Source organism: Lissotriton helveticus, chromosome 11 (genome assembly GCF_964261635.1).
Source record: "Lissotriton helveticus chromosome 11, aLisHel1.1, whole genome shotgun sequence".
NCBI classification, from domain to species: Eukaryota; Metazoa; Chordata; class Amphibia; order Caudata; family Salamandridae; genus Lissotriton; species Lissotriton helveticus.
The window spans coordinates 809399659-809543837 of record NC_136072.1 but is presented as its reverse complement, the minus strand read 5'-3'; the positions used below and the strand labels follow the sequence as shown (position 1 = coordinate 809543837).

The following is a 144179-nucleotide window of genomic DNA, read 5'->3' as shown; positions in this document are numbered from 1 at the left end:
GCTCAATGGTATTCAATCAAATTTGGGAAAATGGTAGGGACTGGTATGTAGTGGGACCTATTCTATATTTGGTGAAAGTCTCTTCAGTGGTTTTCATGTAAATTAACTTTTAAATATTTTTGGGAGCGCTCACCGGTGAGCGCCCCGGTACGCGTACTGGTAGCGCTACGGAAGTCCTCCATCTTGTGTTTCGGAAGAATTGAGACACAAGATGTAGGACAAACAACGTTGGGAATGGGTAAAAGGGGGCACGGTAGACACCCCCTGACCCCCTAGTTTTTCTGAGGGGGGCTTAGGAGGCCCATATAGGCAAAAAAAAATAATTACATTTTTTGCGGGGGGAGCGCCCGGTACGCGTACCGGGGAGCGTACTTTGGTGAAAAACAGTGAAAAAGGTTAGAGTAAAATAATCATTTTGAGTGATCAGAGGTAGGGTAGCCCTGAAAAGAGCTTTTGGGTTCTGTGGGTGATTTAGGTACCTACAAGTAGGTTCCAATGCACAGTCTTAAATTTAGGAGGAATATTCTATTCCCCTCATCTGAGAAGTGCACACCATCTCCTCTGTAGATATCTTGCATGTTGTAACGCAAGTTGTTGTTGTATATTGAACCCATTCCATAGTCTCTCATGTAAGCAGAAACAGATTTATTCACATGTTTCCGTGCTTTCTCAAATTGTGGACAAAATTGGTTGGACCACTTCCATTTCTGTCTTTGGCATATATTGGAATATACCAAGGCAGTTTGTGGAAAAAGCGTCATCAATTGCCCAAAGGTGTCCTTTAAAAGCATTTCCAGACCTACCCCAGTCAAAGTGCCTAGGTCATTTCCACCACAGTGCAAAATTATGAGGTCAGGGTGTGGCAGATGGTAAAAGGTTTTCACCAATGGTATCAATTGATGACATTTCAATCCTCTCTGGCCAATCCACTTGATGTCTACATTTGGTAAATCAAGGTTGTGAACATTTCTGATAGCTGCATACCTTTGAGCCCAGTGGATGTAGCTATGTCCAATAATCCAGACAGAATACACGGTGAGAGGAGGTTCTGGTGCAGTCAGATGAAGTGTAGGAATGAAATGGCAGTTGGAACAGTAGGAGTTTCCAAAAAGAAAACTGTGGAGTTTCAGTGCTCTTGAATCACAAGCAATGATTGGTGGATTCAGATAGTTGAAAACTGAAAGTTAGGGTGCATGTTTCTGTTCTGTGAAAGAAGTAATTTGAATGTTTAAGAAAAGTCATTCAAAGAAACATAGCACCGGATAAGCTGGTGTATTGAGAGGTCAAACATCCTTGCTGAGTTCATTTGCAACATTGTAGAATAAACTTTTAAACCTGAGAGCTCAGTGAGGAGGGAGTTGCTATGGTAACAGTTAGAAAGGGCTGAGGGGGGGAAGGGTGTTGGTTTGAAAATAGAGAGGGAACAGTTTTAATTGGTTTACATGAGGGATATGTGTGTAGAATTAGAGGTTTTCTGTGCCATTCATGGTTGCAGTGCTTGGAGTAATAAAGAAATATTGGTGTGTGTGTGTCTGACACTGTTCTCAATCTCCCAAAGCATTTGTAAAGGTGAGTAATGATTCATTTAATATAGATAGAGACTTGTATACTCTATGGAGAAGATTTGGAAGCAAAATGTGGTGTTTTAATGTGACTTTCTTCATGTTTTTTGAAAATGCTGATAAAATGTTGTTGCTTTTGGGGCAAATGAATGGCTTTTACATTTTTGAGAAGGAATAAATAGTGTCTGCATGATTAAATAAATATATTTGAACCATTCACAATCATGTCACATGTGTTACCTCAGATTAGGAAGCATGTTGAGCTTCTTTGCTGTTGGTTTGTGTCATGTTTTTTGATAATGCTTGGTATCAACATTTGCAAGATAGAGGATTTGTATTTTGTGAAATAGTGAGGTTTCACTAGTGAAAATGAATGCTTGTACGTAGGATCTGCGCACTGTTTCTTAAATGTTATTTAAAAAACGATTTTGGGGCAAATGAATGGCTTTTACATTTTTGAGAAAGAATAAATAGTGTCTGCATGATTAAATAAATATATTTGAACCTTTCACAATCATGTCACCTGTGTTTTCTCAGATTAGGAAGTAGATTGTGCAGATGAGGTGAGGCATGTGTAGGGGTGCAAAGGAGATGAGGCCTGTGTCCATGAGTGCAGTGTAGAGGACTCACGTCCTCTGACTCTTGGACAAGATTCATCTCCTTTGTTCCCCTTGGACAGGCCTCAATGTATTGGGTATAATTGATGGTAACAGGGTGCAGATGAGGTAAGGCGTGTCCAGGGGTGTAGATGAGCTGAGGCCTGTCTAGGGGTGCAGATGAGGTGAGGTTTGTTCAGGGTTGCAGATGAGGTGAGGATTGTCCAGGGGTGCAGAGGAGGTGAGGCCTGTGTCTAAGAGTACAGTGGGGGAGATGCTTCATGAAGTCCATTCCACTGCCCTCTTAGACACAGGCCTCAACACCTCTGCTCCCCTGGACAGGCCTCACCTCATCTGCACTCCTGCTTAGGCCTCACCTTATCTGCATCCTGTTACCATCAATTATACCCAATACATTGAGGCCTGTCCAGGGTGCACGGAGGAGGTGAGGATTGTTCAAGGGTCAGAGGAGGTGAGTCCTGTCCAATGCACTCTTCGACACAGGCCTTACCTCCTCTGCACCCCTGAACAGGCCTCACCTCATGTGCACAATTATTATTATTATTATTAAGGCTTTTATATCGCGCTCTATTACTAAAAAAATAGTATCCTGGCGCGTTGAAGGCCGAGCAGTGTGGGAGAGAACAAATCACTGGAATTACTAAAAAAGGGGAGTTTTAGACAGTGATATTGAAGAGGTGGGTTTTAAGGCCTTTCTTGAAAGCACTAAGAGTCGAAGCAGTTTTTAAGGAAAGGGGAAGAGTGTTCCAGGATTTTGCTGCTCTCACTGAGATTGATTGGCCGCCGAGTCTGCAATATTTGAATTTGGGAACAGACATTTGACACAAATTGGCCGATCGCAGAGGGCGGTTAGGGACATACAGGTAGAACCTTTTTCTAAGGTAGACAGGGCCAGTTTGGTGGATAGCTCGATATGCCAGTACTAGAATTTTAAACAGAATCCTGTGGGCAACTGGAAGCCAGTGAAGAGCATGGAGAAGGGGACGAGCACTGGAACGCCTTGGGACATTAAACAAAAGTCTGGCAGCGGCATTCTGAATAACCTGAAGACGGTAAATCAGGTAAGCCGGCAAACCAGAGAACAGTCCGTTAGCGTAATCCAACCTGGAGAGTATTAAAGCCCGAATAACAGTCTCTTTGGCTTCTTTTGGTAACACGGGAAAAAACCTGCGCAGAGTTTTTAAGGTAGCAAAGCAGACCCCAGTGACTTAATTTATGTGGTCCTCAAACTTAAGGTTCTTACCGAACCACACCCCCAAATTTTTTACCGGACCCGATGCGGCTTTTGGAGGAGGTAGGTCGGTAGGCCAAAGACACACACTAAAATCTTCAGGAAAAGAGCCATAGAGCAGGATCTCGGATTTGCTTTCGTTACATTTTAGTTGTGCTTTGGCTAACCATTGAAAGACAGAGGATAGGCAAAGTTGGGCCGCCGACGTATCTAAATTATCTTTGGGCCAGGTAAATAAAAGTTGAGTATCGTCGGCGTATGCCATAATTTTTGCTCCTAGCTGTTCAGCAAGGTAAATCAAGGGGGTAAGGTAAATGTTAAAAAGCAGGGGGCTTAACATAGATCCCTGAGGGACACCAGTAGAAAGTACTTTGGGGGTGGAAGCAAAGGGAGGCAGCCAAACTTGTTGCGTGCGGTTATTAAGAAAAGAAGTAAGCCAGTCAAATGCAGAGCCAATGATACCTATGTCAGCTAGTCTAGAGAGTAGAAGGGAGTGAGGCACCGTATCGAAGGCAGCAGAGAGGTCCAGTAACACCAGAGCCGCTCTGCCACCTCCGTCGAGACACTCCCGAATAGCCTCCGATATTTCGACTAAAGCTGTCTCGGTACTATAGGCAGCCCTAAAGCCAGACTGAGCTGGGTGTAGGACCTCCGTAGTTTCCACAAATTTCTCCAACTGATTAAAAACAATTTTTTCACATACCTTTGCAAGCGCTGGAAGCAATGATATTGGTCGAAAATTGGACGGAGTAGCCGGGTCTAATCCATTTTTTTTTAACAGTGGAAGCAATTTTGCTTGCTTCCAGCAGTCGGGGACAGTAGCCGTGTGAAGCGAGAGGTTAATGATCTGAGTTACCTCATTTCCCACCGTTTCTGCTACTCCCGCAAATACTCTGGCCGGGCATGGATCAGAGGGGGATCCAGATTTTAAAGCAGCAACAATAGCAATGATGTCCGAATTTAGTTGGGGGGTAAATTTAGCTAATTGGGCGGTACGCCTGGGCATTAAAGGAAGCGGAGTTGTAAGGAGAGATGAAGGGCCATTACAAACATTTTGCAAGTCCACCTGAATTGTACTTACTAATCTGAGAAAACACAGGTGACATGATTGTGAAAGGTTCAAATATATCTATTTAATCTTGCGGACACTATTTATTCCTTCTCAAAAATGTAAAAGCTATTCATTTGCCCCAAAATCGTTTTTCCAATAACATTCAAGAAATAGAGCGCTCGTCCTATGTACAAGCATTCGATTTGTAAGCATATTGTGCAGATGAGGTGAGGCTTGTCCAGGGGTGCAGTGTAGGACACAGGACTTATCTCCTCTGCACCCTTGGACAGGCCTCACCTCATCTGCACAATCTGCTTACTAATCTGAGGAAACACAGGTGACATGATTGTGAAATGGGCTAATATATTTTTTTAATCATGCAGCTACTATCTAATCCTTGTCAATAATGGAAAACCAATTCAAGTGCCCGAAATCTTTTTTTAAATAACATTTACAAATTAGAGCACAGGTCATATGTATAAGCATTACACTACTGAAATCTCACTCATTTACAAAATACAATTCCTTTATGCACCAACATTTCTTTACCAAGCATTATCAACACCGTATTAGTCTCTATTATATTCTCTTCCTGACTTACTCTATTTTTCCACCTGTCCCCTTCTAACACCCTCTCTCTGACTTATTCCTTTTTACATCCTGACTCTGTGTTACACTCTCTTACACTCTCTCTTTGACTTACTTTCTCTTACACCCTGTCTCTAATTTATTCCCTCTCTCTCTTTTTTACAGCAATTTGTAAGTCATACTTTCTCTTACATCCTCTTCCTGATTTACTCCGTCTTACAACCTTTCTCTTTGTAACATTCTCTCCCAGACTTACACCCCAAATACACCTTTTGTGTGTTTTACACCCTCTCTCCCTTTTATGACTTTTTTATTCTCTTCCTTTCTTTGTGTTACACCCTCTGTCTGATTTACTCCTTGTTACATCCTCTCTCTGATTTACTTCCTCTTACACCCTCTCTCAAAGTTACTATCTGTCTCTCCCTTTTACAGCCTCTGTGTTTTAGTCTCTTTTACATCCTCTCCCGTTCTAATACCCTCTCTCTGTCTTACATCCTCTTACACCCTTTCCCTATCTTCCACCCTGTTACATCCTTTTTCTGACTTACTCCCTTTCTCCCTTTCTTTGACTTACTCCCTCTCCCTATTACATCCTTTCTCTGTCTTACAACATATTATACACTCTCTCTGTCTTACTCCTTCTCTATGTTTTACTCCCTCTACTTATTTATTTGTCTGACTCTCTCTGTCTCTTTGTGTTACTCCCTCTAGCACTTTTTATCTGTCTTACTCCTAGTTACATAGTTGCTGTGGTATAAACTTAGATATGTTGTAAACTAGTGTTTATATCATTTGCTTTTTGTCATTGCTTTGTTGTTTGGTAATAGTGGTGTATAATGTGTTTTATTTTTTTTGTTTACCACAGATTGAAAACAAGATTTCAATAGTAAGGAAATATGCCGTCAAGGCAGAGGAGAAGGAAAGATGCCAAGCGGAAAAAATCAAAAACAGCAACGGAATTGAAGCACTCGTCTACAACAAATACTTCAAAAAACAGGAAAAAAGCTCCTGGTAAGACAACTAAGTCTTTCTTTCGGAACATATGTAGATAAAAAAAAAATGTTGATGAGGACCGGAATATACAGAAGGAGAGAGCAAATTTGAAAAGGAAGGAGAGGCCCCCCAAAAATGTTACTACTGGAGCAGGAGAGAATAATATGTATAGGAATAGAAGGCAAAACCAATTTAGGGACATTCGTAAACGAATGTTTCGCAATAGGGTGGTTTTAAATTTGTTAAAAAATATTAGAAAAGGTAAACAGAGAGCTGCTTTTTATAAGAAAAAGAAAAATGTAGAGAAGATTGTTGATCAGGCTTTTGAACTTAAGAAAAAATTATTTATTTTAGTAATCAATAGAATTAGGACACTTAACAAGACAATTGATGTTTTCAAATCAAAGAGTAGATGCAAAAGAGTAATTAATCGGACTAATTTTTGTAAAGTTTTTTCTGGAGAATGGATGCATAGTTCAAGTTGTGAGCCATTTTTTAATGAGGAGAGTTACTTCCAGGAGAATGATTTGGTGCATGCAGTTGACACCAGTGGTCTAACATATGAGGTGAAAGACGGTTGTCCGATTGAAAAAGAGAAACTTGTGTCTAGAAATGCAGAAGAGGTGTTAACTGATGAAGTTTTAGGGAGACGTACTAAGGGTCCAGTGTACACTTGGAAGTGTAGTAGTATTTGTAGTGTGCGACAGGAATCAATCGATTTGCTTCGTAATTTCTTACGTACATATAGTAAGAAAAGTCTAAAACAGAAAATGAAGATGTTGCAAGACTTAGATCCTTGCAGAGTGAGAGAAAACACAGGTTTGCAAGGGCATTCACTGGCTTGTCTTTCTAGAAAAGTATGTCAGAGTGTTTTTCATCATTTTAGGATGTTAGCAGTGCATCATAACAAAATGAGGAAATTAGTGAGAATGTTGTATTATTCAAAAAGTCCAGCACTTAAGCTTAAACAGTTAAACAGTGCTCTTTTGCATGGAACTGAATTAGATGTGAAGAAGATTTGTGAAGATATTGAGATTTGTTACTTTGGTGAAAAAGAGGACAGTGTAGAAATTGACACAGTAATAGAAGGTAATGTGGAAGACAATGTACACATTTCAAGTACAGAAAAGTTTGACCAGGAAATTACCAAGTTTAAGGTGAAATCAAGTGAAAGGCCTAATTTTACTTGTGTGTGTTGTCGACGAACTCATTATAAGATTCAGACTAGGTTAGTTGATTTATATGCAGAAAGTGAAATTGAAAATAATACTGAATGGAAGAATTTTGCAACTTTTTTGATGGTGGAGAATTCTTTTGATTTGAGTTCTGATCCGCGTATTTGTAAATATTGTTATAATAAATTAAATGAAAACAGAATGCCTGCTAGAGCTGTTCACAATAATCTTGAGTTGGTAGACATTCCTCCAGAATTGATGAATTTAAATACATATGAATCTATTCTGATTCAATGTGTCCATCCTTTTCAGGCTATTGTTCGCATGGAGCCTAAGATAGGGAAATTGCCTCCTTCGGATTTACAGAGAGGATTAAAGGGAAGAGTTGTTTATTTGCCTCTAGATTTCAAGAAAAATATTGATACAATTGGTGTAGAGAAAGTGGAAGAGGAACCTCTGGTTGTTCTAGTTAATGGGGTTCCGACAAAGAGTAAGAAAATCTGGCAAGATTTAGTGGATGTTAGGAAAGTCAAAAAGGCAACGTTGTATTTGGTCAAAAACAATGGGTACTACAAAGATGTATGTGTTGGAGCAGACGAAACAGGTGCAGAAGAAGACCGTGATTGTTCAGCCGGCCAAATTGAAAAAGTTGATGTGTCTAGAAGTGAAGAAATATATGAACATTATACTGTTCATCCTTTGCATTCCAAAGAAGTAATGGGGAATGCAATTGACTTGTTTCAAATGAAAGCTGCAAAAGGAAGTCCCATTAGAGTATGGGAAGAAAGTTTGGAAGCTCGTTGTTTTCCACAGCTATTTCCAACAGGTCGAGGTGGACGATATGACGATCGACCACTTCAAATTCCAGCATCTGAATACCGGACTTTAAGATTATATGCTGAAGATCCAAGGTTTCGTCAATGCATCCCATATTTTTTTCATCTACTGTATGAAAGTGACTTGTCTGGGCTTTCTTATGCAGTAAACCATATACTGAAAAGTGGAGCACATCTGCAAAATGTTTCGGCGAGGGACTTTATGGAGAAAGTCAATCTGCAAGACAATATTTTGGAATCTCATCTAATCAATCTCATGGCATGTCAGCGTGGTACAAACGAGTATTGGTACCGTCGTCATGGAGAATTGAAATGTATGCTAAGAAACTTAGGAACTCCTACATGATTCCTCACTCTTAGCTGTGCTGAGTATGCATGGGACGACTTACTTCAATTTCTACGAGAGGCAAATGCAAACATTCAAAATATAGAATTCAAAACACCTGGAGAACTGTGTTCTTTGGATCCAGTGAATGTATGCAGATATTTCAATCATAGATTTGAAGCTATGATGTCTTTCATTACCAACAAAAAAAATCCTCCCCTTGGAGAGGTTTTGGATTTCTTTTGGAGAAAGGAGTATCAAGCGAGAGGTGCTCCTCACATACATATGTTGTTATGGATTAAAGATGCACCAAAATTTGGAACAGATTCGGATGACACAGTGATGAGTTTCATTGAACATGTGCTGTTTCGAAAACTACCGAAGAAAACAGTTTAAGGCAACAAGTTTTACGCTTTCAATCACATCGTTGTGGAAAGTACTGTCGTCGAAAATTCAGAAAAAAAGACAAGTTCTACACAAAATGTCGTTTCGCATTTCCACGACCAGTGATTTCTAAAGGAAGAGTAAATAATTTGATGTCTTCTCTACGACATACTGTGACGAGAAAATCACCAAAAAATACATACAATTTAAAAAGAAACGAAGAGTCCAAGTACATCAACGACTACAACCCAGTGATTTTGTCCATGTGGAATGCTAACATGGATATTCAATTCGTTGCTGACAACTCTATTGCTGTGGCTCGATATGTGACGTCTTACATCACAAAAAAAGAAAAGACAGAACTGAAGGAAATGTGGGAGGACATTTCACATGAAAAGAGTATAAGCAAGAAATTATACAGTTTCAGTTTGAAGATGTTGTCGCATCGAGAAATTGGAGCATATGAATGTTCTGATCGGTTATCAACAGCAAGTCTCTACGCCAAGTCTAGAACAATTATTTGGGTGAGTCTAGGTCTTGCTGCAACACGAAACCGAGTTTTGAAATCTGTACATGAAATTGAGTATTTGGCGGAGAAAGAACCAAACAGTACAGATATTTTGAAGACAAACATGTTGGATACATACTATCCAAATAGAAGTAGTCATCTTGAGAACAGTTGTTTGTATGAAGTTCTGCAAAACTATATTTATAAGAGGACCATCAGAGAAGATATCAACAATGGAATATATGCTATCATTGGGTGTGAAGGATGTCTAGTGAAGCAGAGAAAAGGCCATTTGATTAATCATCGAAAATTGAGTTGCGAAAATCCAGAGAAAAGGGAATTTTACTATTTAGCTCTTTTGCAACTCTTTAAGCCATGGCGTACAGAAGAGGAACTACTTGGAGATTTTCTCTGTTACGAAGATTATTTTAATGCAACCAAGGATACCATAGAATGTTTTGATTTTCCAAATTATCTGCAAATGTTGAACGAAGAAATAGAGCAAGAAGCAACAATTGCAGCAGAGATTGCTAGAGACAGTTCTCAAAACAGTCAGAGTTCTGCTTCATTGAGTCAGGATCCACTAGGAGGACCAATTATCCAAAATGAAGCTGCCACTGCCATGGATGAGGTGGAAAGAGCTATGGAGCAAGCTCAAGATGATGTAGTTAACTTAGAAGATTTGGTGAAACAATTAAACCTTGAGCAGAAACAGATATATGACGAAGTCACAGAACAGGTTGAACATGGATTCAGTCATGAGAAGAAAGAGTGCTCATGTACATCATTTAAGCCTGTCCAACTGTATGTGAGTGGAGAAGCGGGAACTGGAAAAAGTTTTCTGATTAAAGCAATTGCAACTTATCTGCAGAAAAGGACTGAATCACCGCTGTCTTGTGTTGTTACCGCTCCAACTGGGCTGGCAGCACATAACATTAAAGGGATTACTTTACATCGTTTACTGATGCTACCAGTTGAGCATGATAACAAATTACAATACCACAAGCTATCTGGAGATGCTTGTTCTGAAGTTTCCAGAGTCCTGAAGAAAATGAAACTTCTTATCATTGATGAGGTAAGCATGGTCTCAAATCTAATGCTTGCTTTTGTGCATTTGAGAATGCAAGAAATTCTTAGAACAGACTATGATGTCTTATTCGGAGGAAAACACATTATTGTTTTTGGAGATCTACTGCAGTTGACTTCAGTGAAAGGACAACCAGTGTTTAAAATGCTCACACATGAAGATACCAGGAAGTGCCTAGGAAGCATTGGAAACGTTAATATATGGTTAAATTTCAAATATGCAGAACTGCTTGAAAATATGCGACAGGCAAAGGATGAAGATTATAAAAATATTCTACAAGATGTAAGAAATTGGAAAAGTAAGTGAGCATGGGAAAGAAGCATTACATGCACGATTAATTTCAAATTTGTATCCAAATGAAAACATTCTTCCAGAGAATATTTTTAAGAAAATTACTGAGAATAAATCTGGGATATGTTTGATGCCAACTCTGCAAGAATGTTCCATCTTCAACCACAAAATGTTATAGATAAAATAGAGCATATGGGAGCAACAATTATTTTGTCTGAAAATTTGAAATCAAAATTGGATTCATTAGAGAAGAGTATATCTAAAACTGCTGGTTTTGAAAAGACTCTGAACGTGTGTTTAAATTGTCGTATCATTTTGAGAAGGAATTTAAATGTTGAAAGAGGTCTGGTAAATGGAGCAATGGGTCATGTTGTTGATTTTGTGAATTACAAAAATAGAGATGGAATTGAAATATTAAAAATTAAATTTGATGGCATTGACGAAATAGAACAAATTTGTTGTTGTTCAGCTAGATTTTTGCTTGTGAAAGACTTATATGTTCGCCGAAAACAGTTTCCTGTTTGTTTGGCATATGCGGTGACAATTCATAAATCTCAAGGTTTAAGTGTAGATAGTGCTTTGGTGAACATTGGAAGTTCTGTGTTTAAAGAGGGTATGGCATATGTGGCATTATCACGAGTCAGAACTTTATCAGGATTGTACTTGATTGAGTGTGATGAAACAAAGTTTGTGCTGATCTAGATTGTGTTAAAGAATACAATAGGTTAAGAAGAGAGTATGCTCCACATTTGCCTCAATATCCTCTGTTTGAAAAACGTGTGGTAGGCCGAAAAGAAGAAATGAGAATAATTGCAGTGAGGTGGTAGCAAAAAGACAAAAAGTAGATGAAACTGTAATTGTAAGCAGAAAGAAAAAGGATTCTGTTGAAGATGTTGTTGGATTTCAGTTTGAAAACAGTTCTGGTGTCAACTGCTATGCTAATGTAGTGCTTAATGTTGTTTTTTTTCTTCAAAATTTACAAGAACAGATTGTTGAAAATCGGGATCAAACATTCTGCTGTTTATTGAATTCTGTGTTTGAGAAATGTAGCAGTGATAGAGCAAAAATAGAAAGTGTTTCAGAAATTCGAAATCTAGACATATGGTCTGGACAAAATCAATTTTCACAGAATATTCAGCAGGATTGTCAGGAATTTTTAATATATATGTTTGATGTATTGGAAGATGAAGGTGTAGATATAAAATATCTTTTTAGCCTTTCTTATCAATGGCAGCATGACTGCAACAACTGTAGTTTATCAAGTAGTATTAGAATAAACACTGAAAGATTTATATATTTGACTTTACCAGACTGCAAATCAGTGTCTTTTAATAATCTAGTTAAAGCAGCTGATCACAATATGGTGTGTACCCAATGTAAGTCTGCAATGCTGTCCACATTATTTTTACAAACTTATGGTAAATGTCATTTTAATGTTCCAACGATGTAGACCTGATGGAAGTAAATTGTCAACTTCTATTAAAAATGTCGTGGCTTCTTAGTTATCAATATCAGGAAGAACTTTTGCAACTGTAGCTATTATTTATCATGACGGTCCTTCAACAACATCAGGGCATTACACATGCTATTTGAAATGTGGGACGCTTACGGGCAGCCATGCGCTCTATAAATCTGTAAAATAAATAAATAAATAAATAATGTCGAAAAGGTTGGACTAACTGTAATGACACTCATTTGACTTTCAAACAACGTTTGCCTTTTGACTTAAAAATTCATACCTAGTGTTTTTAGAACCAAAATTTAAGTAAAGGTAAATGCCTTATGAAGACGGGAGCAGTTAATAAAAGTTAGTTTGCTGTTTTAAATTATATTGTGCGTAAAAGTGATGAAGACAATATAAAAATTATAGTTCTCATAAAGGTATGGTAAGTGGATCGCATAGTAAGTGATATCAGTATTATAGGAAATGTTCAACATGAGAGAGCCAGAGATGGAATTATGAATATTTAAATATTGTAAAAATTTTGTTTGAGCCTTTCTTTCAGAACGTCGGGAAAATGGTAATTTTAGTTTGTTTTAAGTAATTTGAAAATATACTGATACATCTGACACTATTTGGCCTTAAGGAAAGGTGAAGGAATGAGCAAAGAGTCATGACTGAACAGAAGGAGTATATGAAAACATTGAAACATATTTCAGATGTTCTTCAAGCTTTTTTTCTAGAGAGTCGATGAAATGGATTTTTTAGAGAACAGCAGAGTATCTTCCAACGTAAAGGACCTTCATGATGTACTATTTGGCCTAAAGGAAAAGTAAGTGAATCAAAGATTAGTGTACATATGTGATTTGTAAGTTTATATGTTTTTTTTTAAACACAATCTTTTTGATTGTGTTTTTTTTTCCCGCTGTCATATGATGAATAGTTTGAACTCACTGTTTTTAGTGAAATTCAATATGTTCTGAGAACAGCAAAAATAAACTATCTAACATGTTGTATAAATTATTCTACAGTTTGTATTGTGTAATTTATATTGTATTCCCATTGTCTCACACTCACTTTCCTTTTTCCTCTCTTTCAGCTCTTTACTCACTCACACTGCCTTTCTCTCACTCTGTTTCACACCCATTCGTTTACTGCACTTCTTTCACAACCCCTCATTTTCATTTCAACTGTCTGCATCCCCTCTCTCCCTTGCATCAGTTTTCAGTCTCTCTGTTTTACTTCCCTTTTCCGTCTTTTCCTCCTTTGCTCTTTTAGTAATTCCTCTTTACTCACTCACCAGTATTGTTGCACTTTATCACTATAACTCACCCACTCTCCCTCGCTTATCTTTGTTTGCTCCTTTTTTTTTACCTCTTCTCTCTATTTTCCGTTCACTACCTCTATGTCCTCAGTCCCTCACTCTCCTTGTGTTATGTTCATTTGTGTTTATCTACCTTCTATCATTTCTCTTACAACAACTTCACTGCTCCTCTCTCATCGTTCTTCATCCCATTTCTTTTACTCTGGTTCCATTACTACCCCTCATTTCCTATCTTTCAGTGTCCTTCTCTTTACTTTCATCACCGAATCACTTTCTCTCAGTACCACTGTTTTAGTCCTCTTCTCCTCTTTCCTTTTTTTGCTCCCTTACTCATTTCCTTTCCTCACTCATTGTACTCCACTTCACTCAGTCCTTCTCTTAGTCTCTCTGTCTACTAACTTCCTCACTTCTTTTCCCTCAATCCTTCTATATTATCCTCTCTCCCTTCATCCCTTCACTCTGACTCTCCTTCACTTACTCTGTTATCTTCCATTCCTCATTCTTCTAAATGTATCCTTAATTAGACTCCTTTCCCTCTCAGTCATTATCTTTTTACTTACTCCTGTTTCCTGATTTAGTTTTGCTAACTCACATTCTTTTAGTATCTTTCTTACCTTCAGTTCATTTCTCTCTTCTTCTCTTCCTCTCTGTCAGTGAATCTATATGCCTTACTCTTAGTAATTTGCTCTCCTTCTATTTCTTTTTCCCTCTTTTTGTCCTTCTACATTACTTTATTTCCCTTTCTGTGTCCTTCACTCTTACTTTATTTCTAAATACACTGTTATGATTTTTAACCTCTTCATTTCTATCTTTTATTTTAAAATACATATTTTACTAATTATAACTTATTTTTTCTTCTCTCTTTCACAGATACAAAGTGTAGTAAAAAAATGTAATTAAAGTTACATTAATTATATGGTAAGTATGACGATAAAAATGTAGTTTGTCATCACCCTTTGCTTTAACCTCACTATTATTCTCTCACCCTACCTCACTCCTGTTTCCTTACTCTGCTTTCCTCACTTATTCTTATCCTCCATGTTTACTCCCCTTTCCCTAACTCCCCTCCCACGTTCAACTTCTTTCAGTCCCCCTGATTTACTTCCCTTACCCTCTGTTCCCTTCCTTTGCTCCCTCACTCATTCCCTTTCCCTTAATCATTTACTTCACTACTGTCACTCCTTCTCTCAGTCCGTCTGTCCTCACAGTTCCTCACTTCCGTTCCCTCAGTCTGTCTCTCTTATCGTCGCTGTCTCTCTTCCCTCATTCTGTCAATACTCTTTTTCGTCATGCTCACTCCCTACAACTCACCCACACTCCATCACTTACCTTTGTTTGCTGCTTCACTCACTCCCTTTCAGTCACTCCTTCCTTTACTCTCTCTCTCCTTTCTCTCTGTCACTCGCCATGTCTTACCCTTATTCACTTTTATCCACCCTCTTTCACCCCTCTTTACTTAAGAGTCACTTCTCTTTTCTAATCCTCCGTCACTGTTTTACTATCTAATACACAGTCCCTTTGTGTTGCTCCCTCTAGCTCTCTTTCTCTTAACATCACCCTCTCTGTCCCTTTCCCTCATGCACACTCTTTCATTCTTTTTTTTTCTTTTTTTTTTTGGTACGCTCCCCGGTACGCGTACCGTTCAGAAAAAAGAATGACAGAGGTTTTTTTTTAATGTTTTTTATTAAAATAAATTAGAGGTAGTTCTAAAAAGAAGTTTTTTTATTCTTTTTGGTTTTTTTAACTTTTTTATTGTTTTTTTGAACATTTTTTACTTTTTTTGGCTTTTCTGAACAGTTTTATATTTTTTTTGTATTTTTTATGGGGAGAAACAAAAAACAGGGAATTGAAAATGGCTCAACTGGAGCACAAAAAAAAACAGGAAAAATTATGGTTTCCTCGGGCATTTGTGGTTATCCATAGCAACATTGATTCGTGTTATGCTTTGCCAACCATAACTAATTGTTTTATTACAATAAATACAAAAATTTTGTATCCCCCAAACTTCGTTTGTATATTAGGGATCACCTCACTTGCCTCTGGACCCGATGGAGTGGGTTCTTTTGATGTTGAGGTTCTGGCTGATGATTGGGGTAAGTTTTTGCAGAGTTCCCTCACCTCTGCTGCAGAATAGTTGTTAGGGTGTAAACGCTGCATATGCCGAATCATAGTATGATTTCCAAAGGAATATTTTTTTTTTAGGGTTCCCCCTGGATAGCACAGCACCACAGATGAGACAAGTCACCTTCGCAGCGTTAACTTTTTTGAAACCCCTTGGGATTTTGTAAAACTCCCATATGAAGTGCTCTTTTGGTTTGTATGGGGGATTGTCTTCAGGCAGGAACTGCCTTCTCTCTTCCTCCTCTTCCTCCTCTTCCTCTTCCTCCTCCTCCTCCTCCTCCTCCTCTTCTTCTTGACCACCAATGTAATCTTCTGGTGGTCCTTTTGGTGGTGGTGGTGGTGGTGGGGCAGATGCTCCAGCTGCTGATATGACTGTAGCCATCTCTGTAAGGAAAAAACAGGTCTTCCTCACTCAAATAACAAAGTGAGAATGAGGAAAAAAGGTGGGGGCTTTCATCATTTGGAAAACAAAACTGTTCTGAACCAATGAAAAGTGTTATTTTCAAGTCACATGATCCGGGCTTTCATCATTTGCAAACCAAAACTGATCTGAACCAATGAAAAGTGTTATTTTCAGATCACATGACCCGACGCGCTTACGCTACGCGCCCCGGTGCCACGTTGCGCGATGGTATGCGCTCGGGTGCTTCCGGGTGTGCTTACGTCGTGCATCATATGACGCATCACACGTCACAATGTTGTTTTCGTTCGTGGCAATAGCGCCAACGGGACGCTCACCGGTACGCGCCCCGGGGCGTGCCGTAACATTGCGCTCACCGGTAAGCGCATCGGTACGCACCCCGGGAGCGCTCCAGGGCAAAAAAATGTTTTTAAAAAAACATTATAAAAAAAAAAATTGTATTACATAATTATAAAATATAAAATTCATTATAAAAAATATTACATTTCATACCTATAGAGATTTGCTATTAAAAAACCTATGAAATTCACTGAAAAAACCATAGGTTTCACATCAGTTATAGTTAGGAATTAGCATTTAAAAAACCTATAAGATTCACTGAAAAAACCATAGGTTTCACATCAGTTATAGTTAGCTGGAAATTTTACTCGCATAAAACCAATGAAATTCCCACGTTATAGTTAGTTGGACTCACTATAACTTGCGCGTGCAATGCACTGCTGATGACGTCACATATTACATCACTCATGACATGGTCAGTGACATCACTCAGGACATCACTGATGACACCATCCTTGTGACAGAGTGACAAACCTCTTTTCACTGTAATGTAACCCTTGATACACATATTCAAAAATAGAAATTAAAATTTTCAAAAAAATGGAGATACCCATACCAGTTACAACAACCAATTCAATAATTCCACCATCTATATACACATCCACTCATTGACCAACAGTTCTATATAGTCACTCATACATATACTCACTCATCAAATGTAGTGATACACCTATACATCCTGTTACACACCGACAGTCATCCAAAAGATATTCTCACACATACTCACACATGCAAATAAACTATTGAACATCCATTTATTTGCATATACAGCTATACACACACAACCACCTTACTTCTAAGGAAACTTACACATACTTACTCTCTTAAACAATCACTTATAGAAACACATACTTATTTAAACAGGAACTCTTACAATCTCTTACTCTCACATATACTCACTTATATACATCAATATTCACATATATTAGATTAAAACATATGTAGTTACTGATAAAGACACTAGTGAGAAAGTCCTTCAGTCACTAACACACACATATATACACTCATCCACCCATACAGTCCTGCACATATGCTGTCTTCAAAACACATACAAACAGAGAGTCAGTCACTCATGCATCTATGTGCTAAGTAATACCCCACCAAACCATACAAACCATACAAACACTCATACTGATACAAAAAAAACATCTAATAACCCATATACATACACATGTAGCTACTCACCAATCCATGCAGCCACTTATACACAAAGTGAAACACTAATACATATATTTAAACATTACTCACTAATATATGTATTCACTAAGATACACTTAATAAACCAGTTAACCAATCAATTTTTTTTTTTAAAAACATCCATTTAGACACTTATTTAAACATTTATTCTTCCATCAACTTTTACATATACATATATAAAACATATTTATTTTTCAGAAAGACACACATTCACTGGATGGTGTCATCAGTGATGTCATGAGTGATGTCACTGACCATGTCATGAGTGATGTAATATGTGACGTCATCAGCAGTGCATTGCACGCGCAATTATAGTGAGTCCAACTAACTATAACGTGGGAATTTCATTGGTTTTATGCGAGTAAAATTTCCAGCTAACTATAACTGGTGTCAAACCTATGGTTTTTTCAGTGAATATATATATATATATATATATATATATATATATATATATATATATATAGTAGTGAGCAAGGTGGTTGAATACTGCCGCAACGCGTCTTATGCTGTAATCGGAATAAAGAAACATTACTTTGGAACTTATTCATGGAGTCAGCGCCTTCTTGACAAACAAAGTTAGGACTGGTGTGCAATATATATATATATATATATATATATATATATATATATATATCATTCCAAGTTGCTCCAGAGCAAGGGAAACGCTACTCCACGAAGATAGGAAAACATTCCTTTTTATTGCACACAATCACGCTGGAGGGTAATAAACAATTGTGCAAAATGATGGGGCTGAAAAAAAGTTGGGCAAAAATAACGGACCCTATTGAAAGGGATTATTTTGGACTTCAAATCCCAGCATACATCTTTATTGGAAGCAGATGCAATATGGGTAAAATGTAAACTTTTAAATACCAACCGAATCTTGCCTGTGTCCCCTTCTCCTTAGGAATAAGCTGCAGGTGCAGCGAAACGCGTCAAGGAAAAGCAACTGATTCGAACTGGGGCTGCCAGCGTGATTGTGTGCAATAAAAAGGAATGTTTTCCTATCTTCGTGGAGTAGCGTTTCCCTTGCTCTGGAGCAACTTTGAATGATTTAATGCGGCAGGCTCCGTGCCGCGGGAGAAGCACCGTCTGCAAACTGGAAATCAGGTCTGTGAGGCTGTGTCTTACCATAGCCGGTCAGCGCGAAGATATGCCTGAATGAAATCACGAGGGCAGCCTTGGAACCCACTGGAGGGTAATAAACAATTGTGCAAAATGATGGGGCTGAAAAAAAAGTTGGGCAAAAATAACGGACCCTATTGAAAGGGATTATTTTGGACTTCAAATCCCAGCATACATCTTTATTGGAAGCAGATGCAATATGGGTAAAATGTAAACTTTTAAATACCAACCGAATCTTGCCTGTGTCCCCTTCTCCTTAGGAATAAGCTGCAGGTGCAGCGAAACGCGTCAAGGAAAAGCAACTGATTCGAACTGGGGCTGCCAGCGTGATTGTGTGCAATAAAAAGGAATGTTTTCCTATCTTCGTGGAGTAGCGTTTCCCTTGCTCTGGAGCAACTTTGAATGATATATATATATATATATATATATATATATATATATATATATATATATATATAGTCGGGGCGCATCATGTGATCAAGCTCCTTTTGGGAGTGAAACGTGTCATGGGGGACATTTGTCTCGAAGAAAATGCAAAAATAAATCTTCGATACTGCTCACGTAACTTCATGTGTGGTGGCCCGTCATTGAACGAGTTATTTTGAGGAGAGAGGTCCGCGCCTGCTTTGCTCCGCCCTGGAATTGGCGGACAGGACTTGCACTTATATATATATGTGTATATATATATATATATATATATATACATATATATACACACTCTACACTAGTATTGAACATCACAATAGTATTAAGGCTATTCGACATTACCTGTCCGAACGCCCAGCACAATTCAATTCACACAGTGAGATGCTAGTTTCCATGATTGACTTTTGTCTCAAAAACAACATCTTCATGTTCAAGAACCTCCTTGACCAACAGATGAGGGGGGTTGCTATGGGGGCCAGCTTCTCTCCCAGCTACACAATATTTTCACATGGGCTGGTGGGAGGAGCTGGTCCTTAAGACAGACTTTAAACATGTAGTGGAGAGTAACATACAAACTTGGCTCCGCTACAATGATGATTTGTTTCTAGTCTGGCAAGGAAGCAAAGAACAGGCACAACTATATGTTGATCAGATCAACTGTAATTCCCTGAATCTTCATTTCACGGCCACGATTAGTGATGTATCCGTTAACTTCCTAGACACTCAGGTGAATGTGCAAAACAACACGTTGGAAACACGTCTTTACCGGGAAGAAACATCCGGTAACTCAACATTGCACGCAGATAACTCTCACCCCAAACATCTAGTAAACAGCATCCCATATGGGGAGATGCTGCGGTTGAAGCGGGTGTGTAGCACTAAGGCTGACCTGAAAATTGCACAAGAGTCAAGCAGAACCAGATTCCTAGAAAGGGGATACTCGCCAAAATCATTGACCAAGCCATCACTAAGACGTTGGCCATTGACAAGGATGAATTATTAAACAACTTGTCATTAGTTCTAGCACAGCCGGCTGACAGTTCCTATACCCTCAATGAGTTTCGCCAACGTGGAGCTATTAACAAGATCATTCAATCATGCTGGCCATTGGTGCTTAGTGATCCGGTACTAGAACCCCATCTACCGCAGAGGGTGTCCATTACCTATAGCAAAGCACCGTCTATGAGAGATTGTCTTGTCACCACCAACCCTGAAATAATTGGGAATACCTCCTGGTAGCGATAGAGTGAGGGCGATAGCTAGAGTCAGGGCAATAGATAGAGTCAGGGCGATAGATAGTCAGGGCGATAGATAGATAGAGTCAGGGCGATAGATAGATAGAGTCAGGGCGATAGAGTGGGTGAGGGCGATAGAGTGAGTGAGGGCGATAGAGTGAGGGAGATCGATAGATAGATAGACGGAGGGTGATAGATAGAGGGAGGGCGATAGATAGATAGATAGGAGAGGAGTTGGCTAGGGCGCTCGAACTCGGACCTGGGCATCTGGGTTTGAGTCTCGGTAACGACGCCAAACATCCTGTGATTCTGGGCAAATCACTTAATCTCCCCGTGCCTAACAAAAATGAATGTGTGTCCTCATGTAACGTAACTGGTGCTATGCAAAGTGCTCTGAAACCCGATTCGGTTCGGGTCAAGTTCACGCCTTTATAAAACTCTGCAAAAAAAAGAAAAAATAGAGTGAGGGCGATAGATAGATAGAGGGCGATAAAGTGAGGGCGATAGGGGTGTAGAGAGAGGGGTGTAGAGAGAGGGGTGTAGATAGGGGGGTGTAGATAGGGGGGTGTAGATAGGGGGGTGTAGATAGGGGGGTGTAGAGAGAGGGGGGTTTAGAGAGAGGGGTGTAGAGAGAGAGGGGTGTAGAGAGAGAGAGGGGTGTAGAGAGAGAGGGGTGTAGAGAGAGAGAGGTGTAGAGAGAGAGAGGTGTAGAGAGAGAGAGGGGTGTAGAGAGAGGGGGGTGTAGAGAGAGGGGTGTAGAGAGGGGGGTGTAGAGAGTAGTGTAGAGAGGGTGTAGAGAAAGAGGGGGGTGTAGAGACAGAGGGGTGTGGAGAGAGAGGGGTGTAGATAGAGGGGTGTAGAGAGGGGGTGCAGAGAGAGGGGTGTAGAAAGAGAGGGGGTGTAGAGAGAGGTGTAGAAAGAGGGGTGTAGAGAGAGAGGGGTGTAGAGAGGGGTGTAGAGAGAGAGGGGTGTAGAGAGAGGGGTGTAGAGAGAAAGAGGGGTGTAGAGAGAGGGGTGTAGAGAGGGGGGTGTAGAGAGAGGGGGGTGTAGAGAGAGGGGGGTGTAGAGAGAGGGGGGTGTAGAGAGAGGGGGGTGTAGAGAGAGGGGTGTAGAGAGAGAGGGGTGTAGAGAGAGGGGGTGTAGAGAAAGGGGTGTAGAGAGAGGTTTTACGTTTATTCTCCTTGCCTGCGACCAGAGGATGCCAAAGACAGTGTTTGATAAAGCCTTGCAGTGATCTGCTGGACAACAAGCTCTGGCATTGCGCAGAGGGGTGCGGGGGAGCGGATTCCGGATCAAAAGCAGCTGGGGTGTTGTCTGTAAACAACAAGTTATCGGCATTGCCTGGCAGGGGAGCAGATGCCTTTGAAGTGTGAGTGCGGTGAGAGGCTCACAGGCTGCCAAATGGAGCAGCAATTAACAAGAGAAATTGTGCAGCAAAAGTTTCTAAGAACACCTTCAATTTCCGAAGCCAAGAAACAGAAGTCAGGTTGAAAGTCCACGCCTGGTTGCGACTGCAGGCTGGTAGGCTTATCATTTCAACAAGCCTGAAATGTTGAGAGGTAGCACCTGGAGTACACCAGAGAAGTGTTGATGACTCACGGGTTAAATGATTAGGGGCATGTGTCAAGCAAGTACTTAAATAGTCTGTTCCAACAACAACAAAAAAACGAGTTGCTCTTTCCACGATGCTCTACCTTCCTTTCCCAGATCACTTAAATTAGTTGTCACTGCCCTCCTGGAGGCTCAGCACAGCTCCCTGCAGCGCCCGGTGCAGCATGTCTGGTGGCAAATACGTGGAACGCCCGCTCTCTAAACCGCTGTCACGCTCGGTGTGTGCTGTGGGTCGTGGCAGTGGCATCACGGGGGTCTGAGCCAGTGTAGCCCAGGTATGTGCTGCTGGCACACGCTGCACCTATCGCTCTGCTCGTCTCTAGGAGGAGTGGTGCGTGCACGGATGCAACCCCCAGTGCTCTGTTCCCTGGCTGGCTCTGCTGGGGGGACGTGATATGTGCAGATGTGGGTATGAAAAGGTGGCATTGTCCACTCGGCCACGGTGTCTACGCGCCGTGGGATTTAACGAGCTACCTTGTGACATCTCTGGTGTAACATAGGTGTGGGAGTGGGGGCGGGATGGGGATTGGGGCGTGGAGGTTGCTGCGGAGTTCCTAGACTTGGGGCTTGCACTTTCAGATTAGCAACTGCAGCGTTCCAAGTGTTCCAGGTCCGTATTCCTTGTGTTTTAGCATGTGGTTTAAAGGGGAAAGTACCAATGTTGAGGCTCCCGCGTCCCCCACACACGCCAGGTTTTCCCACGTGTCTGGTGTGTCTCCCCTCAGCAAAGACCATCCCGCAGTTACCCGAGTGGGGAAGTTTGTTTTGTGTTCGTCGGTGAGTGTACCAGAGTACTGGGTGGTGCGGTAGGTGTGTGTGTGCGCCGGTACTGGGTGGTGCGGTAGGTGTGTGCGCGCTGGTACAGGGTGGTGCGGTAGGCGTGTGTGCGCTTGCTTGAGTGTTTGTGTGTGCATGGTATGGCGATGTTTGTTTGGAGGTTAGCCGAATGTGTGAGCTGTGTGTTTGGCTGACGGCGCACGTGTATGGAATACTTATCTTTTTTTCTACAGTACTGACTATATGCTTCTAAATGTGGCTGGGCTTGGGGCAATTGGAGTTTGAAAGTAAGTATGTGTGTTTTTGTCCGTACATATATACTTGTGATCTTGCGACTGACTGTGACTGAGGATGTTCAGGTTTTTAAACCAGGCCATGCTCTGTTGGCGAGGATCTCACAGGGCAATGTTGATGAAGATTCTACGGCACGGAGCTCCCCTCTGGGTTAGGGGTGTAAGGGACCGGGTCCACTATGGAGAAGATGCTGGTGCGGAGCGGTGCTTTGTCGCGATATTCTAGAAGGGCTCGAGGCGGCTTCTTTGTGAGTGAGGTACTTATGGGATGCGGTCGTTTGTGCAGAAGTTGCTACTGGCCGGCGTGTGAAGGTAAAAAAAGAACAACAAGACTGTGGTACTAGCATAGATGCAAACGTCTGATCAGGGGAGGGACAGTAGCTTTCCCACTGCTGTTTGTTAGTGTAGCTAGTGTGCAGCCTCGTAACATGTATGTGGAAGGCTGGGCTTTGAACAGTTGAGAGAAGAATATGCAAATCTGTCTAGTTAGGGGACAGAGAGTGCTTGTTAGGACCTACCTAGACAGTGTATGCAGTTCTTCGGGACCTTTAACAAAAAAAAGTAAATAAACGGAGCCCAGTGTCCCTGAAGAAGGGCACCGCGCTCGGAATGAAAGTAAGCATCAGACCTGTACAAGCTCTTGGCATTGCGTGGTGGCAGCGGCTTCCTTTGAAGTCTGATGCAGAGCACTGGGCTCGCGCAGAGAAGTGTCTGGAAGCAAATGGAAGCTGTTGAGAATGCGCGTGGTTGTGGCAGCTGTTGAGAATGCGCGTGATTGTGCCTCACATGAACTGTACGCGATCCGCAGCTAGGTAGACTTTTCGGACCGCTTACTATAATCTTGCCTATCAATCCCTACGGGATAGAATAGGCGAGACCTAAAAACAAAATACGGCTCCAGTGGATGGGCCCCCTAAAGGCTCAGGTAGGAGTGGCCTCCTCAGCTCCTGAAGTGGGGGGGAGGGTGGTTGAAAGCCTTCCTCCCAAAAAAAAAAGAAAACAGCCCCAAGGGACGGAGTCCCCTTGGCCTGTAAAGGCTCAGAGTGTTGTTGCAGGCCCCGCTTCCCTTAAAAAACAATATGGCTCCAGGATCCACACACCATCCTAAAATTAAACAAAATAATGCTGTTACCAGTTCCATGGGTTATTGAATACATGATCTCAGGAGAGCTTACAATAGCTTCTTTCACTCCTTGCTATAGCTCTGTGCTCTTCAGCTGGAGTGTAGAGCCCCCTTGTGGTTGGATGCATGTACACACGCAAACATGCAGTTCGGTTGATGGCGGTGCGAAGTGCAGCGGTGCGGCGTGGTGTGCAGTGCCCTCAGGTCGCGGTGCAAGCAGCGGCTCAGTGGCTGCATCAGATGGCATTGTTGGTGAGACCAGGGTGGCGCTACGAGATTAAGGCGGTGCTGGCAGGTCATGGTGCAAGCAGCGTTGTTGTTGTTGTTGCTGAATCGCTGTTGTCGGCTGATGAACTGGAGTCAATGGCGCCGGCAGGCCAAAGCTGCGGTGAGGGGTGAGGGCGGTGCATTGTGTATCTTTACGAGCGGGGCCCTCGAACCACTGTGCAAGCAGTGGTGTTGATTTCGGCGTGGAGCGGCAACGTCGTGAAGCGCATCGGTGCGGAGCCCACAGGTCGCGGTGCGAGCAACGGCTAGGTGGCGGCATCAATAGGCGTAGTCGGTGAGACCAGGGTCGCGTTGCGGCGGTGCCCTCTGCGGTGCCAAGGCGTTGTCGCGAAGCGGTGCGGAGTATGATGCCCACAGGTCGCGGTGCGAGCAGTGGCTCAATGGCGGCGTCAGTAGCCATCGTCAGTGAGACCAGGGTCGCGGTACAGCGTTGCCCTCTGCGGTCCCTTCGGGACACGGAGCCGGCAGCGGCGTCGTAGATTTGCTTTTCTTCTGTTGCAGCACAAAACACGCAGTCCCCAATGCTGAGGGCAGAAGAGCTTGAGGTCTTTGCTGTTCCTGAGACTTCGTAAACAGGGGGCAAGATCTACCTCAAGCCCTTGGAGAAACTCACAAAAGTAGATTGCAGAAAGTTCAGTCCAGTCCTTTCACTGCCCATGACAGAAGCAGCCACTGCCGGTCAACACAGCAAAGCACACAGCAAAGTGGTAGTTCCTCCTCACAGCTTCTCCAGCTCTTCTTCTTGGCAGTCTTCTTGATCTAAAAGAGTTCTAAAGTGCAGGGGTCTGGGCCCCAATATTATTATCACAAAATCCTTTGATCTCTTAGGCAGAGTGTGTCTGTGCCCAGCCAGAACCAGTTCTGCCTTCTCTGGTATGAATTCCTGGCAGGAGGTGGAGACTGCATTGTCAGAGGCAGACCAGGCCCTTTCCTGACCCTATCTAGACTATCTGGAGCCACTCCTGCTCCCCAGGCTCCTGTCATCCAAAACCCAGACGGGCAGTCCACATTCCAGCAGGGGCACACGAGATGACTGAGCAAGAAAATACCTACTTCCTAAAAGTGGTATTTTAAAACGAAGAATGTAAAAATCACCTTCACTAAAAGATGCATCTTTAGATTCGAAGTTCAGGCATACTAGACTTTAATTTCCGACCTAGTTCCCCGGGCCCGTTATGTTTATAAGATGTTATAAACAAACTTCCCATCCTGCTCTATGGGGAACAGGTAGCCTTGCAATAGTAAAAAAACGAAATGGGCTGTAATTCACTATCAGGACATGCCACACACACTAGGTAGGGCATGTCCTACCTTTCACATACACTGCACCCTGCCCACAGGGGTACGTTGGGCCTTCCTTAGGGGTGCCTGACATGTAAAGAAAGGGAAGGTTAGGGACTGGTAAGTGTGTGCACTGGCCAAGTCGACATGGCAGTTACAAACTGCGTGCAGACTCTACAATGGCAGATCTGAGTTACCTGTTTAGGCCTACTCATGTGGGTGACACAATCAGTGCTGCAGGCCCACTAGTAGCATTTGATTTACAGGCCCTGGCACACTCAGTGCACTTTACTAGGGACAAACAAGTAAATCAAATATCCAATCATGAAAACACCAATCCATAACACAATTTACACAGAGAGCATCTGCACTTTAGCACTGATTAGCAGTGGTAACGTGCCCAGAGTCCTAAACCCAACACAAATAGGTGAGGAAAAAATATGAGGAAGAAGCAAAAAGTTTGGGGATAACTCTGCAAAAAGGCCAATTCCAACACAGGGTCAATAATGGCTGCCATAGATATTTTGCTTCAACATTACAAGGAGATTCTTCTTCAGCTTTGGAGGTAAGAGTGAGTTGGAGCTTATCAGGGCCTGGGCTCTTCCTGCGCGTGATAGTTTTGTTTCTAGGTATTTGGAGTTCTTTGTATGAATTACTTTTTGAGTGATGCAAGCTGTCTTCGAAGTGCACATTCCTTCCATGGGAAGCCAACTGAGAGTTTTGAAGGCAGGTGAGATGGGATCAAACCATTTGATTCCTGTGAGGAGTCTGGCAGCCTCATTGAGGACTGCTCTTTGGGACCCAAGGTGACAAAGAAATCATCCCAGGAAAGGGTCCTAGAATATCGAACTCATTACCTAAGGATCTCTGTTGCAACCCCTCTTCCTCTTATTTCAAACAAGACCTCAAATCTATATTGCTTAACAATCATTTCAACACGCTCCCAAACTGAACTATATTTGTCAACCCCCATCAACAGGAGACTTCGATGCGGTCGCCTGACGCACTCAGACTCTAATCTGTCACGAACGCAGTTACCTTAATGAGGGTTTGTCATGTACTTTTGTTACTGTTTGTGACTACATTAACGCAGTACTGTTCTATACTCTTTTGTTGACTGTTTTAACCCACACAAATCCTTGCATGTAGTTTGAGTGAACTTATGCACATTACAAGTAAAGCACACTAATACATTTGGTTTGAGCTAGCACTATAAAAAACTCAAATATAAATAACAAATGGGTATGTATTCATGTGGATGCACTGAACTGTAGAATAATCATTGTAGGTTAAACAGTCAGGTGACAGTTGCACTTTCAAGCCAGACCTAAACATCCATGTAGATTAACGACTCCACTCCTCCCATCTGTGATGCTGCCTCTGTAAAAAATCATAAATTATCTAGTTATCTAAAACACTTTAATAGCATTACAGTGTCATGCGTGTGCCCCTGAAAGTTCAAGCTCAGGCAGCAGAATAAATAAAATGGCCAAAGTTGCGTGGAAGACAAGCACTTTTTGTAGAAGCACACAACTTCTGCCCTATCAAAACAAGTACTCGTGGCTCTCAACATATGAGTGGAGCCAAAGCCCCATTCTAGTGATGCTCACATAAAAAATTAGCCCTCTGATGGAAGGAGGTGGATCGATTACTTATCCTTGCTTTAGTGAGCGTTATGTGCATTACCTGTCGCGGTAATCAAGAAAATGCAAATTCTGTCTTCTCCATAAGAACAGCAAATGAGTTGAAAGCACTGAGAAATCCTCTGTCCATATAATTAGCATGAGCAATTGTCCTAATTCAGTTACTGTACTACTTGCCTTTAGGTAATTGGTGGAATACAGTGATTAAAAGTAGGAATGCCAAAAGCCTTTTCCCACGTCTAAGGCAAGAACACAACGTCACAAACCCAAAGGTGATCTCTGGGTGGGAGGCAACAGCCTAGTTGCTCCTATTCTGACATGCACCTCGGCCCTGAGCTGCTGATATCAGCTGACAACCCACAGCAGCACCTGTAGCTAGTGTGTCATGGGCGCTAGTGCAAGGAAGGGAATGGGCCCACTGGCCATTGTTTGAACTGTGAAATACAGCAATGATCAGGGGGCCTCCGGGCTCAGGTGCCACTACACCTGTTGCACCAATGTAAGCTAACCCCGGTCTATAGCAGGATTCTCCACCGGTGCATAACAGGGTTACAAGTGGAGTACCATGCCACAAATACTGCTGCAGCCGCAAGGGGTGTTACGCCTAAGCCGGCTTACTGGAGGACGTCAGGTGCAGGAGAATGAGAGAGCCATCATCTCCAGCACCTCTGTTTCTCTGTGAAGAACAACTCTTCAAAGGCAAAAAGTTGATTTCACGAGACACTTATGCCCATGGAAATTCTAGCCTGCAGTGCATTGTCTTTCACTCAGAATGTTATTAGTTTGTGTTACATTCATGATAGAGCAATGAAAGAGTGATAAAAGGCAGAAGGGGTGTAACTATGTGAGGAAGGCTTGCAGTTTTGCTGTTAGCCCTGCATGTCCTCTTTATGAGAAATGTTTTCATTGCTGCTGCCTTTCATGTGCTAGTCAATCTAGAAACACCTACTTTGTACAACGGAATCATGCACTGCTGGTGCTCTTGCAGCTCCTGTTGTGTGTAAAGAATGGGTGTTGCTCCATTTTCATGTACCAGTTATGTTAGGGGGGACAACCTTGCACTGTTTTTGGCGTACTGTACATCTGTCGAGGGAGAGGAGTTTGAACCTCTGCTGTACTTGTTCTGTGAGGAAGGGAAGCTTGCACTGCAGATGACCATGTGCCACCTGTATTTGTTTCATGACTAGAGAGAAATGGCTTTTTGTACTTTCGACCCACTTTTCTTTTAGCTTAAAACTGCCAACTCAGCATGACAAAATAAACCCTTTGCCAAGTCAAAACCTTCTTTTTTCATATTAATAAGCCCCACTGGGGAAGGCCTTGATTGCCCACCAGGCAGGCTGCTAAATATTACAAGGGCATGGGCCTTTTATGTTTAACATGGCCTCACACTGAAAACACAAAATTGCCAATTTCACTGTACCAAAGATGGTAGTCCCATTGGGTAACATGGAGTTTCACTAGCCACCACACTGAGTGCTAACTTCCACCTGGGAACACCAAAGATATAAGTCCAAGGTATCAAATTAATTGTTACATTAAACCCAATTCATTGCTGAGATCAGATTTAAGGTAACTTTTAATGGGAAGGTGGCTTTAGAAAGTCACCACTTTGCTGCCCAAACCTTTGTTAGCCTTTCCTGTCTTTCTGAAGCAGTTGTCAACCAAGACAACATAATGCCCCCTTGCTAGGAAGTGCAAAGCACTCACAGGAACAGGGAACAACGAGAACTTTTGGTGGGAGGTGTAACGTTCTCCAGTAGGATGGCCCAGCTTCAAAGAGGCTACTGCCTCAGTGAACCAACAGACCTCGACAGACCTGGTCCTTTGTGTAGGCAAAAAGGCTGGCAACCCCTCAAGAAGGAGACCCCACCCCAGAAGTGATGGAACAAGGGAAGGGTTGCCTCATGGAAACTATTGCTCCGTGGACTAGCGAGTCCTCCCCTTGCACAAACTAGAAGATGGCATAAAAGTGGCAACCTCGGACACAGTCCTCAGATCACAACTGGACGGAAAATCTGACAGGTGGAGGACTGCCCAACTGCTGCTTTGACTCAGTAAATAGAGACTGCACTGAGCCTGGGCTGCACCTCCTGCACCCAAGGGATCCACAAAAAACTGTTGCCTGCTGTGAAAGAGCTTCACTTGTACTAGGAAGGAAGAAGTGGCTCCAGGGGCTAGTTGATTAGCCTGGCACTATTAGTGTGGGTCTCCCTTCCATTTTTGCTATTGCCTCCTGTATTTTTGCTATGTGTTTTGCTGGTCTAGGTGCGTTGGACACTTTGCCACTGCTATTCAGTGCCAAAGTGCAAGTGCTCCCTATTGTAAATTGTTGCAATGGATTAGTGACTCCATGATTGGCTTATCTGATTTACTTGTCAGACCCTAGTACAGTGCACCATGTGTGCCCAGGGCCTGTAAATCAAATGCTGCTGGTGGGCTTGCAGCACTGGTTGTGCCACCCACCGAAGCAGCTTGTAAAATAATGTGACTCAGGCCTGCCATTGCAGAGCCTGTGTGCAGCCTGGGGCTGCCATGTGGACTTGGCAAGTGCACACACTTGCCAGTCCCTAAACCTTCCCTTTTCTGCATGGTGGCCACCCCTAAGGTAGGTCCAAGGTACCCCCATGGGCAGGGAGCATTGTATGTAAAAGGTAGGACATGCCCTGATGTGTGTGGCATGTCCTGATAGTGCGATTCAGCCAATTTTGTTTGTCACTATTGCAAGGCTACCTTTTCCCATAGGCCAGAATGGGCAGTTTTAACATTCTGTGTTTGAAAATACCACTTTTAGAAAGTAGGTATTTTCTTTCCTAACCATCCAGCCTGCCTCTGCTAGGTTGTGTATTCAATGTCTTGTTTGTGAGTGACAGGGGCTGGGGTGGCTCCAGGAGGCAGGGTGAGTCAGCACTAGGCTGAATAGACCTATCTGCATTGGGAGTGGTGGGAGGAGTAGCACCTGAGCCTGCATAGGGCTGTGCCTGCCTTCCACAATGCTGGCTCCACCTCCTGTGGTACGTCTGATGACTCTGGCCCACATTGACAAAGGAAGAAGTTGTGCACTGGCAGAGTGCACCCAGAACTGGTTTGGAGTAGGTAGAGACACTCCCTGCCTTCAGAGACAAAGATTTGTGTGTATAAAAAGGGGACCCAAACCCCAGAACTTTAGATAACTTCTGGGAATCAAGACAACCCTTTGCCAAGGAGAAAAACCAAGGAAGCTGAAGGTGGTGGAATCACCGAGGAAGAGGAAAGCTTGAGAATGGTCCCGGGACTAACTGCAATGAGGATAAAAGCAAACTTGTCAAACAAGGAGATGAGGCAAAGATCCACTCTCTTTTCTGCTCCCCAATGAGCGACACATTCAAACACATACATGTATACAATGGTCAATCAAACCCTTCATCCGGTCACTCATGGATTCCCTTTCAGCTGGGTTCCTCATACATTACCTGTGAAAAGTGGGCCACAAAAGTGCTAGCAATGGCCAGAGTGGAGTCACTAGAATGCGGGACTACCGGAGACAGTGGAAATATGTGACAAATGTGCTACCAGTCCGGTATCCAAGGAAAGTAGAGGCTAGATTGGGAGTGGAAGGAGGGCATGGTCTTCTTTGTTTCAGACAGTGAAAGTGGTATGTGACAGTTTGTAGGATTTGTATGTGAATTTGTTTAAATGTTTCTCTGTGCATATATATATGCACATATACAATATTGTGCATGTTGCTGTGGCTGATATGTTCGTCCTTCAAAGACAATGTAGCACTAGGTAAGCTATTCCTGTATGAGGGAACACCAAATGTTTATGGTACCCACCCAAACTCCCCAATACAGGGGTTCATCTCTGGCACAATTTACATTCCTAGCATATTAATGGTAAATTATGACGTGTTAGGCATCCTTGGTCATAGCATAAAGACACCGGTCTTTGCCATGTTGCGAGTATGTTTGGTCTAAATATGGCCATCTATCACATAACCGTGGCCATCCTTAAAATAATAATGACCAAGGCTGACCTGATGTTAAGGTTATTCGCATTATAATGGACAGCCATGGCATGATTGTGGCCCTGACTAATGGTGGGCCTCCTTGGCATAATGGAGGCATGTTTGGCATTATGGTGTACATCCCTGGCATATAATGATGATAATAATTTCCTGGCGAAGCAAAATCTGTTGATGTGATGCATATTCACTAGGGAAATTGTGATGTATTCCTATAGGTTCTGTATCGATCCCCCTATTCCTGACCCTATTCTGGTTAACAAGTTAACTAGCAGCCATCCCGTGATGCAGAAAGCCCCCATGATGCAGGAACCGTTATCTGATTAAGCCACACTACGGCACAGGAACGTGTTATCTGATTAGGTCATAACGCTTGCCATCTAATTAGACAAGCGATATTCCTCCAGCCCCTGATAAGGCATACGGAGTTCTCAAAACAAATCAAACCTATGACAACCTGGGAAAAACCCTGCGGCCATTGTTTTGATTTCACCGAGAACTTCAGCAAAAGAATGTGCTAACGACCAGGTCGTATGACATCCTTATTGACGTATCTATGTCCATCCTTACGTCAATCTCGGCACCTTAAAGGTATAAATATTACCGATATTGCCCTATGCAAACACACGCGGTGGTGACGAGATCGGAGCAGCCAGACTTGCCGAAGCCCAGAGCAGAGCAGACCCCGCTGGCGCAGCCCCGCCTTCCTGACGCGCTGAGAACGAGACGCTGCTTTCTCCTGCCGAGAAATCCAGCTCCGGCGCTTCCGGGTAGCCCTCGCAGGCAGCCTGGAATATCGAGACCAGAGACGAGAGATACCATCCCTCATTCATCCTAGATTCCAGGTACAGAACTGAATAACCCCTCACAGAGAATTCTTTAATCAGTCACTTGGCAAAACAAACTTAACTTAAACTGCTACTTTCTATTCCCGCCCACGTATTAGGCTTAGGTCAGGTACATCTGGGGTAGGCGTAGTTAGAAACACCAGTTGAGTACGATTAGTCAAATGTATATGTGTATGTATCTATTTTATCCATTTTAAACCATCATATGGCTTAGAAACCATATCAATGTTTTTACAGTATTATTTTATACTTCTGCTTTTAATGTATGCACTTTACTTAACCATAAGTATTGCAATAATATCGATCCATTTCTCTTGTATGAGAAAAGAGACTGATCAATAAATAACATCTTTTATTGAACACGCCCGTCTCTTCCTTTTCTCTACAATCTGGTGAGACTAAGAATGCACGTACTGACTGAGTAAAATAAGTCGTCTTTTGTTTTCACACGACTCTAGAGATACACTCTTGATTAGGGGAGAGCAAAGTTGTCATGTTCTATGGTTGTCAGAAACTAAATCCCTTCTTGTCTATCCAGGGAGGTTCAACTCCTCCTTGCCTATTCGAGAAAGTTTCTAGTGAACTCTGAGCTAGCTGGCAAACCCAAAACTTTAAGTCTAATATCGACAGTAGTAGACCTAGTTAACGTCTGGTCTAGGCCTATACTATTGAAGGTATTATTCCAATGCGCAGAGCCTATTGGGATAATAGGAACTACACTACATGGCGCCCAACGCGTTTGGATAAGGCGATAAAACTAACGTAAGACATTTAGAGTAACTCAGTCGTGCTTTTTCACTCAGACCCCTTTTTCCCATAATACTCCAAAGACGTCTGGAGTGGGTGAAAGGTAATATCCGCCAAACCTCGCAGGAGGAAACTCCTATGTATGGTCCTTGGTCTAGTCAACGTTGAAGGATACACTGTTCCAAAATATTGTGCATCTAATCTTTGTTTCCATAAGAACCTGATCTGCAAACAAACTAAATAACCTTCTGGACAGTACAATGTCAGACACTGAAGGAGAAAGAGAGGCAGTTAGAATAGCAACTGAACTCGCAGCAGCTGATAATGCACTGCAAGACGCTGACCCGGAGATAATACTCATCGCGGTCAACATAAGAAAATCTATAACTTTAAAACTTATAGAAAATGGACTGACACCTAGAGGTGGCACGGTCATATTCGTAATTGAGGCACACGAATATCGGCAGACAGAGGTATTCTATTCATGGATACATTTTCCAGCAGCAAATGCTGTAACAAAGGTCTTCCACTATTACAAAACAGAGGAACCTCCTAATGAGTACACTCCTTTCGAGGAGGTGGAAGTACCACTTAAATTTCAAGAGCATCTGCTCTTATTTAATGGCGCCCTAAAACATAATAATCACATCACCAGGCTCGGTCCATTAGGTAGACCAGGAGCAACGTGGCCGGTTCTAGCCGGATACACACCACATCCAGACATCGATGGGATGTCTGCAGCAGAGCTTTTAACACAGCTAAAACAATTAATAAAATTACATAGACAATTAGTCCAATATGTGATGCGGACTTCAACAATTCAACCAGCAATTAAAATTCCACAGCTGACCCCTCATCAGGGGAACACAAATAAAATTACACCACAGAACATACAATTCTGCCTAGGTAAAGTACCAGCTAAACGGGAACAAATACCATTCTGGTTAGCACAAAAAATCACCCAAATAGAGGCGGTGTTTCCAGACACCACCCCGTTAGAAAAACACAGGATTCTGACTATCTGTCTTCCAATGGGAATCGCACCACACGTGGAGGACTGTGACACTTGGGGTACAGTCTTTGCTTCCATCTACACAAAAACGCACGGTGTTCCATCCATTTCGGTAATACCAGATGTGCTAAAACAAATTCAAGACGAATACGGTCCAGAACCTGCTTTAACTCTTGGTATGAAATTACTAAAAGACTTCAAGCAGGTCTCGGCTATATTATTAGCCAACATAAAGGGAGAAGCAGCAAACGTGGCGATCCGCCAGAGGTTAAAGGAGACAGATATAGCAGACCAACCAGCTGAAATTGCCAGAATTATAGAAAAATCCTATGAGGAACTAGGTAGAGATAGTTTAGGTGGAATACCAGTAAAACCACAACTGATTGAAAGTCCTGAAAAAATATTTTTTAATAATAATTCAACATCACAAAAAAAGAGCTGGGATGGTAACAAACAATCCAATCCTAAAGAAAAGAAATTCCAGTCCAGAGGAAGGTCTCCCAGGCGGAGAGAAAAATCTCCGAACCAGAGACACAGGTCACCCCAAAGTGACCCCTCTGGGAAAAGATATAACCTTAGAAATAGGGATAATATAAAGAAGCCTGATAGATATCAAGACATTGATACACGTCCCTCTCAATCTTTTCAGACTTCCTCGCAGAAATCGGAAAGAAGAGGACGATCAGAACAAAGAGAAGAGCACGCCAAGTCCAAAGACAAGGAATCTGCTCATCTAAAAAAGAAACTACAATTTCCAAAAAAGAAGGTAGCCAGTATCAAGGTAGTAAACAATGCCGAGAATACTGAGGACACAACTGAAAAACGGAGAATGGGCTCAGACAATGCTAGACAGCGCAGCAGAAGTGAGCATAGCTCGCAAAGTCCTTATGAATCATCTGGAGACAGTGGACACGAATGAATATCTTCAAGTGGAAACTGCAGACACCAGAGTTAGCAAACCTCACAAAATATATGAAATAACTTTACGTATAGAAGGGGATAAGACTAGAAAAATAAGGGGACTATTTTGGGATAATCTCTCCAAGGGCTATGACATCCTTCTAGCTGAAAAAGACTGGCCACCAGAGTTTGTCAGGGAGTGCCCTCATGGCGAAGAAATAATTATGCCTGCCTTCTCAAATCATATCCCAATTCATAAAAAATACACACTTGCCAGAAAGTGGGCAGTAGCTCAAGCTCCTGCTTTATATAAAAATCATGTAGGATGGGATGAGGACTCTCCTCCTCACAAAATCCAGTTAAAATCACAACCTACTGCACAAAGGCAGTACCCAATTAAGCAAGAAGCTAAAAAACAGGTAAAAGAAATCCTAGATCAATTAGAATACCAGGGGGTGATTGAAACTTGCACCTCACAAATGAACAACCCTTTGTTTCCGGTCTCCAAACCAGACAATTCATATCGTCTAGTTTTGGATTACCGACACCTTAACTCATGTTGCAAAACTTTTGCAGTGCAAAACTCGCATAGTGCTGCACTAATGAATAATATAGTGCGCAAAAAATACAAAACAACATTAGACATCTCTAATGGATTCTTTTGTCAAAACATAGCACCAGAGAGCAGATATTTGTCTGCGTTCTCAATAAATGGCACTCAAAAACAATTCTGTCGGTTAGCCCAGGGGTACAAGAATAGCCCAGGGGTATTCTCAGCGAGAGTAACAGAATTACTACAAACAGATGATGACTTGGATACTCACTTGAAGAGAGTGAACACCATAATACTTGGGTTCACAGCAGAGGGTTACAAATTCAACTTTAAAAAATCGAGAATTGCCCATCGAACAGTCCTGTTCTTAGGATATGAATTATCAAGTGAAGGCAAAAGCCTGGCTGACAATTTCCTAGACAAATGTGCCGTACTCCAAGCACCTAGAACACTAAAAAACCTACAGTCAATTCTAGGCTTCCTAAATTTCGGAAGAACATACATTGCAAATTACGCAGAAAGGGTCAAACCCCTTTATGATCTAATAAAACCAGATTTTAAAAGAACCAATTGGACTCAAATACACACAGAAATTTTGAGATCCTTACAAACAGACATGTTAATTAAAACAAAATTAGAAACACGTGATAACACACGCAATCTTGTGATTCGAGTCATCCCAGGAAGATGCGGATTCACATACCTGACTTCTAATGAGGGAGAAAAGGTACCAATTGCATTCAAATCACACTTGTACACAGAAGCTGAAAAGAAATTCAGCAATAAAGAAAACATTGTTCATGCAGTTCAAACCGCAATAGCTAGAGAAAAATATCAAGCGGACGGTAGACACATCACAGTCAGAACAGCAGAATCAGCCTTTGAGGCATTAATAACACCGTGTAATTTACCAACAACAACATTGAATCCGGAATGGATACAATGGGTGAATTCAATTACAACGGACAAAGTATACTACTACTTTGATCCAGAACTAAAGGAATTGAAAAATCTAGAATATGAAAGAACATTCCCTCTGCCTATCGACATTCTGCCCTTACGACAATACGCTTGTGTAATCTATACAGACTGACATGCTCAACCCTCCGTTTGGGGAGAACAAGCATACAACCCAACATGTGAGATTACAAAATAAGTGTGGCGCGGAGGTAAACTAAGACCTCTATTAACAAAAACACACTCAGTAGAAACTAATTCAGAACAACAGACTGAAATAATGGCATTGAAAATGGCGCTAGATAATGCGGATCGCGAATTCCCGACACTTATAGTGTCCGATTCATATTACTGCGTCAAATCATATAACAACGATTTGCAGACATGGATTCAAAACGGTTACAAAGATGACACAGATGCAACAATAAAGCAGAAACTGCTTTGGGAACAAATAGCTCTTTTACAAAAAGAACTACCAAAGACTCACGTGACACACTCACTGAGTCATCAGCGTGATGGCGTTCACGTTGCAGGGAATTCATTGGCTGAGACAGCCACAGCGGTAGCAACTAAATCGGCTTCCGTAGGTCGAAAAAAGCGTACAGTGAAGTATATTGACGGTGAAACAGTGCTGGCGGTGAAAACGTCATCAAAAGGCGACTGCTCAGCGCTACCGATCAACTATCCACTCAATTATACATACATAATCGATGCAAACTCCGTCCCTTTTGCTCGAATCCCTGGAGTGGGGGATAGAGTGATTCCAAACATGGACAGGAGAACCTTGTTAATAGCAGACGCACATATGGGCGAGGGTCTCAGACACCTCAAACTAAAAGATTCTCTGGAAGAATTACAATCAAGGTACTGGTGGCCAGGCATGAGCCTGCATCATACCATGTTTGTAAAGAACTGCCCAAACTGTAACAGAAATCGCAGTGGTGAGAGAAACGGTGTAATACCGTGTCGTTTCACTCCAGAAAAAATCAACAGTAAAAAGCAAAGCGTCCGATTAACATATACAGGCTAGTTTCCACTTATAATGTAGATCACCAGCACTCGGCTGACGTCTGGACTGTTATACAAAGATTTGCGAGTCTAAATGGCATATACGCTAGAAGCATGCTACGTTTGACCATAGTTTTCACTCTAGCCCTCCAGCCTGAGGGGAAACATGGCCAAATGAGCATAGCACAGCGGGACTCTTCTCACTTCCTTCCTGAGGGATACGGGATGGTGTAAAGAAAAAACCAAGGCATAAAGCTATCTATAACAGAAAGGATATTAGGTTCGGGAGCTGGGTGGGTCAAACATCTAATAAGTGTCCAACGTAGTCTAAATAACATGCCAAGAAATTCTCTGAAGGGATTCAGTCCGTACGAATTATTATTTGGAACTAGGATGTTAGTCTTAGACCTCGACAGTCAGACTTCAGTGGTGAAGGAAAAATGCTTTGATATCAAAGATCGTTTGTCTATTTTGCAGGACTTAAACGAAACAAGAAAAGACCTGAGCAACATAAAGTTGAAACAGCAGCCAACAACCACTGAAGAACCACCACCTGTCCCAGCAAGACCTGTCTGGATTCCAAAAGTCGGGGATCTAGTCAGAGAAAAGATCGCGGTAAAGAAGGAATTTGGGCCTTCTTACAGAAAAGCAGTTCCTGTCTTGTCTGTCAACGGGACAAGATCAGTTGTACTACCGCCACTTGCTGGTAAAAAGGAGAACCGAGTTGTATCCATCGACCTGGTAAAACCACAATCATGTGGCCGATAACAAATAGTAGGCCAAGTGGACTTCCGATAAGTAGTAGAACACCAAGATTTGCTACAAACACAGAGGTTCAATCTAAGAGGCTAATCACATTCGAAACGCCTACAGAACTACAACAAGGACTATGCAACAATGCAATGGAACTTAGACCTCTGAAAACCCAAATAAAAACATTTAGCAGAGACACACCAATCTATAATGAAGTAACAAACGACTATGCAAGAAACAGTAATCCTAAAGCAATTGGAACAATTGACAGAACTGCATCCGGCTACTTCATAAACTTCGATGATTCCTCTGAAGACCTAAGTGAATCAAAAACACAGCCATCAACAAAAACCTTTAAAGATAAAGTTAAAGTACTTTTGAAACAACTGAAAGAAACATATCTGATTTCTCCATGGATTGAATTTTGGGTGGGCTTTGGTGCATTTATCCTCATACTTTGGCTCATCATGGTACTAACTTTGGGACGCTTCATTGAGGGAAAATATGCTAAAATGGACACAGCAAGTCAGAAAATCAACTTGATCCTCAAACCACACACATCTTCACACGTCGAGAAAAGAGAACTTTCTTCAGTCAACTTCACAGCCAATCCTATACCGGGTGGGGTAGCATGGGACAACACTGACTACGAAATTTATGGTCCGGTTGAAATCCTGAAATATCCACACCAAATTAAGATCTCGTTGAGTGACTTTGTAAAAGCAAGCTCATTTGCTGATGATTGGGACTTTGAAAGTATAAATAATATGATGTCTGACTTAGTGATGTCTGCTAAATTTACAAAACATGATTATTTGCAGGGTTCGACAAATTATGATAGTATGTACTGTTATAACCACTATGGTAACCATTTTCTACATAGATCTGCACAACCTAGAAATGTTTTAAATTATAATAAATGGGAACATTGTGCAACCCCTCCAAAAGGAAGCTCAAGAACCGTTTATGACAAATATTCATACTTTTCAGGTTTTAACACAAGTAATGCTGAAACATTTTATTTCAAATTGTCAAATAAGACAGGGACAAAGACCATGATAACAAACACGAAATTGATATATTCAGACTCATTCTTTGAACAAATGAATACTTTTGGTTTTGATTATTGGGACAAAAACGTTGAAGTAAAGAGTGTTTGGGGAACAAAAGAATGGCAAGTACAGGGTATAGAATCTTTGTTTAGAGCCTGCATGATCCCAGAACAAATTATATTTTTAAATGACACTGTTCAACAAACTACCTGTCTCGGCCTAGCCAAAATCAAAGACTTAAATAAACCGTCTATTCCAAAACCAACAATGAACAGCAATAGCTCTACAGATGAAGAGATAGACGTAAATTATGTATTAAACCAAAACAGAACACATCCTGATTGGAAAAAGTGGTTGATCTGGCCCACAGATACTAATAACTGTCAAGACAGATTCCTGAACAAAACACAGGGGTTCAAAATGACCAGGCCAGACCCTAGATATTCCCAAAGACAACACCCAGGAATAATAACCACCTACAGTGTGGGCAAATTATGCCTTCAATGGCTACAAACTTCCACACTGGCAGAAATTAAGCAACACCTAACTTTACTTACTGATGGTGCTGACTTGCGTGATTTCATTATGGGACCGCGCAAACAGCGTCAGAAACGTTTCATAGCAGCCTCTGTATATGCAGCATACAACGAGGCCTGGAAGGTGACTCAAATTGAGACAGCAGAAAGAATACGGGAAATTGACCGTATTAATTTGGAAAAATCACTTTCTGTAGTGGACAATGGGTTAATGACTCTGTCCTCCAGAATTTTTTCTCTGGACAGCATTGTGTCTTCAGCAATCGACATATTATCGCAAGACTTACTGTTGTTACAACACGGTCAGTCCCAATTGCGTTCTATTGTACAGCTAGGCTGGACGTTACAAAATCTGCGTTCAGGCTATGTGCCTTGGCGTTTAATCAACACAACGTCACTATTCAATATCTTTAACCTTACTGATAAACAAATCAGTATGGCACAAAAGGGTGCTGATTATACAATCCTGAGCATTGAGAAACTCGAGAGATTACCAGTGACAATGTCAGAACGACCTGTCAGTGAATGGATAATACATGGGATAATTAATATTCCAATATCTACCTTCAGGTTTCAATACTGCCAAAAATATATACCGGCTGGCATGTACGAAAAATTGGGAAAAGCGTACATTAAAACAACATGGAACTTGCCCTATTCACATGCATGTGTCAGTAATAAAGGACAGAAAGTGTTTCTTGGTGGCAATAATTGTGCGATGTCACTGAGCGGTACACTTCTGTGTAATGGAATTAGTTTGCATGGAGCCTGTGAAGGGAACTCCAATAACCTTTCATGTCACCAGCTAGGCGCACCTGCAACAGAGATAGAACCATTCTTTCAAAGACTCTATAATGGGAGTTACGTCCTAATTGTGGACCGCAGATGTTGTAGTCTTATGCCCGGGACTCCTTATCTCATAACTACGACTGCGAAGGTCAAGTGCTGTGGACGCTTATTGTTCCCCAGCTCCCTTCCAGACAGGGAGGCAAGGGCATGGCCCAACTTGAAAATTACTTCTATTCGAATAGATACTTTAAGCAGAATGAAAACAGTGCTTCTTCAGACGCCGACCAGGCTCACGTCATCAAAAGAAACGTATGATCTCCTAGTCGCAAGGACGACTGCAGAGATTCACTCATTGTTATCAACTAATTCCCCCATACATTTCGCAGAAATCCTGAATGAAATCTTAAATATTTCTGATACCAGTGGAGTCTCAAAAGTATTTAAGACAGTATTTTCGATGGCATTAACACCATTCAAAGCCATACTGGGTATTTTTCCAGATTTCGTCCATTCGATTTTTGGCGGACTTCCCCTCATTTTGGGACTAATTGCAGGAATCCTATTCTTGGTCCTTATATTTCGTTATGGCAAACCATGTCACAGACAAAACACCTGCGACAAGGGAAGAAACAATCCTAGCCATTGGATACCGGGACCGGATATCAAAAATCCTGGGACTATCCCGGCTTAGAGACCTGAACATGACTTGGTTTCTTTCATTTCGACCAATGTGGCAACGATGTGTTTTACCTGTATTAAGGTGCTTGCTATGCGGAGAAGAATGCGTGTTAGACACCTGTCTGACGCTACAATCAGATGCGCCAATGGATGCAGAAACATTGTTGAGTCCAATAAAGGCTCATGCTTTGTGCTGCCCTCAACGGCTACCAATCCTGATGACGGCATTCGTGGAAGCTTCACCACTACGATTAAGGGGTAGTGAAGTTCAAGATGAAAGCAGCATTGATCAGGTACGACCTTCGGTCAGCAATACTAATCAATACGTCAATGGAGACAATCATGCGCACGAATGCATGGTTACATCTTTTTCCGAGTTAGTGGAACTCTCCCAGGAAGCTGTTGACAGCTTTTTCGACAGTCTAAATGATATGATGTTCTCACCAGAGCAGAAATAGAGACTTTTGAGCAAGCTCGCACACGGCGTTCCCTGAATTTGGCCTTCAACTAGAATAGCAAAATACCATGAACAATTTTCCCTCCAGTTCACGGACAGCAATTTTTTTCAGCAGCCCCAAAATATTTCTACATATTTTTCGGGACACTTATCTTCTGCTTAAAGTAAGAACTATTCTTAGAGAACTAACATTTCTATTTTTAGATACTTTATAGACATTAGCTGCCCGCTGGTATGTTCATAATTATTTTATTCTGTGATGGAATGGTCTCGAAACTTTTTTCTGTATTAAGAGCCATTTCATGTGTAAATTCTCATATACAAATTAGTGATAATGTATAGATATGCGTGATTACTTTAGCATTATTCTACAGCTTGAGTGCATATATTACATGTGACTGCTTTTCCCGTATATTTGATAATTTCAAAATGCATTTTATGTATTTTGGGGTGGTAAGGTATACACGATACTCTACAGTATGTTTTACTATGCATAGATTCGTAAATATGTCCATAGTTAGCGTGGAGTGGGTGTGATGTATTCCTATAGGTTCTGTATCGATCCCCCTATTCCTGACCCTATTCTGGTTAACAAGTTAACTAGCAGCCATCCCGTGATGCAGAAAGCCCCCATGATGCAGGAACCGTTATCTGATTAAGCCACACTACGGCACAGGAACGTGTTATCTGATTAGGTCATAACGCTTGCCATCTAATTAGACAAGCGATATTCCTCCAGCCCCTGATAAGGCATACGGAGTTCTCAAAACAAATCAAACCTATGACAACCTGGGAAAAACCCTGCGGCCATTGTTTTGATTTCACCGAGAACTTCAGCAAAAGAATGTGCTAACGACCAGGTCGTATGACATCCTTATTGACGTATCTATGTCCATCCTTACGTCAATCTCGGCACCTTAAAGGTATAAATATTACCGATATTGCCCTATGCAAACACACGCGGTGGTGACGAGATCGGAGCAGCCAGACTTGCCGAAGCCCAGAGCAGAGCAGACCCCGCTGGCGCAGCCCCGCCTTCCTGACGCTGCTTTCTCCTGCCGAGAAATCCAGCTCCGGCGCTTCCGGGTAGCCCTCGCAGGCAGCCTGGAATATCGAGACCAGAGACGAGAGATACCATCCCTCATTCATCCTAGATTCCAGGTACAGAACTGAATAACCCCTCACAGAGAATTCTTTAATCAGTCACTTGGCAAAACAAACTTAACTTAAACTGCTACTTTCTATTCCCGCCCACGTATTAGGCTTAGGTCAGGTACATCTGGGGTAGGCGTAGTTAGAAACACCAGTTGAGTACGATTAGTCAAATGTATATGTGTATGTATCTATTTTATCCATTTTAAACCATCATATGGCTTAGAAACCATATCAATGTTTTTACAGTATTATTTTATACTTCTGCTTTTAATGTATGCACTTTACTTAACCATAAGTATTGCAATAATATCGATCCATTTCTCTTGTATGAGAAAAGAGACTGATCAATAAATAACATCTTTTATTGAACACGCCCGTCTCTTCCTTTTCTCTACAATCTGGTGAGACTAAGAATGCACGTACTGACTGAGTAAAATAAGTCGTCTTTTGTTTTCACACGACTCTAGAGATACACTCTTGATTAGCGGAGAGCAAAGTTGTCATGTTCTATGGTTGTCAGAAACTAAATCCCTTCTTGTCTATCCAGGGAGGTTCAACTCCTCCTTGCCTATTCGAGAAAGTTTCTAGTGAACTCTGAGCTAGCTGGCAAACCCAAAACTTTAAGTCTAATATCGACAGTAGTAGACCTAGTTAACGTCTGGTCTAGGCCTATACTATTGAAGGTATTATTCCAATGCGCAGAGCCTATTGGGATAATAGGAACTACACTACATGGCGCCCAACGCGTTTGGATAAGGCGATAAAACTAACGTAAGACATTTAGAGTAACTCAGTCGTGCTTTTTCACTCAGACCCCTTTTCCCCATAATACTCCAAAGACGTCTGGAGTGGGTGAAAGGTAATATCCGCCAAACCTCGCAGGAGGAAACTCCTATGTATGGTCCTTGGTCTAGTCAACGTTGAAGGATACACTGTTCCAAAATATTGTGCATCTAATCTTTGTTTCCATAAGAACCTGATCTGCAAACAAACTAAATAACCTTCTGGACAGTACAATGTCAGACACTGAAGGAGAAAGAGAGGCAGTTAGAATAGCAACTGAACTCGCAGCAGCTGATAATGCACTGCAAGACGCTGACCCGGAGATAATACTCATCGCGGTCAACATAAGAAAATCTATAACTTTAAAACTTATAGAAAATGGACTGACACCTAGAGGTGGCACGGTCATATTCGTAATTGAGGCACACGAATATCGGCAGACAGAGGTATTCTATTCATGGATACATTTTCCAGCAGCAAATGCTGTAACAAACGTCTTCCACTATTACAAAACAGAGGAACCTCCTAATGAGTACACTCCTTTCGAGGAGGTGGAAGTACCACTTAAATTTCAAGAGCATCTGCTCTTATTTAATGGCGCCCTAAAACATAATAATCACATCACCAGGCTCGGTCCATTAGGTAGACCAGGAGCAACGTGGCCGGTTCTAGCCGGATACACACCACATCCAGACATCGATGGGATGTCTGCAGCAGAGCTTTTAACACAGCTAAAACAATTAATAAAATTACATAGACAATTAGTCCAATATGTGATGCGGACTTCAACAATTCAACCAGCAATTAAAATTCCACAGCTGACCCCTCATCAGGGGAACACAAATAAAATTACACCACAGAACATACAATTCTGCCTAGGTAAAGTACCAGCTAAACGGGAACAAATACCATTCTGGTTAGCACAAAAAATCACCCAAATAGAGGCGGTGTTTCCAGACACCACCCCGTTAGAAAAACACAGGATTCTGACTATCTGTCTTCCAATGGGAATCGCACCACACGTGGAGGACTGTGACACTTGGGGTACAGTCTTTGCTTCCATCTACACAAAAACGCACGGTGTTCCATCCATTTCGGTAATACCAGATGTGCTAAAACAAATTCAAGACGAATACGGTCCAGAACCTGCTTTAACTCTTGGTATGAAATTACTAAAAGACTTCAAGCAGGTCTCGGCTATATTATTAGCCAACATAAAGGGAGAAGCAGCAAACGTGGCGATCCGCCAGAGGTTAAAGGAGACAGATATAGCAGACCAACCAGCTGAAATTGCCAGAATTATAGAAAAATCCTATGAGGAACTAGGTAGAGATAGTTTAGGTGGAATACCAGTAAAACCACAACTGATTGAAAGTCCTGAAAAAATATTTTTTAATAATAATTCAACATCACAAAAAAAGAGCTGGGATGGTAACAAACAATCCAATCCTAAAGAAAAGAAATTCCAGTCCAGAGGAAGGTCTCCCAGGCGGAGAGAAAAATCTCCGAACCAGAGACACAGGTCACCCCAAAGTGACCCCTCTGGGAAAAGATATAACCTTAGAAATAGGGATAATATAAAGAAGCCTGATAGATATCAAGACATTGATACACGTCCCTCTCAATCTTTTCAGACTTCCTCGCAGAAATCGGAAAGAAGAGGACGATCAGAACAAAGAGAAGAGCACGCCAAGTCCAAAGACAAGGAATCTGCTCATCTAAAAAAGAAACTACAATTTCCAAAAAAGAAGGTAGCCAGTATCAAGGTAGTAAACAATGCCGAGAATACTGAGGACACAACTGAAAAACGGAGAATGGGCTCAGACAATGCTAGACAGCGCAGCAGAAGTGAGCATAGCTCGCAAAGTCCTTATGAATCATCTGGAGACAGTGGACACGAATGAATATCTTCAAGTGGAAACTGCAGACACCAGAGTTAGCAAACCTCACAAAATATATGAAATAACTTTACGTATAGAAGGGGATAAGACTAGAAAAATAAGGGGACTATTTTGGGATAATCTCTCCAAGGGCTATGACATCCTTCTAGCTGAAAAAGACTGGCCACCAGAGTTTGTCAGGGAGTGCCCTCATGGCGAAGAAATAATTATGCCTGCCTTCTCAAATCATATCCCAATTCATAAAAAATACACACTTGCCAGAAAGTGGGCAGTAGCTCAAGCTCCTGCTTTATATAAAAATCATGTAGGATGGGATGAGGACTCTCCTCCTCACAAAATCCAGTTAAAATCACAACCTACTGCACAAAGGCAGTACCCAATTAAGCAAGAAGCTAAAAAACAGGTAAAAGAAATCCTAGATCAATTAGAATACCAGGGGGTGATTGAAACTTGCACCTCACAAATGAACAACCCTTTGTTTCCGGTCTCCAAACCAGACAATTCATATCGTCTAGTTTTGGATTACCGACACCTTAACTCATGTTGCAAAACTTTTGCAGTGCAAAACTCGCTTAGTGCTGCACTAATGAATAACATAGTGCGCAAAAAATACAAAACAACATTAGACATCTCTAATGGATTCTTTTGTCAAAACATAGCACCAGAGAGCAGATATTTGTCTGCGTTCTCAATAAATGGCACTCAAAAACAATTCTGTCGGTTAGCCCAGGGGTACAAGAATAGCCCAGGGGTATTCTCAGCGAGAGTAACAGAATTACTACAAACAGATGATGACTTGGATACTCACTTGAAGAGAGTGAACACCATAATACTTGGGTTCGCAGCAGAGGGTTACAAATTCAACTTTAAAAAAATCGAGAATTGCCCATCGAACAGTCCTGTTCTTAGGATATGAATTATCAAGTGAAGGCAAAAGCCTGGCTGACAATTTCCTAGAGAAATGTGCCGTACTCCAAGCACCTAGAACACTAAAAAACCTACAGTCAATTCTAGGCTTCCTAAATTTCGGAAGAACATACATTGCAAATTACGCAGAAAGGGTCAAACCCCTTTATGATCTAATAAAACCAGATTTTAAAAGAACCAATTGGACTCAAATACACACAGAAATTTTGAGATCCTTACAAACAGACATGTTAATTAAAACAAAATTAGAAACACGTGATAACACACGCAATCTTGTGATTCGAGTCATCCCAGGAAGATGCGGATTCACATACCTGACTTCTAATGAGGGAGAAAAGGTACCAATTGCATTCAAATCACACTTGTACACAGAAGCTGAAAAGAAATTCAGCAATAAAGAAAACATTGTTCATGCAGTTCAAACCGCAATAGCTAGAGAAAAATATCAAGCGGACGGTAGACACATCACAGTCAGAACAGCAGAATCAGCCTTTGAGGCATTAATAACACCGTGTAATTTACCAACAACAACATTGAATCCGGAATGGATACAATGGGTGAATTCAATTACAACGGACAAAGTATACTACTACTTTGATCCAGAACTAAAGGAATTGAAAAATCTAGAATATGAAAGAACATTCCCTCTGCCTATCGACATTCTGCCCTTACGACAATACGCTTGTGTAATCTATACAGACGGACATGCTCAACCCTCCGTTTGGGGAGAACAAGCATACAACCCAACATGTGAGATTACAAAAGAAGTGTGGCGCGGAGGTAAACTAAGACCTCTATTAACAAAAACACACTCAGTAGAAACTAATTCAGAACAACAGACTGAAATAATGGCATTGAAAATGGCGCTAGATAATGCGGATCGCGAATTCCCGACACTTATAGTGTCCGATTCATATTACTGCGTCAAATCATATAACAACGATTTGCAGACATGGATTCAAAACGGTTACAAAGATGACACAGATGCAACAATAAAGCAGAAACTGCTTTGGGAACAAATAGCTCTTTTACAAAAAGAACTACCAAAGACTCACGTGACACACTCACTGAGTCATCAGCGTGATGGCGTTCACGTTGCAGGGAATTCATTGGCTGAGACAGCCACAGCGGTAGCAACTAAATCGGCTTCCGTAGGTCAAAAAAAGCGTACAGTGAAGTATATTGACGGTGAAACAGTGCTGGCGGTGAAAACGTCATCAAAAGGCGACTGCTCAGCGCTACCGATCAACTATCCACTCAATTATACATACATAATCGATGCAAACTCCGTCCCTTTTGCTCGAATCCCTGGAGTGGGGGATAGAGTGATTCCAAACATGGACAGGAGAACCTTGTTAATAGCAGACGCACATATGGGCGAGGGTCTCAGACACCTCAAACTAAAAGATTCTCTGGAAGAAATACAATCAAGGTACTGGTGGCCAGGCATGAGCCTGCATCATACCATGTTTGTAAAGAACTGCCCAAACTGTAACAGAAATCGCAGTGGTGAGAGAAACGGTGTAATACCGTGTCGTTTCACTCCAGAAAAAATCAACAGTAAAAAGCAAAGCGTCCGATTAACATATACAGGCTAGTTTCCACTTATAATGTAGATCACCAGCACTCGGCTGACGTCTGGACTGTTATACAAAGATTTGCGAGTCTAAATGGCATATACGCTAGAAGCATGCTACGTTTGACCATAGTTTTCACTCTAGCCCTCCAGCCTGAGGGGAAACATGGCCAAATGAGCATAGCACAGCGGGACTCTTCTCACTTCCTTCCTGAGGGATACGGGATGGTGTAAAGAAAAAACCAAGGCATAAAGCTATCTATAACAGAAAGGATATTAGGTTCGGGAGCTGGGTGGGTCAAACATCTAATAAGTGTCCAACGTAGTCTAAATAACATGCCAAGAAATTCTCTGAAGGGATTCAGTCCGTACGAATTATTATTTGGAACTAGGATGTTAGTCTTAGACCTCGACAGTCAGACTTCAGTGGTGAAGGAAAAATGCTTTGATATCAAAGATCGTTTGGCTATTTTGCAGGACTTAAACGAAACAAGAAAAGACCTGAGCAACATAAAGTTGAAACAGCAGCCAACAACCACTGAAGAACCACCACCTGTCCCAGCCAGACCTGTCTGGATTCCAAAAGTCGGGGATCTAGTCAGAGAAAAGATCGCGGTAAAGAAGGAATTTGGGCCTTCTTACAGAAAAGCAGTTCCTGTCTTGTCTATCAACGGGACAAGATCAGTTGTACTACCGCCGCTTGCTGGTAAAAAGGAGAACCGAGTTGTATCCATCGACCTGGTAAAACCACAATCATGTGGCCGATAACAAATAGTAGGCCAAGTGGACTCCCGATAAGTAGTAGAACACCAAGATTTGCTACAAACACAGAGGTTCAATCTAAGAGGCTAATCACATTCGAAACGCCTACAGAACTACAACAAGGACTATGCAACAATGCAATGGAACTTAGACCTCTGAAAACCCAAATAAAAACATTTAGCAGAGATACACCAATCTATAATGAAGTAACAAACGACTATGCAAGAAACAGTAATCCTGAAGCAATTGGAACAATTGACAGAACTGCATCCGGCTACTTCATAAACTTCGATGATTCCTCTGAAGACCTAAGTGAATCAAAAACACAGCCATCAACAAAAACCTTTAAAGATAAAGTTAAAGTACTTTTGAAACAACTGAAAGAAACATATCTGATTTCTCCATGGATTGAATTTTGGGTGGGCTTTGGTGCATTTATCCTCATACTTTGGCTCATCATGGTACTAACTTTGGGACGCTTCATTGAGGGAAAATATGCTAAAATGGACACAGCAAGTCAGAAAATCAACTTGATCCTCAAACCACACACATCTTCACACGTCGAGAAAAGAGAACTTTCTTCAGTCAACTTCACAGCCAATCCTATACCGGGTGGGGTAGCATGGGACAACACTGACTACGAAATTTATGGTCCGGTTGAAATCCTGAAATATCCACACCAAATTAAGATCTCGTTGAGTGACTTTGTAAAAGCAAGCTCATTTGCTGATGATTGGGACTTTGAAAGTATAAATAATATGATGTCTGACTTAGTGATGTCTGCTAAATTTACAAAACATGATTATTTGCAGGGTTCGACAAATTATGATAGTATGTACTGTTATAACCACTATGGTAACCATTTTCTACATAGATCTGCACAACCTAGAAATGTTTTAAATTATAATCAATGGGAACATTGTGCAACCCCTCCAAAAGGAAGCTCAAGAACCGTTTATGACAAATATTCATACTTTTCAGGTTTTAACACAAGTAATGCTGAAACATTTTATTTCAAATTGTCAAATAAGACAGGGACAAAGACCATGATAACAAACACGAAATTGATATATTCAGACTCATTCTTTGAACAAATGAATACTTTTGGTTTTGATTATTGGGACAAAAACGTTGAAGTAAAGAGTGTTTGGGGTACAAAAGAATGGCAAGTACAGGGTATAGAATCTTTGTTTAGAGCCTGCATGATCCCAGAACAAATTATATTTTTAAATGACACTGTTCAACAAACTACCTGTCTCGGCCTAGCCAAAATCAAAGACTTAAATAAACCGTCTATTCCAAAACCAACAATGAACAGCAATAGCTCTACAGATGAAGAGATAGACGTAAATTATGTATTAAACCAAAACAGAACACATCCTGATTGGAAAAAGTGGTTGATCTGGCCCACAGATACTAATAACTGTCAAGACAGATTCCTGAACAAAACACAGGGGTTCAAAATGACCAGGCCAGACCCTAGATATTCCCAAAGACAACACCCAGGAATAATAACCACCTACAGTGTGGGCAAATTATGCCTTCAATGGCTACAAACTTCCACACTGGCAGAAATCAAGCAACATCTAACTTTACTTATTGATGGTGCTGACTTGCGTGATTTCATTATGGGACCGCGCAAACAGCGTCAGAAACGTTTCATAGCAGCCTCTGTATATGCAGCATACAACGAGGCCTGGAAGGTGACTCAAATTGAGACAGCAGAAAGAATACGGGAAATTGACCGTATTAATTTGGAAAAATCACTTTCTGTAGTGGACAATGGGTTAATGACTCTGTCCTCCAGAATTTTTTCTCTGGACAGCATTGTGTCTTCAGCAATCGACATATTATCGCAAGACTTACTGTTGTTACAACACGGTCAGTCCCAATTGCGTTCTATTGTACAGCTAGGCTGGACGTTACAAAATCTGCGTTCAGGCTATGTGCCTTGGCGTTTAATCAACACAACGTCACTATTCAATATCTTTAACCTTACTGATAAACAAATCAGTATGGCACAAAAGGGTGCTGATTATACAATCCTGAGCATTGAGAAACTCGAGAGATTACCAGTGACAATGTCAGAACGACCTGTCAGTGAATGGATAATACATGGGATAATTAATATTCCAATATCTACCTTCAGGTTTCAATACTGCCAAAAATATATACCGGCTGGCATGTACGAAAAATTGGGAAAAGCGTACATTAAAACAACATGGAACTTGCCCTATTCACATGCATGTGTCAGTAATAAAGGACAGAAAGTGTTTCTTGGTGGCAATAATTGTGCGATGTCACTGAGCGGTACACTTCTGTGTAATGGAATTAGTTTGCATGGAGCCTGTGAAGGGAACTCCAATAACCTTTCATGTCACCAGCTAGGCGCACCTGCAACAGAGATAGAACCATTCTTTCAAAGACTCTATAATGGGAGTTACGTCCTAATTGTGGACCGCAGATGTTGTAGTCTTATGCCCGGGACTCCTTATCTCATAACTACGACTGCGAAGGTCAAGTGCTGTGGACGCTTATTGTTCCCCAGCTCCCTTCCAGACAGGGAGGCAAGGGCATGGCCCAACTTGAAAATTACTTCTATTCGAATAGATACTTTAAGCAGAATGAAAACAGTGCTTCTTCAGACGCCGACCAGGCTCACGTCATCAAAAGAAACGTATGATCTCCTAGTCGCAAGGACGACTGCAGAGATTCACTCATTGTTATCAACTAATTCCCCCATACATTTCGCAGAAATCCTGAATGAAATCTTAAATATTTCTGATACCAGTGGAGTCTCAAAAGTATTTAAGACAGTATTTTCGATGGCATTAACACCATTCAAAGCCATACTGGGTATTTTTCCAGATTTCGTCCATTCGATTTTTGGCGGACTTCCCCTCATTTTGGGACTAATTGCAGGAATCCTATTCTTGGTCCTTATATTTCGTTATGGCAAACCATGTCACAGACAAAACACCTGCGACAAGGGAAGAAACAATCCTAGCCATTGGATACCGGGACCGGATATCAAAAATCCTGGGACTATCCCGGCTTAGAGACCTGAACATGACTTGGTTTCTTTCATTTCGACCAATGTGGCAACGATGTGTTTTACCTGTATTAAGGTGCTTGCTATGCGGAGAAGAATGCGTGTTAGACACCTGTCTGACGCTACAATCAGATGCGCCAATGGATGCAGAAACATTGTTGAGTCCAATAAAGGCTCATGCTTTGTGCTGCCCTCAACGGCTACCAATCCTGATGACGGCATTCGTGGAAGCTTCACCACTACGATTAAGGGGTAGTGAAGTTCAAGATGAAAGCAGCATTGATCAGGTACGACCTTCGGTCAGCAATACTAATCAATACGTCAATGGAGACAATCATGCGCACGAATGCATGGTTACATCTTTTTCCGAGTTAGTGGAACTCTCCCAGGAAGCTGTTGACAGCTTTTTCGACAGTCTAAATGATATGATGTTCTCACCAGAGCAGAAATAGAGACTTTTGAGCAAGCTCGCACACGGCGTTCCCTGAATTTGGCCTTCAACTAGAATAGCAAAATACCATGAACAATTTTCCCTCCAGTTCACGGACAGCAATTTTTTTCAGCAGCCCCAAAATATTTCTACATATTTTTCGGGACACTTATCTTCTGCTTAAAGTAAGAACTATTCTTAGAGAACTAACATTTCTATTTTTAGATACTTTATAGACATTAGCTGCCCGCTGGTATGTTCATAATTATTTTATTCTGTGATGGAATGGTCTCGAAACTTTTTTCTGTATTAAGAGCCATTTCATGTGTAAATTCTCATATACAAATTAGTGATAATGTATAGATATGCGTGATTACTTTAGCATTATTCTACAGCTTGAGTGCATATATTACATGTGACTGCTTTTCCCGTATATTTGATAATTTCAAAATGCATTTTATGTATTTTGGGGTGGTAAGGTATACACGATACTCTACAGTATGTTTTACTATGCATAGATTCGTAAATATGTCCATAGTTAGCGTGGAGTGGGTGTGATGTATTCCTATAGGTTCTGTATCGATCCCCCTATTCCTGACCCTATTCTGGTTAACAAGTTAACTAGCAGCCATCCCGTGATGCAGAAAGCCCCCATGATGCAGGAACCGTTATCTGATTAAGCCACACTACGGCACAGGAACGTGTTATCTGATTAGGTCATAACGCTTGCCATCTAATTAGACAAGCGATATTCCTCCAGCCCCTGATAAGGCATACGGAGTTCTCAAAACAAATCAAACCTATGACAACCTGGGAAAAACCCTGCGGCCATTGTTTTGATTTCACCGAGAACTTCAGCAAAAGAATGTGCTAACGACCAGGTCGTATGACATCCTTATTGACGTATCTATGTCCATCCTTACGTCAATCTCGGCACCTTAAAGGTATAAATATTACCGATATTGCCCTATGCAAACACACGCGGTGGTGACGAGATCGGAGCAGCCAGACTTGCCGAAGCCCAGAGCAGAGCAGACCCCGCTGGCGCAGCCCCGCCTTCCTGACGCTGCTTTCTCCTGCCGAGAAATCCAGCTCCGGCGCTTCCGGGTAGCCCTCGCAGGCAGCCTGGAATATCGAGACCAGAGACGAGAGATACCATCCCTCATTCATCCTAGATTCCAGGTACAGAACTGAATAACCCCTCACAGAGAATTCTTTAATCAGTCACTTGGCAAAACAAACTTAACTTAAACTGCTACTTTCTATTCCCGCCCACGTATTAGGCTTAGGTCAGGTACATCTGGGGTAGGCGTAGTTAGAAACACCAGTTGAGTACGATTAGTCAAATGTATATGTGTATGTATCTATTTTATCCATTTTAAACCATCATATGGCTTAGAAACCATATCAATGTTTTTACAGTATTATTTTATACTTCTGCTTTTAATGTATGCACTTTACTTAACCATAAGTATTGCAATAATATCGATCCATTTCTCTTGTATGAGAAAAGAGACTGATCAATAAATAACATCTTTTATTGAACACGCCCGTCTCTTCCTTTTCTCTACAATCTGGTGAGACTAAGAATGCACGTACTGACTGAGTAAAATAAGTCGTCTTTTGTTTTCACACGACTCTAGAGATACACTCTTCATTAGGGGAGAGCAAAGTTGTCATGTTCTATGGTTGTCAGAAACTAAATCCCTTCTTGTCTATCCAGGGAGGTTCAACTCCTCCTTGCCTATTCGAGAAAGTTTCTAGTGAACTCTGAGCTAGCTGGCAAACCCAAAACTTTAAGTCTAATATCGACAGTAGTAGACCTAGTTAACGTCTGGTCTAGGCCTATACTATTGAAGGTATTATTCCAATGCGCAGAGCCTATTGGGATAATAGGAACTACACTACAAAATCAGAAGCTGAAATTTAGGGACCATGCATAAAAATTGATTTTTGAGACACAAAAACACGTTTTTCAGACAAAAACAATATTTTGAATGTGTTAACCCAGTATGGGAAGTACATATTTAATAGAAAAACATGTATATTAAGAAACATATATGTTGATGTTTTGAAATAAATTTGATTAAAAATCCTAAAAACATTCAACTTTGAATGATAGTTCAAAGTGAGTTGAGGACATGTATAGCTGCTAGTAATTACTTTGTGCCAGTCAGCACTTTCTGCTGTAGCTGTTATTTCATTAGTCACGTGGAGGCATTTTATATCAATCAGGTTTTTCCAGACATTGCTTTAAGTGACCATCTTATGCGTTAGGGCGAATTGTGTTCTGCTACAATATTGAGTTTTAAATATCGTCCAGCCAAAATATTGGATCCCGAATATCAACTAATACAATATCACAAAGGTAAGTATTTGTGGGAGAGGTGTGGCGCCGCGGCCAGGGCGACTGACGCTGGAATCTGGGGACCACGGTTCGATCCCCGGCTCCGGCGGCAGGTTAGCCCAGCACCATGTGACTCTGGGCAATAGCTCGCTTAATCTTCCCGACGGCCCCCCAGCGCCTAGAGACCCTTACGGGTGATTGTGCGCTTTACAAATGTGGACTTTACTTTACTTTTAGGAAAGTAGATTTTTATTTACATTTGCAACTCCACATGCATTTATCGTGAATATATATATATATATATATATATATATATATATATATATATATATATATATATACACATACATATATATATATATATATATATATATAAATAAAAGAAACCAGGTTGCCCACGTGGAGTCATCACTCGTGGAAGGGAAACAGCACGCAGCCCCCGGCAGTATCAGCACAGCGCTCCCATTGCCATTTCACCTGCAAACTGCCATACGCGTTTCGAGCCCAGTTGGCTCTTGATCACTGGCTTGCACAAAAATAAACAAAACAGCAGGAAAGTGCTATCTGGCCATTTTTATTTTCATGATTGTTACCGCCCATGTGGGCGTTACCCATAGCATGCTGGTTAATGTAGTCCTCAGGATAACTGGTCTTAAATACAAAACCTTTGCGTAAGTGCTGCTGTCCTCGTTAAAATAAACACCAAGTGGAATAGTGTTAGAAAATTATAGTCATTGGAAATGGTAAATGGTTTTCGCCGTATTGACACCAATTTCATTCCAGGGGTCAGGCCCCCTCCACTCCAACAAGCGTCCATGGTATCGAGCGCTGGATCCGCAAAATATGCGGCGGGACTCCTCCTGCGGCCAGACTAGCCGCTTTACATAAAAGAAACCAGGTTGCCCACGTGGAGTCATCACTCGTGGAAGGGAAACAGCACACAGCCCCCAGCAGTATCAGCACAGCGCTCCCATTGCCATTTCACCTGCAAACTGCCATACGCGTTTCGAGCCCAGTTGGCTCTTGATCACTGGCTTGCACAAAAATAAACAAAACAGCAGGAAAGTGCTATGTGGCCATTTTTATTTTCATGATTGTTACCGCCCATGTGGGCGTTACCCATAGCATGCTGGTTAATGTAGTCCCAGGACAATCATGAAAATAAAAATGGCCACGTAGCACTTTATTTTATATATATCTTCAAGGTATATAGATGTTGAGTTAAGATCAGGGCATCTATATTTACAAATTATATATTTGGGAGCTGTCACAACTCCTGCCAAGAAAAAGCAGACAGCTATGTCCTGGGGGTTGGCACCCCTCAACTTATCAGAAGCTGGTCCAGTGGTGTGGAGATCCCCAAGGCCATGTATGGGTCCAGGAGGGGGCAATATTGCCCTCATTTGATTTAGTTTAATTGATTTTGCGTCCGCTTGAATTTTCCAGATTCTATAATTGCGGGTATTCTTTACCCTGATCCACATCGACACGGACCAATCTCCAAGCCGGACGTTTACTCACGACGGCTACCGGGTGAGTTCATGTCCATCCGTTTTGCTCGTGTAATTCTCACTCTCTCCAGTTTACTACAATGCACCTCCGTTTCAATTTTGTAGAGTCGACTTTCCAGGGTAACTGTAACCCGGATCCATACCAGCAACGTACTTACAACTATTGTTGCAAACGACGGTGAGTTTTGCCTTTACCATTATCCCCGATCACCTATTATTCAGTAGCCATTTAGTGCTTCATATTTTGGATATATTCACTCCACAGATCCATCCGGGACACGTTTTACTTACCAGACTCGGTCCTGTTTCTACCACATCTGTGGTAAGTCATACAACGACTCTCAAATTGTGCTGTATGTAGGCGCTTTACAATCCTTAGCCCTATTGTTGCCTGGGCCACTCACTAACGCGGTCTCAATATTGAGCAGTCGCGTACAACTGCCCACCTTGTTCACTGTGGCCTATCTCCACGCGCCAATAACTAGTCAACCTCCAATTTATTTGACCCTAGTCTAATTCAATGTATTCTTACATATATCACTGTCCCTATATACTGTATGGGACTTTAACCAGTGCCTTGACTTCTACCCACCATGGGGTGATGTGCTATATTGCCTATGTACAACTATCTACAGGGACTTGTTTCCCGTACTCACAAAATATTTTTATATACCAAATAGGGTGTGTGCCCCTCCAGTCCTGATGAAGACCCTACAGCAAGATAACCACTGATATCTGCACTTCTAAAGGGTCGAAACGTCGACATACGTCTACTTTCCATCGTCAACTCTACTCCCTACTATTTTCATTAATTGAACTGCTTGGAGTATGGCGTTCTTTGAATAATCTAATGAACATTTTGGTCTCATTTCATTGTACATAGTGTGTAACATTGTTAAATGATTGACAACTGTTGATTTTACTGTCACTTTCGAATTTTCACTTTTTCCCTCACCATTTCCCCACAACCACCACTACCTCCAACCCCTTCCTGTCTTTGGGGCACCATGTAAATTACCGATTTATTATTGTGTATACTAATACAGCATATTTAAATACGCATTCCCATTGTGAAGTAAACAGTGTGGACTCAAGTCATGTTTCTTTGATTATTTTTCATTCATGTGTTTACAAGTTCCATTGCTACTGGGACCCCTCTCTTTTCACTTGAGTTAAGATCAGGGCATCTATATTTACAAATTATATATTTGGGAGCTGTCACAACTCCTGCCAAGAAAAAGCAGACAGCTATGTCCTGGGGGTTGGCACCCCTCAACTTATCAGAAGCTGGTCCAGTGGTGTGGAGATCCCCAAGGCCATGTATGGGTCCAGGAGGGGGCAATATTGCCCTCATTTGATTTTCAAGGGCTTGCCTCGGATAGGTGGAGGTCCCCAGGGCCACACCCTCCTTCTTAGAAACAATAGAAGCCCCGGGAGGTGGCAGACCTCGAGTCCAGGGGGACATGTGGACCACCTCATTAATGTGTATTTTTGCCCCTAAGAGGTGGCAGCCCCCGGGGCCGTGGTGGAGGGGGTCCGCACATCTCCCCATTTTAGTTTTTGTATGTAGCCCTGAGGCGGTGGTACCCAGGGCCCGGGGGAGGATGCCCCGAGCACCACCCGCATTTTTAAAACTGCCCTGGGAAGATGGTGGCACCAGGGCATAATTAAGCTTGAGAGCGGGGCCGTGTGCCCCCTCTCTTGGTTTTTTGCCCCTCAAATCATGGTGATATTTGCGAATATTCACAATGAATTCAAAAGTAAAATTGCTTTTTTTGTCCCGGAGGGGTCTCTCTGGAACCCCAGAGCTAGAGGGTCAGGGTTTTCTTTTTTTTCTGCATATGGTTTTGGGACTCGGCTGAAGCAGAGTCCCAAGATGGCTGCCAACATGTCCTAGTTGTGGTGTTGGCAGCCAATCAGAGCTCTGTAGATCTCTGCACAAGCTTATTATTCGGGAAGTAGTCACAATCACAGCTATACAAATTAAAATTTTGTTTAATTTCTTGAGAACTAACTGAACAGATTTACACCAAATAACTGCAAGAGTGATCTGCAAAACAAAATCTACCTTTCTGCCAAATACAGTGTAATTCCGTTCAGCGGTTCAGACTGTAATTGTGTTCAAAGCCCCTTTGGAAATTAAAACGGGAAAACACACTTTTTTTTTACCCCCCCCCCCTCCTTTTTTTTTTTTCTTACTCCCCACTTGACAGGTCGCACCGAAACTTTCCATGCACATCAAGACCTAACTTGACACTTTTTGGGGCAAAATTTGTAAAGATTTGTCAAACAACGCCAAAGTTATATGCAAGTCAATATATATATATATATATACACACACACACACAAACACACACACACACACACGCACACTTACATGATATAATCAGTCAATATTCTGGATATGATATACAGGCATGAAGATATTTTGTCACTCAATATTCTGGAATACAAATTGGTGGTCACTACTAGTAATCCTGCAAGGTGTGGCCACATCTGTTATTGCATTTGATGTAATAACTACTGCAACAATGGTCAAAAGCCACAAGTAATTCTGGACTATTGTCAATGATCAGAAGTAGCTCTGGTTATAAAAAAAGGTTGGAGACCCATTGTTAAAGCCATACACTGCAAGTGCAAAGAGACTAAAACAGTCCAAATTCTGAAAGTTCAGAGATTGGTCAACAAGAAAGGTCACTCCAAGCACAAAGGCAGCACATTTTGTTATTCAGAGTCTACTCAGCTTGTTTTTAAAAATTCTTTTTTATTTAAGTTTTCCCTTGAAAAACAACACTGAAATGTGATTTGGCAAGTTAGGGGTGCCAGCTGAAAGAATCATTTGGTCTGGCACCCAGTGAGAATACACAAATATGCATCCCCCTCCAAAAACAAAACATATTCCAATTTGAAAACTGTAAATTAAGAGCAGCTTGTGAAAGTTAAAAAGGAGGGTAGAGGTCATTCGGTTAGTTGGGTGCATTTAGAAAGAGGTCAGAAAATCAGTACATCCGTTCCCACACACTTGTAAGAAAGACACAAAGTCTGGCACCACCTCTTTCTCCAGAAAACGTCACATTACTGGGCACTTTCCAAGTCTCCCAACTGTAACAGGCTTCATACTTAAGTTGTTCACCCTTCACATGCCAACTCTCTCTGGGAAAAGATGTGATTGAAGTAGCAATGTGTCCATGGCTGCAGACCCTCTATTAATAAGGAAAGAAGTTCTTGGCAAAGTGTAAAACAACCAGTATGTCACAGGAAGGGTGACACCTGACCGGGGGAGGGGGTGAGGGGGTCGGCAGGGGGTAGTAACTGTTGGGTAACTAGGTGTTGTCAGGATCAATGGGGCTATAGGCATCACAGAGAATTGCATATTCTTTGAGATAAAGGTGAAAGAACTTTGGAGGAGGGTTTGCTTTGCTGTGTCATAAGAACAGAACTCTTACAACTGTGTAACTAGTGATGCTGCTGGATGCCTGAAGATTCCACTACACTGCAGCGAAACTCCCTACACATTTCTCCTGCTCTCCCCACCCTGCCACTCTTACCATGCCAAACACTACCCAGCCCTTCTCCACTAGGATTATTCTCCCTATAAAACAGTCCAAAAAATGTATGGAGAACGTAACCAATCAGAGGGTCACAAGACAAAGCCGCTAACCTGATGCATCAAAGGAAAGACAGCTTTAGGTGTTCAATTATATCATACATGATGGTGTCACTGTACAAACACCTGTCAGAGATACTTCGAAAATACAGTGTATCTTTATCCTTAATTTCTAAGTGGATTTCGCACCAATATTTCAATGATCAAAGGTGTGCTTTAAGAATTTACTGTTATGTTATGTTATGTTATATTTATGCTTCTATAGCGCACGGCCACTCCGTTTGGAGCATCCCGGCGCTTTTTTGAAGGTACCCACCAGAAGAGGGAGAAACATAACACTGAAGGGACATGCAACACACCTATAAAACAGCAGCAGCGGACTATGGAAAAAGCCATGTTTTAAGGGCCTTTCGGAAGGACAGCAGGCTAGAAGCCTGTCTTAAAGAGATCGGGAGGTCATTCCAGGCACGAGGAGCTAGATAACGGAAGGACCGACCTCCTGCTCTGGCGCGCTTGACAATGGGAACCTTCACTTTGGATAGCGCAGCAGATCTAAGAGATCTAGAGGGCTGATACCAAGACACACGGTCTTCATAGGGTAATTAATAATCAGATCCTGCCGATTAGCTGGTGTTTATCAAAAGTAGAACTATTTTAATGTGTTCCGAAAGCTTTGCCTGATCACACTTCTTTTTGTTTTGTAAAACGCTATGCTGTTCATAAAATAAGAAACATGTAATCAGCAGAGTAGCAGCATCCTTTGGAGGGACATCAAAGATTCAATAAAAGGCCCTTTAGAAAAGGCATTTTTCCACCTTTTGACATAGTATCGACCAGTCCTCTATATGGGAACTATCCAGCAGCTGGGAGTTCGTGGAACTCAAACAGTGAATGAGCAGCTGGCAACGTTTGTTTTTGTGAAGAGGCTGGTGTTCTCAATTTCTGAACTAAGAACTCTGGCAGCCTGATATGTAAACAAACAACGTTGGGTTGTGAGACAGCTCACACTCCATATAACCGCGGAGTTACTACATAACCTTCACATATGTCAAGAAGTTAGGTCAGACACTTACAATGCCCATTTGACATTTGATGCCCGGGTCCTACCATATCTGTGCATGCAATAATGGACCTTCTCAGCATTTCCCTGTGGCCTGACAGTGTCAATCCTCACGCGGAAATGGTACTTAGTGGTGCAGAAGCACATCCATTAGTACTTATTACTGCACCCAAGATAAGGGGCGATTTCTGCTGTCATAGACTACTTCAGAAAAAGCACACTCTGCATGGAGTACATCACACTCTTTTCAGATTTAGAATGATAGCCCTTATGTATGTAAATGTAAATGTAAATGTGTTGTATTTGTAAAGCGTATGAAATGGCTTTACCCAATCTGTGTCTATGGGGAAATACAAATACATAAGCTCCCAAATCACAATCTAAAAACCCATCCTCAGTTCCTCTGCTGCAGCAGGGCCAAGGGAGCTGGTGTACAAAATTCACAACATGCCTTTTATTTGCCTTTTGTATGTCCAAGTATTCCCAAGTGAAACTAGGGACCAATTCACAATCTCAAAAGCCCACCTGTTACCCTTGTCCAGCTTGAATGTTAATGATCCATGAAGTACCCATATCTCTTGAAATAAGATCCTGACCACCACCTTTTTACTGTTTTAGGTTTCCTTTGACATCAGATGTAGCTTGCAACAAATAATTTGGAAAAAGTTGCTTAAAAATTAGAGCAGCGTTGGCACTTGCCTTGCAGCTGCTATCCCTCATTTGTTGAAGGCTCCGTTTCTTTTTCATAATATTTTCGTTTAAAGTTCCTTCAACATCATTGGTTGATAAGGGACAATTTTTGAAGAATCTATTCAGTTTCGCCACTGCACTGCAAGTTTAAAACAAATGGGAGTTTAAAACAAATGGGAATTTAAAAAAAAGGGGGGAACCAAGTTTGTTCCCCCAGACAAACACAGAGCACTGGTCAGCTGAATAGTTATTATGGCTGCGATAAATTTACCGAATGTATATTGACTATTTGTACAGCGCAGACTGCTTACAGAAAGGGTTCTTACTGCATGCCCATCTCTACTCCTTGGACGCCTCTGCTGAGAAGAGATGTCCATCTGTGCACCCACTTAATGAATGGAGCCTCTTAATGCAGTTTGAGATCTACATTACTGTGTAATAAAAAAATATTTCTATCAGTATATTCTTCAATCGCAACTGTTTAAATGCTTTGTAGTTACAGTTGAGACAGCCGCAAATATGAATGGCATATGTATATATTACTTTGAAATCATTTTTCTGCATCTCCTTCCATTCAGCACCTAAGAACTGGCAGTGTTTCTAACTATTAACACTAGTTGACAAGACGCCCAAGAAAAACACATATTTAAAAAAATGAAATTAGTGAGGATCGGGTTCCTCCACCCCACATTTTGAGATCACCAGGACTTTCTGAGATATGTTTACGAATGCTCAAGTGAATCCTACAGGTCACCGTAAAGCACCACCACCTGAGATGGACAGCCTAGGATTCCCAGATCCTGAAGCATATGAAAGCCTAGAGTCCACGTAGGAACACTCCAGGGTAGTAATAAAAAAAAAATACACAATAAAGAGCATATCCACCTACCCTAGTTACGAGCATTCCCAGCAAAGTAGATTTCTGAAAGTTGTGTACAAAACTGAAGTGACCAATACTGATCAAAGGTGTCACCCCAGCCATGTGGCAAACTAGTGACCATTTGGTACGACGATATAAATATATATATATTTACTGTTTATATAATAAAAAAAGACAAGTCAGTGTGTAGAAAATGAATACGTGAGTTGTGTCTGTCAGCCTTTTTCATATATATATATATATATAGATAGAATATTTTTTTTGCACTAATACCTTTCTTATTTAAAAGAAAAAAAACTTTTTTTGCAGGGAGTAAAAAGAAGAACCAAAATATCACTAAAAGTCTATGTATGGTCTAGTCTGGGGGAGGTGGCCCTTGGTGAGGTCACCCCTCCCAGTCCGCCGTCAGATCATGGCAATGCTCTCGGGGTTACAGTTCAGGTGCGTGGAAGTGCTGCTGCTGGTGGGGGACTTGCAACCACGGGCACCCGAGAGCTGGATGGCAGCAATCATGGTGCCACCTGACACATCGCCAAACTCATATGTGAAGGTGCCGTAGAAAACCAGGATGTCAATGACGAAGACCCACTCGCAGATGGCGGCAAGATGCTGCAGCAGCGAGCTCTCATGGATGAAAAAGATCCCGCCTAGAGCAAAAGGTTAAGGAGAAGTTTTGAAAAAGAATGCTGAGACATTTAGTTATAACATCCTGAATCGTGTGGGGTAGACCGGCTCAACACTGTGGTATCGGTAAACAAATGTGTTGGAACTTTATTATCATAGTCAATCATGAACTAACCTCTTTCCTCTACATGCTGTCCCAAAAGCTTTTCAAAGGGCTCGGACCATAGCTATTCTATGTATTGCATGTCCCACAATGCACAACTGACAATTCTGAAAAAATGGAGAACTCTATATGGCATTCCGGGAAATTAATATACATTTTAAATACTCACAGGGCCCGCCAGTCCTCTATATTCATTGGTCTGCTTAAGTGTCAGTTTCATTTTGCTTCCAACTAGAGGATCCAGCAATTGCGCCCCCGGGGACTGTCTGATCTTTTCGCTGTAGTGAGGGCGCACAGGGTCCTGGGACACGCTTTACCCTTACTTATATGTAGGCAGATGTCCATGACCGCTACATGTTCCTGCGGGGTTCTTTGGATGGCCGTGACATCCTTAAACACATACGCCCCTAACACGGACGACCATAGTTTTTTTTTTAACCTGACCTTCAGGATGCCTGGCACGAAAGGCACCCGACCCAAAAGATAGTTACATGCTATTCCCCTACCCATAACACACATAGCAGGCTGGATAGGGTGTTGGTGACAGGAACACCCACCTTTCCAGAAGGGACTAATTTGGCCCGATTTTGACGAATCATGCCCCGGTGAGATGTGTGTTGCAGTGGATTGGCCCCATCCAGGATCCTCGAAGGTGGACACTGCACCCCCCCCCCCACATGCTACACGACCAGGGTGGAAGGGAGACCCTATGCCAGGCACTAACAGAGTACATGCCTTTTAATTGGGAGGGGACTTGTAGCAAAGCCACTGAGTGGGAAGTGATGAAGGCAGGGATGCGGGGAGGGGGTATGGGATTGGCGTGCGGGGTTGGTTGTGAGCTGCTACGAGAATTGAGGGAGGACAGCGCTCTGGCGGAGGATCAGGCAGGGGATCGAGCACACCCAGCTACTGGTGAACGTGAGAGAACGTTGTGCACGCCAATTACAGGCTTATGGGACAGACTGGATAAATACACTCTTTGTCAATACCACCAACAGCTTCATGTCGAGGGGGATAAATCTGGGCGACTGCTGGCTTGGATTTTGCGGAAGGAGCAGTAGATACCCATAACGACCTGCTTGATAGACGCAGAAGGGTGCTTGGCACATACCAGGGGAGAAATCTTGGAAGTGTTGAGACTGCACTTACAGAAAGTAAATACAGCGGATCAGGCAGCTTATGTGGCCATTATGTACTATTCTTACAGGGGGTATTATTAACGTGCCTCCCACCTTCAGGATCGGGGAGCTCGAAGCACCAGTGACCGTTGACGAGGGCACCGAGGCGTTGTGAGCACTGCCTGGGGCCAAGGCGCCGGGCGTGGAAGGATTTCTGTCAGAATTGTACCAGACGCACTTGGCAAGGCTGGTGCAGCCCCTACTCCAGGTGTACAAGGAGGCAAGTGAGCAGGGTCTCTTGCCCCCAACCATGCACGAAGGGGAGATTTGTATGCTTTTAAAGCAGGGGGGGCAGGACTCAGCAGCCTATCGCCTGCACACCATGTTTAACTCAGACATCAAAGTATTGCATAAAGTATTTGGGCAAGTTTGGCTCCATGCATGCCCCACTTGATCAATGAGGATCAATGTGGGTTTATACCTGCCGTAATACTGGTATGAACATATGGTGGCTAACCCATGTCATGCACGAGGTACAACACCGGGAAAAGGAACTGGCCCTGGTATCCATAGACCTCGAAAAAGCCTTTGATACGGTTGACTGAGGGTGCCTAATGGAAGTACGGGGGTCGGAGGGTTTTAGTCCACGGTTTTGTCATTGGGTCAAACTCATACACTGCGGCGCGCGTCCAAGTCCACGTGGGCCAGAGTTGTTCTGAGGGGTAGATGCTGGAGCGGGGCATGTGCAAGGGTTGCCTGCTCTCGCCACTGCGCTTTGTGCTGGCCATTGAGCAGTTGGCGATTTGGGCACATAGGGATCTTGAGCAGTGGGGACGCTTCACGTGATATCATTATTTGCAGATGATGCCCTCTTCTATGTCACCTCGCCTCATGAGGCGATACATAGGCTGCTGCAGCTCATGGAGGACTTCAGTGCATATTCGGGACTGTGCCTCAGACGTACATCTTTGTCCTTCCCACTGGCACGCTTGGCTACCCTACCTTTGGAGCAACTTCCTGGTCTTGGGTTGCGCTGGGAGATGGTAAATTTTCGATACCGGGGGTACAGGTGGCGCTTGAGGACTCTCAATTATTACACTTCAACTGTTGTCCCCTATAAGGCTGGTCGTCGCAGCATAGTGGTTCTGAACACTTTGAACCGGCAGTATGATGAGTAGGGCCCCTAGATTAGATCTTTACTATTATGCGGCTCACATAAAGCATGCAACCCGGTGGCTGGATGAAGGGGACAACTGGGAGAAGAGGCTGCTGACAGTACGAGTCCTGCCAAACAGGCTCCCGACGGCACTGATGGAGGGGGCAGGAGTCCCTGATGACATGCCGTATGTAGTCGGGCAGACTGCAAGCACCTGGCAGTGTTTCATGGAGCAGATCTTGAGGCACGCTCCATTTCATTGGGAACTTCCAGTATGGGTTCTTGCTCCAGTGCAGGGAAATGATGGACAATATGTCCTTTCAGACATGGAGGGTGGGAGGTTGAGACATAATGGCTGACATATACCCAAGCGAAACATTCATTTCCTATGAACAGGCCTGTGAGCTGGGACAGAGGCACTATCTCCATTGTGCTGGACTATCGCTCATACTCATACAGTATCATGCAATGCAGGCTTCAAATACACTCCAACTACTTACACCGCACCTACATGACCCCAGTGAAGTTGCACTGCATTGTGCCAGACTGCCCGGATACTTGTCCTCGGTGCGGAGAAGCGGGCGGACTTCATGAACTTAGGTTGGGGGTATCCCGGCGTTAGTCAATTCTGGGCTCAGGTGGTGGAGAGGGTGCGGAGTGGCACGTGCCTTAGTGTCGAGGCGTCACCGATGCACTGCTTGCTGGGAAACGTTCAGAATCCTAAAAAGAGCAAGCTAGCTTACAAACTCTTGCAGCTGGTAATAGTTTTAGAAAGCAAAAGACACACAATTGATGGATGGCAGTTCGGGCTGGACTGTTCCCATTGGGCGCAGGTCAAGACGGATTTGCATATGGCTGGGTCCAAACTGGAATTGCATGGTGAGCAAAAAAACGACAGATTTAGGCCCAGATCTCTGTACTGGGGTGAATGTATGACATTATTCTGCATTCTGTCCATAAATAGTTTTAGAAAGGCATAGGGTTGCAATAACGTGGATGGGAAAACGTAATTCTGAGGTTGCCGTGTAGTTGAGGGATGTGCGCGAATAGACACTGGTGGAGGAAACTCATATCAAAGCTAGTCGAAGGGATGACAAGTTAGAAGAGGATCTTAGAACGTGGAGGGAGCTTTGTAACACATTCCTAACGGCTGATTCGAATGAGAGTGAGAAGAACGAGTGAGGCATGAGCGAGGATACGACAGAGAAGGAACTGGATTGAGTATATGGTCAGTGTCCTCGATGCTTGATGCTTTATATCGTAAGTCGAGAGATCCTACTCTAACCATGACACTCTGCTGTACAATCCATCAGTACGTGCTGTACAATCCTGTACACTTGTTGAGTCTTTGTTGAAAAGATAAAGGTAATAAAAAAATTAAAAAAACAACCAAAACTAGAGGATCGAGCATGGGGCACAGAGTCAGCCCACTTCAGCCACTGGTTTATCCCATTGTGAGTGACAGCATTCTGCTCTTTCACAATGTGACATCTGCACAATAAGTAGTCCTCTTCACTGCAAGGGGCTACTGATGCAATGTGTGCCTTTACCTTAAAAGATGTATAGGTATTGGCTTTTAGACAGTGCTTGTTTTATGTAGAAGAGAGACGGCAGCTCCCTCAACACTGCCACAGGGCCTCTAGTGTGTTGAGTGTCTTTCTACAAAAGCCATTTGGAAACCATTAAGGTCAGAGCCAACGCCAAACCTATTGCCCTTTGAGTGCTTGTTTATTTTTTGCTGCTTAGGGTGCCTCACATACTTGCTGCCCATTATTTTTCCAAAAGCCTTTCCATCTCTTGCATGGGAGTTTCCAATTGAGACTTAGAAGCGGTCAGCGCCTTTGTGTGCTGGGGTATTTTCTTCTAACTGACCCATCCCTTTGTTCAAAGGAGGTAGGGCTAAGCTAAATACCACTATAAGAAACCGAGCAAGACTGAATCCCTGAGCCCTGGAACAGATCATTACAGAGCATTCTCCATGGGAGCCCTTTCATTTGGGCACAGCTCACAACTGTAGCATTACTCTATAATGTAGTAACATCCTGCAGTACACGGCACTATTCCATTTTTCCCAAGTTCTTCATCACAAACTGCTCAGGGTGACAGATGTCCTGCCGGAAGCAGCGGACCTCTAGGTCGAATCATTAGGTAACCAGAACCAATCTATGTTCTGCTCTTCCTAATATTATATGTTACTGGTCTGTACGCAAACTATATGCCAGCAACATTGGGTATTTAGAACACTAGAAGATTGGCCGATATTAGATGTAGCTAATCTACAGGGGGTCAAACCACAGCAAGTGCCAGCGACACTGGGTATCTCTACTACAAGGTGGCGTTCTGTTTTTGGCTTTGTTAGATGTAGTTGATCTGAATGCAGTCGAGCGACAGTGGATGCCAGAGACCGAGATGTTCTGTTTTTGGCGGATGGTATCTATGCGGTCCACTCAATGACAAGCAGCGACCAGGCTAAATGCTTCAGTCTGAGAAACAAGCAGACACCATACATTATTTTTCTTGCCATGCAACCCCTTCCAGTCATCAGTATCGCAACGTCCTCAGACACAGAGCAGAAGAAGTGCACTTGAATTTTAATGGAGTGAAAAAACATAGGTGGCGCTCCCACTTCTGGGCTTCCATTCAGAGGGCCAGATGTACCCACACACCATCAGAATCTGGGTATATGCACATACGCAGATGGTCACCCATAGGTGCTGGTTCGCTCCAATAGAATCATTCAAATGGCTGTCATGTTGGGACGATGCAGTGCTCTTCCCCTAAGTATGAAGGACCAGGAAGGCCACTATATGGAAAGCATCACAGACAAGCCACTAACTGGGCTACCAGTGGCCTAGCAGTGCCCATAGTCCTCAAAGAGTTGAACAAAATGAAAGAAAAGCCTTGTTGGTTCTCTTTCTAGATTACAAACTGCCTAAGTGGGCTCGGGGCTACTGCACCATGTTCTGTCTGTGCCATCACTTAGCAAACAGCACAGCAGTCGGCAAAGCGAGGGGGTGGTACTTCTAAGACTACTTTGGCCTTTGATTCTTTTCTCAGTCATTGTATAGACTTTTTAAATGCAGAGCATATCAGGCAGCTCCAGAAGGAAGGAATGCACAGTTAACACGTTGCAAATGTCTAATTTGCGGTGCTGCAGTTCTGCTCCTTTCTCATATTGAAATAAGAAAACAGTTCTGCAGTTAGGTCGGTGGGGGATGAAGAGATTAAGGTGTGCTATTTTTAGGTTTGGTGCTATCAAAGATCGTTTGTTTTAAATTTACCATTTATAGTAGCGGAGCTAAGTAGCTTGTATCTCCACCATGCACTGCTTATGACCTCACGTTACATCACTCATTGCCTACTCATTTAAATAAAGGGATGGGGGCTGTGAGGCCCCTCACCGAGCCATTCCCATCCCCAGAGCCATTTCTAAAAAATAAGGGGAGGGTATTGTGCTACCCCCCTTTCTGAGCCTGGTTATGCCCTGGGGACTACCAGGGCCATTTAAAAAAATTAGGGAAGGCCTGCATTTCTTAAAGGTGGGTGCCAACTTGTTGTGGGCCGCAAGAGGAGCCCGAAGGTCCCAGCCAGTTCCCCGCATGCAGCAGGAGCTGGCATTGCTCCTGCCCAGAGGGAGCAGCTACTAATGCACAAAGCAGCTATCTTTAGTGCTACGGACTACTATAACAAACTTTGCTTTTTGAGACTAAAAAAACATCTTTGCATTTAGCCATTATGTTTTTTTCCATTGGCAATAGCCTGACAGTTCCTACAACAAACTTTTACAAAACCCATGACAACACAAAACGAATAGTTTCTTACCTGTCGGTGTAGTTTTGCAGCTTGAAGATCTTTCTGGATTCACTATGCTGTGCATATTCCGCAATCTGGTGGTTGGGTCCGGAATCGTAGTCTTTTTTTCTCTTTTTTTTGTGTGTCGTAGCCCAGGTGGGCGTCGACGTCCCACCATTTGGTGTACCTTCGGTGACGTCGGCGTGCGTCCGGCGGAAGCTACCACCCTTGGGCGCCATCTTCGGATTCTTTTTTCTGTCTGTTTTCCTTTTTTGTCTTTGTAGTGAATCCATGGCTATGTTTGTTAATCGTTTTTTCAACGTAATTCTTTTCACGTATCTTTTCACGTATCTTGTAAGCTTCAACTTGCTTTCTTTTCTATGTGTTTCCACCTTCTTCTCCAGCCTCATCTTTCTGGCCGAGGCGGGTGGGTTCGCTAGTGAATCCAGAAAGATCTTCAAGCTGCAAAACTACACCGACAGGTAAGAAACTATTCGTTTTGCAGCGTGAATCTTTCTGGATTCACTATGCTGTGCATAGATTTTGTAGTGGTTTTCGTTACTTTTGTGGCGGTTGGGTGGAAGATGAGCGTTGGTTGATGAATATATGTTGAAGCACCTTTTGTCCTACTTGTGCTTCTTTGTTCATTTGTACATCCACGCAATAGTGCTTAGTGAACGTGTGCACTGAAGCCCATGTTGCCGCCAGGCATATGTCCTGAATTGGTGTGTTGGCCAGAAAGGCAATTGTTGCTCCTTTATTTCTGGTGGAGTGGGCCTGTGCCCCTCCTGTTAGCTCCTGGCCGGCTTGTTTGTGGCAGAATTGTATTGTCTGTGCGATCCATCGAGCTATGGTGTCTTTAGTCACTGGTCTGCCCATGTAACTGTTTGCGAAGGATACAAAGAACTGTTTTGTTTTCCTGTGTTCCTTCGTCCTTTCAATGTAGTGCATCACAGCCCTTCTTGCATCTAGGGTGTGGAGCGACCTCTCAGCGCTTGTAGTGGGGTTTTGGAAGAAGCTAGGGATTTGAATACTCTGATTCATGTGGAACCTTGACACCACCTTTGGCATGAAGTGTGGGTCTGTTCTCATCACGACCCTGTCACTGTGTATCTGGATGTAGGGTTCGTGCAGTGTGAGTGCCTGCAGTTTGCTCACCCTTCGTAGCGAGGTGATTGCTACCAGAAAGGCCGTCTTCATCGTTAGCATTTGCAGTGATGCTTTGTGGATGGGTTCGAAAGGTGCTTTCATGAGCTCCGTCAGTACCACATTTAGGTTCCAGGCCGGTGGCGGCATTCTCTTTGGTTGCGCTATTCTTTTAGCCCTCTCCAAGAATCTTTTTATGACTTGGGATGTAAAGAAGCTTCTCCCTGTTTCTCCTCTTGTGTATGCCACAATCACTGCCAGGTGCACCCTCAGCGAGGATAAGCTTAGCTTAGTATTAATTAGGTGCGTGAGGTACCTTAGCACTGTGGATTCCCTGGTCAGTTTTCTGTGGAGTTTTTTCTTGCAACACCATTGAGTGAATCTTTTCCATTTCTCGCCATAGCACTTGCGTGTGCTGGGCCTTCTTGCCTCTCGCAGCACCCGCAGGGTGCTCTCCGGTAGTTTTAGGTGTGCGAACTCAAAGTCCTCAGGAGCCAGGCTGAGAGGTTGAGGCTCTCCGGCTCTGGGTGTAGAACTTCTCTGTTTTCCATGGAGAGTAGGTCTCTTCTTTTTGAGAACTTGTGTGGGGGGGGGGGGGGCTGCGCCATCTCCATTATCTGAGAGTACCAGGTCTGTCTGGCCCATTGTGGTACCACCAGGATGAGCGTCATGTTGCTCGTCATGCATTTGTTGAGAACCCTGGGGATCAGTGGTATCGGGGGAAAAGCGTAGGCAAATGTTTTTGACCAGCTTATCCATAGGGCATTCCCCTGTGATAGTGCCTCTGGTTGCCTGGATGCAAAGTATTGGCATTTTGCATTCCGGCGTGTTGCAAACAGGTCTATTGTTGGTGTGCCCCATCTCCTGAATAGTCTCTCTGTTTCCTGGATATTGAGTTCCCACTCGTGGGACGCTGAATTCTGCCTGCTGAGCCAATCCGCTTCTACATTGTCCTTCCCTGGCAGGTGTATGGCTAGCAAGTCTATTTTTAGTGGTATAGCACATTTCCAGATTTCCTGTGCCAAGCTTGACAGAGGGAATGATTGAGTTCCCCCCTGTTTGTTTATGTAAAACATCGTTGTGGTGTTGTCTGTTTGTATTAGCACCTTCTGGTTGTACAGGTGTTTCTGAAAAGCCTTGTGGGTTAGCAACACTGTTTTCAATTCCAGGTAATTGATGTGTCTGACTGCATCTGTAGGGCTCCACAGACCTCACTTTGAGCCTGTTCATGTGTGTGCCCCATCCTTTCTGGGATGCGTCTGTGGTGATGGTCACTGTTGGGTCCGGTGGGGTTAGAGGTTTCCCTACTGTTATTCTTTCCTTGGTCCACCACCTTATTTCTTCCTGCACCCTGTGCGTTACAACCACTAGATCCTCCCAACTTCCTGTAGCTTGCGACCATTGCTGTTGCAGCCACTCTTGGAGTGGTCTCATTTGTAGGCGTACATTGGGGACCAGGTGTATGCATGACTCCATCATCGCCAAGATCTTGCTCACAGTCCTCACTGTCAGAGCTCGCCCCTTCTGGTAGTGACGTTTCTCCCTCAGTAGGCTGAGTGTTCTCTTTTCGCTGGGTAACACCCTGCATTGGACGGTGTCGATCTGAGCTCCCAGGAAGATTTTCACTTGCTCTGGTTCCATCGAGCATTTTCCCCAGTGTATGGAGAATCCCAGGCTTGCTAGCATTCTTGTCACCTGTTCTGCATGATCTTTGCATGTCCTGTAAGAGCTTGCCTTTACGAGCCAGTCGTCGAGGTAGGGGTACACGTGTATCCCCTTTCTTCTAAGATGTGCGGCCACCGCCGCAAGGCATTTGGTGAATAACCTTGGTGCGGACTTTAGGCCGAATGCCAGGGTCGTGAATTGGTAGTGATCCTTGTTCACTGTGAATCTTAGCATGTGCTTGTGCTGCCTGTTCATGGGGATGTGCAGGTACGAGTCTATGGTGGACAAGAAGTCCCCGGCCTTTATCTGTGGGATGACCTCTTGTAGGGACGTCATTTTGAATTTCTGAGTTTTTACGTATTTGTTTAGGAACCGTAGGTCCAGGATGGGTCTTAGACTTTCGTCCACTTTTGGCACCAGGAAGTAGTTTGAGTACACTCCCTTGTTCCGTTCTTTGAATGGAACCCGTTCGATGGCCGCTTTGAGGAGGAGTTCTTGAGCTTCCTCTTGCAATAATCGCAGCTCTCTTCCCGAGTGCTCTCTTTTCTTTGGCTTTCTGTTTGGTGGTCTCTTTTCCAACTCTATGCAGTATCTGAACTGCATAATGTTGAGTATCCACTTGTCTGTTGTTATTTCTCTCCACTCCTGGAGAAAAAATCTCAATCTTCCTCCTACTGGCGTCACATGTTCCTTTGTGTCTTGTCCGTGTAGCCCTCTCCTCTTTGTTTTCTCGTGCTCCTCCCCCGGAGGGTTCGAGTGGGAGAGCACCTTTTTCCGTGTGAAGTCACTTAGAGGGGGGTTGTTCACCGCCTCTCCTTCTCTGGCCCGTCCATTTCCTCTTGATCGAAAGGACTGGCCCCTGCTCTGGTAGTTCCAGCTTTGCCTCTGCTGGCCCTGGTGACCTTGGTTGTCACTCTGTTGCCCCTGGTGGAAACTCTGGTGTGAATCTCCTCGCTGACTTCCACCTCTGCCGTTTGGCCTCCGTGTAGGAGTGCCCCTCCTCATCCCCCTGAATTGCAGGGCCCCCATGAACCTTGCTGTCTCGTTGTCCTTCTTCAGTTGGGTGAGCTTCTCATCAACTGGGGCTCCGAACAGTGTTTCACCGGGTTCTGAACCTCAGCCTTGAAGCCTGAGATCCTGAGCCAGGCTTGCCTTCTCTCTGTGATGCCTATAGCCATCAGTCTGCTGGATGTTTCTGCCCCATCCAAGGCTGTCTTCAGGCACGAGTTAGCGATACTTTTCCCCTCTTCCACAAGGTGTGATGCCCTCTCACTGTATTTTTCCGGGAGGTGCTTGAGCAATTGGCCCATCTCATCCCAATGCTGGTATTGATGTCTATTCAGGAGGGCGTTGGAGTTCGCCATCCGCCAGTGCGTTGCGGTGTTCCTCTCTATTTTCCTGCCAGTTAGATCCATCCTCCTGCTTTCCTTATCAGGTGGAGGTCCAGATGCTGTTGGGACGTTTGCCCTTTTTCTGGCCGTTGCAGCGATTATTGAATCTGCTGTGACGGATCCCTTAATGTAAGCTGGGTCCTGGGAGGAGAATTTGTATTTCTTCTCCGTCCTCGGAGTTACTGATCTGCATGTAGCCGGGTCCTTGAAGGCTTCCTTCCCCTGGTCTGTGATACTCTTTAGCATGGGCAAGAACTGGCTTCTTGTCAGTATGGGGAGCAATGTCTCCAGCAGGAAATCTGCTTTTGGCTTCTCCTCTTCCAGCTTAACTCCATAAGCTGCTGCCACCTTCCTGACCACCTCATTGTATGCCCCAATGTTATCCGGTGGCGAAGGCCTCGAGGGGTATGTTTCCACAGCCTCCTCCGGGTTTTCGGCCTCGATGTCCTGCCATTCCTGGTCTTGGGCCGTCGAGGAACCTGAGCCGTAGCTTAACTGCTGCTCCCCGTAATCCCCTTTTGTGTAGTAGAGGTCTTCTTCCTCTTCGTGCTCCGGGGGATCCGGAGTTTTCGGCGTCTCTTCGACGTCGAACTCCTCGAGCTCCTTTACCTCAGCGACGGTCGGTGCCGGCTTCGAGGGGATCCTGTAACTTCTCATCTTTTCATCGAAGTCCTTCTTTCTCTGAAGGATGTTCTCCATTTCGGCCTCGAGCCTTCTTTTCTTTCTCTGCATCTCTGCGGCCTGCTCGTCGTCAAGCGTTTCGGCTGCTCTTTTCGGCGGCGTCGTCGGCGTCGAAACTTTCTTCGGCTCCTTTTCCTACGAAGTCGAAGACCCTTTTTCGGGGGCTTGCTTCGATGACCTTTGCTTTTCGCTGGTCTTCGGCCTCCGGGAGTCCTTCTCGAAGGATCCGCTGGGCTCTTTTTCGGAGGATGCAGCTTTGGTCGTCGAAGTTTTCGGCACCGGTGCTCCTTTCGAGGCTCTGGGCTCTGACTTTCGAGAGTCTGCCTCTGGCTTTCGAGACCCTGTGGGTGTTTTCGGGGTCGTAGACTCTCTTACCTTGTCAGGCGTTTTCTTATCGGTCTCTGCGACCGTGAAGTTATCTGGACCTTCGGCGATGTTGTCCTTGTCGTCGGTGGAGAGGCCCAGTTCATAAAGCGTCGGGGCCTGGCCCTTGCCCTGCATCGTGTGGTGAGCTGTCCTCTGTCTCTCTCGAACTCGGAGTGTCTTCGGCTTGAAGACGGAGCAGGCGTTGCAGTCTCTGCTCTCGTGGTCAATTGGCAGGCAGAGGTTGCAGACCGGGTGCTGGTCCTTCTGCGCGAACTTGTGGTGGCGGTTTTTGCAGAATTTAAAGGGTGTCTTGTACATCCCTGCGCTCAGGGGGCCCCCTGTGTGCGCATTCCTCCAAGGGCGTTGAAGATCTCGAAGTTCTTTCCTTTCTTCATCGTCTTTTCTCTGATGGTCCTCTTCTCCCGATCTTCTCAGGTCTTTACCGTTGAAGAGTTGCTGTATTTCCTCCTTTTCTCCTCCAAAACTTCTGGAGCTTCACGCAACGATCCAGACCCAACGGCGGAAAAAAGAATCTGAAGATGGCGCCCAAGGGTGGTAGCTTCCGCCGGAAGCACGCCGACGTCACCGAAGGTACACCAAATGGTGGGACGTCGACGCCCACCTGGGCTATGACACACAAAAAAAAAAAAAAAAAAAAAAAGGACTACGATTCCGGACTCAACCACCAGATTGCGGAATATGCACAGCATAGTGAATCCAGAAAGATTCACGCTGCAAAACAAGCCTTGACAGAAAAAAGCCAAAGGCTGGAAGTCAACTCCAGGTCTAATGACTTCGCCAAACACTGAATTAAAAAGAAAAATACTGGGCACTTTCTTGTACCGACTATAGCTATAACATCACTATGGCATGTTCAAACTGTAGAGCCATTTCTGGTCCCGATTCCCTGTGTGAAACACAATTAAGAATGCCTTATTCTAATCCTTGGAGGGACAAACAATCTTACAATTAATGTGTAGATACATTATCTCCCCCGCCCCAAAAAAAAGAAAATATTTAGATATCGACTTCAGTAAACAGAGTGGATGTGCAAAGCAGATGCATGGTGTGCCCAATTATGAACAAGACCCTAGCCCAGGCTCTTGAAATGCCTGTGGAATCCTTAACTCAAGACATATCAGGTGAGAAAATGGAGAAGCGTGGCTCAGTGGTTAGAGGCGGCAGACCCGGAAGCTGAGATCAGCCGTGGACCAGGGTTTGATTCCCCGCCTCGGCGGGTCTCGGGCTCAAAAATTCCACGGACTCGACAATTCTCGCTCCGGTGCCTACTCGACTCACGGGGTCACACTCTGCGACTCTGGGCAATAGCTTGCTTAATCTCCACTACGGCCCCTCGCGGCGGGATGCCTGGCTTTCACCTTGTGAATACCCTGCCGGGGTATCTCACAGGGGAATACCAGGACGGGTTCCCTAAGCAAGCGCCTTGAGACCCCTGGGTGATTAGTGCGCTATATAAATCGAAATACATTTACATTTACATTTACATTTACCTCTGCCTCTGCACCTAACACATTTATTGCTGTGTGGGCACAGAGAGTTCACTGTTCTGGTGATCACAGGGTGTTATGTTGATCAACATATGATGCGAAAACTATGCACTGAAACACTCTTCTCAAACTTCCATGTACACATAATAGAAATACCTGTCTCCGAGTGTATTTGCAGTAATCGTGAAATAAATAACTATGACTTAAGTACTTTAACTCTGTCCTGTGTTGAACACACAAATCGTCTACACCAGCAAGCCTTGCAGACCAGACTCAAGATGGCACAGCAAAGTTAGCAATGGCAGTACATGATTTAGCATCTTTTATTGCTCTCTGCAGTACTGCACACAAACATCCCGTCCAATGCCCAAGGACTAATGCCAAGCATAAAAGGATACTCAGTACGAGTGAGATTAAGGCCACTGCGGTGAGGGAGACCCTGAGGTGCGCCATCCAGTAGTCGAGGGCTGCTGCTGCAAGGTGGTACGTCAGAACACACTGCAGGCACACGAACACAAGTCCAGCAGGGAAGGCCACGCCTGCTCCCACATAATGCAGCGTCTTGGCATAGTCCACCTGCAGAGCAAGAAAGCAGATTGGTGAGTAACATAAGACAAGCGTGGTCCATATTCATCTGTTACTGACCGGTAAAGGGGGGGGGGGGGGGGGGGAACAACAGTGTCGTGGAAACAACTGTTATGCAAGTGTTTCTGAAATAGTCTCTTTCTTTATAATCCTATCTAAATCCTCAAATCCAGGAAGCAGACAAGTGCCATCTTGTGGAGATCCCTCAGTCACTGTCAGTAGTCGGGGGTCACCTCAGACCTGCATGTGGCAGATGATTTGGTGTAGAATGGCTTATAATAGCACCAGGCGACACGACAGGTCTTCACCTTGCTGCTGCCATCTGTGGACTCAAAGACTGCCCTAAGCTTACCCAAAAATACACCAATCAAGCTCTGTAGAGTGCAGTTCTACCTTTACTTTTGAGCCTAATTTAAGGCTATTAAATCACTACAGGGCGTCCAATACAATAGGGAAAACAAAACGATGCATTTACCACTACCACAAGCCAAGGTAAGTTACAATGAATTTAAGAGTGAGTGGGTGGGTGGGAGTGGGTAGTGTTTTGGGGTAGTATTGGATAGGATGCATTTTGGGGCACCAAAAGGTTTTCAGGTTTCATTGATAGGTAGTGTTTAGGTGTAGTAATGTTTTCTTAGGGTTCAGGGGTGGAAATGTAAATGTATAGGAGTAGGAGTTTTTCGGGTTCAGGGATAGGTAGTGTATAAGGGTGACATGGGTTTTATAGGATTACGGGATGGTTAATAAAGAGGGGGAGAAAGTGTTTTTTTAGGGTTCAGTGTCAGCTGGTTTTCTTTACAATGAGGAACGTTTCAACACATTATATTTACAGCACATGTAGTATTTTAGAGCATTAAGCAGGTTGGAATAGGTCGAATTTTGTGGTGTCAAGAGGTTTTTAGGGTTCAGGAATGGATAGTGTATACGGGTAGAAATTTGTTTTTGGGTCCAGAGATTGGTAGTGCCGAGTGGTATTAAATATTCTTTTCTGTTAGGAGAAAGATATGAAGGAGAGAAGGGGGGGGGAGCGAGAGGGAATGAGAGAGAGAGAGGGGGGAGAGCAAGAGGGAGAGGGAAAGAGAGAACACATATATATTCTCACAAAAACTCCTCCCAAGGTTACAGAAGTAGTACGAAGCCGTGTGTGGTTTTTTTGCTTCTTTTATTCAGCCACCAGTCTGTTAATATATATGTGTGTGTAAGCAAATATGTATGTAGGTACGTATTATATAATATTTGTGGTTTGCATTATAATGGTAAATGTCATCATGGTGAATTAGAATGCATGATAGGTGTTGTTATTGTTATGCATGCGTGGTAGATGTGATGCGTGGTGTTCAAGTTCATTGTTGTAAAGAAATGGTTACTTACTTCTGGGAGTTGTTTTGCAGCCTGCAGAATTGTCTGGATTCACATACTGTACATTATTCCAGCATCTAGTGGTTGGGTCTGGAATTTTCCTCTTTATGTTTTTTCTCTTACGTGTCGTCTACCACCACTTGCTGGCACATCGTACCCTCCTAACATCTGTCCTGCATCCAAGAAGCCCTTCTAAATGTCATCTTCAGATTCCTATTTCCACTTTCATACTTTTTTTCTCCATGTCTTTTGATCTTTTCTGTGTACTGTGTGAAAAGTAGGCCCTACATAGTTTGAGTGTCAAGCACATCATTTCCAGGGAGGATGGAGGGTCGCATGTGAATCCAGAAAATTCTTTAAGTGCAAACCTACACCTACAGGTCCGTAACAATTTTGTTTTACAGCATGAACCTTTCCTAGATTTATACGCTGTGAATTGTTGCTAAGCACTGATTTGGTAGAGGTTTCTCCTCTCTTCAAAGGAGTTGTATTCGCAGACCGGTGCTTTAATACTTTGTCCCACCTGTGCCCCTCTGTTGGCTATAATGTTCCCATAATAGTTGTTTGTGAAGGTATGAATGGTCGATCAAGCTGCTGCCATATATATGGTCGCTAATGCAAACTGTAAGAAAGTGAATTATTAGTTGCGGAGGATGGAAGTCCACCACAACTCAAAGTCACATACCAGTTAGGTCCAGTCAAACGTTTCAGTATTTTAAACCCGAGCTCAGTCTCTAGGTATGGCATAGAGCAGACAGGCTTAACTTAAAGAAAATGTATAAAATATTTAGAAGTATCAAAACAGTTACAAAGTCAAAGAGAACAGAATAAAAATCCCACTACAATTGATTTAAAAACATTTTTAAAATGGGGAAAATATAATAAGCACCATGACATAAAAATGACAAAGAATCCAATAAGGGGAACCAGGGATAGGAATTTTTAAAGTTTAAAATAGAGATAGCACAAAGCACCAATGATAGTCTACGGGAAGCAGCAGGTCAGGACCAAGGTGCGATATTAAACCGAACACGAAAGAATACTGGTCGGATACACTAAGTAAATTGGTCCAGGTAAAAGTCTGGAAGTCAAAAAGTTTCAGAAATTTTTCAAATCCCACTTCCAGAGAAATCCTCCACGTTTGGGCCACCCTGCAAGTGTAGCCGCCGCTGTGGAACCGAAGGCCATGTACCTGAAGCATGCTGGTCCCGCTGGAGCTTGGTGATTTAATGGTGGACATGTTCTAGATCCCCAACACAGAAAGGGATTGTGTTGTTATTTCAGAGGGGGAGGGGCCTTTGAGCGGGACAAAGCTGAAATACAATTAGATGCTTTGGAAGTTCTAATTGGACACTGTCTCTTCAAGGTCCCACTAATGCTCTGGAGGAAATGTTATTGAAACGTTTCCAAGCTTTCTTCTGGTGCCTAAACTACCACTGGAGTACATTTATTAGTCCTGCTGGACCATAGGAGGTCAGACAAAGGCCAACATCAGGACCCACTACTGGTCAGCTGGGCACTTCAGGGAAAAGGCCTCTTGCAGCTTGTTATTTCTTCATAGCAACACAGAAAGCCAACTGATCCTTGGAGTCCACTTCTTTGACCTAGGTACACGTGGAGGGAGGGGCAGCCCTTCAGTTTCCCTTCCAGATCTCAAACAGTAGGTGCAGTCCTTCTGTTCTGGTGCAGGTCCAGAGATTGCCTCAGCATGGTGCCTAGGATAGCACATTTGTACCTGGCACCAGCTAGTGGGTGGTGGTGGTTCCTGGGCCGTACCTTACCAATGGGGTAGACTTTCTCAGGGTTTAACCCAACCCACTTTTTAAGCAGTTGCATTTTGCCCACACGGACCCTCACTCTCCAAATTCAAGATGGAGAAATCTTTTCTCCTTTGTGCAAAGCCTGTGTTCCCACCCAGAGGTATAGCCAGGCAAAAGAGCAGCTCCCTCCACTCTGGTCACTCAAAACCAGTATGGTGTTAGCTTTCCTACCACTGGGTTTGGTGCCAGTCTGACTAGTGGGACAATTTTGGAGATTTACAGGTGTCACCCAACATATGCTTGTGACAGGTCAGGTCCCTCTGAAGTTTGTGACGTTCCAAAGTCCACCATAACTGGTCTTCCTACAATGGGAAGAAACCACCTTTCCATGCCCAGACCATTGTCTCTGCTCTGGGTCCAGTTTTCACACCTCATTCAGGCAACTTTATAGGTTGGGCAGTGGATGGAGAACTAATGCAAATTAGCATTCAGAAGCTTCAGGCAGGGTAAAGGTAACTTCCTAAAACTCAAATTTCCAACATATTTAATACAAATTTGCTTTCACCATTAGATTGGGTTTTTATTAAATATAAAAAGAAGTCTTTTAATGGAGTCTGTAGTTGTCACTAGTCACAAGCTATAGATCAGTGCTCCCTAGACTTTTTAGAACTACAACCCACTTTTAAGAAAGACAAACTTTTGCGACCCACCTATCTTTATTGGTCATGAGGCAGGTGATTTTTAGGTTTCGCCCTGGCCGTAGCACTGGGCAGCAGTGCTCGCGCAGGGCGAAATCTAATGTTATCTCAGTATTGGGGACTTGAAACCGCCCCTTCTTCCATTGGCTAGCTCCATGAATGGAGGCTAGCCATTGGAAGACATCCTTGTCAATTACTCTTTGCCCGTCACGACGCGATTCGGGGGCGTTTCTGGGTCTTTTTTTAAGTCCCGCCCTCTCCTCTTCCCATTGGCTGGAATTTTACCTTCCAGCCAATGGGAAGGGGAGAGCACGAAAAACACGCCCCCGAATCCCTACAGGGCGCGCTGTGCTTTCAGTCGACAACACGTTTTATTTCTGTGCAATGCCACGGACTTAGCCCAGGCACTCAGCTTTGCTGTCTCCCTCTTGCCCTCCCATGGTATCACTTCTCACCACGGTGTTCCATTGTTGATATAACCCTCGCTCTGGCCTTCCTTTTAAACAACAAAATATTCTCTCTGCCCCCCACTCTCATTACTGCCTTCGCAGTACACCCTCCCTCTGCTTGGGGTCGTGCCCCTTCTGCTCTCACTTTGTTTATTGCCCCTCCTTGTCCATGCTCGGCTCTGTCCCGATCCCCCACGCACTCCCATCCCACCCCCGTCCATTCATTCCCCTGTCCTCGCCCTCCCTCTCTCCCTTGGCCTTGCCCTCTCTCCACAGGCCTCTGCTGCCTCCCTCTTCACATGCCTCTGCTGTCTCCTCCCCCAGGCCCTCCGCCGCCTCCTCCCTGTCACTTCCTGTTTCCTCGGGACCGGCCGGCTCTTGCGTACAGCGTCTCCGCCGAGTGTCCTGTTTACCTCCGCCAGCTGCCCCTGCTTCCTGGCCGGCCGCGGCGGCTACGCGAGCCCGCGGCTTCACCGTTCCGAGCAGGCCTCACTGATGGATTTCACATAGCGCCAGCCCGGCCGCCCCGCCATGGCTTCAACGACCCCTGCCCCGGTGGGTCTGTGCTGCTGTCGCCGCCGGGCCTGGTGCCCCCTACCCCCGCCGCCCCCGGCCCTCCGCTGCCGGCGGACGTGGCCTCGGCCTCCAGCTTCCACCTCTTCCGGCTGCGGCACTTCCACCTGGGGCTGGCGCTGCGGCCCGAGAGCCGGGAGCTGGCCGGGGTGCTGTAGTTGGAGCTGAGCACCCTGCAGGCCTCTCCGGGCGCCCTGGTGCTGGACACCCACCCGGCCCACCAACAGTAATTGCCCCTTACCTGCATCATCCATGAGAAATTGCACGAGAAATTGCACCTCACCTGCTCCTCCCAGCAGCAATTGCTTCTCTTCTAGCGCCTCTTGCCCCTCATCTACCCCTTCCAGCAGCTGTGGGCTCTCCTCTGAAAACTACAGCTCATCTCGTATCAAGTATTGCCCCACATCTGCTCCCCCCAGTTCCACTTGCCACTCACCTGGCTCCTCCAGCAACTCCTGCCCCTCATCTTCCAATGTTTGCCCTTCACCTGGTCCTTCTTGCCCATCGCCTGCCCCATTCAGTGCCACCTCTTTCTCATCTGCCCCTCTGCCAGTTTGTCCCCCTTCTGGCACTTCCAATCCTTCTGATTCTTCCTCTCCTTCCTCACTTCTCTCCCCTGATTCCACCCCACTTTCATTCCCCTCCACCGCTTCTACCCCACTCTCTGCCCCATTCATAGACTGCGGCCCCCTGTCTCCCGCTGCTTCTGACCCTACTTTGGACAATTTCAGTGCCATGTCATCTAGCAACTCCTACTACCCTGCAGCCAACAGCACCCCTCCTTCTGCCTCGGACTGGCTGGGTGAGCCCACAAATGCCTCCTTGCACTCCACCTCTTTGTGTCCTCTACCCTTCAGGGTGGATGCCTTCACCGATTACGGCTCAGCGCTCATCATCTCAGTACCAGCCGTCTTGCAGCCACACGAACCTTTCCAGGTCATCATCCAGTACACCGCCTGTGATGGTTCTGCGGTGAGTATTGGGTCTAATTCTTGGGTAACATTGCCCTAGTATCTCTAGCTTAGTCAGTTAACATAAGCTGATGCCCGGTGGAGCTACCCGATAGCTAAAGAGGAGATGGGCTGTGGACTTCCTCCTCGGCCGTCACCTACCCAGCTGGACTTTGGACACTCTCCTCAGTACGTGGCACATCTCCAGGCTCCCCTTGCTGGTGCTCGCTGCTCGTACACGCTGCGTCTGGCACCTTTCTCAATCCCCTTCAGTGCTCATCACATGCACAGTGCCTGGCACCCCTATTGCCCATTCCCTGTGTCTCGCTAGGCCAACCGTTCCTGTGCCCCTCTGCTTGTACACACCGTGCCTTTGCACCCTACTGTCCCTCTCCGTGCATGCCTACTGTGCCTAGCACCTCTCGCTTTCCATCCCTCTTTATACACTGCTCTAGCACCCGCTTTCCAACCCACCTCCCAGTGTACCTCTGCAAACACATACTGAGCATGGCACCGCTCTTGGTCCCCTCTGGTACCCCTCCTTATGCACACACTGTGCATGACACCTCTCGTTTTAACTGGTGCTACCATCGCACCAGTATTACATCCCATAATGTTTTAGTAAGTTACTAACCATTTAGCTGGAGCGGGACACTTAACCATAGTATGGTACCCAGATAAATGTCAATATAATTTGAATATTGAATGCAGGTTAGTAAATAACTTACATTTTTTGTCTGTCTCAACCTTCACTATGAATTGGTCTTGCTCGAAGTGATTTTATACTGTGTACTGGTCTAATAAATATGGTTAATCTTACACTTTCTGTGTGAGTATTTTTTTTAATTGCCTGATAATAGTTGAATAATTAACATTGGTGTCTGAAGTCTTTGTGCGTTGCGAAAGCTTGCAAGGCTCATTTAGATTTGCACTGGCTAAATATCGGCCTTACTTTTTTATAAAGGCTTTGGGCCACATCCAACGATTGTAATCTTTGCCGAGGCAGACATGTGCTTTCTGCATCCACCCACCTCGGATTTGGACTACTGGTCTCGAAGTGCTCTGTAAACCCTCCATTCCCGATGGTTTCAGTCAGTTTGTACCACTGCATCGGTAAAAAAAAAATCGATTGCTTCTGTGTGAGCTTGCCAGATTTCTCACTTTGCTGTGTCTTGCGGTGTTAGTTGCTGGACTGTTTATCTATTAAGTTTGATGATTTCGGTACATGTACAGCAGGAAAAATGCCACTAACTTAGGTTATTTACCAAATTGGATTCACTTTCCTGAAACCTTTACCAAGCCATCGTAGAGATCAGTTGAACCCCTTTCTAGGCAAAGATAGGAAATGGCTTGAGTATTTACAAGATACCCCTACTACAATACTGCTTTTTCGGAGACTGATATTTTCGTAGTTAATTAATGTTTTTGGGTGACAAGCGCATCGTGCTTTGTATGGGGAAATGTAGCGCCTCGACTGAGCTCAGCTTTATTTTTCTTTGCTCCTCAGATTTAGCCGCACTACCCGCGGCTAACTGCAGATCACACAAGTATTGAATACAGCGGCAGGTTTGAATCCTCCAACCCCATTCGGATCCACCCATATTACCTACAGGAGTAACTACATTTCTCAGTCCAAATATTTTGCCCTGGGGCTGACAAAATAAAATGTACTGAATTTCTGGAGACTAATGTTAAGGTCGCCCAGGCATGCCACTGGAGGTATTTTCAGGTTGCTTGGAACTAAGCGGGTAAGGCGCTTGCTGTGTATCGAACAGGTCGAGAAGATTAAGCTATTGGCAATGTAAATGACAATGCCATTTATTTATCTGTTTTCAAAACCAACACATAAATACAAATGTTGTCATTTACAATGCCAATAGCTCTAACTTTTCCAAAGGTGAAACCGTTGCATTTTAAATGCTTGTTTTTAATGCAACTAAACCATTGCGTTGCAGTGCACTCTCATGAACAGGTAGCACATTTTCTATTGAAGTGGCTATTATATTTGCACAGACATATATAACCTATACTTACCACTAATGATATTGTCTGGAAATCGGGTTTCAGTGAATAATTATCATATGTGCATCGCCAAGAAAAGTGTCTTGATTTGTTTGATCGTATTAAAATTGTTGCTTCCATCACACTTCAGAATTACAAACATAGTACTTCATTTTTGCTTTCCAAACTGCTGAATGTGTACAGTTCATTTACAGGTATTTACATTTTGTGTTACAAAAAATGACATCCAACAGCCTTCCCGTTCACACTCCCTGTACCCCAGCAAGATTGTCACATAATTCACTATACTTTTCTTTCACTGACTGCAAAGTGAGAGAAGTTTGTAAACACCAATCTACATGTTAAAAAATAAGCAACAAATTGTCAGAGACATAGCCTGACATTTGACCTCCATTTCAGAAGCACTGCAAATGTTAATTATCAAGAGGGGGGTGGATCACTTGTCCGGGTTCAGCAGGACAAGTGATCCACTCCCCTCTTGATAATTAATGTTAACACAAGGAAACTGGATGGATCAAAGTATTTCCTTCTCCTTATATTGATCATGAAAAGCACTGCAAATGTGACAAGTTAAAAAGAGTTTAAAGGCATCCTTATTTATTACTCGAACTTTCAACACCCACCAAAATCGGCTTCCGATGACCCACAGTTTGGGACATGCTGTTATCGATTAAAGTATATAATACATAATTTGACTTTTCCTATGTGCCAACTACAGCCTGACCAGTGACAATGTCATTTTGGGCCTTGCCCATTTTTAAATATTGTGCATTCTGCCTTGTGGGTGGAAAGGTGTGTTGAGGGGTGCCATTTATTATTTGCAATCAGGTTTTTCTCTCTGTCAAGAGGGTGCTTTTGACAGGTCTGTGCTGTAGAGTTCAAGCCGCTGCTGTCAGGCTACTGAGTGTAGTCCTGAAGCCATGTTTTCACTGCCACCATACTGTATGGCAAAATCGGTGGTGGTGACCACAGGTGGCATTTAACTTTCCATGCCAGGGGTGTATTTCCGTACCATCGTGTCAATGTTTTAGGGAGTCTGAGCATACGCATGGGGCCTGGGCAGCAGTGTCCCAGTGAAGAGTGAAAACACCAGCAACATCAGTTCAAAAACATGAAGGTGACCAGGCATAAAAGGGCTTTTTCTCACAGAAACATTCTCTAAAAATGCGAGGGTTGACCCCTTATTCCTTGTGGAATGGGCACTAGGTTTCTCTTCTAGCTGTAACTCAGCTTTTGAGTAGAATGTCTGGACTGCCAGTACTATCCATCATGCGATGGTTCCCTTAGCCACTTAGGCCCTCCTGCTTGCTGGTGCAAAGGAAACAAAGAACTGACTTACTTTCCTGATTTGTTTAGGTCTTTCCAGGCAGTACATGACTGCCCTACAAACATCTAGTTTGCGGAGGGCTCTTTCCGCATGCCTCTCTAAGTGTTAGAAGAATCTTGGCAGCTTTATGGTTTAACATACAAGTGTGAGAAGACCTTGAGAAGGAACTGAGGGTTTATTCACATGATCACACTGTGTGAATTTACAATTAAGGTTCCTGTGTCGTGAGCACTTACAGCCCACAGACCCAGTGATTGCTATTTAGATACTATTTCTAGTGTTAAAAATGTTAGTCCTGCTTTATGATTTGGCTAGAAGGGTTTCTTCATTAATTATATCCATAGCAAGTCTAGATCTGCATGGATGCTGATATGGGAAGTGGTATCCTGTTTGCACCTTCTAAGAATCTCTTAGTGACTGATTTGTTGAGGATTCTACCTGTAGGTCCCCTTGTGTATGCCACTATGGCTGATAAATGGACTTCAAACGATGTGTAGGTGAGATACTCGTCTAGCAGGTACATTAGGTAACTAATGACCATAGTGCCATGCTGTCCAGGAGGCTTCCCTTGTTGCACCAGGAGGTTGCATCTCTTCCAGTTTGCAGCACAGCATTTTCTGGTGCTGGATCTTCTGCCTTGCATGAGGACATTCATTGTTCTCCGTTGCAGTCCAAGAACACCGAATTCTAAGTTCCGGGTGACAGCCCTGTCCTGTCCCCTTTCCATTGACATTAGGTCCGGTGAAGCGGGCAGCTTATTTATTCCCCTGGAGAAATCTCCATCAGTTCGAGAACCATGTTTGCCTTGCCCATTATGATGCCAATAAGATTAGCGTCATGGGTGATTGCTTGCATTTGTTTATAACTAGTGGCATCAGTGATATTGGTGGAACAGTGTATGCAAAGTTTCCTAACCAGCCTCTCAATTGGGCATTTCTATGTGGGAGGCATCTGTGGTGATGGTCACGGAGGAAAATGGTTGTATGAAAGATGTAGTTTCTGCTATATTGCTCCAGATCTACCAAGCCATTTCCTTATGCACCTTCAGAGTAACAACCAATTAATCTTCCCAATTTCTCATTCATTGCCTGTGACCATTGGCTCTTTTTTCATTCTTGGATTGGCTTCCTAGCGAGCCTTGTGTGGGAGATCAATTGGATCATGAGGCCATCATGCAATCACTTTCCCAACAGTCCTCACGGTCAGATATTGCTCCTTCTTGTAATGGTGAGGTTGCTCTTTCAATGCTGGGATTCTTTAAGTTGGGGGAAATGCTGTGGCATCCCTGGAATTTTGCTTTGCTCCTTGAAATGTTGTTTCTTTCTCCGGTATTCAGTAGAACTTTTCTATGTTCAATGAAAGCCCCAGCCTGTGTAGGGTATGCAAGACCATTTTTTAAGTTCTTCTGGCATTATCTGAATGAGTATGCCGTTACCAGTTAGTCATCTAGGTGGGGGGTATACATATATCTGCTGCCTTCAGAAGTGCGCTGACATTGCAGCCAAGCCATTCGTAAATACCCTGGGTGTTGACTTTATCCCAAAGGGAAGCACATTCAACTAATAGTGTGCCTGGTTCATGACGAACCAGTGGAATTTCTTGCACATGCAGCTACGCAATCTCGAGGTCCAAGGTCTAAATAAGTCCCCCTTTCGTAGTCATGGAATGACCTCCTGACACGTCTGGGTCTTTATACATTTATGAACCAGAGATCCTGAATTCCTCTTGGTGTTTACTCAATTTTTGGAACCTCAAAAAATAGGAGTAGATTTGATTGTTCTCTCTTTGGTACTCTTTCCTTCCCTCGTTTTTTGTAGAAGTTTCTCCATCTCCTGTTGCAAGCGATTTTCCTCTTCCTGATAGGAGTTCTCTATTTTTCCTTCACATCTGGTGGTGTTCAAAAGTTCAATGCAATAGCTGTGATGGATAATTTTCAGTATTCATTTATTGTAAGGGATGACATTCCTGGAGAAAACTCCATATTTTAGAATGCACTGGTGTTTTGTGGTGGGGTTCTCCCTCAGAGTCCATTGTATGATGAGCCCGTTCCTTTTTTGGGGCTGGCCCCTTCCTCTGTCCCGGCTTTGAAAGGGCTAATGTGGTGTCGAGAATTGTCACAATGGGTTTTCTATTTGCTGTGCTCATCTGTGCACAGAATGATGTCTGTGGAGTACTAACCTAAAAATATCCTCTTCCTGTAGGCCTACTCCCTGGAGAGGCTCACATTTTATGTACTCCTAAAACTCCAGGGCTGCCATCGATTTCTTTGAGTCACTGTCCTTCAAAATTTGTTGAGAGGCATGATCCACCCCTACACCAAAAAGATGATCTCTTGTGAAGGGGGCGTTAATGACAGTCTACAGCGCTTCGTGTTTAAATACAGGGACTGGCAGCCAAGCATGTCTCTTACAGGTTGTGCTCATGCACAGCTGTCTGCTTAACGTGTCCACCGCGTTCAGGCCAGACTTGAGGCAGGTTATGGAGCTAGCCTTGCCATCCTGGATAGTGTTGATTTCCCTCTTTCTTTACTGTTTGTGGAGGTGCTGTGTCAAGGCTTAACTTGATTCAGGTGCTAAACCACATGTTCAAACCCAAAGACTCGTAAACAAGCGTGTCTAAAGGGTTGTACCCGTGCACAGCTGTCTGCTTGCTGTGTCTCTAGCATTCAGGAGATTGCCTTTCCCTCCTGCATGTTGTTATTTTCCCTCTTCCTGTACTGCTCATGGGGTGCTGTGTCAACACCTTGATTTCTTCCGACTGTCAATGTCCGTATCTATTGATGAGTGCATTGGGGTTGGCTTTCCTCATTGCAAACCAGCAACTCTCTCTACTTTGCGTCCCACCATCTCCACTCAAGCTTGCTTCTCTGGTGGCGGGCCCGCTGACGTCTTGGCATTTTTTATTCTGGTGGTGTGTGATTTAATCCACTACTACATTACTATTTATATGGACTCGTGCTTTGGATGAACGTTTATATTTTTTCTCCACCTTTGGAGTCATTGCCTTACATGAGGCTGGTTCCCTGAAATGCTTCCTACCCTGCTCTATAATATTTGGGAGCGCTGGGTGGTATTGACTCCTTTTCTGTGCTGGAAAAAGGATTCTATGAAGAAAAAAGTATTGTGACGATCCCACATTTAGTTGCACCTCTTGTTTAACTGTTGTTCTCTTTAACAGTGCAATGTACATGGTGATATCATCCAAGCATCAACGCCACCAAGAGTAGGAGTCGATGCTCACCTCCGGTGAATTGGTGTTGAGATCCTGGCAGGCTCCCTCAACACTATTGGGGCCTGGAAAAGGACCATGTTCATGCATCTGCTGCTCCTCATAAAAAAAATAATTTCTGCTATTTCTCTTGGGGTTTGGGTGTAGTCAGTAGTTGCAACTCAACCTGCACCTCTTCATGTCGCATGCTCTTCACAGGTCTTCAAGGGATTCAAAACACTTAAGGATTTGTTGTAATCCCTCCTCACTTATCTCTACGCAGTGACCCCTGGGGTTCTCTTTGTTTCAACTTCCCTTCACTCATTACGGGTTTTGGCTTTGAGGGCATCTACAGGTTCCTCGAGTCTGAAGGCTTCGCCTGGGCCCGCTGTGTTTTTTAAATGTGTTGCCGGGTAAGCCGCTCGTGTTTGCCTTTTTGAGCGGTCTTCTTCTATACTACTTCCTTCTTGGGGTAGACAACACACACTTCTACTTCGGACCCCATCCCCTAGTGCCACTATGGTTTGCTATGTGTTTTTTACATCATCTCTGGATTGAATGAGGTCCTTGAGGGGGATTTGTTACTTGTGCTGGCTCTGCATCGTGGCATAGTGTGCTAACCCCCTTTCTTTTTTGTGGTCCGGACTGTGTTCAGTTGGAACGAGGTGCACGCTTAGCAGTCTTCAGTGCTATGGCCTCTGGGCGGCCAGAGTATGCAGACATTGGAGCTATCCTTTTAATGCAATCTTATGGTGGCACTTGGGGCAGTACCTAAAGAGTGTTCTCCTTTTTCCTCCACAGTTCCAGCTTCACAGACGCACATTCTACAACTTATGCTGTTGGCAACCCTTCGTGTTCCATCTACTACTTTTTGTGATATACTGTGGATATCAGTTGTTCGTCTACGGTTGTTTCCTTGTAGCTGCATTTCCCTGTTTTCTGGTTGCGCTGATCCCTACTACCTTGATCACTTTCCACATTTTCTTTAACGATCCTTGACCGTGGACCGTATATTCTTTACCCAACAGCGAACAAACAAAACTATAGATGGTGACCACGCATAGAGACTTCCGGGGTGCACGTCTTATGTCAGAAGAGGACAAACATGAGACCATGTATTGATCGATGACACGCAAGAGGGACATTTCCAGACCCTACCACTAGACAGTGGAATAATGCATGGCATGTGAATCAAGAACTCCCGCTGCAAAACCCATTTTCTATTTATAGTACATGCAAGTTAAAGATTTTCAGGAAAAAAAACACAACAGCCTTCCATAAATATTAAAAGCAGGTTGATTGCAACTAATTTACAGTCAAAACATGTAATTACCAAAACGACCTTGTAGACCCCAATCAATTCTAAATCCCCTTCTTGAACTACTGATTTTCCCAAAATATAAACAGAATCAAACCTGAAAGTTGCCAACGATAACCAGTCCAGCAGCATTAGTACAGCCAGCGATCAAGGCAGTGGTGTTCACCCAAGACTGTTGGCTTTGTTCAATCACTTGACCATAGCGCAGAAAGCAAATTAGGACCACTGTTAAAAAGAGAGCAAAGGATTTATGCATTGTAGGGGCAGAGACATCAGGGTGGGCAAAATATAGCATATACGGTTTACATATGGAGGGGCTTACACAGGGTTAAGTCGTGGCACAAGGGAGAACACAGAAATCAGAAGTACAGTGGTTAGGTATGGGGGCACAGGTAGGGCATTAAGGATCACAGGAGTTGAGCATTTGCGATGGATATGAAGGAGGCCATGGTTTATGCATAACAGAGCATGGGAGAGGAACAGATGGTGTAGACATGGGTGAGAGGTTGGGGTTACTTGACCTCAAGTGATAGGTATAAAGCAGTGGCACATTAGATTTACGCATAGGGAGTGCAAGGGGTACACAGGAGCAGTGACTTGAGGAAGAAGAGAGGACAGACTTGAGAAGTAACATGGATAGTAATAAAAAGAAGAGGACATGGTGGCGTCTGGGCAGAAGCGTGACAAACGGTGGAAGCAGCAGGTTGGGTAGGCATTAGAAGTGAAGAAGCACAAGCTGGTAAGAAGGAGAGCACGGGTTGATTATATGGGGTTCTGGGTTACATATGAAAACTGAAGGGCTGCATGATGGGTACAATGATTAGGTACTGGAAAACAGGAAACAAAGGCACTAGGTATGAAACCGCAAGGGACAAGCAACAGGGAAGGGAAGTAAATGGGGATAGGCAAAGGGAGCAAATCAGGAAGGTCAAGAGGAACACTAGGATCAGTTGAGAGAGTGGAGTGCATTAGGTGGGGCAGCGTGGCAAGCAGAGGGACCAGATGCAAGTCAAGTGGAGGTGCCAGGAGTCAAAGGCAAAAGGAGGGGCCATGCCAAGAGGCAAAAGTAGGACTGGACGGCCAAACCAGATGAGAGGGAAGCGGAATGGCACCAGGTGGGGATTGTAGCAGAGGGGAAGAAGGGGAGTGTGGTGGAGGGTGTCAGGCAGAAGACAAACAGAGGGATCAAACAAGGAAAAGAAGAAAAAAAAAGACCATGCTTGTGGGTGGTACCGGAAGGATGTAAGGTAGAGCGCATGGCCAGGGAAATGCTGCACGGGTGGGTAAAGATAAATAGGATTGTAGGTGTAGTGAGAAATAAATAGAGGTTAGTTTGATTACAGGGCTTAGGGGTGAGTAGAGGGAAACGGAGGTTAGGAGTAAAAAGTGATTGAAAATTTTAGATAAATAAAAGAAAGACAATGTTTTGCACAGGTCACTTTCACGTTTTTTATATATTTGCACATGAAGTAGCAACTGAGAACCCATAAATAGAATTGGTTTGAGGAGTTTCCCTAGTCTAAAAACTTTTAATTTTGGCATATGGAGGCTAATGAGCGCCATGATTTGAGGTATTTATACCAAGATTGTATCAAATCAACATACCAACTACAAGCATTATGCACTGATTATTGTCGCTGTAGTACCGAATATATATATATATGTGGTTATTTATTTATTTATGTAAATATTGAATATGCATTAGCATGTACATGTATGTTTCATTGTAATAAGTCGCATATGGATATATCTATTTATTTATTTATATCTGGTGCCACATAATGTTATGCTCAGTAAGCATTGGGGCCAATACGAAAAACAGAATTTGCTGTACCAATAAGGGTTTTGCTGACTAGGATAGGAACAGTGAGATCGACCATTACTTCTTCTATGTTTATGATGTTATCTTTTGCAATTAGGCACCTGGCACTTTAAGACACAATCATGTGATGTAAAAAAAAGTAGAAAATGAAAAAAAGTGAACCATATATAAAAAAACTTAAGGTTTGAAGCGCGTCATGTGATCAAGTCCCCTGGGAGGGACGAAACGTGTAATGGCTGCCGCAGTTGTTTGGGAGCAAGAATAAACATTGCGGTTTAACAAGACTCAAGTGGTCCGTGCTCTTTGTTCACGCATTGGGAAAAGGCGCTACTGGAAAGGAGTATTTGGCGATATATATATATATATATATATATATATATATATATTCGCACGCACATACACTACATGTGTGCATACATACATATATATATATATATATATATATATATATATATATATATATATATATATATATATATATTTACCAAAGCATACATTACCATGAAAATGAGTAGTAAAGAGCCACAATGTAATAATACACGTTGTAAAGGCCAACATGTTGTACTGCGTGCATGCTAACATTGTGCATTCTACAGTGGAGAAAGCATAGAGAATGGGTGCCTGGGCTGTGCAGGGGCATATTCTAAGAGAGCACACGGAATGGAAGAGGAGCACAGTGCAAATTATTTGGAAACTTGAGTAAAACCTCAGGGAGAACACACAGCATTGTTTGAGGAAGTGGCAGCACAGTAATCAGCTTTGGTGGGAGAGGGCTGGGATGGGGTCTAGGCAGCTTATTTATGGAGAAGGCTAGCAATGTTGCTCACCACAGGCTCAGAGGGTGCTGTGGAGGGCAAAGCTCATTATTGGAGCTCATTTCTGCAGTAGGAAGGGTAACAGATGCACGTACATCTGGTTAGCGAAGAGCATAAGAAAAATTGTGGTGCCACCAGAGGGAGGAATTTGATAAAGGTGGGGCTAGGGGAGAGAAAGAGAAATCCTCCCTGTATATTTATACAAAGCCTCCAGACTCCTACATTACCCTTCGTGCCCATTAATGAGGTACTGTGTCTGCATTAATGATTGATAATGGCCAAGCAGTGCTGACACCCAGAAGGTTTCTATGGTGACTGCAGGCTTACTGTGGGCAAAAAAAGCTGCTGGGTCAGAGCAGGTGCTTTGGATCCTAATTATGGGGGTGGATTATTCAGAGAGAATTTTGTTGGCTTATGATGGAACCCATCTCGGTGCCCTCCACTCACCCCTCCCACCAAACAGCCTTTAAGTAAACAAGAAATAAAAGATATTGATAGTCCCTAGACAGTCAAGTTCAGGCAAATGAAAGACACTGGTGGATAAAAGGACATCATTGCTAGATGGGGTGTGGGAAAAGGGGGAATATTATAATCTAAATGTGGCTAACTAAAGGCCCCTACAAGCTAGGAAGGGGTCACTGCTGGGCGTTCTGGGCACGGGTCTCTGCAGGCCACTGCCAGCCAGAAAGCGCTCAATGCAGACAGCCGTCAATTGTGCAGAGTTATGCCTAGCCAAGCCTGTAGCTGTATTTCAGCCCCCAGTAGCCATTCGTTTGAAGCCCTCACTTAGTGGTTTGCACCTCGTCGTATTTAAGTATTACTCCCTTCCACTGTACCCAGTCGTACCTCTGCTTTAAACTCGGCAGTCCCATGTCATTTTGCTCCTTGATCCACCGTCATTTATTCCGTCATCTAACAATTTTCTCCCACCCGTAGGAATGTGCATGCAACATCACCTACTATCATTCGCACACCCAGCTCTCCTTACCTAAAGACAAACCCTATGTTAGCACTGTTCAATAGTACCAAGAGCTGAAATAATCAACAATGCACCAATCTAGCGCTGGACTGTACCCATATCATTAAATAATTATTAAAAATTATTACAGAAATATCCAAACATGACTGATGAAGCTAAACAAAAAACAGGGTGGAGGCAGTGACATTATAGAGGGTTTGCTTAGACAAACACTCACCCATAAAAGCACCAACATTTCCGATGAGGCTGAAAAGGCAGCTCTCCGGAGGATAGGTCCCACATTTGCTGTAAAGAATAAAGAGAGAGGTTCTTCAGCATTTAGGAACTCTCAAGAGGTCTCAGACAACAAACAACGCTGTGATACCCCATCTACCCCAATAACCTTATCAGGGGGACGTCCTGCAGGGTGCAGCAGCTTTTGGGAGAGCCGTGCTTGGACACATCGTCGGAGCAGGATTCGTTGTAGGACCTGGAAAAGAGATTGGACAGGACAATCAGAGGCATCTGTGTATGTGGTTGGGAATAAGAAAGTCACCCACCCCCAAAAAAACAAAGAAAACAAAACTGGGACGCAGCTCTACCTTAATAGGTCAGCATTCTACACCTGCATTGAGGGTACATAGATTTGTCATTGTCTGAAAATAACTTGCAGATAGTGGATATAAACTTAAACAAGCTAGTCCCCGTGTTAGGGCTTTCATGCGAGATGCTGTCCAAAGACTGCTGGAAAAAAAGATTTTTCCCCGATGCTAATACATTTCAATAACCGATTGTGCCAAAAAAGATGAATAAAGAAACCAAGCATGAAGTCGTCGTATAAACCAGAGAATCAAGGAGAGGCAGAACTTGGTGTACAATGAGCAACTTTGGAAGAAATCTTGTGACGGGTATGTGATTCAATGGCATGGTCATTTTCTCAACTTGTCTTTTATATGGGTGATTATGTTGACATTTCCTATGCTCACATTGAGTGTTGAAAAACGAAGCACTTCTTTTATTCTGACGTTTTAAGGGGGGGGTTTGGATAAAAAAAAAACAACAATTACTAGTGAAATTAAAAAAAACACAACTCAAACAGATTTGGACACCAGAAATCAAAAGCCAGTGGCAGAAGTCGTCTTAGCAGTAAAAGTTCTTTTCTATAACAATATACATATATTGGAAGCATGAAATGGGTTTGGGAATGGAATGTATGGTTACAGAGTGAGTTAGTTTGTTCTGGAATGTTTACTTCTGTTCTGTGAAGGTGCGAAGAGCATATTAGGTGGTTCATGAGGGATATAGGAGTATAAATCACCTTTGAATCCAGGCGAAGTCTGGAGGAGAAGCTGGCAGTAGGGCATCTTACTGAAGAACATATACTACACTTCTACCCACGAATTGACTTTACAGCTCACTAAACTTTGAACTACTACTCGGTACTAGTTCAAAATGTAGTATTGCACAAACTCTCAGTGGGTTGAAACCAGAAGGTGGAATTCTTACAGATTCTAGGAAGTCCAATGCTGACATGTCAGACACCCATAACTCATTTTTACCACCAGAAAAATCTTAAAGCCTGAAGTGTGAACACAGACTCTTCTCTGCTAAACTGATCAAGATTGGACATGTATTCTACCATTAATGTACTGTTATCTTCAGAACATATGGTGTTTTTTTTAGCCACGCGCTTACTTGTGCACAACTTGCAGGTAACCAGCTTTAAGAAGGTTGCAACCGACAATTTTGTTTTTCCAGCAGATCCAGAGGTTGCACCTGGAACAGCTGCACCCTCAACACCACAGAGGTGCTCATTGTGTGGCGCTTTCAGTTAAAGTCCACAAAAGCAACTGCAGCAGTGGGTGGACACCTTCAACCGCCACCCTATATGGAATTGTCTGGACGATGCCACAAAGACTCCAAAGAAAGACATGTTAAATAAGCCTTCCTTCTCACAGCCGTCCTGACCGATGTTGGACTTCCCAGACAGTAGTCCACATTAAAGGATCTAGTTACAAAGAGGCAGGATCTGATGTACCTTCACTATTTAACAGTATGGTCTGTCTCAAGGTTCCTACCAGACCGCAAACCACCAGCACATGCTACAAGATTCTTTCTTAGCTTAACGCTTCCGGGGACGCACCAGTATTACAAGGTGACAAAATACTAAGCCAAATGACACAGCTAGTCGCTGTACCATGCTATATCTGCCATCAGTTATTGAGGAATCCATCTGCTAGGTTCCTGCCTCTGTCGCTACAATTGACTGTGGATCTTTCTGTCAAGCAACTTAGAAAATATGGAAACATTATCGAGGACTTCAACACAGGAGCTGATTCCCTGGCAGATCTTAGAAATTAACATGCACATCTCCTAAGAATCCAACTTCACCTTACGGACATCGTGTCATGGGCTAAATCCAAGTTCATTTTTAGTAACATTCTAGCTCGGGTTTTTTGCCATACTACGCTTAGACCTCTCCGTTCAATACTTGTAAGTCTCTGCAGTCCATTCACCCTTCTGCTTCCTGGGCCTATGGTCAGGACTTAAATTTACTCAACAGCAATATGTACCCCTCACAGCTCCAATCCAATTTGTATAGCCAGTACCTCACTTTCATGCTCATGCTTCAATGTTGGGCCAATCTTTCTGTCACCAATTTTTTGCCGCCACACAGTTCAAGTAATATGGGTGACATTTTCATGATTTCCATTGAATGACTACTTATCAGGTTTAGCTCAGGCGCAACTCCTGACAATGCCTCCAACACCTCTCAGTGGCCAATTCACTTTTAGCAACTATGGCCGCAACCTGATTCGAGTCTTCGGCTTCCATACTAATCTACTTTTTGCTCACACCTTTCAAATGTGCCCTGTGGTACACGTGGGGCACAGACAGAGATCAGAAGTGAGAAGACACTCTCAGGTCAAGATGTTTCCCTCCGGTGAGAAGTATCATGGTTTGGATGGAGATGGGGCTCAAATTGTGAAAATGTTCTTCAACAACACAAACAACTGTAGATCTGGATTTATCTTTGCGCACCAGCTATTCCCACACAGTGAAACCTGTTTAACATGGCGCAAATATGTCAGAATCCACAATCAGCTCTTTGCTTATTGTGCATGAAATCATGAGGCAATTGTTGCAGCACAACCCAGATAGCCAAGAGGGAGTGTTACTTCATCACTCTCAGCTTTACTGATGTCGGGCGTTTAGTTAACTCCAGTAGTGTGCAGTAAAAGGTGATTCCAGGTAGAACACTGAGAATCCCACAGAGATCAGTAATTACTGGGGTTAGGAGTGTCTTTAGCATCCAGAATCTCCATGGGAAAACACGAGAGGTCTGCGGTAACTCCTCACATCTCAAGATTCTTGGTGAAGCTGACAAGATTGTTACAGTCCCCAGCAGGAATTAAGAGTCTCTGATAATGAGAACGTTAGTTTTTATTCTGGGAAAAAAGAGGCATAACAAATGGTGATTAACTTAAAGGATTTTCTGCTTTTTTTGCCATTGCGCTGACTACCAGCCTTTAATTAGTCACAATACCAATTGGTATTCTATTCACAAGCAGACTTTACCACGCCACTCACATAGTAAAATCGCTTCACACATTGCGTTTTATTTTAACACCATTAAAAAAAGTGTCAACATTAGTCTACAGTAATCAGTTTACTGACCAGATTTACAGTTCAGTTTTGTTCGACATAAGACTCAACCATAGACAAAGAGCTGCAAGAAGATGGCAAAGAAGTGTGGGCCAGCAGATAGGCTTGGCTGTGTAACTCCTGCCTCATTTCCTCTGTGTTTGAGGATGTACCAAACGTATGCAAGGCAGGAGCTGCGACTGCAGGCCTCTAGTGATCATATACCCTAAAATTACCTTTAAGATATTGTAAAGTTAGACTAAGGTCTCTGGAGCTGACTAAGCAAGATTCAAAGGCTTTTCGACTTTGTATCACCCGTTTTCCAGAGGAAATGACATAAACAGAAGTTTATCATCAAGCTGCAGAGCAAAAGAAGCAGAGAGGAATCTGAAAAAAACCTTACATTACCAGTTTTGCTTCATTCTACCAGAGCATGGCGTTTTCGAAAAGGCTATGGGTTTGCTGGCTTTCTTGTACACATAGTGCCCCAGAAAAAGCTAAAAATGTCCCTCCCATAATAGGCACAGCACAAAAAACCAAGAAACGGACTCCAGTCACTAGGTACTTTAAGATCTGAAGCAGTGGTTGATGGAGGACAATCTTCCAGTGGGACTACCTTGCTCTCACTGATATCAATCACAAAGGAATCACTGACGTACAGATGTAGATTTAAAATGGATATGTTGGAGGTGACCTGGTCTGTCGAAGATAGCTTCTTTTTCAGAAAACGCATAGAAACCAAAACTATACGCCTAGTTCTAGAGTTTTTCGACCCTGGTTTCAAGAAAATTACTGCTAGACTAATTGACAATACAGCTGCTGTGTTTTACAACAAAAGGCAGAGAACACTCCCTCTCCTCGGGTTCACTTTGTCTTGCCCGTAATGTTAATGATAGGGTAACTAGACACGAGGCAGTCTTCTATAACATAACATAACGTGTATTTGTAAAGCGCACTTTCATCCCAGCAACGGGACATCTAGGCGCTGAAATAACAGATGTATATGGTTACCCAACTCAATGGTACTCATTTTATCGACCTCAAATGGATGAAAGGCTGAGTGGACCCGCTGGGATTTTAACCTGTGACCATGAGGTCGAACACAGGCCCCTGTAGTGGATGCATTAGTCCAGTCCATTAGTCTACAGCTAGTTGTTTTCTGAGAATTGTCATTTTTCAGGTGGACTGACTGAGAAGGTCAAAAAGCAGAAGACCCTCTTCATTTGGGTGATTTGCAATCTTTTCCACATGCATGGAATGTGGATAAGCTCAGGCCCCAGAGCAGAAAGACACTATAAATGATACCTTTATGGCTGCTGAGGGGCTTGGGGGGGGGGGGGGGTAGGAGATGCTATTCTACTTGACTAGAACAAAATATTTCTGTATTCAGATCTAGCTCATTCTCCTGGACTTTGGAATGCTGAGATTGTTGGAAAGGAGTCGTGTGATTCCAGTGAAACATGTGTGACACAACATTTTGCGGTTTTCAGGCATTTAATAATACTCTGCTCCTCTTTGTCTGTGCCATGAGGAGTGTCTCCTGCCTCATCGGAGAGACAGGATGCCGCCACTAAGCCTTCTTTCTGTGAACTGGTCTGTTTTTTACCTGATCAGTTAGCAAGGTAGCATCTTGGCTTGTGTTGCAAAAACGTAAGGCCTGTAGACGGTCCAGCTGCTATTTCATCAGCCCAAGGGAAGAGGCCAAGTATTCATATTTGAAAAGCATATTCAACAGGCGACGTTCTCCGAACAGTCTTGTGTCTTGCTTCACAAAAGAGCAGTTCATGTAGTTGAGATCATGTTTTGTGGGTCATATTTGAAGAAATGCTTGTCCTTACAAAACGTTCTTGAGCTGTATTTTGATGTGCATCCCACACATTCCACCTCACCAGGAAGCCCTAGATCTATAAAATCTGAACACTGATATTTCAAAAAGGGCTTTGAGCCTGAGACATAACAGAGTTACTGCAATATTGATAGAGAGACAGGCAACATAACAGCATGAACTCTAAAAAAAATGCTACCACGTCCGGATCCTGTGGTCCACCTCAATCTCAGTGCACTAGACAACGCTCTGGAAAGAAGTACGGCATTGCGAGTCTGAACTTGTCCTCAAAGCTTTCATTCTAGGGCTTGGTTTTAATCTGAAGAAAGGCCTTACCAGTTCTCCACTGGGCACACATGTCGATTCATCACAGCCATTGCATACCTGCATGGAAGGGCAGATGGAGACACAAAGTTAATACACATATATATTTCACGACACAACCTCCCATTAATTTCCAGGGACAGCATTCTAAGCCATCCCTGTCGCCTGGAAACAAGCGAATGACTCCTTGCCTTTTCACTGGTACTAGATAGGTAAGGAATTGAGGAAGGTGGTGAAGCTGGAAGCAGGCTGATGGCTCTACATCAGGGCCAGAGGCAGAATAAGAAAAGGAAGAGACTATAAAGATTTGACATATGGGGAAAGGATCTTAATGTGACGCCCAGTGCTTAATTAAAGCCGGTGGTTTCCAGTGCTCGGTACCAGCACTTACTTGTCAACACCAGCTCTTGTGACAGTCTGCTACAAGTTGGCCCTGTCTGGCTAATTTAGAGATGACAGCAGTTAAAATTCAATATACATAAAAAATTACTATTATCTGCCGCCCATGCCATTCTTATTGCTTTCGGGGCCTGGAATAGTCTGAATTGTCACACTTGTAGGAGTCTTATGGTAAGTAGTTGTGTTGTTACTATCGTTGGCAGCGTGGCAGGAGCAATGTGTGGTGTAAGCTACAGTGGCTCCTGACAAAGACAGACTTATTTTTCTACAAATTGAGCACTGGTGACGCCTCATGAAATGACGTATATGCCAGGGGCACTAGCAACAAATGTCAGTGGATGCCACCTTGTTCATAATAAACTACAAACTACATTGTATGAGTTTCTAGAGACACAAACACTTAGCTAAAGCATGAATTGCCACAGTACACCAGTGAACTTTCAAAGAGAGGTTATTCCTATTTCATATTTCTGGTCAGAAATTCTTACATTTAACCCCAGGAAGGAAGAATTTCTAAACTAAACACGATAGTTTACAACTGTAATGCGTTTGTCTCAAAATGAAGAGGTGGATTTTTTTGTGTAAACAAGAACCTGTGCAATCATAGCACCAGCATACTCATATGCCACAAAGTAGGGAGGAATACTTACACAATCCATATTCCAGTGATGGAGAACGCAGAGAGGCTGATGGGAAGAATGATCCAGGCTGTCATTAGTGAGGGCAGGCAGGATGGAGGTGATACAGGGAGGGGGAGGGGGAGTGGAATGGCAGCGGCTATGACACGAGGCCTCCAACGGGAGTCATCAGCACCAGCCACCTGCAAAGACGAGACAGAATACATCTGTCAGACGAAAACTGGGTCACAAATAGCGAGATGGCTCAAGGGGCTCACCCGTCTCTTAATCATCCAGCCTTCGAGCTTCCTCCATTCTCACCACTCGACCCACATCACCCCCTCACCCGAGCACATATCAAGGCTGCCTCACACGTGCTCCTAAACAGGGCACTGGCCTCATCAATCCATGCCATCACTGACACGGTTTCCGGTAAGGACCTTTCATGTGCCAGCCTAATGCATTCTGGGTGTTGTAGTCTTGTCTTTCTTCCATCAATCTAACTAGACACAAATGCATCTAACAGGACTGATTTGCAGGATAAAACCCCAGGGCCTGTATTACAGATAAGGCGTACTTTCCACTTTGCGCCTCGGGGTAGCCGCGAACTTGTGCTGCACCCAGGACAGCACATTTAAGAGAAATACGGAGCAGCTGTTTTAAAACTGCTCCGTGTTTCTCTGTGCAGGTGGCAATCCGCAAGCATTTTGAAAATGGATTAGAGATCCCCATACAGGCGGGTGTAGTGAATGACTGCACCTGCCTGCAAGTGAATGTCTGTGGGGGTCCATGGGACACCCTTGTATCCCTTTAGAGGGCTGCATTTAGTAGGCACACTGAAAGTGCACTACCTTTTTGTGGCACACTTTCATTGCGCCTTCTAAAGGCATGTTTGCCTCTGCGTCCAAGTCAGTAATACGACGCGGGCGCACAGGCAAAGAGATCTTGATTTGCATGGGGCCACGCCCCTAAGTAAATGAGGTAAAGTCCTCTATTGATAGCGCTGGAGCATATATTACGCCAGCGCTATCTGTATTACAGAAGGGGGCGCACATGCATTTGCGCTCCCTTTCAATGCGCCTTCTAAAGGCCGTTGCCTCAGCGCCCCTGCCCTGTCAGTAATACGACGCGGGCACACAGGCAAAGAGACCTTAATTTGCATGGGGCCACGCCCTTATGTAAATAAGGAAACCCCCTCAATTGACAGCACTGGCGCTATATATGCACCAGCGCAATCTGTATTACAGAAGGGTCCGCACAAGCATTTTGCGCCCCTTTCTGTAATATCAAAGTGCCTCCAGGGAGGGGGCGCAAAGCGGGTGCAAACACCCGTTGCGCCCCCGAGGCACTTGTGTAATGCAGCCCCAGGAGTGAAAACGGTTTCTGTCATGACATGGAGTTATGTGGCCAGCCTACTCTCAACACACATTCCCATTCCCAACTACTGCACTCTTAGCGCCAACATGCTCATATACAGCACTGCTACCATTTTACAAGTTACGTATGCTACAAGTCCTAGTAAGCTGCTGCCCGTGCAGTACTTGTTCTGTGAAGGACAAGATACTTTAATTGAGGTCTGTATTATACCTATTTTGTATACCAGGGACAACTGCACTGCAGATGCTTATATTAGCTGATGGGTATAAATGAAGTCTTTACTGTGCTGCAGCTGCACCTGGTGTCCCCGTTTTGGATAAAGGAAGCATGGAATATTGCTGCGCGACTTCCTGTGATGTGAGAGAGAAACCTGCACCGCTGCTACACTGCGCATGTTACGATTGAGAAAGGTGTACTGATGTTACCTGGGGAGCACCTCTACCGCATAAGGAAAGTATGAAATGCTGCTGCTCTTTCTGTCATAATTGTTAGGGAAGCTTTTCACTACGGGAAACAGCCTTTACAACGAGGTTTTAACTACGTTGTGGCTTAACCACGCATTTTTTAAGCATGCATGTTTTTACAACATATATGTTTTTACAACGGTTGCCTTTACCACGCATTTAAGGTAAGTTGGAGGGTGTGGGGGGGTCTTCCCCAACAAATACATTGTTTTTAAATTAATAAACAATGTGTTGTAATGGCATCGGTTGTAAAAACATACACGTTGTAAATAAATGCATTTACAAAAAAATGTGTGGTTGACACTTGCAACTTATTTCCCTGCGTTGTTCTGTCGTACAACCGAACTTAAGCTGTTGTTCCTAAGGTTCCAGTAATTGGGTTTCTTGCACTGCTCTCTGCACAACCTCCCTTCTTTAAGGAAAACGTGCAAGGCTACCCCATGCTGTGCCTTGTCTTGTGAGCATAAGTGCAGCAGGAACTGCTGATTTTTAAGGTCTTAGCTACAGACAGCTGTCAGCTGACCTGATATATTGTTTACAGTATAGATAAAGCAGGCTCTGGGACCACCTCTGGCTCATGATTGGACAGCGTAGTTCTCAATCTAAGTTTTTTCTCTTGATTTGATGGCTTTCCAACCTAGTCTCGTGCTTCCAGTCTCACTGTGTTTTGACTGGTTGGTATCTATCCTTTCACTGGTAGCATCCTTGCTCGCGTTCAGGGGGAAAACTTTTTTCTTCTTCCATTAAGCACTCCAAGCGAGTGCATTTTACTTTCTTTCACTCTCTTCATGTGCTGCTTTCTCCCTTCACTTTAGCCTCACCCCTCCTCTTTTTGCTCGTATTTTTCCTAAATATGCTCCCCTCCCACCATCTTTATTTTTACTTTTTTGCACCCGCCATGCTATAGGCAGGACTCCATCTTAAAAAAATTTTTTAGCCACTGCAGGATGATTCCGCCCCCTTCTGCCACATGTGCATGTCATGATGTGCACGCGTCAATGGCAGACATCTTTGAATACATTTGCACTGTTTCTACAAACCCATTTAAAGATGGCTGCAGTGAATGAGCATGCTATCTTACACAAGTAAGTATTGGCAATGGCAGCAAGTTTCGCCACTGAAGCCTATTGCCTACAATCAAATTCAAATCATGTCAGTGGTCTCAAACTAGGTCTAAAGGTCCAGAAAGACACAGTAAAAAATATTAACCCCCACACAAGCAATCCAGTTGTGAGAACGGGCACTGAATTGCAAAGTGTATCTGCCTCAGTAAATTTGAGCCACGCATGTGTTCAATGCGTGAAGCTCACACAACTGTAGAACAAAAGGGGGTGGTGATGGACGGAGCATCTGAACCAATCAAACACTCACACCCAGTCAACAGATCTGGGTTTAATCCATCACCGTTCTTTAGCCCACTCTGCCACCCCAGTTCAGACATGGCCATATGCAAATCAGTCTGACCCTGTGCCTCATGGAAACAGTCCAGCCCGAACTGCCAAGCCATGCCTTCCCTGGACCGGAAACAAGCTTCCGAGGACCGGTTTCTGGCATTTCAGCCGTATTCTGTCCGGCTTGCTTGAATCCAGTGGCAAAGTGAGCAAGGGACTCGCGTCTGAGCATACCCTGCCAACTTATGGCGAGCAAAGTGGTACAAAAGGGGGTGGTGATGGACGGAGCATCTGAACCAATCAAACACTCACACCCAGTCAACAGATCTGGGTTCAATCCATCACCGTTCTTTAGCCCACTCCGCCACCCCAGTTCAGACATGGCCATATGCAAATCAGTCTGACCCTGTGCTTCATGGGAACAGTCCAGCCCGAACTGCCAAGACATGCCTTCCCTGGACCGGAAACAAGCTTCCGAGGACCGGTTTCCAGCATTTCAGCCGTCTTCAGCCCGGCTTGCTTGAATCCAGTGGCAAAGTGAGCAAGGGACTCACGTCTGAGCATACCCTGCCAACTTATGGCAAACAAAGTGGTAAAAAAGGGGGTGGTGACATCACCGTTCTTTATCCGACTCTGCCACCCCAGTTCAGACATGGCCATATGCAAATCAGTCTGACCCTGTGCACAGGGTCAAGACTGATTTGCATATTGCTGGGTTTAAACTGGAATGGCATGGTGAGCAAAAAAAACAATGGATTTAGGCCCAGATCACTGTACTGGGGTGAATGTATGACATTGTTCTGCATTCTGTCCATCCCCTGTTATTTTGCAATTGTCACCCCGGGTGGGACGGGTATGCTCAGACGTGAGTCCCGTGCTCTCCATGCCACTGGAATCAAGCTATCCAGGCTGATGAGGGCTGAAAGCCCGAAACCGGTCCTTGGATGCTTGTTTCCAGTCCAGTGAGGACCTGGCTTGGCAGTTCGGGCTGGACTGTTCCCATGGGGCACAGGGTCAAGACTGATCTGCATATGGCTGGGTTCAAACTGGAATGGCATGGTGAGTAAAACAACGCTGGATTTAGGCCCAGATCTCTGTACTGGGGTGAATGTATGACATTGTTCTGCATTCTGTCCATCACATGTTATTTTGCAATTGTCACCCCGAGTGGGACGGGTATGCTCAGACATGAGTCCCGTGCTCTCCATGCCACTGGAATCAAGCTATCCAGGCTGATGAGGGCTGAAAGCCCGAAACCGGTCCTTGGATGCTTGTTTCCAGTCCAGTGAGGACCTGGCTTGGCAGTTTGGGCTGGACCTGGCTTGGCAGTTTGGGCTGGACTGTTCCCATGGGGAACAGGGTCAAGACTGATTTGCATATGGCTGGGTTCAAACTGGAAGAGCATGGTGAGCAAAAAAACGATGGATTTAGGCCCAGATCTCTGTACTGGGGTGAATGTATGACATTGTTCTGCATTCTGTCCATCACCTGTTATTTTGCACAACACTGTAGAAAGCGTCTGAAAAGTGCCTAGGTTAATAAGTGTGTGATGTACATGCTTAGTGAATTGTTAGCATCTAACACATGGAACCAAGTACCACCTTCTCTTATATGTACAGCAGGGAATGAGAGGCGCTGCAGAAACGATCCAGCTGTGAATGCCACATGGGAAGGCAGACACTGCTGGTTCTAAAGATTAAAGCTTGAATACGGCCTCTCTTACGAGAGCTCTGTGACCAGGAGTGCCCGAGACCCTCTAAGAGGATCTCGCTGATGGAATTATCCCATTGGCTGACAGGCAGGAGCACAGACAGCGCTATTGCTCATTAGCAGATGAGAGCAGCAGAGGGCATTAGAATAAGCTCCCACGGCCTGGATCAAGCGCTGATTGGATTCAAGAAGGCATCATAAAATTAACCTACCCTGTGCAGGGCATCTGACCCCCCTCTCCGGAGATAGTTTAGCCAGAAGGCACCACGCAGCCCATGCCAGACAACCACAGAACCTATTTCGAAGCAGTACTAGAAAACACTGCTTTCCAAGAAGACCAAGCCAAAGCCTTATAAACTCTTTCCAGTAAGCCAGAGAGCTAATCCACTGAACAGCTACATTTAACAAGTAATTGGGAAAACAGATGTTTACCGAATATTTAGGAGAACCTGATCATGTTTCTGTGTTTGTGGTAAAAAAAAGTCATGATAGCTATGTATGTACAACACTAGCAGAACCTCTGTACTTGCTGTGTCCCCAAGGCACAAACAATAATTGGCACAATACTTGCACAAACAATAATTGCGAGCCAATAAGTGCATATCCAGCTCACAAAATGGATCACATTACTATGGTACTCGCAAGAGAATCAGAATTGGAGAGAGAGAATTCATGCCCAGTCAAGTGCATTATTGAGGCGTAGCCACCTCCAAACTGTAAGCGTCATGGAGGAAGGACCGCGTTACCACAATAATTATGAAGATGAATCATCTTCATCATATAAACTTGGAAATAGGATACGTCCCTGCTGTGCATTTCAATGTAGGATGGACCCATCACTGTAATCACACCAAGAGAACTCAAGCCTACTCTAGGTATTACAGAAAGCGAATATACTCCAGTTGCACATGCTACAATGAAGGATTGTCCATCAGCTGGTAAAATTCCACAGAAAGGGTCCACCCCCTACCTTATGCATTAAAACAGAGGATTCACCATGCCTTATGCATTACAGAGGGCCCAGTTCTGCTGTCCGGGGTACAGAGGTGGTTCCAACCCCAGCCATTTGCATACAAGGAGAACCTACCCCGTGCTGCCTGCATTACAGAGAAATATACAGAGCCTGCTATATCTATTACAAGGGTAGGATCCAGTCCTGACTGCACATTTGCAGGGGAAGGATCGAGCTACACTCTTTCATACACATTTCAGGAGGATTCTCCACACTCTTTGCATAGGGAAGGAAGTTTCACATTTGAGCATGTGCATTACATAAATGGACTCACCCCTACCTGGCAAATTACGAGGATCTCACCTCAAACCTATGCACTCAAATGGAGGGTCCCCTGTGCCTTATGTATTATGGAGACCCTCCCCCTTTCTGTTGTATGCATTGTAGAGGTGGATACACCCCTCCTATGTGCATTACAAGCGTAGATCCATCTCAATGTGCATGTATTACAGGACGTTACTACCCTCACCATATGCACTATCAACGGAGGATTCAGTACCTACAGAGGGAGATCATCTCTCTACCACATACATTACAGCATGCCATGTCCAGTGAAGGACCCACCTTTGAGTATATGCATTGTGTAAAAAGGACTCATTCTTAAAATACAAATTATAGGGTCGACCTCTACTGCGGACAATATTGAGGAAGTACTGTTCACCTACTATGCTATGTATTAGAGGGGAATTACTCAATGCATGTATATATTACAGAGGATCCATGTATTAAAGCAAAGATCTATCCTCTACCACGCCATTACAGAGGGGTGTACATCTTACCAAATACATGACAGCGCGAGTATCGAGCTTTCGTCCACATATTACAAATACACACGTCACTCCCTACTATTAACATCTGCATGGAGGATTCTCCTCCAGGACCCACTCCAAGCTACATGCATTACAAAGAACATACCACTGCTGTACGTGTTACCTGGAAACAATTCTCTGCCTTGTACACTGCACAAAAACCACCTAATGCCATACACAGCGCAGAACCACCCTGCATTAGAGATGATCCACCTAGGTCTGTTTTATTGAAAAGGACGCTGCCCAGGTGGCCGAGGATCCACCGCCTGCCACATGCAATACAATACCACCCTAAATGTAACTAAATGTAGAGTATTTCCAAAGAGGAGTTCTATTATTTTAATTTGAGATCTCATTTCTAAGTTCCCACTAAAATAAAGAGGCAATGGTTCACAGATGTGTAATTTATATTTAGTGGAATAGATCTGTCGCCCAGGCAGTGTCAAGCTTATTTAATACTATTCCTGGAGTTTAGGTTCCGTTATGACGTCACATGATGCAGTGAAAGATCTACCCCCAGCAATACACATGGCAGATGATCCAGTCCTTTCATAAGGATTTCATAGCATCTACCCCAAGATGTGCGCAATTACTGGTTTACCCCCGCCATATGAATAAAGAAGTATCAATGCCCCACTCTACACTTTACAAAGTATCATCTATTCCCTTGTTTATGCTTTTTGAGAGCTGTAAGACCACAAAAGCCCCACCCGGAACTACACATCATAAAGGATTCACCCTGCAGCCATGAAAGACATTGCAACTCCTAACATATGCAAGGAGAGGATCCGATCCACTCTGTGTTGTACACAACACAGGAGTAAGGTGTCTATATTACCAAATATAATGCAGATGGATTATCTACCCTACCATGCTCATTAAAAATACAATACACCCAAACTCCATGCATTATTGAGAATCCACCTACTGTCATGTGCACTGCAGACAACTGGCGAGATCCTGACCGAGAGCAATGCAGGTCTGAGACGAGGGAACCATTCCTTGACGAATGTGTAACTATAGGAGGTTCCCCTTGGCAGGATCAGTATAGCTGCTTAATAAAGGGTTAAAATACCTACCTTTCATGGGTTCGTAAGTACAACGTACCGACCACGCTCACAGCACACCTTAGTACGTGTGCTGATATTTGCACTTTTAGTGGCAACTTCACCTTTTTATCCACTTCACATTGGTCCTGATGAAAGCCTCACGAACCACGTATAAGGCTGAAACTAGTTGACCTCTATTACAGGGATATTGAAGTACAATTTTTATCCTCACTTTATCCCGCCTGTGTTTTTAACCATGTCCTAAGACCCTTTTATTGAAGTTTTTCATAAGTGCACTTCTTAGAGACATTTTTAACACTTTGTCACATCACATAGAGCACTCGCCTCACATCACAATACCCGCTCTGCTGCAATCAGGAGTTGTAGCACAGCTGGGTTGCATTTGGCAGCCCAGCTGGGACCCCAGTGATGAAGCATGCCACCAACTAGGTTGGTGGGTGACGGGTCTTCTTATACATCCACTGGATGTCTGTGTTCCTGTACAAATTAATGCGTCACCCAAAGTGACCCCATTTCTTTGTGGGCTTGTCCACGTTGTTTATTGTTAACTTACTTGGGGAAGAGGACATAGCCCCATTTAACCCTTTTACCGCGGCGGCAATTCTGTTTTGATGAGTGGGCGGGGCCGCGTCTGCCAACGGACGTGCGTAGCACTACGGAGGTGGTGCGCGCGACGGCCGTTGGCCGACAGAAGCACGCACCGGGTTAATCGTTTCCTCACTCTTGTGTTTATAACCACTGCAGACAACCGACATATTAGTGCACATGTTGTAAAGAATTCCCCCCTGCCATAGGCAGGGAGGGTACCATCCTGCTATTGGAAGAGGCTGTGGTCAGTTCCCGAACTGGTCGCATATAGAGCGGAGTTCTCTGAGATTTTGTCCCTTCTTATACACAAAAAGATCCCTTGGCTTCAGCACATTCGTGCGGTCAGTACCGGGCTAGGTCTATCGGATCTGTGGGAAAACCCAGAGACTTATTGCCCAGGGATATCAAAGAAGGAACTTTTATTCCATATAAGCAGGCAGAGTGCTCAGATGCTAGCGAGCTCTACATCATTGGGTAGGTTAACTTCTGAATTCCTCCAAGTGAAACTTGAATCTAAACGTGAGGAATTCTTGGATACAATTGAACCCCCGTTTGCTCGAAAATTATATCTTCAGCTAAAGCATGGTACTCTACCTATTGGATCTTTTACATCTAAGTGGGCAAAAACTAACATTGAGGTTTGCCCTGCATGTAAATACAAAAAAGAGAATATAACCCATGTATTGCTGTTTTGCCCTGCCTATTCTGCCATTAGGAAATGTTGGCTGACCCCTATTTGTAAGAACTTGGGATTTTTGCACTTTCAACATGCTTGCAGGATATTAACCTATGACACCCATCCCCCGATTGTGTTTGCGGTCTCACGCTATCTTTTAGGCATGTGGCGTAGGAGACAAACTTTTTTAACTAAATCAATTGTTATATTTGCTGCTCTTATCCTTGTATCCTGATAACTTATAGTTTAATGCTGTTTTAACTTTTTATGATTATTTATTGTTTTATTGACTGTGCTAATGTATTTTATGTGCACTTTTATGGTCTATTGGCCGAAATAAAGTTATCAAGCAAGCTATTCCCATCACAGTAGGACCACATCCCACCATATGTATTAGATGGGAATAGGCACCCTTTCTGTACACAAAGAGAGGATGGTACTACTAAAGTACAAAGCACCAAAAAAAGGGTATAGGTCCACTAAGGCAAAACTGGAGGATCCACATGTACCACAGAAGATCCAAATCCTACAAAATGCATCATAAATTGATCTATGCAGATCACACAAAGAGGATCCATTCCTTTCCTGGACATTAATGGGTAGAATACACAATTTACAAAACAAGTTGAGGAGTGTGGATTTGCTCTCTGCCGCAAGCACTGCAGATGGAATTACCCCACTACACACATTGGAGAGGGATCTGACTGATGGCTTGCATGCAACAGTAAGCCGGTGCCCCTCAAACATGAATCTGAGGCAAAACCTATCTCCTACCTAGGCATTACAAAAAAAATCAAGTTTACACAATACACATTAAAGATTTTCAAAGAAACACCATATTGTATGCATCACTAATAAACCTTTAGGACCCTTTAGAGAGGAGGAGCCAATTTCAGCCTAAGGTATTCGAGACAACTCACCTACTGTATGTGTATCAGAAAGATGATCAACGCCTACAGTAGGCATCACAGAGAGAATCATTGCCATTCTTTACACATTACAGCAAAGAGTGTTCATGAGGTTATTACAGGGGCGCCAGTGGAACTGTGTTTCTCCAAGTCAATACAATAAATAGTATGTCTAACCTGGAGCTTTATATGTTATTAAAGGTTTCCCTGCTGCCTATTACTACTCGGATGTGTCAACAACACAGATTTCCCCATTCTGCTTTAAATAAGAATTTCTCAGCCCAAATGGCTATATTACACATCTCAGCCATGTTCATCTTTCTGCGCTCAAAGTAGTCCTGGACCCCACTTTACCTGGTTAATAGCACGCATGGGCACCAATACTCATCCTAGTATGATAGTATCTTGTACATATGGGCACAGCACTCGACATAGAAACCACCCCTCCGCCACACACAGATCACTTGGCTGCCACCCCTTTCCCTTCCACCCAGTGTCAGACTAGTCTATAGGGCAATCAAGCAGTGGCAGATGGGCTGGCCCGACAGGTCACTGTGCAAGCTTGGTTTTTTGGCTGTTTGTGGACCGGCTTTTACTGTTGATTTCCATGATATTAAAACAAACATTGCCTGCAGAAACTCAAAATCCATGCAGTCTTCAATACCTTGCAACACACACACTTATACAGCACATCTTTAGAAAATTCAAACCTGTCCCAATTCGCAAATATGGGCTACTTTTATACCTATTGGGTTCTCCAATGGGGGGGCACTTGTATTTTGGTGCTGGGGTATATTTTTTGTCCTAGTCGGACCATGCCTCTGCACCTTACTGAATACAATACACAATCAATCAATCAATCATAGCATTTGTATAGCGCACTACTCACCCGAAGGGTCTCAAGGCGCTTCAAGACCCTCTTCCCCCCCCACCCCCAACAAAAAAAATAAGCTTTACAAAGAACAGACCATACAACTAGAAAGTAAATCCATTGGTCCTTGCCCAACTCTCCAAGCATGCCTTGTTCCCAGTTTGCTTAATATCTCATTCACCCCACAGGTAGCGCGCTACTCTTAAGTTCCCCCTTCATCAAATGAGTACCGTCATCTTTCATACGTCTCCTTCATTGTAAACAGTACCTCTTCATGGACAGTAGGTCCCCCAAATCACCAGGGTACATCTCAGTTTCCTTCCTCCTTATGGTATATCCAGGGCACAAGTCCTAAAAAAAAAAAAAAGATGTGGTGGGGACTAACCAAGTTAGTCAGTATTCAAATGACATCATGGTGCATGACATCATAGTGCGTGGCATCGCACATGCCATCATAGGAAGTGCCATGACAACACATGACCTCACAGGAAATTATATCACAAGAAGTACCATCAGATCTTAAGACCTCACAAATATGTTTAGCGGGTCTAACATGGGTGCATTACAACATTTAGCGAATTAGATTTTGCATTGGGTTGAATCAAAAAAGTGACAACACTGACGCAAAATCTGGGCCTCAACTTGTGCAGTTATTTTTTTCAACTGCCACAAGAAAACTAGCAACAAGGAGACAAGTTGTCTTAAATCTGTTTTGCCAGATTGGTTGCAAAGTCTGCATTCTAAAATATCTTAGGGGGGTAAAAGGCACCTGCTGTAGAGATCTTTGGTTGCCAACTAAATCTCAGGGAATAACAATAATGATAAGATAACCCTGGAGATTTATGCATTTGCTGGAGAGATCCGTGATTTGTCTAGTCCCAGTTTTGAATCAAAGTCGAATAGAGGGTTAATATGTCTCCTGCAAAGCACATGAAGTAACAAGCAGATGATAAGATTTTTTTTTTAAGTAAATGGGTAAGTTGGTTGCTGCTTTTAACACAGAGATCCTTTTGTTACTTGCAGCTCATACATTGTAATCCTAATATATCACAGTGAACTATGAAGGCCATGTGGCTGCTACGTCGTGTAACCCTCACTGTCTTATGTAACATTCTGTACAATGATTTACACACAGGTTTTGTTGTCCATGTATAACATGTACTAGTGATGTAAAGTGCTCTGACACCCTGTATTGAGATTAGTACTATAACGCAATAAAATAGTGGTATTTAAATTGCTATTTGTGTAAATATTGGGACAGACCAACACATCGGACATTCTTACAGTGCATGCATATCTCTTATGTACAGGGACTGAACAAAGTCAAAAGCATGCCCCTCTTAGCTGTGTGCCTTTGTTTCTCCTCCAATGCATTTAGGTGTGAAGCTCTCAATAGCGCTCAGCCAGGATACTCCAACAAAAGGAGGCCTGATGGCCCCTTAACTTTGGCCTTTGTTATACGCCCGCTGGAATCTGATAAGCCCCTTCCCCGCCTACACATTGTATTGTATTTATATAGGCTATAGCACTTACTACTCCTGACAAGGCGTCGCTGCTCGAAACGAAAGCAGACAACGTGAAGGCACTGCTGAATGTGCCCCGGTATCTGAAAATTACACCGGGACACATTCAGCATATTTCTGTGGGGTCCAACCTCCTAGCAGGGTAGACGGCTTCCACCCTGTGAAAAGAGTGGGTAGATGCCGTCTACCTGCGTGAACCCTCGGCTTGTCCCTGGATATAAATCTCTGAGCTCCGTGCATTTCCATGTCAACAAAACGTTCAGTCCTTCAAAGCAAGGAGACACAAAGCCACAAGTGCAACGAGTCGCTTTCAAGATCCCTCGTGGGTACAGCAGCTAAACTCTCCCCCACCGTCACCCCAGGGTGCTTTCACCCTAGCCCCGAGAAAGCAAAATAAACACACACACGAATCCCACTCCCGTCATCGATCCCACGGCCAGAGCTGCCGACTTTGGCACTGAGAACCAGGTTCGAGTCTCGGCGTCAGCTCAACACCCTGTAATCCTAGGACAATTCACTTTAATATCACAGTGCATACAAAAAATGAATGTGTACGTGTGTGTAATGTAACTGGTGCTCAAGTAAAGCGCTATATAAAAACTACAAGACCATTGAAGAGCCCACAGGAGCCATGATTACACCTGGACCCGAATGGATCATGCACTCTGCTCGCCCATTATCTATAATTTGCAGAAAGCAGCCTTTCTACCTTTTAACTCTGAATCACCTCCCCCACCCATCTATGATGTGTAACACGCAGCCCGTGCTACATTTTATGAGTTCCCTTCCTCTCTCCCCCCGCCCCTAGGGTGGAGAGCCCCTATGCCAGATGTCCCCTATCCTTCAACAGAAACGAATCCCTCTCTAATGGATTGTCAACGTCCAGGCCTGCAACTCTTCAGGAACAGTCATTTTCTCTAACCGCATGGCAATTCAGATCTCTCATCTAACTTTTAGGTTGGCCTCCTTTCCGCCCTTTCCTGCGCATACCTGCTGCCTCCTCCGTCGTGGCCCGTCGGTGCTGCACCCTTTACCGCCTCCCTCTGTCCGGCTTCACACACAGCTCTCCCGAAGCTACCGAGAGGCACGGTGGGATGTGGGGTACAAAGCGTCGGTAACACTGACAGCAGGGAACACGGCGGAACTACAATTCCCGGCGACCACAGTGTTACCAGCTGTAAACACCAGTACGTCACGCAAAGAAGCTGTTAAGCCACGCCCTTATGAGTGACGACACAATAGTGGTGGCGAAAGAGGAAGGTGTCCTCGTAAGTTATTGAAAAGAGTACGAAGAAAGACTAACGTGTGAGAATAATAGAAACACGCGGCCCGAAATATTACACTGAGAGGAGGACTAGAATGCCTGCTATCTAAATTCAATGCAGATGGCCTACTCTCGAGTGCTTTGCCTACAGCATACTTGTCAATATTTTGTAACCAAAAATGTGTCGTATCGTTCAGGGTTCAAGATGCCAATTAGCATCGGTTGCCACCTCTGCCAGGATAAGTTTACATTGTAAGATTTTGCAAAGGCTCGGACATGGTACTTAAATAGAAATTTTCATAAATGAGAAAATGTAGTGTAATGGCTAGCGCTGCAGACTTTGGAACTGGGGTATGGAACCTTTTCTAGCTTTTGCAACAAGAATTTTAGATTCCATTTAGGACACAAAGGTGAATGTAGTAACGGAGCCACCCGGCCCGTTCACGTACGCATACACGCACACACCTCAGGGGCGGGGTAGCCCCTGGATATAAATAAATGGCCGGAAGACCGCTCGGGGTCTTTGGCCCTAACTGTTAGCTAGTGTCTGCGTCTTCTTTCACTGTGAAGTTAGGCCCCAGTACGTGGCATAGGCTTGCCCTACCCCCAGTGTCCCCGACACTACACTGGCGACGAGGCGGGTCCTTACCCCACGCCTCGCAGCAGTGCCCTGCAGTCTGGCTCCTGCCTGGAGGGTTTCGCGCCTGTCGCGCTTGAGCCCTCGGCACGGCCCCACCACGTGTACCCGTGCCGGTACTTGCTGTTTGCCCTATGCTAGGCCGTAGAATGACAGGTGAGCCCGCACCTCTGCCAGATCGAGGTCTGCGGCCCCCGCTCTGCAGTGCCCGTTTCTGCCTGCGACCCTGTCTCCGGGTGCCTCGCAGCCGCACCCCCTGAGCGGCGTGCACACACTCACAGCGCCGGCGTGCGCCCTCCTCGCCTGGGAAGCGCTTCGTGGGGAAGTTCTCGGCCCTCGCGCCCGAGGAGCACAAGACGCGCTGGAAGCTCTGGCTCGCGCACGTGCACTTCGCACGTTTCCGGCCGCCACCTGCGATTGCTCACGCATCAGGCGGACGGCTGTCTTTGATCGGGGGGAGAGGTCGGCCCTCACGCCCTGCTCCCGTGCTGCCATCACTTCCAACCATTAGGCCGCGCCAGGAGGCGGCAAGCTACCCGACCAGCACATCTGCGCCAGGGAGGCCCCGTAGACGCATAGGGTGTGTCGCAGCACTCCTCTCGCCACGCTCTCATGCGCACTGCGTCTGGAGGTGAATCTCCGTGCCTTCCACGCTAGAAGCCTCCACAACTCCACACCTCGACTGGAAGGCCGGCGCGCAACATCACTGGAGTGGCCCCGCCCACCTACCTCATAGCAAGGCTCAGTCTCTTCACAGGCCGCGAACACGTGCAGGCACACCAGCCGGCCATGAGTGTGCAGTCCGGAAACGGCGGTGCCACAGCTGCGGCCCCAGTGCCTCCCCAGGCCCAGCAGCCCACTGGACCTCCTGCCACGGTGCCGCCTCAAGTTGCCGGAAATGCCGCGGGCCCTGCGGCAGCCGCCGTGCCAGCCCCTCCCGGACACGGTCTAGCAGCGCCCCTTCCCCCGTTAAGCAAGCTTTCGGATCCATTCACAGCTGCAGCAAGGTGGCTTTTGTGGATAGGGAGGCTGGAACACTACTTCGTAGGTGTGAGAGAGACCGACGGCAGAGTGAAACGCTCGCTGCTGATGTGCTACGGGGGAGATGAGCTTTACGAGCTCTTCGAGACATTGCCAGACAAAGGTGGAGACCATGACTACGACGCTGCTGTCAGGGCTCTGAACCTGTATTTCGATCCCAGAGTGAATCCGGACTATGAATGGTTTAAGTTGCGCCAAGCACGGCAGGGCGAAACAGAGTCGATCGACACCTTTTACGCCCGGCTGTGGAAGCTGGCATTGGCTTGCGAACTTCCTGACCAGCGCCAAGAGATACGCGCGCAGCTCATCCAAGGTTGCAGGTCGGTGCAACTTAGACGCCTCATCCTTAGGCAACCGCGGATCTCCCTGGATGAGATCCTCGTGCTTGCGAGATCTCATGAACTCTCCAACGCCAGGGACGATGAGATGCAAGCGGCCCTCGACCGGCCTGGAGCGGCAGCAAGAGTCCCACCTATCAAGGAGGAGCGAGTAGATGCGATCCGCCGGCGGCCACATCTCAAAAAGGGAGCACTCAACCGCCGTCACGCGCCTCCTGCGGGAACTGCGGCATGGATCACCCAGCAGGAGGGAAGTGTTTTGCAAGGGGAAAAGTCTGTTCAAATTGCGGAAAAATGAACCACTTCGCAAAAGTGTGCTGCAGTAGCGGCAACCGCCGCCCCGGACCCAGCGGGAGAAGTCTCGCACAGAGTGTGCGACAGCTATCCCTGGAGGACCCGGGACCATGCAGTGACGCGTCAAGAGCGGCGTTTCGCCTCGAGGACGACGACGATGATGTTTTCTTTGTCTCCTTCGTTGGGAGAGAGGGGTCGAGACGAAGGCCACCCCCTATGTGCTAGATATCCATAGCTGGTTCACCTGTGCAGGCACTCATCGATACCGGGGCGTCAGTAAATGTCATGGATAGGGCCCAATACGAACAATTGTCGCCACGCCCACCGTTATCTCCGTCCAAAGCCAAGATCTATACCTATGACAGCGATGACCCCCTTCCACTGCGCGGAGTGATTGAAGTAGTGGCTGCCTGCAACGACCAAGAGGTTAAGACGCGATTCCACATGACGGGTGGAAAGCGTGGCACGCTCCTCAGCTGCCACACGGCTGAAGACCTTCAACTAGTATTCTTTGCACGACAAGTACACGAGCTGCACGCTGACGCTATGCTGAAAGACTTCCCAACTCTGTTTCGAGGACTCGGCTGCCTAAAAGGGAAGACATTCAAACTCCACGTGGACCCCACCATCAGGCCGACAGCCCTTAGACACAGAAGAGTACCGTTTCACCTATGGCCGCAAGTTGAGGAAGAACTGCGGAAGCTCGAAGACCTGGGCGTCATAGAGAAGGTGTTGGGCCCGACACCCTGGGTTTCCCCCTGGTGATAGCCCCAAAACCGAAGCAGCCGGGCGCTATACGCCTGTGCGTGGATATGCGCCTCCCCAACACAGCAGTGAAAAGGGAGAGACACCTGACACCCACGATGGACGACATCGTAGCTGACCTCAACGGTGGCCGCTGGTTCTCCAAATTGGACCTCAATGCCGGGTACCACCAGCTTGAGCTACACCCGGACAGCCGCAACATAACTACCTTCTCCACCCATGTTGGACTTAGGAGGTACAAGCGCTTGAGTTTTGGCGTGTCGTCGTCCGCCGAAGTGTTTCAAAACGCCATTAGAGAGACACTTTCGGGACTGTCAGGAGTCATAAACCTAAGTGACGACATTCTTGTCTTCTCGAAGACCCTAGAGGAGCACCATACACACCTCAGGGCCACCCTACAATGTCTGGCTGATCATGGTCTCACCCTGCATCTGGACAAGTGCTCCTTTTACAAGGAATCGATGGATTGTTTTGGATACGTATTCTCCAGAGAAGGGCTTCAAGTCGATCCCAAGAAAGCCAAAGCCATCCGTGCGGCGCCCAAGCCAACTTCCGCCACCGAAGTCAGAAGCTTCCTGGGAATGGCTACTTATTGTGGCCGTTTCATCACTGGCCTAGCATCCCTCTCGGAGCCCCTACGTGTCCTAACCAAGTCAGGCCAACCATGGGCATGGACTGCCAGAGAAGACGAGGCATTCATGGCAATCAAGAGTGTACTGATTGACGACAAGGTCATGGCCTATTTCAGACCCCACCGGCGCACGGAAGTAATCGTTGATGCGAGCCCCGTTGGTCTCGGAGCCGTCCTCATGCAAGAGACAGAAACACACGAGTGGGTGCCGACGGTATACGCAAGTCGGGCGTTGACGGCAACCGAAATGAGATACGCCCAGATTGAACAGGAGGCACTGGCCATTAAGTGGGCGTGCCAACACTTTCACCTCTACCTGTACGGGCACGAGTTCAAGGTTGTGTCAGACCACAAGCCCCATGTGCCCTTTATTTGCGGGAACGGCCAGGCTAGCCCCTCCCCGGATCGAGAGGTGGGCCGTCCAATTCCAGACCTACCGTTTTGAAGTCATATACCGTCCCGGTGCTGACAACCCCGCTGACTTTCTATCGAGACACCCTGGGACCACCACCGCAGATCAGGGGTCGGCCGACTCGGAGGAGGTCGAAGAGTTTGTAAGAATGGTGTCGCAAGAGGCGTGGCCAACTGCCCTCACGCTGGAAGTCATCGGGAAAGCCACAGAAGAGGACGAGTGCCTCAACAAGGTGAAGGCCACCCTAACAAATCGGAACTGGAAACACTTTCTGGACAGAGTCAGTGCCCTCATGGCCACAGAACAACAGACAAGACAACAGATGTGGAGAGCCCAGAGCGAGCTCAGTGTCGGGCCCCATGGAATAGTTCTCTGGGGTACAGCGATTGTGATCCCCGCCAAGCTACAGAAGGAGGTCGTGCGCCTGGCTCATCAGGGTCACCGAGGTGTGTCAAAAACGAAAGCGCGACTGCGCAGCAAAGTGTGGTTCCCAGGCATGGACGCTGCGGTGGAAGAAGAAGTATGCTACTGCCACTCGTGCGCCATCACAGGCCAGGATCCGGCTCCCCACCCAGTGATAACCTAGGATCCGTGTCGCGAGCCGTGGTCAAAAGTCATTGTGGACTTTGGGTCTTTCCCCGATGGACGCCATACCCTCGTGCTGATCGACTCTTACTCACGGTTTCCCATCGTGGAGGTGGTGCCTTCCACTGCATTCACACATGTGAGAAAGGCCCTAGAAAAAGTATTCGCCATGATGGGCCTGCCGGAAGAGATAAGATCAGACAACGGCCCGCCCTTCCAGGGAAAAGACTTTCAGGCATAGCTCGCAGCGAGAGGCAACCATCATCGGAAAATCACCCCACAGTGGCCCCAGGCAAATGGGGAGGTCGAGAGATTTATGCGAACTCTGAATCGCGCACTTCAGATTGGGGTAGGAAAAAGAGAAGATGCAGAAGAATGTCCATCTCAATTCTTAAGCGCGTACTGGCAAACACCACACTCAACCACGCGCTGCGCCCCGGCGCACTTACTGTTTAAGAAAGTGCCCAGAGACTGTGTGCCAACCGCACCCTCGTGGTGCCCACCTGAAATGAACCAAGATGCAACCCAAGATCGGCGAAGACGCACCAATGATAAAGCCAGTCAGGCCCGGAGAGCCCATACCAGATCCCTAGCTGTCGGTGACAAGGTAGTCATCAAGAACAGACATCGGAATTCAAAGTTTGACCCTGCTTTTGAACCTGAAGTGTGGGAGATCGTAAATGTCCAAGGCACCATGATATCCGCTACCCGAGGCACGAGAGCTGTGACACAGAACGTGTTGTGGTTTAAGCGCGCCACTCGAGAGCGCGGAGATGCCAGCTCCATGTCCGAGTGTGCCGAGGACTACAGACAGATCGACAGTGAGTCAGCGACAAGCTCACGAGAAGAAGAAGAGACAACCCCGCCAAGGTCTGAGCCAGAGAAGACCGTCAGTCTTGAGCACCTTCCGAATGAAGTCCGGAATCCCCCTGAACGACACGGTGAAGCCGAGGACATGGAGAGCCGTCAGAGCCAAAGATACCACCTCAGGCCGAATCCAACTCCCAGCCAGAGACTGAGAGACTATGCATGGAGAGTGGATTCGCCTAAACAACTCCCATGACCGGGACTATTGATCCGTGAGTTTGGAGGGATGTAGTAACGGAGCCACCCGGCCCGTTCATGTACGCACACACGCACGCATACACCTCAGGGGCGGGGTAGCCCCTGGGTATAAATAAATGGCCGGAAGACCGCTCGGGGTCTTTGGCCCTAACTGTTAGCTAGTGTCTGCGTCTTCTTTCACTGTGAAGTTAGGCCCCAGTACGTGGCATAGGCTTGCCCTACCCCCAGTGTCCCCGACACTACAGTGAAGAATATGCTTGCTCTATCTTTACTACTCCAAAAACAGCAGCCAATAAAAATAACAGTAAAACACAACTACATTACCCATGAGGCTTTAAACCATGCCGCCTCAATAGCCCACCAATAGTGTACAGGCATAACCTACAAAATAGAAAGGCATCACCTTTACCACCTCTTTTTTCACGAAAATTGCTGTCCAGCGAATAAGTGAAAAAAAAGTCCAAAACAATAACAAATTAACAGACCAGAACGAAATTCAATGGAGAATCATTAAAGTCCAGATCAACATCAACTCCCAAAGGGAACCATGTCTCCACGGCTCTACAGTCCAGTTCATGATCAGAGGACAAAGGAAGCTGAAGCATCAGGATGGTTCAGCCTTGAAAAAATTAATCTCGATTCTATTACAGGACAGGAGGCTCCGATTATTGCTTCTCTTTCTTTAGTGTTACATTCACAGCAGCCAATGAAAACGTTTCAACATTAAAGTAAACTACATTTCCCATGATGCTCTTACAACCAATCATGTCCCATCAGACCCTATGAGAGCCAACATCTCCTTCCCATGAGCCTCTTTCTTTGCTGCTCACGGCGGAGATAAGTGCTATTACTACTTTTCCGATTGCATTTTATGATAATTAATTGCCAGCTGATTCCCACGCGTGTCCGCGCCTATGGGAACCAGCGGACGATATATATATCGCACATTTATGTGACATATTGCTGCATGTTAGATTGTTCATGATTAATTTGTACCTCTGGGCAGCTCGCGATTAGTGCATGGTTAGTTTCGCACCCACATCAGGTGAAGCCCTGTATTCACCGAGGTAAGCAGTGCCAGCCAGAAGTGTTGTTTTTTCTGTTCGCGGTCTCCCACATGACGTAGTCGGAGCCTCCCCTCGTAAGGCTCGACAATAAGAAAAGGAGCCTGTATGCATCCACACATGCATAGCCCAATTGGGCTACATTTGGGTGGTTTTTGAGCTACACACTTCTCACGCTTCCCCGACGACCGCCGGAGCTCAGAAAACTTGTAGTTTCGGTCGCAGAGGAGTTTCACACTATGCCTGAACGGCTGCAATAACCTGTTGGCCCTGGGAGTGAGTGCACACTCAAGGAAAGCATTCCACAAGGCTCTTGACGTCCTGTTGCTGGGGCTGTAACAATTAGGGACTACAGCACTGGTGAGGAGCTATGTTCATTATTAAGAATATATTGTGTGCATGTGGGTTGGCTTCCCCTTGACTCCTACATTAAATACTCGTTATATATATAGAATTTTGCCCAGACCTACTACATTTAAAAACCAAAATGGAGGATTGGGTCAGATTTGAGGATGAAGGAATGAACCCTACTATGAGGAACTACATAACTCTGTATTAGAGGATAACACTGCTGACGCCCTGGACGCCTCTGTCCAGCGCTCCGTCGACAGGGCCATTGAGAATACTGTACAACAAGCGCTAACAGCAGCGCAAAAACCCATCACAAAACAATTAGATAGCTTCCCTAAACGCCACGGGTTTCAGAATCCCATGCCATTGAACCCCAAAACGATGCCCAAGGTTACAATAAGGACAAGGCAAACCAGTACAGAGGCCTCATGCGGGTGCCCTATCTAATCTACTTCAAGGCCCCTCGGATGAGCTTGGGTTTTCTACTCCAGCTTTCACAGGTGGGGAAAAGCGAACCGAAAGCAGAAAATGTACATCGACACTGACACTCACTCTAACAAGTCAGACGATGGCAACTCCCATAAAAAGAAGAAAGCGAAGAAAACCGTCATTCTAAAGTCTGACAAGTAGCCCCACAATCCAACAACTCCATTCACCTTCAAACCTGCAGGCATTATACACCCTCGCTCCTCAGACTGGGCGCCAGCTCCAGAGGGAGCAGATTATCTGCATGAGAACCTAAGGAAAGGATTTGATAAATAGGTACTGTTGCAAAGTCATCCTGTGCACTGGGCACCCCCAACTTTTTGCTAACTGGAACTGGTGGTAACTGACTCTGACTGACCCTGGTCTCTGTTTAACCAGGCCCAGGGCCAGTGCCAAGCTAAAAGGAACACATTAGAATGAAGTTAAGACACCCAACATACACTATGGTATGGTGGGGTACTCCAGTAATTGGCATGACCTACCCCATAAGCCCCTAGTATGTAATAGGGCAGGGGATTGAAACTACCTAGAAGTCTCCAGTATCCTGGGGCATGGCAGTTTAGAGGCCAGCAGATTTCCTGCACTAGCATGTGTGCAGTGCTGAAGCCTGAGGTCAGTTTAAAAGCATCCCTGGTGGCCAGGACAGCTTTTAAACCTTAAATTGTGCCCAAACTCGACTTTGGGGGTAGGGGCCCTTAAAAATGAAAAAAACCTACCATGTTTTTGCATATTAGGGGCCCCCAGGGTCACCCCTAGGTATCCCAGGGGTGGGGGGTCAGTTATCTATAAGGTACACCCTTATAAAATGAGTTTTTATATGCCTGCGTAAAGTGAAATTTTACATTTCACTCCCCCTATTGTGTTAAAGAGCTGCTCAAATTCGACTTTGATGCTAGAAGAATTGGGTGAGGATAATCTGCATGATTTCTGCAGATTCAGAACCCCTGAAGTCTCCCCTAGTTGCACAGGGGGTGGGGGTCCTGTAGAAATTAGGGAAATACTTATTAAATATGGTACTTATTAAATATGGTTTTATACGCCCTGGTTCTTTAAAAGTGGCCCAAGTCATTTTCCCCATTGCAAACTCCATGGCCCATAGGTTAACATGGTAAAGTAAAGTAAAAAGTAAAGTCCACATTTGTAAAGCGCACAATCACCCGTAAGGGTCTCTAGGCGCTGGGGGGCCGTCGGGAAGATTAAGCGAGCTATTGCCCAGAGTCACATGGTGCTGGGCTAACCTGCCGCCGGAGCCGGGGATCGAACCGCGGTCCCCAGATTCCAGCGTCAGTCGCCCCGTAGGAAGTGATTGATTAATAAATATTGATAGGAGAGGACTAGCCGGACCATTCAAAGACTTCCCAGAATGGTAGTAGTAAATCCAACAATATTATATTGTTGAATTTCTCTTAAAGTGTACATACAAGAAGTTATGAGACTTTCTTGTTTGTAAGTCCAAATTCAGCCTTTCACTGGTCTGCCCTGATTGGTCAGAGATTAGCCAGGCTGCTGGCAGGGCAGTGTGCTGGTCTATAGAAATGCCAGGCCAGGAGGTGGCGTCATAAACTATGCTCTTCAAAGGCAGAGGGGAGGCCTGGGTTTCAATCCACTCTGACAGTCTTGACCCAGAGTCAGGGCTAGGCTTAAGGAAGGTATGTGCAGATGGTAGGGGGAGAGTCCATGGAAAAAAGCCATCCCAGGGGGTGTGTTTAGTCAGCTCTTACCTCCTTGCTGGAAAATCAGCCATTATGGATTAGGAAGAATGATGCACTCTGGGACTAACTAATGCCACACTCTACAGGATGTGGTCATAACTATGAGGTGTTGCCCTGCTCTCATTGGTTAGCAGTGACCTGGTGCTTGACCCAGAGAATTTTGAATAAGTATCTGAGAGGGGCAGAGCCCTCCAGATCTGCTGCTTGAAACTTACTGAAGCCAGAAGTGCCCTGCTGAGAAGTTTTGCTGTGCAAAGATTTCTAAGGCCTGACCTCTGAAGACTGCACCAAGTGAAACTGCAGCCCTGTGGATTACCTTGCTGCCAAAGGACTCAAGAGTTGAACTCCCTGCAAGCTACAGGTTAACAGAGCTCACCTGGACAGCCCCACAAAGAATTCAAAGCCTGACTTACCAGTGGATTTGTAAGGGTTTTGTTCAAGTGGATTACGGAATTGAAGTTTCACACTTTCAAGGACCCTCTTGGAGATTCCAGAACCTTGGATTGTGTGTTGGATACTTTGGGACCCGCAAGCAGAACTTCAGGAAGGAGTTCTAACTGGACCCCGCTTGCTGAAGAAGGCGTCCCACTACAGTGGTGAGAATTCTTCAGAACAATTTATAAAGGTGTGTCCCTGACAGTGGATTATTTTCGTTTTGGTGTCATTTAAAAGATAAAAATATGACCTATTTTCAGACATTGGTGTTGGATTTTTATTTGGTGTTGTGTCTTGATTATTTACTGAAATGGTGTTTTTAAATGCTTACATACCTGTCTTTGAAGTTAAGCCAGTCTGCTCGTAGCCACGTTACCAAGGGTTGAGCAAAGGAATAATTTTATAAGACCTATGCTGAGTCCTATCATGTGTTAGTGGCCTTATTGCCAGTGGCAGACCTACATTTGCTCCTACCAATAACCTACTTTCCAACATTTGGTGTTCAGCGGTGTGGATGAGGACTTGTGTTTAAAAGGTACACCTTTCACTGAATAATTTAAGATGATAAAAATCCTCTAAATTGCCTTAGAACAAAACTTTTGAGTTTGATTTTTCAAATTTGGACTCAACTGTTTTTAATCCATTGTTTTGATTTTTCCAAATTGTTCTAAGTCTATTGTGCCTAGTGTTTTGTGACCCAAAACTAGGGACCCATGGAGCTGGACCTGGCTAAACTGTCCCAGTTTAAGATGGCGGATCTTAGAGAACAGTGTAGGCTTAGGGGGCTGCATCCTGCCAAGAAGATGAGGAAGGCAGGGTTGCTTGAGTTGCTAAAGGCCTGGGCCAGGGCAGCGGAGGAGAACCCAAGGGGGTGGGAAGATGTTCCCCCCAACCTCACCCGAGAGAGGGTTGAGGATGAGACCTTTCCCATTGTGACTAGTGTTAGCCAGGTGAATCAAGATGGTGGTGGAAGTTGGAAAGGGTCCCTTACTCAGGTACTAATACTGTCCCTTGCAGAGAGACAGCTTCAGGCTCAATTAGAGTTGATTGCCTTGGAGAAGGAGACATTTGAATTGGCTCAGAGAAAATGGGATAGGGAGGAGGAGAAAAGGAATGGAGGCAGCGAAAGTGAAGAAGATGCTGAGATGTCCAGGGGTGGTAGCTTTGAACCTAAACTTCCCAAGGGCATAGTACCTAAGTACACTGAAGGGGATGACATTGACAAGTGGCTAGCAGCTTTTGAGAGGGCCCTTAAAACGAGTAGGGTTCACTATAGGTATTGGGGTGCACTCCTGTGGGAGTTGATTCCAGTATCTGGGAGGGATAGGCTCCTGACCCTGAAGGGAGAGGATGCAGAATCATACCAGCAGATGAAGGAATGATTAGTCAAGAGATTTGGACTGACTCCAGAACAGTACAGGGTGAAGTTTAGAGGCACGCAGAAATTGAGTTCAAAGTCTTGAGTAGACTTTGTGGATGTTTCAGTAAAGGCACTAGAAGGCTGGATTGTTGGTAACAAAGTTGACACATATGAGGGATTGTATCATTTGTTTTTGAAAGAACACATTTTGACTCATTGTGCAGAAGAGAAGTTACGCTAGTATCTAGTGGACTCTAAGCTGACAGACTCCAGAGAGCTGGGGAAATCAGCTGATGAGTGGGTGAGAACCCGGGTTTCCATTCAGCACCTGGGGGTGACCAGAAGAAAGCAGGACAGGTCCCTCCCCAGGGGAAAGCCAAGGGAAATGAAGGTCAAAAACCTAAGGAGTCCTCCAAAGACCCACAAAAACCTGCACGACGGAGGCCCCGGGCCAACCCAACTTCAAAGGGAGGGGGTTTCAGGGAAAGCCTGGTAGGTTCTTTGATCCCTCAAAGGTGGGTAAGTGCTTTGACTGTAACCAGCCAGGGCATAAGCAGGGAGATGCTGTCTGCACCAAGAAGCTCCCCCCTAAGGGGCCATCCATAGGGATTGCCAGTGTCAGTATAGGGGTGGAGGGTGGTGTACAGAACAGGCAGGTGGTGGAAGCAACCTTAGTGTCCCTGGGTGGGGTGAGTATTGCCACCCTTGCTGCCTTACCTCCAAACATGGACAAGTACAGGCAGAGGCCTAAAGTGAATGGGACTGAGATTGAGGCTTTCAGAGACACTGGGGCTAGTGTAACTATGGTCCTGGATGAACTGGTGCCCCAGAGAGGTTGTTACATGGTGAGTTTCACCAGGTGACATATGCAGACAGCACTACCAAACTCCATTCCATGGCTGTGGTGGATTGGAATGGGGAGGCGTGACAGGCCCTATGAAGGTAGCTGTGTCAAGTGTGCTCCCAGTCCAGTGTTTACTGGGCAATGATCTTGAAGCCTCTGCGTGGTCAGAGGTGGCGAGAGGACTCCATATGAAAATATTGGAGCTCCCTGAGTGGGTATGTGCTGTGACTAGGTCACACACTAGCCAGAAGGGAGGGGTTGGACACTTGGACCCTGGAACAAAGGACCAAGCATCCAAGGACAAGGGCACAGGCCTGATGAGCCAGCCCAGGGAACTCCAGAGGTGCAGGAAGAATCTAACCCTGATGGGGAGGATCTGGCCTCTGAGGGAGGGACTCCATCCCTGCCAGAGCTGTCAGATTTCGCAGAACTGACAGGAGCAGGTGGACCCTCCAGAGAGGAGTTCAGTAAGGGACAGCATGACTGTCCCACCCTTTGCAGCTTGAGGCGGATTGCTTCAAAGCAAGAGGAGGGGGGTGACAGTGGGTTTCACAAACTACTGGGAAGATGGACTGCTTTATACTGAGGCCAGAAACCTCAAGGAGGGGGCCACCAGAAGATTGGTGGTGCCCCAGAAGTACAGAGAGTTCATCCTGACTTTGGGTCATGATATCCCCTTGCCAGGACATTTGGGACGGACAAAGACATGGAACCGGTTGGTGAACCATTTCTACTGGCCCAATATGTCTGAAAAGGTAAATGAGTTTTGCCGCTCCTGTGTCACCTGTCAGGCCAGTGGCAAGGCAGGGGCAAGACAAAGGCTCCCCTAATACCACTGCCAGTGGTGGTTGGGGTTCCTTTTGAAAGGGTGGGGATGGACATGGTTGGTCCCCTGGACCCACCTACTGCTTCAGGGAATAGGTATATCTTAGTGGAAGTTGACCATGCTACTAGATACCCTGAAGCCATACCTATTAGAACCATTGATGCACCTGCAGTGGGTAGAGCACTGCTTGGTGTGTTCACCAGAGTGGATTTTCCAAAAGAGGTGGTGTCAGATAGGGGCACAAACTTCCTGTCCAGCTATCTGACTGCTATGTGGGATGAGTGTAGTGTCAACTACAAGTTCACCACCCCCTATCACCCACAAGAAAATGGTCTTGTTGAGAGATTCAACAGAACCCTGAAGGGAATGATAAATGGGTTGTCAGAGAAACTCAGGAAGAGATGGGATGTTCTCCTTCCATGCTTACTGTTTGCCTACAGGGAGGTGCCACAGAAAGGGGTTGGTTTCAGTCCTTTTGAGTTGGTGTTTGGACACCCTGTGAGGGGGCCATTGAGCCTGCTAAGAGAGTCTTTAGAGAAGCCTCTTAAAGAAGCCAAGGACAATGTGCTTGATTATGTGCTAGGCCTGCGATCTAGAATGGCGGAGTACATGTACAAGGCAAACAGGAAACTGGAGGTCAGCCAGGAGCTAATGAAGCACTGGTATGATCAAAAGGCTATTATGCCTGAGTATACTCCAGGACAGTTGGTGTGGGTGTTGGAGCCTGTGGCTCCCAGGGCCTTCCATGACAAGTGGAGTGGACCCTATCCAATCTTACAAAAGAAGGGTGAGGTTACCTATTTGGTTGACCTTGGCACCCCTAGGAACCCTCACAGGGTCCTGCATGTGAATAGATTGAAACCCCACCATGACCGGGCAGACATGACCATGTTACTGGCCACTGATGAGGGTGTAGAAGAGAAAACTGAGCCTGTGCCTGACCTCCTCTCCACTAATGGGCAAGAGGGGTCAGTGGAGAGAGTTGTACTCTCTCCCAAATTGACAGACCAGCAGCACAGAGACTGTAAGCAGGTGTTGGAGCAGTTTGCTGGCCTGTTCTCTTTGACCCCAGGCATCACTGAGTGGTGTGTGCACCACATTGTCACTGGTGACAGCCTACCTGTCAAAAATAAACTGTACAGGTCGTCTGACCATTTCAGAGCCAGCATTAAAGCTGAGGTTGCTAAGATGCTGGAGCTGGGGGTAATTGAACCGCCTGAGAGTCCATGGGCCAGTCCAGTGGTACTGGTACCTAAACCTAACCCTGGGGGGGGGGGGGGCCCAAGGAGTTAAGGTTCTGTGTGGACTACAGAGGTTTGAATGCAGTCACAAAGACAGACGCTCACCCTATACCTAGAGCGGATGAGCTCATTGAAAGGTTAGGGGCTGCTAAGTACCTGAGTACTTTTGATTTGACTTCAGGTTACTGGCAGATTGCCCTCACGGATGGAGCAAAGGAGAGGTCAGCATTCTCCACACCAGAAGGATATTATCAGTTTAAGGTAATGCCCTTTGGATTAAAGAATGCACCTGCCACCTTCCTAAGGTTGGTGAACAGGGTCTTGTCTGGGGTGGAACAGTTCAGTCCAGCTTATCTGGATGATATAGCTGTATACAGGTCTACCTGTGGGGATCACTTAAACCACCTAAGGGAAGTGCTTCAGGCCATGCAGCAGGCAGGCCTGACTATTAAGGCAAGCAAGTGCCAATTAGGGCAGAGCTCTGTAGTGTACCTGGGCCACCTGGTAGGTGGGGGCCATGTACAGGCTCTCCAAGCTTAAACCCAAACTATTTTGGATTGGACAGCTCCTGTTACCCAGACTCAGGTCAGGGCATTCCTTGGACTGACAGGGTACTATAGAAGGTTTGTTCAAAATTATGGGACCATTGTGGTGCCCCTAACAGAACTGACTTCTAAAAAGAGGCCCAAAAAGGTGATTTTGACCCCAGAGTGTCAGAAGGCTTTTGACACTCTGAAAGCAGCTATGTGTTCAGCACCAGTGTTACTGGCCCCTGACTACACAAAAGAATTTGTAGTTCAGACTGACGCTTCAGGGCAAGGGATTGGGGCAGTTTTATCACAGCTAAATGAAGGGGACCGTGACCAGCCAGTTGCCTTTATTAGCGGGAGGCTTCTTCCCAGAGAGCAGAGGTGGATTGCCATTGAGAGAGGCTTTTGTTGTGGTGTGGTCACTGAAAAAGTTGAGACCATATTTGTTTGGGACTCACTTTTGTGTTCAAAATGGCCACAGGCCTCTCAGGTGGCTCATGCAGATGAGAGGGGAGAATCCCAAGCTGTTAAGGTGGTCCATTTCCCTACAGGGAATGGACTTTACAGTGGAACACAGATCTGGGGTTGCCCATGCCAATGCAGATGGACTTTCCAGGTTTTTCCACTTAGCCGATGAGGACTACCAGGGTTTAGGTTAGTAACCCATCACCTTTCGTTTGGGGGGGGGGGCTATGTTGCAAAGTCATCCTGTGCCCTGGGCACCCCCCCACTTTTTGCTGACTGGAACTGGTGGTAACTGACTCGGACTGGCCCTGGCTCTGTTTAACCAGGCCCAGGGCCAGTGCCAAGCTAAAAGGAAAACATTAGAATGCAGTTAAGACACCCAACATACACTATGGTATGGTGGGGTACCCCCGTAATTGGCAAGACCTACCCCATAAGCCCCTAGTATGTAATAAGGCAGGGGATTGAAACTACCCAGAAGTCTCCAGTATCCTGGGGCATGGCAGTTTAGAGGCTAGCAGATTTCCTGCACTAGCATGTGTGCAGTGCTGAAGCCTGAGGTCAGTTAAAAAGCATCCCTGGTGGCCAGGACAGCTTTTAAACCTTAAATTGTGCCCAAACTCGACTTTGGGGGTAGGGGCCCTTAAAAATGAAAAAGCTACCATGTTTTACATATTAGGGACACCCAGGGTCACCCCTAGGTATCCCAGGGGTGGGGGGTCAGTTATCTATAAGGTACGCCCTTATAAAATGAGTTTTTATATGCCTGGGTAAAGTGAAATTTTACATTTTACTCCCCCTATTGTGTTAAAGAGCTGCTCAAATTCGACTTTGATGCTAGAAGAATTGGGTAAAGTTAATCTGCAGGATTTTTGCAGATTTAGAACCCATGAAGTCTCCCCTAGTTGCACGGGGGATCCTGTAGAAATTAGGGAAATATTTATTAAATATGGTACTTTTTAAATATGGTTTTATAAGCCCTGGTTCTTTAAAAGTGTCCCAAGTCATTTTCCCCATTGCAAACCGCATGGCCCATAGGTTAACATGGTAGGACGTGATTGATTAATAAATATTGATAGGAGAGGACTAGCTGGACCATTCAAAGACTTCCCAGAATGGTAGTAGTAAATCCAACAATATTATATTGTTGAATTTCTCCTAAAGTGTACATACAAGAAGTTATGAGACTTTCTTGTTTGTAAGTCCAAATTCAGCCTTTCATTGGTCTGCCCTGATTGGTCAGAGTTAAGTGGATTAGCCAGGCTGCTGGGAGGGCAGTGTGCTGGTCTATAGGAATGCCAGGCCAGGAGGTGGTGTCGTAAACTATGCTCTTCAAAGGCAGAGGGGAGGCCTGGGTTTCAGTCCACTCTGACAGTCTTGACCCAGAGTCAGGGCTAGGCTTAAGGAAGGTAGGGGGAGAGTCCATGGAAAAAAGCCATCCCAGGGGGTGTGAATAGTCAGCTCTTACCTCCTTGCTGGAAAATCAGCCATTATGGATTTGGAAGAATGATGCACTCTAGGACAAACTAATGCCACACTCTACAGGATGTGGTCGTAACTATGAGGAGTTGCCCTGCTCTCATTGGTCAGCAGTGACCTGGTGCTTGACCCAGAGAATTTTGAATACGTATCTGAGAGGGGCAGAGCCCTCCAGATCTGCTGCTTGAAACTTACTGAAGCCAGAAGTGCCCTGCTGCGAAGTTTTGCTGTGCAAAGATTTCTAAGGCCTGGCCCCTGAAGACTGCACCAAGTGAAACTGCAGCCCTGTGGATGACCTTGCTGCCAAAGGACTCAAGAGTTGAATTCCCTGCAAGCTACAGGTTAACAGAGCTCACCTGGACAGCCCCACAAAGAATTCAAAGCCTGGAGTACCAGTGGATTTGTAAGGGTTTTGTTCAAGTGGATTGCGTAATTGAAGTTTCACACTTTCAAGGACCCTCTTGGAGATTCCAGAACCTTGGATTTTGTTTTGGATACCTTGGGACCCGCAAGCAGAACTTCAGGAAGGAGTTCTAACTGGACCCCGGTTGCTGAAGAAGGCGGCCCACTACAGTGATGAGAATTCTTCAGAACAATTTATAAAGGTGTGTCCCTGACAGAAAAATGTAATGACTTAAAGGGGCGCTGTTGGTTTCTAAGCACTAGAAAGTGACTAATCTTTAAAAATTCATATCTCTGGTTCCCTACAGTGGATTATTTTCGTTTTGGTGTCATTTAAAAGATAAACATATGACCTATTTTGATAAATTGGTGTTGGATTTTTATTTTGTGTTGTGCCTTGATTATTTACTGAAATGGTGTTTTTAAATGCTTTACATAACTGTCTTTGAAGTTAAGCCAGTCTGCTCACAGCCACGTTACCAAGGGTTGAGCAAAGGAATAATTTTCTAAGACCTATGCTGAGTCCTATCATGTCTTAGTGGCCTTATTGCCAGTGGCAGACCTACATTTGCCCCTACCAATCACCCACTTTCCAACAGGTACGTAACTGATTGCGGTCGGAGTGCCCCATACCAGACATTCCAGATAAAGTGGCAGAAACACCAAATATTGATGCCAACAAGTTAACCTTCCTAAAGAAGTTTGCAAATGTCCCATAAAAGGTACTGACCGTGCCTGGCAAGGCTGCCAGGACAAACTATTAGATGTGACAGTGCCACTAGCCAAGATCCTGAAAATGGCTCTAGCGGCCAAAGAACTGAATTGTTCAGTGGACCCAGTTATCCTAGCTGGCTGGAGGCAACGAGCAATATGACTTCTAGGGAACGCGACTGCACCATTTCCAAGGAACATCGCAAATCCCTCCTCATGAGAATGGACTCTAATCTAACAGAGCTGGCTTCAGCCGAACCAGGCTCCTTAACTGAGGGTAATCTCTTTAGAGATAAATTTGTCAAAGACGTCTCGAAATACGTGGGTACATTTACATCTTTAGATAAAGCTCAATTTAGCATTAAGAGGGTCTTCCAGGCAGGCCTTTTTAACAAGGCAGGGCGAGGCAGGGGAAGCTCACCAGACCGTCCCTATTACCAAGGTCCCCATAGGAGATTACGGATGTGGTAAAGGTGATTGGGACTCTACCAGAGGTGGCACCTTCTATTCAACACAACAAAGGTTCAACAAACGCGCTTCAGTAAAGGTGGAAATAGAGCAGAATTCTACTCCCAAAATCCCACAGGTAAGACTTGTCGATATCTCAGAGTTATCCTTGGGGGGGTCGTACCCAATTCTTTCTACACAATTGGGGGGCCCTGTTTCAGAATGCATTTGATATTGCAGACGATACAAGGTTTTCATCTGAAGTTTTACCAGACACCTCAACAGGATTCTTACCCAAGGCAACTCAATTTTTCCCAACAAGAACGTGTTTTTATAGATTCAGAAATAGAAGAGTTGCTGCACAAACGCGCGGTTGCCTACTGCAACGACGGACCTCATGGTTTTTGCAGCAATGTCTTCTTGGTTCAGAAGAAGAGTCGTGGACACAGATTGGTATTAAATCCAAGAAAATTCAATCACTTCATGGTGTACAAGCATTTCAAGATGGAGGGTATCCATCTTCTGGCAGACCTTCTCAAGAAAGGGTATTGGTTAGTTTGTTTATACCTAAAAGATGCATACCTGACGATCCCTATTTTTCCTTTTCCTGCGTTTCCTGCAGTTCTGATGGAGGAACCAGCAGTTGGAATGCTTGGCCCTTCCTTGCGGGCTTTCCTCGGCTCCATTAGGTTTCAACAAGGTGATGAAGCTGCTGATAGCCCGTTTGCGGGAACAAGGCATTCGCATGATAGTGTACCTAGACGACATACTTATCAGGGCCCAGACACAAGCCTTAGCCAACCTAAATCTACAAATGACTGTGTCACTCTTGCAGGAATTGGGATTTATCATCAATGAACCGGTAGGTATGCACCCAGTGGTGTGTAAGTTGCCTAAGGGAATCAGAGTGGCTAATCCCCCAAAGCCAAAGTATTCATATTTATGGGACGTATCTTTGGTCCTAACCTTCTTTGACAGATGGCCTGATAATGCATTTTTATCCAGGAAACAGTTGTCTTCTAAGCTAGCCATGCTTTTGTGTTTATCTGCCTGCAGACGTTCTTCAGATGTAAGAGCTCTAGATATTACAGGTAGAGTATTCACTCCAGAAGGTGTCTCTTTTACCATTACTGGCAGAACAAAAACCTTTTCTCGTAGCATTGAGTGTAATGCTTTTCCTACCAATGTTAAGTTGTGTTTTGTACAATGCCTAAAAGCCTACAAAGAATGCACACAGTCATTGCGACCTGAGGGTTCAAAACAATTATTGATTGCATTGCAGAAACCATTTAAACCAGTATCAGTGGCTACAATAGCCAGATGGTTAAAATCAGTCATGAAGGATGCGGGTATTGATACCGAGGTTTTTGGTACTCATTTTGTATGTGGAGCTAGGGCTGCCAAAAAATGTATGTTCGGTTCAACCATTCAGGACATTATGACACCTGCTGATTGGTCTTCAGAATCTGCATTTAAGCAATTGTACTATAAACCGGTGGGTGATATAACTACTGTGGTATTTGATAAGCGTTAAACGAGCAATAATCAGAGCCCTGGTCCTGTAATAGAATAAGAAATTTGCTAGCATTCGCACCAAGAATTTTCAACTCTATTAAGGACACAGAGGCGAGGATTATCCCACCGACTGTATTTCAATGATACTTGTAATAAAGTGACCCACCCGTATGTAGTATGCATTTTGTTTAACAGAGATTATGGGTTTTTCTATTTTTATTTTATTCCAGGTTCAGAAAAGAAAGCAGATTAATTTTTCTTCTGGTTGAAGATGTTGAACGTCGTCCCTGTTCTTGGTTAAGAAGTTATTACATGTTGGATGATAACGATTGGAATTTGAAATTATGAGTTTACGCACTTGGACAAAAAGACTATCGACCAAAGAAAGAGGCTCATGGGAAGGAGATGGTGGCTCATATAGGGTCTGATGGGACATCATTGGTTGTAAGAGCATCATGGGAAATGTAGATTACTTTAATGTTCAAACTTTTTCATTGGCTGCTGTGAATTTAACAGTAAAGAAAGAGAAGCAATAATCCTTGCCTCCGTGTCCTTAATAGAATTGAAAATTCTTGGTGCGAATGCTAGCAAATTTTTTACCCTCAACCTTGACTGAATCACAAGGGCAGGAAGCACTGTAATAGTCATGATATAAGCGGTATGTTAAACCATTGGTAAAATATAGCATACATGATGGGGTAATCCTCACATCGGTGTCCTTAATAGAATCTAAAATTCTTGTCAAAAGCTAGAACATGTTTTCTTCTATGCCAGGACCAGAGGCACCAATTATGCTGATTCAAAGCTGACAAATCACTACAGAAGAAGCATGCACAATAAGCTTATAATACATTTTTTTAAACATATAGTCAGAAGACCAATCAGCGGCACGCAAAATAACTTCCAACCTGGATTCCAATACAAATGCTTTGGAAGCATAGCCCCTCTAGCAGAATGAGACCCATAACAGGATACATCAATGACTGCTTCAGCCATGATCCAACAGACTCAACGGGCCACGGTTGTAGTAGAAACCATCTCAAAGGGTTTTTGAATAGCCAACAACATAGGTCTGAGGGGATCAACCCTAAGTGACAAAATGAGTTCTCCATAAACCTTTAAACATTTGACCACACATAACTTTGCATTGTGGGGAAAAGCCAGGTAATCAATGGACCTGGACATAGTCCTCATCTTTTTAGAACTAAGAAAGGAAATGCCACCAGGATAAAACAACCTGCCTGCTAAGTCAAGGGCTTTGATATCTGACACCCTTCGACACAAAATCAAACATAAAAGCATTGTCAACTTTGTAGAAATCTGTTACAAGGACAAATCAGAATTGTCTGGCCAGAAATCAAGTAAGGACAGAACCTGATTGACGTCCCACAACAGCGAAAATCGAGGCTTTGGAGGGTCCACCACCTGTCACACATCCCAGACTCAGCACATTCATAGAGAAAATTCAGAACATCTTTGAGATCAGATCCCATTGGATCCACATCCAGTAGAAGGCACCAACCCACCTATCTCTGCCATGCAGAAGAATATCGTTTGTGGGTGGTAGGAGCCCAAGCCTGTTGTAATAATGCGGCAGCTGCAGTTGAAATGCCCTCAACCTAGGATGTCTTCCCATATTTTTCAAGCCATAAGAGTTAATTGACCTTGGAGGAGAAGAGGATGAGGGGAGCCCACTGGATCCAAGAGCAGACGAGGCAAGGCAGGAAGAAAAACGGGGAGCGCTATCAACATCTCTAGAAGGATCAGGGACCATGGTTGCGTCTTTCAGACTGCAGTAATCAGTACTAAGGATGCTGATTGCTGCCTGGCATGAACCGCGACTCTCTGAATCATGGCAAAGGGCGGGAATTAATAATTCACCTGTCCTTCCCATTGCTGAAGGAAAACATTCATGGCCAGGGCCATCAAACGCAGTCTTCAACTGTAACAATCCTTCAGTTGCGCATTCAGATGGGATGTGAATAGCTCCATCTGACATGGAACCATTGGATGCAGAACCTTCCGGAAAACCTGAGAATGGAGCTTCCAATCTCTGCAGTCCACCAGGATCTGGCATTCCAATCTGCCACAAGGTTGTCCTTGCCAGGAAGAAATTCCTCAATGACTGTAATCTTCTTAGAGAGGAAGAGGTGCCAAAAGTCTCTGGCTATGTTTACAAGAAGGCAAGACCTGGTGCCCCCCAGACAATTGATATATCGAACTGCGGAGACATTGTCCATCCGCAGCAAAATGCAGCAGTTGTTCTTCATGGGCAAGAGCTACCCTATGGCGAATGAGCCTGCCAGAAGATCCACACATTTTATGTGAAGTCGGAGTTCTTCAGACGACCATTGAACTGCGGAGACATTGTCCATCTGCAGCAGAATGCAGCAGTTGTTCTTCATGGGCAAGAGTGACCCTATGACGAAGGAGCCTGCAGAAGATCTAAACATTGTATGTGAAGTCGGAGTTCTTCAGACGACCATTGAACTGTGTAGACATTGTCCATCTGCAGCAGAATGCAGCAGTTGTTCTTCATGGGCAAGAGTTACCCTATGACGAAGGAGCCTGCCAGAAGATCCAAACATTTTATGTGAAGTTGGAGATCTCGGACGACCATCGAAAGCCGGTAGAAAAATCCCCACACCTTCCTCCTCAGCCATAGCGTTTGACATCGGACTTAATTACAATGTCAGGAGTTGTCCCAAAAATGGACCTGCCATTCCATGCCTCTTTGTGCAGAAACAACCAACAGAGTTCCCCCAGAGCTTCAGGAGATAAAGGGACCAGGTAATCGTAATTTAGACCTCGTTGGAGATAATGGATTTTTAAGTGTTGCAGAGCCCTGTAGTGCAAAGAACCAGGTAACACTGCCTGAATAGAAGAAGCTAACAGTCCCACAGTTCCAGCCCTGGATCTCAAACATACCATCTGTTTGTAATATGTCGGCCTAAACTCCCGTTTGATGGATTGCACTTTTAGAGGTGGAAGCAGTAATTGGGCTTTGACCGAATCCTCCTGAAAAACCAAGAATTCTATCTGTTGAGAAGGAACCATCATGGATTTTTGGGAATTGATCACAAACCTCAGATCCTGAAGTAAAGACTCCACCCAAGACAGATGAGTCAGAAGTTGACTTTTGTCCTGTGCCATGAGAATCATGCCCTGTAGGTAGAAAATCATACAAACCCCCTATTTCCCTGAAGCATTCCACCACGGTTTTCAAGAGTTTGGTGAACACCCAGGGGGCTTACGAGCGACCGAAGGGGCAGATACTCGTACCACTGATCTCTCCAACGGATATGAAGATACCTTCTGTAAGGAGGAAAATGGGAACGGAAGTATAGGCGCCTTTGAGGTCCAGACGCACCATCCAATCTATTTCTTGAGCAGATCCCTCAGCAGGTGAATACCCTCCATCTTGAAATGGCGGTAAACCATCCAAGGGTTGAATTCTCTGAGGTTGAGAACCAGCCTCTGGCCTCTACCTTTCCTCTGAACTAAAAACACATTGCTGCAGAAACCCTCTAGGTGAGGAAAAGCCAGAGACAGTTCTATACGGTAGCCCCGAACCGTATCCAAGACCCAACAATCCATGGAGATCTTAGCCCAGTTGTGAATAACGTGATGCAACCTGCCCCCAGAGGAAGAGTCGAAAGAAAAAAAGGACTTGTTACCTGCAGATTGATTGTTGGAGGCTTAATAACCCCTGTTGAGGCCTCTGTTAAATGGTCCCCGGTACCCTCTGGACCTGGTGGGGTCGAAGCCAGCCTTGTCTTGACCATAGCCTCTGTATCGCTGGGCGAAACCTCTTTAAGGACCTTGCCAGTTGAAGCGGCCAGTCAAACATCCTCTGCCGTGGCCCGCCCAGCTAAAAAGGGGATTGAATACCCTCTTCAAGGAGGATTGTGCCTTGTCAAGGGACATGAACGTGTTCACAAACTTGGCAATGTTCTCAACGAAACAATCTCCAAAAGGTTGCCCTTCAGCCAAGAGGCCTGTCTCAGCTGTGGCCAACTACACCAACTGAGGGTCAATTCTCAACAGCACTGACTAGCAACACTCAGAAGCTAGGGTACAGTTGGCATTGCCAAAGAGACAAATCGCACATTCGATCTACCCAGCAAGAACCTCAGGATGAATGGGGGCAATCCTATCCTGCGAGTGGGTGGCCAACTCAAGAACCTTTGCCAAGGGGGCTGAGATATCAAGCAGATTGTCTTGACAAGCTGTAAGGGCTCTGTCTGTACAGGAATGTTTAGACCAAATGGTAACTTACCTCTACCAGGCCTTCATCGTAGCAATAATCGTCATCTTCATTAGGGCCATAAGCCTCTAGGCCATGCTAATATGTCTCACATTCAGACATGGTCTTGATAAGTTATTTTTAACATAACATGGTCGAAGGCGGGATACGCCTCATACTCAGAAGTCTCTAGTGGGAAGCAAGGGCCAGTGAAGGGGAAAAGTAGGAGGCGAGGTGGGCAAAAGACCCTAAAACAGCCAAATTATTACAGCCCTGGGTAACTCTGCTGGTCAGGGCGTTAATGGGAGCAAGAACTGGTAGCAGGACACCAAGCAATATGCAAATAACAACTTTCCAAAAAGAAACTGGCTTTAGAAAGGGGGAACCCTTTCACTCAGCCAAGGGCAAATGATTCATATGAAAAAATACCAATATTTATCTTTAAGTCGCCCCAAGAGTTCAAACGCCTGCAATCTTCCACCTATTTTTGCAGCCAGGGGAGAGATGGCACCAGCATGATTATAAGAAAAGTTGCAGAGCGCATGAGAGAGAAACACGCCAGCAAACTTCCCAGAGGTACGCGTGTGTAGCCCAATTGGGCTACATGTGTTACCTCGCTCCCGGGAGGGGTTGCTACCCAATGTACTGCTGTGTGCAAGCACGGCTTAAGGAAGGGAAAGAGGGTCAATTAATTAACTAATTAAGGCTCAACAAACACGCAGGAGAAGGGGGGAAAGAAGCAGACCGTAATCGGTCTCGTTAGATTTAAAGGACGCGCTGCGCCGTGGGCAAACCTGTAGTGGGATCAGCACGTAATGCAACCATAACATAGCTCTAACATCATAAGGAAAAATACACATAAATGGAATACAAAATGGAGAGGTGGTAAAGATGGTGCCTGTTTTGTAGTTAATGCCTGTACACTATTTGTGGGCTATTGAGGAGGCGTGGTTCCAAGCCTCATGGGTATTTTAGTTGTGTTTTACTGTTTTTTTATTGGCTTCTGTTTTTGTAGTAATACAGACAGATAAAGCATATTCGGAGCCTCTGGTTCTGCCATAGAACCAGGTTCCAGTCTCGGCGTCAGCAAAACATCAGGTGATTCTGGCCAAATCTATTAATCTCACCTTGTGTACAAAAATATGAACGTGTCTTTGTGTAATGCAACTGGTGCTCATGTAAAGTGCTATATATAAAGCAAAAAAAATCTCTATTATTAATATAGCATATCTGTCTTTGTTTACTTTAAGTATCAGTCAGGGATCATGGCGGCAGCTCCAAAACACATTTAAAATGCTTTCTTATTTGAATTACTGTTCAAAGGGAATCGCTTTTGGAGATTTTGCTAGTTTCTGTACTGGGCGCTTGGTTTAGACGGTCCCTCGACTCAGGGTATCCTCCAATGGACGCCATCCACACGTCCCCATCTGGGACTAGGACCGCCTCCTCAGGTGGAGCAGATCAACTACAGTCTTGATCTAGCAAGTATTTGCAAAGCCAATAGGTTTCGCCTATGCAAGAGCTATTGGCTTTGCCAATGTGTTTTACCCATGCTGCACACCAGTGTGGTTGTATTCAGCATGGCTAAAAGTTAGTGGCGCAGAGGAGAGTGGCATGGAGTGTCATAGAGTGGAATGGCAAAGAGTAGAGTGTTGTAGAGTGGAGTGGCAGAGAGAGTGGTGTATTAGAGAGGCATAGTGTGGAGTCACGTAGAGTGACATACACTGGAGTGGCATAGAGAAGAGTGGACTGGTGTAGAGTGCATTGATGTAGACTGTTGCAGAGTATAGTGGTGTAGAGTGCAGTGGCATTGAATTCAGTGGCGTTCAATGCCGTATCAAAGAATGCAGTGGCATAGAGTGGTGCATAGAGTGCAGTGGTGCAGAGTGGAGTGGCGCAGAACGCAGTGGTGTAGAGTGGAGTGGCAAAGAGAGTAGTGGCACAGAGTACAGTGACACAGAGTAGAGCACAGTGCAATGGTTAAGAGTAGAATGCAGTGGCATAGAGTGGAGCAGAGTGCAGCAGAAGATCGTTTCAGAGTAGTGTGAAGTGGCATTGAGTAGAGTAGTGCAGGGTAGAATGCAGCTGCATAGAGTAAAGTGGTGTAGAGCACAGTGGGGCAGAGTACATTAGAGTGGCGTATAGTGGATTGGTGAATCGTGGAAGGGCAAAGAGTTGAGTGTTACAGAGTAAAGTGCTTTGCTGTTGAGTGTATTGGGAAAAAGAGGAGTGACGCAGAGTGTAGTATTGCAGAGTGGCGTAGAGTGGAGACTGCAGAGTAGGGGTGGGCGGAAGTTTCGTAAGGGACTTACGCGGGGAGGCACAGAGATTGACCCAATCTCCATGCGTCTTCGCATACTCCATTACGCGCCGCCCGCCCGCCGCCCGCCTCCCGCCCGCAGTATTAAATTACATTACAAAGCCTAAAATAACATTGAAAAGAAAACTTACCCTATTGCCGGTGCATCCTTGTCCATTGCGCCTTCTTTTGGGAACTGCGCATGCGCGGGAGCCCGCGCATGCACATTCCTCGCCGGGGGAGTACACGGTCTACGAGGTTTAGAGCCAGTTCCTTCTTGTTGCTGAATTTGCAATCCCCACACCATGGCTGATGACGCCAATGCCGAGCGTGCCCAGGTACCACTCTTGCCGGCAACTCCTTTGTCACACAACTCTCTGGGGGCCCTTCAATCATTCAGTGAGCTTGTGGATCCTGCCACGGCTGCTCCTAGATGGAAGGCGTGGGTGGGCCGGCTAAGCAATATTTTTTAACCACCCATGTAACCGATGGCACAGTCAAGCGTTCTCTTCTACCCCACTATGCGGGGAGGAAATCAACAAACTGTTTGAACACCTCCCCAACACAGGTGCAGAGGATGATTACGACACAGCTGTGCGGGCCCTTAACGCTCATATGGACCTTCAGCTAAACCCCGATTTTGAGCATTTCAAGCTATGCCAGGCCCACCAGCGTAAAGGGGATATGTTTTACAATTTCTGTGCCCGCCTTCGATAATTGGCCATCACCTGCACGGCTGATGACCAGCCCAAGTTGATCCATGCACAGAACATCCAGGGGTGCAGGAACAAAACCCTACTGAGCCTAATACTAAGACAACCCAACACCAGTGTCGATGACATCCTCATTCTGTCAAGGTCACACGACTTATCAGCGGCACGATCTCCAGAGATGGATATGGCTTTGATGCATGGCTCCAGCAAGCCACCAGTGGTGAAGATGGAAAACGTGGATGCAGTGTCCACCAGGGCGAAGATCACCCACTCCAAGCCGCACACACCAACACAGTTGGTCGCACAGTTCAAGAACTGTGGCTGTGAAGAACACCCCATGGATCACTGCCTGGCCCAAGGGAGGACACAGCTCCAACTGTGGCGAGCTCAATCGCTTTGCCAAGGTGCTCCAGGAAGGACCAAGGGGCTTTGGGGCCTGTGTATGTCAGCCGGCGAAAAAAGCTATTTGTCAGACCTCGCTGGCTGATCCAGAACACAAGGGCACAGCGCAGCGCAGAATGTGGGTGGATGACAATCAGGATGAGACACCCTCAGAGGATCAAGAAGTCTTGCTCATCTCGTTCACTGACCACCTCAAATGGCACAGGAGACCGCAACCCACTTGTGTGGTTGAAGTAACTGGCACATCTGTCACGGCCCTCATTGACTCGGGAACGTCTGTCAATGTAATGGGTCTCCAGCAGTATCAACGCCTCCACCCAAGGCCAGTTTTATCACAGTCGACAACTAATATCTACATATACAGGGAGCGAACGCCCCTACCATTAAAAGGGACAATGAAGTTACATGTTCCGTCCAACAGTTAGGAAATACCAGCCACGGTCCACGTCATCGGAAAAGATGCTGAAATCCTCCTCGGGTGCCACACAGCGGAGTACCTAGGCCTGGTATTGTTTGCGATGAATGTATAAGTGTTTCAAATTGATGAATTGTTGAATCAGTTCCCCAGCCTTTTCTAGGGGTTGGGGTAACTTCAAGCCCCCTGGCTCCAAATAGACAAGACAGTCAACCTAGTGGCTCGACAACATTGGCATGCACCATTCCATATGCGGCCGTTGGTGGAATAGGAGGTAAACAAGTTGGAGAAGTTAGGAGTAATTGGGAAAGTTTCCGAGTGAACGCCATGGGTATCGCCGATGGTCATTGCCGAAGCAAAGCAGCCCGGCAGGATACATCTGTGCATCGGCATACGCCTCCCAACCAAAGCCATTAAATGGGAGAGACACATCACTCCCACTATGGATTTCATAGCGGATCTTAACTCGGTCTGGTGGTTTTCAAAGCTTAACCTCAATGCTGGGTACCACTAGCTGCAATTGGATGAAGGAAGCAGGTACATCACAACATTCTCCACACACATGGGCTTGCTGAGGTACAAGCGAATGAGCTGTGGCATATTATCATCAGCTGAAATGTTCCAAAATGCAATCATGGAGGTGCTATCTGGTCTGCAAGGAATAATGAACGTCAGTGATGACATTCTGATATATTGTGCAACAGCGGAGAAACATCATCCGCGGCTAAGAGCTACCCTGAAGCACCTGTGTGAACATGCCATCACTCTCCACAGGGAGAAAATGCTCCCTCTTCCAAACTATCAATGAATTATTTGGCTATGTATTCACACAGGACGGCATCCAGGTTGACCCGAGGACATCGCAAGCGATTTGACAGGCCACAACGCTGTGAAGTTCCCAGGTTTCTGGGGATGGCCATTTATTGTGGCTAGTTCATCTAAGGCCTGGCAACCATAGCAGCACCCCTCAGGGCACTGACAAAAGCTGATGTCAGATGGACCTGGGGCCCTCGCGAACAGGATGCATTCCAACGGGTCAAGTCGGAATTTCTCAGCAAGGCATCAATCACCTACTTTCACCCCAACAAAAGGACAGAGCTTAATGTGGATGCAAGCCCCGTGAGGCTTGGGGCAGTGCTCACACAAGAGGTTGAGCCCAGGAGGGGGCCACCTCTGGCGCTGGCAAGCCAAGCCCTATCCCCAACAGAGGCAATGTATGGCCAGATCGAGAGGGAGCACTAGCAATTCAGTGGGCCTGTGGACATTTCCACCTGTATCTGTGCGGGCGAGTGTTCCGCATAATCACTGACCATCAGTCCCTGGTCTCACTTTCCAAGGACACGGCACCTCAACCTCCCCCAACGGTGGGTGATACAGTTGCAGTACTACCAGTTCGATTGGTATATAAACAGAGGTCCAGGAATGCTGCTGACTTTCAATCCCAACATCCACCCAAGCAGATGACAGGCCGAAGCAGGAGGCTAGCCAGATGGAGGAGGACGTACGGCTGGTGAGACGGGGGCATGCCTGAGAGTGTTGAGTCTTCCCGAGATCTGCCAGGCAACCAGGGCTGATGAGGATCAATGCAATACTGCTAAAAGGATCATGGAACACACTCCTGAAGGATGTCAATCACTGGAGTGCCCCAGACAAAGAACGACTAAAGCAACTTTGGAGAGTCTGGCATGAACTCAGTGCTACTCAAGATGGTCTCATTCAAAGGGGGCACAGACTAATCATCCCCGAAACTCTGATGAGGCAGGCAGTGAAGCTCGCTCGTGGAGGGCACCAAGGGACTGCAAAAACGAAATCCCAATTGCGAGGGAAAGTGTGGTTCCCTCGATTGGATGTAGTAGTGGATGACCTGGTAAGACAATGTGCGGCATGACAAGTCATCTGGAAGCCCCAGCATCGATAATAATGGAAGAACCATCTGGCGCTCCATGAAAAAAGGTCCAGATCGATTAGGTCAGCCTTGATTTTGTGAGCTTCCCATATGGGAGGGCCACCATGGTACTAATGGACGCCATTATAAATACCCCTTTGTGAAGCTCATTGAATCAACTGCATTCTCAAATGTCGCCTCAACAATGGAGAAGATATTGTCCCTGTAGGGTATCCCGGAAGAAGTCAGGACTGACTTCACAGGAATGACTGACAGGAATTCCCAAGAATTCATTATCCACCCCCGATTCTGTAGAATGGACCGAAGCGCTCTCAAATTTTTTTGAGGATAAAATCACCATTATACATGAATCCTTCTGTCCAGACACAG

At 44.8% G+C, this 144179-nt stretch overlaps 1 protein-coding gene across 2 annotated transcripts; it reads right to left on the bottom strand.

Moving 5' to 3' along the window:
- Window positions 1–60213: 60213 nt before the first annotated feature.
- TMEM150A (transmembrane protein 150A) lies at window positions 60214–114044 on the bottom strand. Of its 2 annotated transcripts, XM_078666877.1 has the most exons (9): window positions 113920–114030; window positions 111675–111757; window positions 100564–100733; window positions 99527–99574; window positions 94124–94210; window positions 93959–94026; window positions 90223–90350; window positions 76276–76453; window positions 60214–62914 (listed from the first exon to the last, which is right to left on the bottom strand). In XM_078666877.1, exons 3-9 carry the CDS (start codon window positions 100626–100628, stop codon window positions 62673–62675), a joined length of 816 nt encoding a protein of 271 aa, XP_078523003.1. In that variant the 5' UTR covers window positions 100629–100733; window positions 111675–111757; window positions 113920–114030; the 3' UTR covers window positions 60214–62672. The 2 variants fall into 2 exon arrangements, with proteins under 2 accessions (XP_078523003.1, XP_078523004.1); XM_078666878.1 differs by lacking the exon at window positions 111675–111757 and having other exon boundaries at window positions 113920–114044.
- Between the last annotated feature and the right edge of the window lie 30135 nt (window positions 114045–144179).

Coding starts and splice junctions, on each gene's coding strand:
- TMEM150A (XM_078666878.1), bottom strand. CDS start 100,628: ATGACAGCCTGGATCATTCTTCCCATCAGCCTCTCTGCGTTCTCCATC. Junction 99,575..100,563: donor ATCACTGGAATATGGATTGT/GTAAGTATTCCT, acceptor CCTTCCATGCAG/GTATGCAATGGCTGTGATGA. Junction 62,915..76,275: donor CTTAATCTCACTCGTACTGA/GTATCCTTTTAT, acceptor CTTTTGCTCTAG/GCGGGATCTTTTTCATCCAT.